General features: G+C 41.2%; 2 protein-coding genes across 6 annotated transcripts in view; one reads left to right on the forward strand and one right to left on the reverse strand.

Annotated features, from left to right (window-relative positions):
* The window catches only part of c2cd4a (C2 calcium dependent domain containing 4A), a 1,743-nt gene extending 829 nt beyond the window's left edge, over window positions 1-914 (reverse strand). Inside the window, exons 1-2 of the mRNA XM_033635706.2 lie at window positions 763-914; window positions 1-636 (exon numbers count right to left, since the gene is read on the reverse strand). The exon at window positions 1-636 is cut by the window's left edge and continues 829 nt beyond it. Of these exons, the coding sequence (XP_033491597.1) occupies window positions 1-630 (630 nt within the window). The 5' untranslated portion in view covers window positions 631-636; window positions 763-914. The remainder of the gene's footprint in view (window positions 637-762) is intronic.
* A 4,289-nt stretch (window positions 915-5,203) lies between these two features.
* On the forward strand, window positions 5,204-118,321 carry tln2b (talin 2b). Of its 5 annotated transcripts, none has more exons than XM_033634259.2 (57): window positions 5,204-5,341; window positions 52,930-53,103; window positions 53,191-53,288; window positions 53,482-53,611; window positions 54,283-54,438; window positions 54,933-55,075; window positions 64,439-64,566; window positions 64,877-64,940; window positions 65,154-65,258; window positions 68,231-68,386; window positions 69,004-69,105; window positions 69,860-69,936; window positions 72,106-72,289; window positions 72,786-72,899; window positions 73,317-73,425; window positions 74,058-74,266; window positions 74,498-74,596; window positions 76,565-76,732; window positions 77,049-77,343; window positions 79,402-79,568; window positions 80,352-80,480; window positions 81,696-81,809; window positions 81,978-82,091; window positions 82,217-82,351; window positions 82,569-82,697; window positions 82,837-82,939; window positions 84,514-84,722; window positions 85,151-85,270; window positions 85,451-85,648; window positions 86,161-86,300; window positions 86,845-86,938; window positions 87,403-87,492; window positions 87,610-87,732; window positions 89,306-89,449; window positions 89,685-89,870; window positions 89,997-90,137; window positions 90,855-91,036; window positions 93,419-93,551; window positions 93,665-93,766; window positions 93,891-94,061; window positions 96,205-96,351; window positions 98,218-98,319; window positions 98,466-98,585; window positions 99,272-99,418; window positions 100,498-100,664; window positions 101,006-101,189; window positions 101,607-101,732; window positions 104,380-104,496; window positions 105,010-105,195; window positions 105,676-105,783; window positions 107,629-107,734; window positions 108,971-109,095; window positions 112,921-113,046; window positions 113,147-113,209; window positions 113,297-113,479; window positions 113,564-113,689; window positions 116,060-118,321. In XM_033634259.2, exons 2-57 carry the CDS (start codon window positions 52,968-52,970, stop codon window positions 116,186-116,188), a joined length of 7,659 nt encoding a protein of 2,552 aa, XP_033490150.1. In that variant the 5' UTR covers window positions 5,204-5,341; window positions 52,930-52,967; the 3' UTR covers window positions 116,189-118,321. The 5 variants fall into 5 exon arrangements, with proteins under 5 accessions (XP_033490150.1, XP_078024463.1, XP_033490152.1 ...); XM_078168337.1 differs by having other exon boundaries at window positions 112,924-113,046; XM_033634261.2 differs by having other exon boundaries at window positions 89,685-89,846.
* Window positions 118,322-121,896: the final 3,575 nt, after the last annotated feature.

A 121,896-nucleotide genomic window follows, 5' to 3' on the forward strand; every position in this document is an offset into this window, starting at 1 on the left:
CAGGGTGTTAAGGCTGAATGAGGAAGGAGAGGAGGAGGGCGAGGTGGAGGGGGAGACTTTGGAGCACATGCTGGATCGACTCCTGGGCAGCAGCAGGGGAGAGGAGCCAGGATCAGAGTGGAAGAGAGACTCCTTCCTCCTGGTGTGGGGGCTTTCCAGTAAGGTGCAAAAGCCATAGCAGGTCTGAGCTTTAGCCATGTGTGGAAGTGACAAGGCAGCCTGGCTCTGGGGATCGGCATTGGTGGTCTCCTCGTCACTGCAGCCGTCATAGGGACTCTCATCCACGCTCTCCACCTGGATAATGTGCGAGTTGATGGGCTCATAACGTGTCACTTCTATTTCAGGCCTCTCGCAGGGAGACACCTTGATAACGCGAGCAGCTCGGCTGTGCTCTGTGTTTTTCATCTCCTGCAGGGATGGGATTGTAGGGGGGATGCAGAACTCTGGGATGTTGTCAGGCGTGATGACATTAGGACACAGGGAAATCCTTTTGGGTTTGAAGCCTTTTTCTCCAAACATGATGTCACCAATTTTAAAGCTGAGTTCTGCTGATGGGACAGGCAGGTTAGATCTCTCCACTGACACACGGATCTTCTCCACCACCCACATGGGTCCTCTGGTAGAAATCATGAAATTCTGAAATCAAAAAGATATGCTTGTAAGTTGCCGCACTGTGTTTTGAAATCCACACACAAGAAAGTGTATAAAAGGAGAATGTGTTGTAATATCTAAAATCTAAACTTTGCAAGGAGGTTTTCTTACCTTGTATTCTGAAGATAGGGATAATCCACAAGTTTATCCTGAACGGGATGGATAGATCCAGCTCAAAGTTCAAGCTGCTGTAAGAAATGTCCAAAGCTCTCTTGACAGCAGATGAAGGTTGTCTCTTGTCAGGACCAGCACATCTGTGGCTGTTTGAGAGACAAAGACAGTTTAAATGAAGCAGGAAACCAGTGAATGTAACACACGCCCCCTGTGCTGCTCGAACAGGATCCTCCCTCTCTCCTTGGTCACTGGTTCCCATGGAAATATCCAAACCACAACAGAGCTCAATGCCCCTGTATTAACTGTTGTACTGTGTTAGCGAGATAAGCTCACTACTTCGAGAGTGGAAAACAGTTTTTAAGCAAATGTTAGGCCTTTCATTCACGTGTTTGTTTTCCATTTATTTAAATTAGATGGTGTGTATGACCTTGTTCTGTGAACATAAACAAGGTGATCTGATAAGATAGTAATTCTAAACAAGTTTAGAACATCAAGTGCCATTACCTTTTTAGAGGCAGACGTTCAAGGGATAAAGCTAGCCTAGCTTTACTATGTGTAGGAGAGCTCCTGTTAGAAAATAGGAACTTCAGTTGTATGAAAAAAAATATGCACTTAATGTTTTTTTGATTGAACTTAGCATTGTAAGTAAGAGAACTATTCCTGGAAAAGTAAACTGGCTTCCTAAAAAAGAGGTTAATTCAACAAGATGCTGAGTTGAGCCAATTTTAAAGTTCATGTTTGTACAACTCAAGATATCAGTACAACTTTGTTGGTTTTACCAGTTATTCAGTGTTGTCTCAACAAGGATTTAGATTCATTCAACTTGAAATGTCTTTCTAGTATTATTAAAAAACTTGTTGATTAAACTTAAAGTATTACTGTAAATTCATGGGGCTAATTTGCCAGCGTTATCTTTGTGATACCAACTTTTTATTTTGAGTCTAAGGAACTCAGATATATGTACAAACAATAGAAGTTTCTTTGCTTGCCAATCTCAACAATTTCAGGCAGCAAGGTTACAGATTATTTAAAGATGGACCAGCTTGTTCTTTTTTTACGGTGTACAGGTCAATCAGGCCTCTGCTGAAAGTGTACTAAGGTCAGGGTTCAAGTTATGTGGGAGCCAATGGGATCCGACCACCTATGAACGCAGTAAAATAATACATGTATAGGGGGCACTAATACATTATCAACAAACATTATTTTAATCACAAATCATTCGGGCTGCAATGGTTTGCATATTTGTACTGACCTGTCACTGTACAGGAGTCACAGTCAGGTACATGCAGTTGCACACAGAACACATGGTATGTAGACTGATGCATGTAATTTATACATTCATATATGTTTATATTTTTATTTTTTATTTAACACACAAAAAATATAGGCTACAAAACAAGTCAAGATAAATATTAAAAAATATATTAAATGATACAATTTAGCATCAATGGTGGAAATGATGTTACAACACAATCAAATACAAGAAGGAACAATAGAGGAACCATTATACTGAAAATCAAGAGAGCAAAAAGATTTTTTAATGAAAAGGCAACCAAAAGGCAAACATAAAGGAGAAACAAATCAGATAAACAAATGAGGAGCACAAAAGAGCAAGATAAGAGACTATTGAATTTTATCGGCTATATTATAGTGTGTTGAAGTTGGCTGGTTGGCAAAGTTTTATATGAACACAGTAAGAGAGGTAGTGCATCTCTTCCAGTTACAGGTAGGCTAGCTGTGAATGTGATATTTGAACAAAGTAAATAAAAGATTAACAGTATCTCAAATGTTTGCATCCAGGTTGCGCATGAAATTAACTATATCATTGTAAGTAAATGATGGTAGGCTACAGTATATTGTCCATTTTTAGTGACAAGCAGTTGTGAATGTCAGACCAAAACAAATTAGCATATAAATTATCAATGGTTTAATCTTCCGAGGAGCAAAAGGTGCAAGGATCTACTTTAAATTTAAACATTTTTCATGATGAAAATCACCAACAGTGTAAATTTTAGTTCTTGGTTTAAAAACCATACTAACCATTCTGTTATTGCGTTTTTAATCTATCAAGTTAACATCACCTCCTTTTAGAGCAGGCGGGCAAAGTGCAATCAAAGAAAACTGCATCTTGCTTTATATCATATGAAGTCTTTGATGCACATGATGTGCCCTGACAGTTAGTTCACCTTTTTATAAAGACCCTCACAAAACTCAGATGAGTACAGGAGCCCTGACTGAAGTCCTTGTAGTATTGAAATAAATGTGGCATGTGCTATTGATTTAACTGTCTGTTAGTTTATTATATATTTGCTCATTCCACTTCATTGATGTTACATCATTCTCATTTTTAAAAGAAATAATAAGAGTCTGGACACATTTTTATTGCTTCAACACTTTCTCACTTGGAAAATTTTAGATAGAAATTGCATCATTACATATAACTGCCCCTGTCGTTCAGCCTGATATATTTGGTTCTTAGACTTGGAATTTAAAGTGACATCTTGCGGAGGTGAATAATGAATGTCATATTTATATAGGATATATACATGTATATAGTGTATACTCATCCATCAACGAACCATTCACCGTTCCAGAAGAACTGCAGTGTTGGTTGGGCAGATCATAATGTCTCTTTATCAGAGATGTGGCTGCTGAAAAGTCAACATCCGTGTTAAAGAGGACAATGAGAGCATTGATTTATATCCAGTCACACTGAACATTGATCCTTAGGTCTTCATTGAAACACTTCAATGTAAGTGCTACCCTCTTGTGGTGGCTCAAGAAGCAGCTTTATTAAGACTGATCACCAAAATGCAGGACAAAAAGCTGTGTTTGTGTAGGGTCTTCACTGGAACAGGTGTAACTTGACATTTAGTGTATATCAACTAAAAAATAAAAACAAAAACTTAACGTAAACAGTGCAGCTGAACAAGTCAAACTTGTGTCTGTTCTGCTTCTTTTTTGTCCGTTTACACTAAGATGCAAATGCACAAGAAGAGTTCCTTCACTTTTGTCCCTTGGCTTTCCATCGTTCTCTGTTGAAAAGTGTTGAGGGACAGTGGAGTGATCCTGTCAAAAAGCTCCACTCTGTCCTGGCCAAGGTTCAAGTGGGGTAACTTAGTTACCATGTGTTACTGGGCACCAAAGAAGAGAGTGATGTCAGTGCTAACACCTATACCTGGAAAGTGTCCTAAATGAGGGAACTTCTCAGAAATGTTTTTCCAAAATGTCCAAACCACACCAGGAATTCAAGCGAATCACTCAAACATCTTGTACCTCTCAAACCAAGTGTGAGGGTAGAATGAAATTGCAGTCAGTTATAAAGATGCTAAAAACAATTAGCTGTATTTGTATGGAATTTTATGTAATCTAAAGGTGATCATAACATATAACAAACACATGCACGGACATACATGCCTGCTGTGGGTGTGTGTGTGAGCATGTTTGTGCACAATAGCTGCAAGCATCAACATCATGAATGCAGTTTTACTTTAATTTAATACAGCATGCATACTAATTGGCAGGAGGAAAAGGTTTAAAGGTCAAAGTTCATGTTGTGTGGCTGCCATCAACAATAGATCGTAGGAAGCAGCTCAGCATTTTCTGATAATCAGAAGCAAACACAATATCCATGCAGGCCAGAGAGACAGATGACCAACCCCAAAATCATAATGTAGATTGACTTCTTCTCCTAATGTCTGAGCTCATCTTTGCACGGATGCTTGAGTGTCTCCATCAGGGGGCAGTGTATGCTCAGGTTAAAAAACAAGAGTACACCCACTGAGATAATAAACCGAGAGGGAGATGTTAGTCTGACTGATAGCCTGCATTAAATACTCTGTAATTATCACAAAGATCCGCAAAACTGTAAATCCAACCAAAATGACCTCATAAAATACTGAATTAGAGCGCATTGGTTATGAATTCATAACTCACCCTGCAGAAAACCTCCAACAAAACCCTCTCTCTTAACAATCTGAACAGGTTACATGCTCTTTTCTGCCATTCCTTTGACATGTTATTTTTTTATTTGCCAGGTACAGGCCAGGTGATGTTTTAGCAGCACTGTGCACTGTCCTACACTGATGTCTGCTGACACGCATTCAGCAGGTGTACTTCACTGCACAAATTCAAAGCATTTTCAAAATAAGAGGGAACTCATTCAAATCTTCGGTGCGTTGATCTGTAATCATGCACACACTGCATGCCTATCAGGTCTATTTTATCTCGCAGGATTGCTCATGCATATCAATCAGCCCACTCCTGAGCCTTTAAAACCCTATCCTGATCTGGCAACGTTTATGATTATCACAAACCGTGGGTGACTGTGACGCCGCTTCCTTTTCTTTTTTTTTTCGGCGCATAGATATGCGCTCGTTTTTCTTTTTTTTCCCATCTCTCTCTCCACTGTACGATAAACGAGGAGGGGCTTGATGCCGTGGAGGAGGCAGGCAGGCAGGCAGGCAGGCTGAGCTGACCCGCTTGCGGTGTGTGTGTGTGTTGCGTGTGTGCGTGTGTGTGTCGCCTAGCCTACATCCAAGCCAGGTCGCATGCATTAACGAGTGACAGACATCAGGTAGGATTTCGCCTTTTTATTTCTTTACATTTGGTGCTTTTTTCAAACCCTGGCGCTGTTGTTGAAGGTGCTGTTCCTCCCAATCGGGCTCACTACAGGGGAGGCGGACCGCTCGATGTTGGCTCAGCAGAAGCGCTGAAAACATTTCATATTAACAGCCTGCAGACGACCTTTTCACATGATCGGTGTGATGTGCTCCGCTTCAGCGTCTCCTTGCTCTTCTTTGGATCTAACACCAGTCGATCTGCTTCATCTGGTGCCTTATTATAAGCCTGTCAAATCTGTTTCTCCGCCTAACGTGTGACTGACTGCTTTTGACATTGACAGATAAGAGGTAATATATTTCATTGACCTACTTGTTTGGCGTTTGTTGCTGCATGTTTAATGTGTAGGCTCGTTGAATTTGGTGCTTAGAAGTGGGCTAAATTGGCAACTAATGCTGCCCATCGCTCCAGCATCCTCGCTGCTCTGCAAAGAAATGTGCTGTACAGTAACTTGGACTTGACCTGAATGTTATCTGGATGGGCTCAACATCAAAGCTGTGTGAGGCTGTAGTGCGCATGCAGGGATGTAACCACTGATGATTTACAGTGGGCTGACAGAAATGTGGGCAGAATAGGCTGGGGACTCTATAATGGTCAGTTTGGTCAAGTTTGTTAAGACTGCCAAAGCTTGCCAGCCCACTAATCCTTTGCTCCTGTGATAAAATTCTGCTATTTCATGGATCCCTGTTGGAAAATTCCTTATTGTGTCCTGACACCTGCCTGCTCGCAGAGGTTGGGAGTGCATGCTCACATGGATATACCCTCTCCTCCAAGACACCAGCAGGGAGGATGTGCATCCTCAGATTGAAGGACATGACTCCTTAGGCCGCCCTGCTGCCTCGTACAGATGTGTATGTGCTGCACTTGTGTGGAGATATTTTATGAGCTGTGACGTGATTGTTTCACACAGGTACAAGGCATTAAATGTTACTCCAACACTGATTGTGTGAAGGAGCCACACAGCACACCCCCCTATATAGTATCTTTCCATGGTTGGTTTTACATGCAGTACATTAGTTTGTGGAACAAGTATATGAGTGTTGGGTTGACTCCCTATGCCAAACCACATTAGCTACACGTCAGCCGCTTTCGACATTTACTGAAGAGGCTTTTGGCTGCTGTGACCAACTGTTTGCAAAGAAATTCACCCCACCCTTCTACAGTATAGAGCAGCTGAGCATTTTCCACAGCATGAGAGGCATCTTGGATTGTTAAGGGTCAATTCAAGGATACTCATGCCGTGAGGGGGATTTCAAACTGATATTGAAGAGTGACATCTTTTGCTTTGAGTGATGTAACGAGAAGAGTCAAGCTATATCAGCATGATGGAGACAGCTGTGATTCTGGATGGCTTTATACAGTAAGGCACCACTGAGGGTGCTGGAGGAGGAGCCGTACTAAAAAATGTGCTCCCTGGTGGTACTGTAAGGCACAAGTTTGTGTAGGGTAAAAGCATTCACCTACCACAGAGTAGGGCAGGGGGACACACCTTGGTTACCCCAGGGGCCTCTTTGGTAAACGACAAAAGATCAGGGGCCGATTAATAAACAAACATTAACAATATTTATCAGTATATATAATAAATGAATTGCCTGTTTTCAGCCTTTCAGCATTTGCTGTCCTCATTCATGTTCACCTAAAGGCAAAGCCATGTACAGGTCAGGTGTATGCAGGGGTGTTTCTAGGATTTGAGGACATTCGAGGCTTAGCCCAGACTGCTGTCAGACACTCTGGCTCCTTATTTACATTCAAATTACAACTTATTTTCGTTGTGAACTTGAAAATAGTTGGCCGGCCACCTGGCACCCCATTGAGGGCCACATTTGGCCCACGGGCAGCAAACTGAGTATCATTTCTGTAGGGATGCTTTATGGGCTCCCCCAGTAGCGTCACCAGTGTTAGTGTGTTGCTTCATGAATTTATATAATTTCACACACAATCTTTCTGTGTGTTAAGTATCAATGAAATGCTTGACACGCTCTGCAACGTGTAGAGTGCATATGGTGTCTCAGAACCAAATAGGCTGGATGTTGACAGGTGATGATGTAAGGCATCGCTAATACTGGCTTGGTGCTGAAGATATAGAGGCTTCAGTGAATAGCTTTGCTTCAATAGAGCAATGAAATGTGTCTGTTATCAAAAATATTGACAATTAATCTTAATGCTAACGTGTTCTGGTTTATGTCTGCAGCACCTTATCAATGATAAAGATGACAACATTCACATTTTGGTGATTTTTTGTGACATTTTATTTTTATCTGTAATGTAAGTTAACCTATTTTTAAATCAGGTCATAGGGTCACATGTGCATTCCTGATGGTGTCTGGAAAACTATTTGTTGACCTGTAGATTGGCAGAATGTGTCAATAGAGAATAATCTCCAGATTACATAGTGCTGGAATGGCTTTATGGGTCGTAAATACCTTCCTTTATAATGGAATTGAGCCGGATTGTCTATAGGATTAATGTATTTATGTTTAGACTAGCCATAACAGATTTGCTTGTTGTGTGTGCATATATGTGTTTGTTTTTGTGTCTGTGGATGCACATAGTGTTTGCAGCAGTGAGAACAAATAACCATTCAGATGTCTCATTTTGTGGAGATACTGAAGCTATGTAAATCTCAGCGGTGGTACACTGCACCTGTTGGTTCACAATATGAGCCCCTTGCTTGCCCATGTTTAATACAGAAGCGGAGACCTTCACAATCTGAGCATCTACAATGAGTACTGCACACTTTTTCCCACCACACAGCACACAGATATAATTAGATCACAGCACCACCGATGTCACAAGCTCACATGCAGCATGCATCTGCCAGCGGCTACTGATAAAAGCTTGCTGTTCCATCAAACAAAACACTAGATACTACTCACAAGACCCAAAGGTTATAAAATCAATGTTTGGAAGCCTGTGCCAAGAGAAAATCAGAAAAGTTTTTAGCTTGAAACGAAAAAGTAGCACAAACTCGTAGATAACGTCAACATTCTACATTTCCTCCTGCCTAAGCTTTTGAAATATAGATACGGCAATTTCGCTTTGCAGTGGTAATTAAAACCAAGCACTATTTAAACGGTGCCTTTTTCCCACTCATTGCCAGCTATTGAAGAGGCCATTACCACAGTGATTCCGTATTATGGGAAGCTATTAAGGGTATCTCTGCTACAACAACTTTAGTTCACTCTTTCAACTCTGCGCCTAATTTACTGGGAATCACAAGTCCCAGACATGGTCTTTAAATGCACCGCGTGCTCTCATGAAGAGCTTTTAGACAGTTTTCTTCCAAATTGTGCAACCCGGGGAGAAACACGCAATCCTTAAACTGTTCCATAAATAACTAAAACAAGGTCATGCATTCCCAAGTAAGTATTTTGATCCACAACGTGTTGAGAACAAGCAATTGTTAAAGACAAAGCCTCAACTGTATTTCCATGCTGTTCATTAGAAAGTGATTTTCCTCTCAGCTGTTGCAGTTGCTCCGTCATCAGGAATACATTCCTGGTCGGAATTCCCCAGGAAATGTTCAGCTGGGGGGGTGGGAAGTTTTGAGAGTCATCGGAGAGTGTGATTGTTGAACCATATTTAATGCATGAGAGTGTGGGAGGTGGAAACTAAAACACACCCCATGCTGTCACTGTGACCCAGCCTTTGTGTTTCGTGTTTACCGGTGAAATAGATCTCTCCTATGTATTTTCTCACCGCTGTCTCTCTGTGATCTTAGCCTCTTTAGGGCCTGGCTCTCCTCCAGATCTGTTTCTATAGAACAAGAGGTAGATGTATAAGCTGGCTGCCATTCTCTTTTCTTTACTAAGACATCAATCTGATTTCATAATTTCCTGTATTTTTCCTCCAACAGATGACTGTGGCAGGCAGTCAATATGTGGGAGCTATAATGCAGATGGGCCATTTTTTCATCAGCAAACACTTGACCACATTCCCAATGTGCTTTCAGATTTGAAGTTAGGTTGATCTCATATTAGATTAAAGTGGCTTCATGCTCGATTAATAATTGTCGGCCATTACATAAATGTCCATCAGTATTAGTGCTTCAGCAGGTCACCCAATTGTTGATCCTGTAATGTGAAGCAGTTTGATATGCTAGTTTTATTGTACTGTTTTAATTCACCCCTCCAAGAATCACCACCTTAACGTGGCGGAGATGTCTGGAAGTCCCTTTTATGCCTCCGCGATAGCTGTGGCTGGAGGCATTATGTTTTCAAGTTGTTCGTCCATCCATCCCATTCATGTGAATGTGATAAATCAAAAGGGAATTTCTTCATATTTGGCACAAACATCCGCTTGGACTCAATGTTGAACTGATTAAATTTGGTGGTCAAAGGTCAAGGTCACTGAAATTGGCATCCATGTCATTCTAGTGAATGTAATGTCAAGAAGGCCTTGAGGGACTATCTTTATATTTGGCACAAATATCCACTTGAATTCAACATTAAACTGATCAAACTTGGGTGGTCACAGGTTCAGGTCACTATGACCTCATCTGTCTCATTCTCATGAACGTGATATCTCAAGAACGCCTTGAGTGAATTTCTTAAATTTGGCACAAACACCCACTTGGACTCAATGTTGAACTGATTAGACTTTGTTGGTTAAGGGTCAAGGTCACTGTGACTTGGCAGCCATACCATTGTAGTGAATGTAATGCCAAGAGGGCCTTGAGAGAATTTTTTCAAATTTGGCACAAACGTCCACTTGGATTCAGTGTTGAACTGATCAGACTTTGGTGGGCAAAGGTCAAGATCACTGTGACCTTGCATCCATGTCATTCTAGTAACTGTAATATCAAGAATGCCTTGAGAGGATTTCTTCAAATTTGGCACAACTGTCTCACTTGGATGAACTGAATAGATTTTGGTGTTCAAAGGTCACTGTGACCTCACAAAACATGTTTTTGGTGATAACTCAAGAATTAATACAATAAAATGATTAAAAAAAACATTACATAATTCCAGCTAATGCCTAATAGAATAAAACAATGAAGTGATGACATTTTATATCCAAAAAGTCAAAGGTCAGCTTCACTGTGACATCATAGCGTTCTGCAAAAACACTTTTCTGGCTGTTATACAACGCCATAACTGAGGAACAGAAGGGGAGACATTTGGCCAGACATTGAATTGGTGACTCTAATCTTGGGTGCCTGTCTTTGAAACTGTGTTGACTGTATAGATCTTCTGCGCTGTCCGGTTTAAGATGTGAGTGAAGCACATTTTAGAATATGTAGCTTCTTTACAGCAAAAATTCATATATGAAGCATTGTCAACTGTAATGGCTATGAGTCTGGACAGACATGGGTGTAAACTGTAACGGCAACTTGACAGGTTTGTGGAGGTGTACAACCGCAAGGCAGTAATTCTATTGTTTCTTGACTGATGGTAAAAAGGAAGAAAACTTTTGATTGTTGTTTCCTCTTTCCATTTTTGATCAGATCAGCTGATCACATGCAGGACATGACATATTTTATTGTTGTTGAGCATAACGTGAAAAACAAAAGCTCACAGAGCTGGCAGTGGTCGCTGATACTGTACTTAGCGAGTATTTACTGTACATGTGGTCTGAACTGATGCGGCTGTGCTAGTGATGCGTAAGCAGACTCAAGAAGTAGGTCAGTAGATGCAGGCATGGTGTGCTTCAGGTCAGAGGCAGTGGCACAGCCGTTGGCACTTCTCATCAGCGGGTTAAATGAGATGCCAGTTTGAAGTAGCAGATGACAGGTCTGACTTCCCAGTCATGCACACAGTACATGGTCCCAAATTGGGTTAGTGGCATAAAAGAAAAGAGGAGGTGTGATCTGAGGGTTCCCTGAGCACCAGCTGTCAGCTTAAGTAAATAGCTGTCTACTTACCTTTGGCTGCCTGGCTCCTTTTTATATATGAATTAGAGTGAATGTAGGTACATTTTTTCGATTGTGGTTAATTTAATTAATATTCTTTTACCTAATCTCTTCTTGTGTGTGTGTGTGTGTGTGTGTGTGTGTGTGTTGTGAGGTTTGGCTATTCTGTTGAATAGTAATTTAGCCCTGAGCGATAAAGGCTTGAGTATTTTTTGCAGAAATTTAAATTGTTTCTTGCTGTGCAAATTGCGTAAATTACTTTATTAGCATTCAGTTGTACTAGAGAATAAGTGTGCAATTAACGCTACTTCATTTTGTTACGTCTCTGTTTTGGTGCTACAGAGAAACACTGTAATGATCAGGAACATGACCCACTCTGCCTGAGGGAAACTGATTACCAGTACTAAAGATCATGTGATACCTGTGCTGGAGATCATGTGATATACAGCCTCCTCTGAAAAGGGGAGAGTGGCTCAGCTAATGCTCTTTTTTCTCATATGTAGGTATTTCTCTTTATGTATTTTGAGTGAATACAATTAAGAATCCATTTTGCTTTGAATTGCATTTGAGTACACAAGGAGCTGATGGACATTATTCTGTTAAAGTCAATAGTTTCCCTTCTGTTCTTACAGTGCAAACTGCTGCTTTCGGGCTTAATGGCCACAGAATCCATAGACCTCAGTTTATCACCTGGTAGTCTTTGTGCTGTTAATGGCTGCTTGTGTCACTTTGTTGTAACGAGCCCAGCTTCTTTTAAATTATTGTAGGCACTAGTGTTCAGAGCATCTAACTGTCTCTTTGTCGAGAAGTGCATTTGAAGGTACGCTCAGAAGAGGATTGAGAACAAAAGCCTTAGTTATGCTTTCCGCACGGATGGTCGCACCGACATGAGCTGACGCGGAATTGTGAGGAGGAAGTGCTTGGATGTTACACACTCCGTGTGTGTTTCTCCTCATGGTCTGGCACATTGATATTCTTTCAAACTATTGGGGGGAAGTGTATCGAAAGCTCACGTCTACAGCATAGTTTGTTTAGAAACTGTCAGACGTGCACAGACAAACAAAAACCCACCACACAGGTACCCGCAAAGGGGCGTGTCCGATGGTTTGACATCACTTTGGCCACGTGGACATTCTATAGACTGCATAGATAGATGTAGACATTGTGACATCTTCCTTTGTTTTGTAGACCCCGGTTTGGTATTTTGGCTGTTGCCATCTTGGATTTTTGGAGACAGAAGTGACTGTGTTTGGATGAGAGGGTGAAGCTGTGGAGGAGGGCAGGGTGCAACTGACTCATAGACTGTAGCAACGCCTCGCAGACAGCCTGTTACTCAAAGTGGCCCTGCCCTTAATTATGCTCAACTTTAAGCCTTTATAAAATCTAAACGGGTGCGTAACATAAAAATTCACCCCCTGTACAGTTGTCATGAAGTGGTACATTTGCTAATGAGACCAAAACCATTTTTTGTACCAGGCTGTAAACATGTTTATTTCTGCTGTAAATTTTGACATTTTGACATGGGTGTTAATGGAGACTGACACGCTTCTGGAGCCAGCCTCAAGTGGCCGTTTGAGGAACTGCAGTTTTTGGCCATTCCATGTTGGCTTCATTGTTCATTGCCGTTTGGGACACGTGCAACAATCATGGATGCATCAAGCATAAATCAAATGTAAGTGTTCTGCCTTCACAGTGTCTTCTGGCTGTATTATGATGCATAATCCAAGAAATGTACTGTAATTACTTCTTCACTGTAAGTGTTGAGAGCTTTTGTATACTATGCTGTTGCTATTTGTACTCTGCTTTTGGAGGTATTTTTTGTGGCCACTATCACATAGAAAGCACATTAGAGGCGCACTCTGAAAGGCTCTGATGGTTTTGTCCCCTTCATCAACATGCTGTGAGTGTTTTCCACTGGCAGGGGGTCTCCCAGGAACGCCACAGGAGCTAGAGGTCAATGACAGTGGGGCAGAGATCCTCGCGATTGAGGCACTTGCCATCGATCTGCATCAATGATACATCACAGCCAAATACAGCTGAGTGGTAGGGGTCCTGCGCCACAGCACAGTTCAGACATTAATCACTTGATGAGACAATGTTTTTTTATTTATTTATTTTTTACACCTGTGCTACAATTTCTTAACTTATTGATAAAAAAATCAAAGAACAGCATTTGAAATAACCCTTGTCTTCAAATTGCCTGTGAGGGGAGATGTCCAGAGGTTGAGAGGCTTGCACAATTTCTGGACTGCCGGAGCAAAGGCTAGCTGCACTGGGACCGAGGCAAGATGGAATAACAGACAGATAAAATAAACAGAATGATATCGCTGTTGAATGGTGCTGTTGATCTTGTTTTAGAGAGAATTGACAAGGCAGTAGCTTCACATCAAGGTTAATTGAGGGCCGTCAGGTCCTTTGTGTGTACAGCAGCTGTCAGGCTGTTTTTGTGACTGCCTTGGGGGAAGGACTTTCCTGTCTGAAGAGCAGCACTGAAATTACTGCTATCCTCTGCTCTGATCCTCTGCAGGCTGTGAGGGTTGCTGACCGAGCTAGAACTCTCTGTCTCTGTCTCTGTCTCTCTCTCTCTCTCTGCTCAGGGCTATGTAGTGTCAGCACCTTGAGTCTCAAAGAACTGTGGACTGCTCTGACACACTCTTGTCGAAATGATTTCACTTTGGCCTGGCGGAAGTGCATTTAGCAGCTGGATGCTGTACTGTATAAGTGATTGTGTTACTTTAGCCTTGTATATTCAGCTCATCAGCAGTGCAGTGACCTTGTGTTAAGGGCAGAGGGACTCTCTGGTTACCCTCGGTGGAAGGCAATATCTAGGATTACATTCATTGCTCTGTTTTTGGAGATAGAATAATAAAGTTGCCCCAGGAGCACTGGCATGATTTGTACTGGTACTCTATTCACCTTTTTTGTTTTTTACAATAACCATTTTGAACTTGGTCCACATTTTGGAAGGGAAAACAACCTGGAAGCGCTAGAGAAAGGTTTAAGCCTCTTGGCAGCTCAAGAAATCTCTAGGTAACAGTAGTCATGGAATTTCTTTGACTAATTGATCAGTTGATTTAACTGAAAAATCAATCACATTGTCTCTCCAGTGTTATCGCCCTTCCACAGATAAATGCAGTCATGCAGATGGATCTCTCAAAATCTGGTGCTTATTGAGAACAAAAGCTTTGTCATTTTTCATTAAAAACTAATGATTTATTGGCTCATTTTGCTTAAAGCTGCATTAAGTATTACTTTTATGTTAATTATGGATTAAATGAATATGTGGATGTGAAAGGGATTGCCAAACCTAAGTGGTTTTTAGCCACAGTAGACACTTGTTTTCAATGATGAAGCTCTAAAAAATCACTGTGCAGTACCCGCCCAGCACCACTTGACAGACATACAGATATTAGGCTAGTTCATTTTTATGCGTTGAATCTACGCTGTAGCTACAGTGTCGATGTACAGCCTATGTCGTAGCATGACTTACACCTCCCCTGACATGTAACTACACAGTGTAGTGCAGTGATGGAGACTACAACAAATGTGATTGGTTTGCTTGGAAGCAGCTGGTCCTTCTTTTCCGTGAACATAGACGTATGTCTGTTTGTGTAATGGCCACACACCAAGTTCTCCAATGTCTTCTCTCCCTTCTGCGATGTAGTAGTGTCAGTTAAAGTAACTGTTGTCGATCGTTTCTTAGCTACAACTGCAACATGATCTGCTCACTTTCAGTCGCCATTGTTTGAAATACATGAAGAAACTCAACACACTGCCAACTTGTGATTTGGCGGTGTAATTGCAGAGCGACACAGACACACTGTTGCACAAGTATAAATGCTCACAACAGCATAGGCAACTTGTTTAGGCTATAGCGTATGCTGTGCGTATACATACAACTATAAATAAGCTTTAAAGCTATAGTGCGTAACTTCTACATGTCAGTAAATGTCCGTTTCACCCAAGCCACTACTAGAGGAGATGACACAATGCTGATTAAGCCGATCGGCTCCTCTAACATCTCGCGGTATTTTTCAATATATATCATTTTTAGTTTGCGTGTCAACCGGCGACATTCCCGCGCTGGCACACAGGAAATGCTTCCTCACAACAAGAAGGGAGGGGGAGGAAGAGCGGAGAGTGTCACAGCAAGAGGTAGAGTGCAGGTAGAAAGAAGAAAGCAACATGGTGGAGAAGCGGCCGAGACACGGTTCAGAAGTGGATCCTACCACAAAGAAAAAGCCTGGACGTTTGGCTGAAGGTCTATTAGCAAAAAAGGAAAGTGACTGACGGAGAAGGCAAACAAGGATTTGTATTGGCGTCGCTTTTCCTCAGTGGAGAGCCCTGAAGGAAGAAATTGGGCTGTGGGCAGACACGGATGTTGCCTTGCTGCTGTTGGATAAGTAAGTGACTTGGTTTATAATTATATTATGAGTAGTTACTCTGTGTACACGGTGTGTAGTGAGTGTTACTCTGTGTACACGGTGTGTGGCGACTGGCGAGTGTTACTCTGTGTACACGGTGTGTGGCGAGTGTTACTCTGTGTACATGGAAGTGCCGCCGGCTTATTAGTTGTAATAACGCATTATCCGCTGGGAGGCGACAGAAGTTACGCACTATAGCATTAAGCGACTAACTGGTGAACACAGCAGAGCATTAAGCTACTAGAGAGCCACATTTATTCTGTGACTTAACTTGCATACGTAATATCATGTTAAGAAACTTAATGCTGACTTTTGGGTTCACACACGACACAAACAGCAGTCTCCTGGGTCAGAGTCCTGTGGTTGTTTGACTCATCCGTCCACCCCGACCTCCTCCCAATGTGGACTTAGTGGCTCTTTATGCTATGTCATCTGACTTCCTTTTTTGGTAACGTCATAATTGCTAAGGGCACTAGAGGTTGCGGCCTAACAGTAAGCATAAAATTGGTTTGTAATAAGCTGCTATTGTTCACATATACCATATATAGGAGCTGGTGGAGACCAAAACATGGCTTAAAGACAAAAAGATGAGCACATACACAAGTTGGCCAGAAACAAATAAAATATTCATGTTAATGCAACTGTGTCTCCTACAGTATATATAAAAAGTCCATAGTTTGCTACAACATGCATGTTAGCCTGAACAACTTTATAAGGTGAATACATGTCAGTGTGGTGTTTACATTTCGTTCCACTGACCTCCAAAAGAAATTTAGTTCCGCCTTTAAAAGAGTGTCGAAATTTAAATCACAAAAAATATCTTGGACAGCCAAGATAGTCAGGAGGTCAGGTCAGGTAATTTTACTGGTTCTTTGGTCAGAATTTTTTGATATAAACTGTTTACATAAGAGGAACTTTGGCGTCTTTTGAAAAGTCAAAACAGAGGTTTTACAGAAAAACTTTTGTACTTCTTCAGGTAAGGCATCAAAAAATCATTTTGGTATCTGTGCGAAACTCTGAGTTGCCATCAGCACTAGAAAATAAAGTCAAACAGCACTCAGCCCTTGAAACCAATTACTTGACTATTTGAGGCTGCAGCTCTACGAAGATGCAGCATGAAGCACTGGGAATACTTGAAATAAGACAAATATTTCTGCAAGGCTTCCATAGTGAGCTGTTGCTCACAAGTACAGTGTCTAATATCTGTTAATTTAATAACAAATCTGCCCTTATAAATGTGTTGACTCAGCCTCAGTTGTTACGCAGATCCTCTGGTTCAAGTGCGACACAAATTCTAAATAGTCGCAGTGGGAATAAGGTCACCTGGCCTCACAAAATCATTAGCAAAGGAGGACATTTTAATTCAAGACAGACGCTAATTATACGAAATCCTGATGTTTCATGCTGTAACCTTGTTTGTTGGTACACTGCTGTTCTTAGAGCTGAACGAGAGCTGAATATAAATGTTGACTTTCCGGAGAACATGCATTGTCTGGCAAATCAGAACCGATGAGCTGACTTGAGTTTGTGTTCAATTTCCTGTAACTGTGTCAGCAGCTACTGAAGTGAGGGAGATATCAGCATCCTCCCTAAAGCAGATTCTAATATAATCCCCCATCTCTCAGTATGTTCTCTTTAACCTATCATTATATCCATACATCTTTGCCTGTTAGTGATAATGCACGACATCTAATGCTGGGGTTGTTTGTCCGGAACGCCTCCTGGATGTTGTGTTATTTTTTTACTCTAAAAAGAAATCAGTGTATTATTTGCAGGAGGCAGAAATAAGGAGAAGGTAGCATCCATTCATTTCCTCTAAGTATAACGTAGGAGTCATCACATCATGTGAGCTCTACTGGGGAGGAAAGAAAGAGACTGCGGGCTGTAGGAGCTGATGGCACAGTCAACAATAATAGCATGTGTACATTACCTTATTTGATTGTTTCCCTTCCATTATGCTCTCTAATTTCTTCCCTGTGGCTATCCTGTTGTGACACTGGTTCAACCTGCTCATGAACATGTGCAGTGCGGTAAAACAGTTATTCAGCAGAATAATCATGTTATTTATAGAAGCATTGTTAAATTTAATCCTCAGCTCTGAATTATGTTGTCAAAGTCAGTGAGCCATCAAAGCATGCGGTCATTGTTCCAGCGATGCCCTCCCTGCCTATTCAATACAGCGCAACATGAATGGACAGTGTTTTATGTAAGATGAGACATCTTGAAAATGGCCTAAATAGGGCAACCATTATACGCCTGCTCTATGCATGTGCTTGCATGTTTTCACAGACAGCTTCCCCAGCACTCAAGCTGTAAGAATTGCTCCTTTTAATTATGAGGAAGCATTAATATCTGGACTGCTAATAACTGTATGCAGTATTAATTGGATAAAACAGAGGCCACTTGGACAGTAGTGGCTTTGTAGCTTTGATTTCAAACCCTTTTTAATGTGCTTTGCTGTATCGGACAGACTGCTCTGTAGCGAAAAGGCAGCCCTGTGTGCTGCCAATATAGCTGATGTTAAACCTTTAAGGAATATTCTGTTCTCAGTGGAAAAGGGATATTTTATGCACATTAAAGGTTAACCATGAAATTTAGACTTCTTTAAGTGCAAGTTAAATTTGGCACCAAGTATAATGTGAGTATCTTAAGGCACCTTTGACCGTTTTCTTGAGGGAAGGAGTTGAACATTTTCGGTTTTGACTGCAGCGGCTGAAGTGCTGCTGGCACCTCGGTAGATTTTTTTTTACCATCCCCACGAAATACTGAAGTATTTGTCATATTTCTGTCAAAGCAGTTGGCATAATTGAAGAGGATGCTGTTGATTTGGATTACCAGGGACACTGTGCAGTCACACACTACCTAATTCCATGGCATTTGAGGATGACTTGCAGGCCTAGCACACATGGATCAGAGCATTTTATCTCTCCTTCTGTCATACGCACAAACACGCAGTGCACATGCAAACTCTCCTTCCATCTTCTGTTCATTCTGTGAATGCAATATGAGGAATATATTAGAACATGACAAGTGTTTCACAAGAAAAGCTGTAACACTCTTCAGCTAAGACTTACATGTTTTCTGGCCCTACATACCAAGACTGTATGTAAAGATGGGCAACATGTCTCCACTGCATCCCACTGTCCAAATATTTTGCCAAAATATCAGCTGCTATCTTTCACTGGTGATGCCATTTGGAGCTAGAGTCCATGCAGTATTGACCTCTGTGTTATCTAGTTCTTTCCCATACACCTGTTGAACCAATCACAAGCAGCGCCATTAATCATAAGCACACCGATTGGCACACACAGCTGTCTATCATGACATCACGCTCCCTTTTTTTACTTGACCTAACCTGACCTACACCTATCAGAAAAATAAGCACTTGAACACACAGTGTATAAGAACAACCTAAAATGACAGAAACCTTCTTTGGGTAAAATTAATTTGACGTGTCCCTTGACCTTTTAGTTCGGCCATGTCCCATCCGCCAACATGAAAGAGGCGGGGTTTATGACCTCTACTGCAGCCAGCCACCAGGGGGCAATTGAAATGTTTTGGCTTCACTTAAGGGTAGCTGTCATACTGTCCATCTTTATTATACGTAACTGAAACCGTCACTGAATTTGAATGATGTAGTTTCTCGCCTTTATCATTACTAGAAGGCTCTTGTGCAATAAGCAGTATTCATTTTCATCAAGAGAACATCAAAACATTTTCTCTTGATGGATGTGAACAAAATGCCGGGCGTGCTTACAGTGTGTTGTTCCAAATATTTCTAAAAGAATATGTAATGCAAAAAGCATTCAGTAATACATGGCACAGACTGAGAAGTGCATTTTTAAGATCTAATATTAGAAAAGTGTCAAAGTTGCAGACATGCATCTTTTCTTCGCCCAAATGAAGATGCTGTGTATAAGTTTAAAATGATCTGGTGTTAATTTCTTGTCACCATTACCATCTGTTCAGTCCACTATATGGCAGCTGTTTGCTTCTCTCTCTGTCGAGTCTTCAGTTTCCTCAGACAGGAGATTGATGGACCTGCAGCCAAAAGAGGGTAGCTGGCCACCCGCAGTGGACACGCTACCCCTGCAAGGCTATACCCACGAGATGACACTCTCTCGCTCCAGTCTGGCTGGAATGGAGTCATATAACACAGCCAGGTGTGTGTGCCAGCCTGGAGTCAAAGGTCAGTCTGGTACTAATGATCACGGCTTGGGATCCTCTCTTTTAGAACAGTATGAAGTGGCTGCCGTGCACTTCGGTGCCTCTGGTAATTCTTAATTTCCTCTGATTTGTTTCTGCTGTGTCTCATTCATTATCCATGCTTTCTGCCCTTTTCATAATCCAAAATCAAATGTAGTGCTGCCACATGTGGGATTATTGATGCTGTTATTTAATGACTGTCAGGATCTTTGGCATTTATTTGTGATTTACAGTCTACGTGAAGAGCTCATACTGGGAAACATGCACTATATTTACAGTTTGATTTGATTTCTCTGTGCCTGGGAAAAAGGCTGTCGTAAATTACAGGAATCTCATGGAGTGAGGCACTGTGAAGCTTTATAAATTCCCCACTGGGAGGTGGGACAAAGAAACAGCAGAGGAGGCTGTGCTCTGAAAGGGCGATCTGTATGCAACTTCAGTGGGAGACAGCATCCTCGACACATGGCACAAGCTCTGAGGCATAGCTTAGAATGTGGCTGGCTTCTCATGTAAGGCGGCTCACTCTGCACTGTTAGCTTCAGCCTGCAAGCCCTCGTTCAGCCATTCATTGTGTAGATAAGGATTGCTCAGGGTATTTTAGGAGGAACTGCTTGGTTTTGCTAGTGCTGAGATTCCTAGGTTTATTTATTCCCAGCAGTCTCTTAGTGAGTGAGACTATCTTTAATTCAAACCAACAGCACTAATGATGTGCTGCCAATATCTTCTGTGCATGCACCAGGCCTGCACATCCTGGATGTCTCAATGAGATGGATCTGTCTGCCTCCCTTTGGTGCAGAACTGTGGGACTAATTGAATTACACATCCCCCTCCTTAGCTTCCCAGTCCCATGGGAGTGCACAACTAATCATTCGGAATCTCTGTTTTTCAGAAATGGGGAAGGGTGAGTATCAATGGCTGTCCTATGAGCAGCCAACTGTGTCACCACTGTCGTACTTTTCCACAACATCCGTAGCTACCGTAGGACTAGATGTCGTCACTCCAGAAAGTTCCACACCTTCTGACCTCTAAGGGCCGGAGTCCCGCCACAGCTGGTGCCCAGATGTACCCTATAAAGTTGCATTGGTTTCTAATGAAAGAAGAGTTCAATTTCATTTAGGAGCCTGGCTGATGACTTTTCAACAATATGTACCAATATTTATACATTTGATGAAGTTTAACAATATACGTGACCTTACTTGAATCATGTACTAGACTTGATTATATTCATGCAGTTTGGTAAAAAAAAAATGTGTGGATCAAACGGCAGCCTCCAGGGCTGAAAATGAAAGCTAACGCAAAAGTGCCAAAAGTTGTAGTTCCTTAAATGGCCTCTTGAGGCAGAGTCCAGAAGCGAGTCAATCCCCATAGGCCCCCATATTAAAATGCCCAACTTTGCAGCAGAAGTAAACATGTTTACAGTCTGGTACTAAAAAAGTCTTTATAGCTAATTTTTACATTCATGACAACTGAATGCGGGAGGGATATTTTTATATAACTCACCTGTTAACAATTTATGAAGACTTAAATTTACGCATATGAAAGGGCGGGGCGATTTTGAAATTCAGGGCCAATACAGATGCCACTGTTTAAAATAACTATTTGGCTGATAGCTGATAAAGATACCAATATTTTGAAGCTGTTTGTTTTGTTTTTGTTGTTATTTATTCCCCCTATTGTGCCAGGGAAATAAAGAAATCTACACTATTAAAAAATGGAAAAATGAAGAAATAAAAAATGTTTTTTTAAGTAATTAAGCCCGTCATTATACTACCTTTAAATTAGCACAAATTCAGTCATACGAATGCATGAAAACTTTTAATATGACCTTTCACATGTCTTTAAATGTTGTAAAAAAAAATAGACAACAAGGTAAATATCGGCTGATGCTGATGTTTAGCTGATATATTGGTGTATCCTTAATCAGCAGTAATGGCAAAACAACACCCAGGTGGGCGCACTAATTATATCCCCTTTGCCTGTGATGCAGTAGCAGGCTGCCAGATTATTCCGTCTGCCTCAAGCCAATCAGAAATCAGACATTGTTTAAGATTGAGTCAGCAACGAGATTGAGAGGAAGACTGAATAAATACGAGAATAAAAAAGAAGTTGAAACTTCCCCATGCTGCTTTCCACGGTTTACTAACCTGTTTCCCGGTGTCCGGCCCATCTGGGATGTTAAACATGACACATCAGGGGAAAAAAAACAACACAGAAAGGCATACTTGACACTCTACGGGCAATGGTGGAAAAAGGGAGTATGAGTTAGAATAACACTTCACTCCTCCACAGCGCCACCCTTTCATCCAAATATGGTCACTTCTAACTCCAAAAAAACAACTTGGCAAACTCAGATTTCCACAAACCAATGGGTGACATCCCTGTGGCTACGTCCATCATTTTATACAGTCTGTTGTTTGGATTATGTCTTTTGGGTGAGTCTGTATATATTTGATTTTACATTTTGAGGATATTATGCCATGCTAAATACTATAACTGAAATATTGTTGGTGAGTAATCAGGATAATGGGCATTTCCCTGTCTAATGGTGTGAAGTAGAGGTGTGCACTAAAGCCCATCATTGTAAAATGTCAAACTGTCAGAAGTCCTAAGCTCACAGCTTAACAGTGTGACGAAGGATGTTAGAAGATTAACATTGAACCCAATGAAACCCAGTTTACTTTACTGTGCTGGCTGATGTAAAGCATTGAAACCAACATCCATGGTGCAATTTATAGCTGGTATTACCAAACAGATGTTTTGTGTGTAGAGAGGAAAAATGAAACATACTGGGGAAATTAAAGCTCTAATTATAATAGATTTTTGTGTCATCACTGGAGGTCATACTTTACCTGCCTTTTCTGTTTACAGTAAATTGATTTTCTAATTGCTTCACTTTTAGTCATGATATTCAGGTAATGAAAATCAGTCGTAAGCTTAGAAAATGGGACGTTAATAGTGTTTCATACAACAGGATCTGGATCTAAATGCTAAAGTGCAGCTGCAGGGAAGGCATGCTATACATTTTTCTTTGCACTCTGTCAAACATTGGTGAAACTGTGGTGAAACACAGGACATCGGGTATCTCTATCATCTGCTATTATGAGTCCCTGCGTCTGTCTGTGGCGCTTTCGTTGTCACCCTTTCATAAATCAGATTTACTGTTACATCTGTAGTGCCCATGCTAATGAAGTAACACCCAGTGCAGAGACGCAGCATTGATTTCATTTCCTGCCTCTCTGGCTGCTCCCTGGGTAGCTAGATGGAGATTACATGGCGATGTCATATAAAAGGAGAGATTAAAGAATCTGTATCCAACTGGAGTGTCACAGCTGTGTGCTCAGCCTCACAATTAGATGCAGAACTTTAAGAGAGAGCAGCAGAGATGGCGCTCAGTCACTACCATGGGCTTCCTCTCTTTTCCTACAGATCTTTGGAGCGTAACTTTTTGTCTTGTTAACCCGGGCTGGATGTGGAGGTTGGCAGGTTCTTTTCTCTCCCCACACATCTCTGCCAATGAATCGGATGATGCTACTCCCTGTCAGAGATCTGCGGAGAGGCAACAATGAAATGGATGGCTTGTCCAGTTATTATAGAGCAGAGGAGGGCACAATTCATTGCCTGCCTGCATGCTTGCCTGCCTTCATGCCCATGTGCTCACCCTGTGCCTGCAGTCTAGCTGCCTGTCTTTCCTATTAGAGTGACAAAACAAGACTAGACAGAATGCTAATGAATGATTTGTGCCTTTTATCCTAAACTTAACTGTTTCAAAAACATTTTCTCTGGTAGTTGCCTATCTATAGGGTGAAAATATCTTCATAGCTACTGCACTGTATACCTTTCTTCGGGTGCATTATTACCAGGTGTGTAACGATACATTGATCAGGATCTATACATCAGTTTAATGATCAACAATCTAATACCATCAATGCAAAGTGAAAACATTATGGCATATTGTCATCTTTAACATACGCCATTTGTTAAAAATCCCACGCCTGTGTCACCATTTTTATCTTAGCACTCCTCCTTCCTAAACATCCAAACAGTGCTAGCCACGTAGCACCAGGCAGATAATATAAGGCAGGCAAGAAAAAGACAGTGATGATATTTACTGCTATTGTGTCATATCCATCGCAGGCCCCTGAACTGAATCAAATTAAAAATGGTTTTGTGGCTGACTGTGTAATATCAGCAAATATTGTACTGTTGTCCAGACAATCGATAAAATATGGAATCATGATGAAAACTGAATTATAAACTGCAGTTTTCCATATTACATCAGTGCTGAAACAGTTTTCCAATTTTTTTAACGACAGCAACTTAATCGTACAATTTTGATAATTGATTATTTAGTTATTTAAGTAATTTGAAGGGAAAAAAGGCAAATATTATCTGGTTCCAACTTCCCAAATGTGAGAATTCACTGCTTTTCTGTTTTGTTTTGTTTTGTTTTTTGTTTTTTGTTTTTTTGTTTTTAATATATGTTTATTTAATTTTCAAGATAAAACATGAACATATATGACAGAACAAACAAACATACATTTGGCTCACACACATAAAGATTCAAATTTCAAATTTATACAGGCGAGAGATTCGGGAGTCACATCCCACATAAAGAAAACAAACAAATAAGTAAACAAATAATATATATGTATATACATATATACACGTGCACATACACTCACACACACACAAAGTAAAACAAATTGAGGGCACACTGCCATGCATGATACATCCACATGATTGGAGAGAGGTGCACAGAAATAAAAGCCCATCAACGGCAAGGTGTCATTTATGAAGCAGAGCGTTCGGGGCTATGATACAAACCCTCTTGCGAGAATCGTGGAAATATTCAAACCAATATATGACAGGAAGGGTTCCCATGTTTTACGAAAAACATCATCTTTGCTGTGTAGTTTACATCAGATAGTCCAATGCAACATATTCTGCTTTTATCTGTTTTATAATTTACAGACGTTTTGATTTTGGACTGTTAGTTGGACAGAAGAAGCATATTTAAGACATTACTTTGGAATTTGGGAAATTGTGAGAGTTGTTGGAATTTTTTCACTTTCTTTTCCTGAAATTTCATTGATAAAACGGTTAATTGATTACTTGATTAATCAATAAGTAGTCCACACAATTATCGTTCCTTAAAAAATCATTGGTTGCTATGGATGTCACAATTCTTTAAATCCATGATCCAATTAGACTTTGAATTTTAAGGTCATGAATCGATTCATTTTTTGATTTAAACTATTTTTGGCATTGAAACCTGTGTAGACTATCGAGATCTGCCATATTTGCAGTGTCGCCTGAGTATGGTACCTGTGTGTAGTGTAGCTTGCACACTGTAGTTGTTCTGTCAACCAAAACCCTGGAAAGGCAAAATGTAGCCAAACTGCTGGCGGTGGGTGGGAGTGCAGATACTCTGAGAATTGCAGATCCTGCTTTTATATTTCGATCGATATTTGATTTTAAATCGATATCATGACACCCCTATCAATGGTTGTAGCCCTCTAACAATCACACAGTAAATTTGTGGTAAAAGTCACTGCTTTATCTCAATATCCATTATCTCTGGTATTCTAAGACGCCTCATGCAGGCGATAGTATAGTACATTGTATCAATGCAACACTGTTCACATGAAATACTGACGCGTGCATCTCACAAATATGCGTGATCTGTTTTGTGGCTTTATCAGTTGAAACAGCTTCTTTACTTTGCATTTCCCCCTCAAGGTAATATAATGTTGAAGTTTTGAGGACCAAATGCCCTGGATATGATTTTTGACGCACATAATTTGAAACGCCTCTGCGGTACACTGCAGGCAGGACATCTGAAGTATCAACACCACAGTTCTGACTCATTCATCCAATCAGGTTTGGAGCAGATGCACTAAAATGCCTTCAGTGTATTTCTGTGTTAGGCCACTGAGGACAATTGGGGCATTTGAAAACTCTGCACTCCCGTGCCTCTAACACATCACGTTGGAAGTGCTTTAAGGTTTTTTTGTGAGAGAATCCATTATTTCTGTCTTGAACTCGTGTGCTGCTCAGTTTGGGAACTGTGCTGTGTTTACTCGTGTACTTTCAACCTTTAGCCCACTAAACTGATTTAGACATGTGTTTACTTTTAAAATGAGTCCACCTCCTGATTTACTATACAACCGAAATCTCCTCATGATATCCACCAAGGCTGTCGCTACTTCAAAGAAACAAGTTCGACTGAATGAAAACTGACACATAATTTGTTCAGATTAATTTGAGTAGCCTATAAACCTAAACCACTCTGTAGAACTGATCCATTCCTCCACCGTGCCTTACTTGGGTTACAAACTAACAGCTGACTGCTCAGATTTGTCTTAATGTTACTGTAAGGCAATTGCAATTTGCAAAGTCAGATAACAGCCTTACTGTTATTGTGATTTACAGTGGTGGAGGATCCAAAATGCTTACTTCTCATTTGGCCCGTCTGACACTTCATGCTAATGCCCTCCATTTTGTGTCAGTGAGGAGAACAGCAATAGCCTAATTTACTGCATGCAATAGATCCAAGTGACAGTCTACTTTATGAACTTCTCCCAGCTGAAATACAAGCAATGGCCTGTTGCATTCATGAATTCTCATTTCGGACCGATCATTACAGATTAAATATTTAATTCTGCCCCGTGTTCCAATTTCAGAAAGAAGATTGTCAGCCCTATTGTGTGACTGTTCCTCTTTTGTTCCTGCCTCTCCTTAGCACATTTTCTGTCGTTCAGTGAACATAGAAGTTTGTAAAAAAAAAAACAAAAAAAAACAATATCTTGGACAAAGGAGCCAATTAAATCCATGCAGGAGTCTAGTTCAGGCTAGAACTATTAATTGCTACCTTTATTGATCCCCAAGGGGCAAAAACTTACATGAAATGATAGATGATGCCCAGATGTTCTTCAGGATAGATCAAGAGACAGGCAGTTGTTGGGCTTTTTAATGAGGACATTAACTGATATGAGGATAACAGCCTGTATTGGAGAAGCGGATGTTCAGCTCAACACTGTCCTGGGTATGTAGAATTTTCTTTAAAGTTGTGTTTGATGTCCTAACTCTTTGTTTTCACCTGATGTAGTCTTGACTTGAAATTCAAGCTCACACACTCTCTCTGTGGCACGATGATTGCCACTCTCTGATTTATGCTATCACTACATTCCCCAATTAGGGATAAATTGCTAAAAGCTGTCAATGAAAATATCATTTATTCCTAATAGGCAGTTGATGTAGGTGTTGTGATTAGTGTGGATAATGAAATGTTATTATAGTTACTCAAAAAGCAGAAATAATAAGAATTCAAGTTATTGGCTGGCTGAGTGCCCTCACTTAACTAATTAGAAGTCTGTGTCAGCATTAATGAGTTGTGTGCTATGGTGGCAGAATTCACTGAGGCAATTAGTGAATCTCAGAAAGCACGGCACTCCACGGCAAATTGCTGAGCTACACAGTTGCTGGGTCACTCATAACTGACAGCAATCAGCAATACGCTGCCCCGGGAGTGACCTCAGACGTACAGAGTGTGACAATCAACCCCATGGAAATGTTAAATTTACCATCATGCTGATGTTGTCATGCTGTATGAAATGATATTATGAAGTGTAAAAGTCTGTTTTGCTGCGCGCATGGTGGGAAAATCTGTTAAGCTGAGTGAGCAATTAACTTGCCATAGCCAGAAATCAGGAGCAGATGATGAGAGCGCGCTTATGAAAGGGAGTTTTGTAGTTGTCTACATCAAAGTCACATCCAGTCATCTGAAGTATTTGAATAAGCTGTTCAAAACATACTGTACAACTACAAAGGTTAATATCTGAGACAGATGTTTTCTGTGAAGCAATATTAAGGAAAATAAATATAAAATATGTAAGTACGGCCATGCCAGCGGCTCTGTGAGGCTTTGCCTAGACACAGTGAAGCTTTGAGCTAAACGCTAATGTCAACATGTTAACATGCTCACAGTTACAAGGCTCACATGCTGAATTTTAGCAGGTATAATGTTTACCATGGTCACTGTCTTTGGGTGCGTTCCGAATCGCATACTTTTCATTTTTACTTTTAGTGTGTGCTGCATCTGCCCTTAAAAAGTATGTACTGTTACATGCAGTATGCACGCAATTGGGACATACTACTTTCTCATAACATTACACCCTGAACTTTGACCCTCTTGCTTTTATATCCATTACCTTGGAGATAAAACGAACACCACTCACCATATTTTTCGGAGACGGAGATCAACCCAGAGAGCTCTGCTGTTGTTACTTTGCAATTCATGTAGCTTAATCTAAAAGTTATAACTACACAGATTGTAGATTCTAACATATTATATTTGTGACAGTGAAATTAAACTGTAATTTTTATAGTTATGTCCTTTTGTTTGTTATATTTATGATTATTTTGTTTACTTAATCAATATTCCTATAATTGTTTGCGGCTCAGTCCATGTGATGTATCGTCCTCTATGCAGGGGATTGTGGGTCAAAATAGCCAGAAAAGCATGCTGGCTTGCACACTGCAAAATTGGACCAGATGTAGTAGAACATCCTGGTATTTTTGACATACTATGTATTGGAACAAACTAAATCTTCTTCTGGCATACTATATAGTATGGTAGTATGGGTAATGGAACACACAGTTAGTGTTTGCATGCTAACATTTGCTTATTTGTCCTGAACACAAAGTAAAGCTGAGGCTGATGGGAATGCAATTAGTTATACATGTATGTGGCATTTATGTGTAATGAGAACCTGATAGACCGTTGGAGGTGGGGGCCCTGTTCATTCCTATGAAAGCTGCTTATGACACATGAAGCCAAAAAAGTTTGACAAAGTTTGGTATAAAATTACCTGGAGCATTATTGGGCCCATGCTGTTTTCCATTTACCCCAGATGTGGGAGGTCAGAGCTGGGAATGATGGCTCACCCAAGATGACTGCATTCCAGCACAAGAAGTCAGAAAACCAAGATGTTAGCAATACCAGTCATAGCCAGGTTAGATATTGTCAGCAATACCAGTTGAAAAAATTGCATTATGTTGTATTTTGTGCATACAAATATCATAGCAGCATGTCCACAGATAGAAGTTGGACAGTACGCTTATTTGGGGTACAACTGTGCTATTAAAACAGTATATTACTGCAGCTTTCACTACTGGTGATGCATGAGGCAGCACACTTCTGGTTTAAGCCTCTGCTAACTTGAATGAGGACAAAATTATTTAATCATGCTCAGGAAAATGTATCCACTGATTACAGATCTTTCTCTCTGCACGTCTTTAAGAAAAAGCCTTTTTGGGCCCAATGTCATCATGTGACAGACCTGGAAGTTGTAATTCCACAGTTTGGCCACCATGTCAAATCGGCTTCAAAGCCTGGTGCTGTTCCTGGGGGCTTGGTATTTGGTCATGAACCAAACTGTTTGACACACATTAAAATTTTTACCCCATGATGGCACTAGATGAAAAGTCAGTGGATCATTAAAGTAATTAGGATACATCATCAGGGGACCATGAATGTGTGTACAAAGTTTCATTATCCATCCAGTAGTTGTTGGGATATTTCAGTCTGGACCAAAGTGGTGGACCAACCGACCTACAATGCTGTGTCCCCAGGGTCATGCTGCCAGCATGTCTAAAAATAGACTAGAATATATTCTTTCACAGTACACCCTCTGTATTGTAAATGTCATCCATCAAATGCTATAACACAGTATTTTCTTTGTATACTGTGTTTTCTCTGTAGCATATACAGACCCCGACATTCACATTGGTTCAAAATTGGTTGTTAGACAAAAGTGACTGTCTCTCCTACAGTTTGCCTCCTTTGTCTGAATAGCATTAGTCAGAGAAAGCTAACTGACGCACACAGAGCAACACCAAGTAATTTTGCAAAGCTACAGTGTCTTACAAATGAGCCTGTATTCCCGCGGACAGGATATGATAAAGGAAACTGAGATTTGCATGACAATTGTGGCAGGTGGATGTGTTATTTTGTGCTATTACAGTAAGATTTATTGTCAACAGGGAGGATTGTGACTCGTCGTGTTCATTATAGATGCAAGTTTGATAATTAAGGCAACACTGAGGTAAAAGTGGATATTGTGATGCAAAGTGTAATGTGACTGCAAGTAATGGTGCTTTGTTACCTTCTGTGGTCGAGATCTCAGAGGTAAAATGTCTTTTTCTGCAAACATCACTGCTTTGTGGAGTCGGCAATGTGCATCAGGGATCCTTTTCATTCCCTCAGGATATGAGTCCTTTACCGATCACTAAGTGGACTTCAGGTAAATCAACACAGAGAAAAGCTTTCTTTTTTTCTTTTTAATGGGCTTGAGTTTCATTAACCTCGAGATGCAATGCCACATGCTGGCTCCGGGCTCAATTTTGTGTTACAGCATGAGGCACACAAACCTTAAATGGATAGTGTTTTTGTGCCACTCTGGGAAATTCAGTTCCTCTTTTTGGAGGATGAAGGAGAATAAACCCACAACTTTGTGAGGTAGCGAGTGGTATGATTCAAGTGACGCAGAGTACCCAGACACTGATGAGAGATTTGTAGATTTTTTTTTCGAAATGGGAGTCAGTCAGTAAGAAATTCTCTTTTTGCTTGTTAGCATCAATCAAACCTCATCTTCCTCTGACAGCCCCTTCAGGAAGTACCATGTGTATCTTTATATAGCCCATATCAGGGCTGTCTGAATTGTCACAGTTGCATGTATTTTTAATCAGCATAGTGTAAGCCACAGAAGTTTTATTTTCTTCAAGGACAGGATAATCTCACTGTATCTGTCAGTCTGAGAACTGTTCTTACCTTCACCTCGTCCTTCACCGAATGCTCTGTCTTTGACAGGCTAACAGACTTAATTACACTGGGATTGTAGGGAGGAAAATAACTGCCCCTGTCAAGTATATTTTGGTCACTAAACCATTTAAATGCCTTGCCCAGGTTTCCAGAGGGTTGTCGATGCTGTTTATTTGTCGACCTTTTAAACAAATGTACTTACTAAGAATGTAAGTAAAATGTGAGTAAGAGTATTATGAAAGTTATGCATAAATACAGTGATTGTAAAGGACGTCCCACACTGCTGTTTAAATATGACCTCACCTTGCAAAATTGTTTTGCACAGTAACACTCTGAAAATGACTAGCAGTGCCTCAAGCCTGCACTTTTCTTCCTTTTTTGTTATGGTATGTTGACGGGCTTTGCTGAAGCATTGCAATTAAATATGTACACTTTTAATTCAAGTTTCTGGGAATGACAGCATGATGATTAAATTGGCTACAGGCCCCTTGTACATTAATTATACAAATTCAATAATAAACATAAAATCTGAAGCAATTTAGCCTTTAGAAATCAACAACTATTAAAACAACATGTAAATTCTAATTTTAGAGCAAAAAATACATTTGAGTTTCAGTTATTTTCCAGCAAACTCATGAACAAGCTGATTGTCCACTTGCATTGCTGAGTTGTCTAAACTTTGTGTACTTTGCCAAATTGCACACTATAGTTTCTTTAAAGCTGTACACATTGTAAATTCTTTTTTTCTCCTTGTTAACATCACCATATGGTGTTTTTCAGATGTTACAAGTTATATAAGCACCATGATGGCTAAACATTTTCGCTTTGACGCTGAAGTGTACCAACAAAAAACATGGATTCTGACTTCCAGGGTTTAATTTGCCTCAAACCTAAGGAACCAATCTCGTCATCTTGTGGGTGGAGCTTTCCATATCATTAGCATTGGCGAAATGAGGGATTTCAGAGGAGAAACCAGGTGCAGCTTTATATATATTTTGCAAGCTTAGTTACAGATTCCCTTCAATTTGTCAGAGCTGTCAGGAGCTAGGTTTGTCCAACATTCGTAACACATTATTAGCTGTTTGATAATCGAGTCAAGCCAAAGGCTAAAATTATTTGTTACTTTTAATAAGCAGAGGTTTGTGTGTTTGATGAGTTGATTGAGAGCAGGTATGCTCGAGCTGCAGGTGGGCAGCTTAGGGGCGGGAACAATTTGCATATTCATTGTATTATATTCATTTGAATACATACAAACTGAGATAAAGGTGCAGAGTTGCATTTAAGGCCTAAAGGGACTTTTTTCATTGACTCCAAAATATAAAACTTTGTTGAACTTTAAAGCTGTTGTGTGAACCCTGATAAACTGGCTATTATGACGTGGTAGGCCTGCAACTAGAGAGAATCTGGTCATTAATGGGTAATGTAATGGCTAACAACTGAATACAAACACTGGTGTTTAGTCAACATACACAACTGTGAATACACTATGATGAGACTATTCATCTTAATTTAGAGCTGCACCTGGCAGAAGGAGACGGATATATTACAACAACAGCTTCACACATGGTGTCTGGCAGTGTTACATCCATGTCACTCCAGCAAACATGCACCTTTGTGATACTCGTGACTAGCAACATCTGCAACAGCCCAGCAGGATGATCATGGATGTTTAGGAAATATCAAACTTTTGCATCCCCAGGCACTTGTTTAAGATCATATTGTTATGTGGACAGTGATGTACGAGTCCCATCCATGTGGAAGTACTAGATGCACAGGCCTTTTTTTCTCCTAACAACATGAGGATTTAGGTGTGTCTTCGTGTCTTTGTTGTTGGTTTGTCAGATTGCTTTAAATGCCAACCATCTATTCATAGACCGATGGACAGCAATTGACTCAGATCCAATAATATATCCTTAACATTTATCAGCATGCAGACAGAGATTCAGAATCTGTTTATCATAGTGCTCAAGGTGGACACACCTTGATTTAAGCATTTCTTACCTGTTTGCAGGAGGCACAGCGAGAACTGAATTGGCAGCTGGGTGTGTAGTACTTAAATCAAGGTCTGAGGGTTGAAAGTATTTACTCCAATTGAAGTGATAAGTAACTGGACTTCTTTATGCATAAACTTCATCTGTAATTTTTCTTTTTTTTTTAAGCTGGCATCATTTCGTTGGCATTTGGACAACTTTTTTCTGCACTGCCTTTTAAACCTACTTCACCTTTGACCAATTGCAATTTCCTGTTCTCATCCATTACCCTAACGATTTCCTTGGTCAATGAGCCATCTAGCTATGCAGAGTTTGAATCTGATGATGCGCTGCGCCTTCAGCAGTCAGCGAGAGTGCACAGAGTGAGTGAGTGCAGTGTGTTTGTCTGCATCCACATAAGATGTTGTGCATCCAACAGTCTCTAAGCTCATTACAGTAATCAGGTTAAAGAGAGGGGAACTGGGGAGTGCTTGGCCTGCGGCGTGTTTCCTCTGGACTTCCCCAGCGAGACGGAGAACCTCTCACATAGGCTCCGGCTGAGCTACTGGGACCCGGCCCTGCAGACGCCTGCTCCTAATGATCGGCTCCCGCTGCTTCTGTTTGTATGAAACCCACACTGGAGTATTCAACTGCACCCATGCTGTCATAATGACCAGCTTGTGATTGTAAAGCCCTTTTGATATACAGCGATTCTTTTCTGAGTATCTGATCCATTTATTGTGGTTCACACTAACACATTTAGCAAATTGCAAATCCTGCTTTTCTGCAATTTGCTTTGTTTTTGCACAGATGAAGCATAAACGACAAAGCACTGATGAGAAACAGATGAAACTTTCCTTTAGTTTATCTTCATGAAACTGCAGAAACAGCACAGTGAAACTTAAAATAGTGACTGTATTTACAAATGTAGCATGGCTGTGTATGGGAGAGGACTCTGTTCACTTTAGTTTCTTTTGGTTTTGTAGCTTGTATTTTGCTGAGTCACAAAAGCTATGATTCAGCAGTAATAATAGTGTCGTGCTTGCACAATGCCCCTCCAGTTGGTGCCTTGTTTTTATTTTGTTTTTTCAGTTGTGGAATATCTACTGAAATCCTTGAAAACCTACAGCTGAGTCTTTTTATCTGGCCTCGTGAGAAACTATTGAGCAAGTTAAGCAAGAGCGATTGAGACACACTCCGGCTGATCTGCAGCAGTGACAGCTTGTCTCTGTAAACACTGAGTGTGTGTGTGTCGCCATTGAAGAAACTTTAGTGACCATCTTAAGAACCACTAATGAGAGTCAGAGCCGTTTTATCATTCTCTGGTTTCTTTTGCAAACTGCACTGCGTAGAGAAGGCCCTATTTTTTTTTTTTTTTTCTCTTTTTGGAGCTGACAGAAGCCACCTGACCTGGGAATTGCCCCAAAAGTGGGGTTGCCATGGTAACCAGCAGATGTGGAGCATGAAATAGTGAGCCTGTGAGTCCTTAACAAAGCATGGCAGCATCCTTTACATGCTCCACTCTGTATCATGTGGCTCCTCTATCTCAGTATGGGTCCAGTTGCAAGATGTGTCCAGAGGTGGATCGCTGTGTTTCCCTTCCTTCCCCCCAGCTCTGAGCCAGAAGCATGCACGAAAAGAATTTAAAGTAGTCAGCGTGGTTCTCGTCAGTTTGACCCTGTTGCACAATATGCGAAGGATATCCATGCTGAGTGTGGGTGGGTGGTGGTTAGTTGACCAGATGTTTATGAGGCGGATTTAAGCCAGAGATGTTTGTCTCTAGTAATCAGGAACACATTGGGCGTAGTTTAGGGGTGGAAAGACATGGGGCTTTTGTGTCCCTGTTGTGACAGTTAGTTTATCTCACTTGGTGGTCTGGTGTCATAAGGTTCACATGTTCTTGTCAGATCTTTTTTCACGAATGCACATGCTCTGGTTCACAGTTGTATTTTGGACTCACTAATGCACACGATCTGTTTAGCAAATGCACACACTCTGGTTCTCAAATATAATGTTTATGCAAACTTGTAATATAAATTCGAAAATGCACACGATTTGTTTCGCAAATGCACACGCTCTGGTTCACAAATATAATTTTTATGCAAATTTGTAATATAAATTCGGAAATGCACATGCTCTGCTTCACAAATATTATTTTGAGGCACACTTGGAATATAAATTCACAGATCATGCGAATCGCTGAATGTGTATTTACAAACTGCTTCTCATTTGTGAACCTCTCTACATTTGTGAGAGAAATCTGTGTGGTGAATTTTGAGACTCCCCTGACGTTGCATAAGCGTTCTGCTTAGCCAAGTAACATGTTTGAATGAACATAAACTGTGAATACACCCTATGTAAGGAGCCATACGATTGGCTGAAAGCTAACACACCTGATTAACTGATGAATCTGTCAATCAGAATCATAAATTTGATTGACAGATTTATCAGCCAATGGTGACGTTCGTTGACCTGCGACATCAGGGGAGTCTCAAAATTCACCACACAGATTTCTCTCACAAATGTAGAGAGGTTCTCAAATGAGAAGCAGTTTGTAAATGCACATTCAGCGATTCACATGATCTGTGAATTTATATTACTATATATATATTATTATTATATTAGTGTGCCTCAAAATAATATTTGTGAAGCAGAGTGTGTGCATTTCCAAATTTATATTGCAAGTTTGCATGAAATTTTTTATTAGTGAACCAGAGCGTGTGCATTTGCAAAACAGATCGTGTGCATTAGTGAGTCCGAAATACAACTGTGAACCAGAGCATGTGCATTTGTGAAAAACCCTGCATGAGTTCATTCATTATGAGACTGATCTGACCCCATAATTATGCTTTAAATTAAGTAAATATTCATGCTATGTTTCTCTCAGCGTCTTTTGGAGAATGCAAAAATAGGGTGGTCTAAATGTAAGCTTCTATGCAAAAACCATGCTTCTTTGTGTGTGTGTGTGTGTGTGTGGGGGGGGGGGCAGTTGTTATGCTATGACAAGCAATCATGCATCACCATCTGATATAATCATTAATATATGTAGTCATAGTCATAAATGAACTTGCTAATAATTGCAAATTGCTATTATTACTATTACTAGCGGTTGTAGTACCATGGTGCAGTGCTATTCTGCATGCGGTTTGACAGGGTGGTGTTGTACTGGAGCACAAGCCTTTGCCTGACTGCTGTGGGTGGGTGATATAAATGTCAAACACTGGACCATCTCCATTTTATTACTTTCAAATGTATTAAAAGTGGGAAACTAGAATGTAACATGAACGATATACAGGCTATGTCACTGTCAACTGTTTTGAGTTTTTGTGAAGTATTAGTATGTCATAAAAAAAGTTCAGAAAAAGGTCATTGTATAATATGTCATAAAAAGAGTCATAAAATTTCATAATAATGTCCTTAAAAAAAGTCAGTGTGAGCACTTTGCCTAGTATGAAGCTTTGTTTTAGTTCATGCAGGACATGGAAGTCATACGCCCTAGCTGGATCATTGCTTCTAATCAGTCACACACCAATCACAGCCCATTCTCACAACATGGCGATCCATTTAAATATGGCTTCCTACTCATTGATACCTGCCACACACTGCTGCCACTGCTGCTGGCAAAGCTTTACCTCCACCACCCTAACCTCCACCTTCCTAATCCAGAGTCCTAACATGGCTTGAAGGTTAAAAGGGTATTTAATGTCTTGCTTTGGGTGCACTCTTGAACACCTTTGGGGGGGGAGGGGGGGGGGGGGGTTACAGCATTGCACTCCCTGTGTTGACTTAACATGCTGCTTGTCTGCAGGGAGCATCTTAAGAGTGGAGCCATCAGTGCCAAGTGTAACTGTGATTCTATTTGTTGCAATAAATGGTTAAGTCTATGATAAGAGTGTTCCTGAACTTCCCTCAATCATATTCTCACTCCCAAAAATGGCATTCAAACTTTGAAGACTACTAATCAAAGTGTTTTGTTTAAAAATGCTTTAAAATGGAATTCCCCACAGATCCCCCTCAAGGGTTTGGTGGCAGAAGATGTACATCAAAAATGGTCCCCCTGATATTAGATTGGTGATTACAGCGCTGCAGTCAAGTCCTTGCCATTACAGCTATCTTTTTAAAATCATTTTAAAAGCCTGAAACTTGTTATTTTCTCAAACATATATTCCTTTAGAAATCGGTAAGCACAAATGTGAAATACATTTATTTTCTATATCATCTCCCCTTGGGGGATTTTTGCAGTACCAGAACAAAATATCTTGTTAAAACATACATATGTCTTTGAAACAGTCTCGGGAGAAAAAAGAAGACTCCCAATTTGTCGGCTGTCCTCCTGTGCACAGCCTCCGCTTGAAGAACTTTCTGAAGTGTACAGTATTTGTCTGAGGCAAAGTTGTTGTATACGCCTTCTCCAGCCAATTTAAACATTTGACTCTCCAGTGCTTTTAGTCCTCGCTGAGAGAAAAACAAAGCCGCACAATGATACAGCGCATGGAATGTACTCCCAAGTTAACTGAATAATGGGGTTTTTTTCATTTGCTTTGGCCTCACATAGTTTGCTCTCAACTTTTATTGTTCGCTCTAGATGTTGACCAATCATTCATCATTTTGAGAGGGAACACACTCTAGAAAGCTGTTTGCTTAATTGCGTGGAGGGAAAGAGGCTCTTGCTTAAGTGCTTTCTCTGTACATTCTGTGTCTGCTTGTCTTTGTACACGTACGTCTTCTTCACTACACTGTGGGGATCAATGTGCCGGTAGACAATATCACAGACAGTTTCACATTCTCACAGTGCAGCTCTCCACACAAAATGTTACATTATATTTCTCCGCAGAACCTTCAACAAAGCGGTTACACTGAAGTGACACTTTCACATTAAGGTATTTTCATTTTTCAGACACGCTCTATCAAAGCGAATCAAAGTCAACTCCCTCAATCTCAGCCTTTTTTTTTTTTTTTTATGAACATTTCCATGTACTTATGACAGGATAGCTGAGAGGCCTTCTGGATGAAACTGGGACTCTGTAGTCATGCACACAGATAAAGCAGTCTTTAACATTGTCAGAGCTCCCTCTTTGACCTTGTCTGCTTGACATTTAAAATCTGACATTAGCTGGGATCCTGAAATCACTGCAGAGTGCACCCTACATCCACATGACCCTGGAAGAAGTTGCAGTGGTGGACCCGAGGGCAGAGTGGATGTGGCTGCTGCTGCTGTCCGGCCTTATATGTCCAGGAAAAGGTGGGCACAGCAGCAGCCATGGCAACTGTGGGCAGAGTTGCTGATCTGGAAACAATGGGCCAACAACATAGCCTCTCCCTGAACCTCGTCTCATGCAGCAACATGGTTTCACTCACCATCAACAGTGGATTTTATTGTTGCAGAGACCACTTTGATGCGGTTACACATTACCATGTTGGTAAGTGTTGCCTTTTCTAATGCTCTACTAAGCTTATCAAGATAAAACAAGACACTGTGTGGGAGAAAGTAATAGAAACTGCACTTTACAATTAAACTGATATGTCTGCTTATGGCGTTCTTAGCTAAATGTTTGGTTTTGCTTAAAGAGCCAGAACAGTGAATCTCCGCCTCTGTGTGTCAGGTTTCCTCCTTGCCAGAGGATATAAAATGCTGATAGAGTCCCTCTGTGTATCACACTTTGGAGAGGAGCCAGTGTATGTTCCGTTCCACTGCTCTTGATACTGTAATCAGCATGCAAGTGGTAGTAGGCAGTCGGCTAACTGAAGTATGAGAGAGAGAGAGAGAGAGAGAGAGAGAGAGAGAGAGAGAGAGGCTCAGTGTTGGGGAGGCAGTGCAGACCGGAGATTGGAGTTGCCTGATTTACAGGACATGACACTTGAGGCAGAATGTACTGATCGTGGGAGTCAGAGGTGTGTTGTCTAATGCTCCTGCTGACAGCCCACTGCAGGATGATCCATTTGGGATATTTAAGTCAATGAAGCCTGTTTTGGTTTGCGTATGCGCGTGCTGTTGTACACGCAAACTCCCACGTTCCTTTCACCTTCTACCTATTGTACTGTGTTTACTTGTGCTACAATCCCAGGCATTTACTCCCACATGATTTGTTCATAGGAGATTGTGTTCATTTTTCACGATTCATCAGACTCTTGTTCTATAAGAAAGAAATGTGTGGCAGACAGCTCTCGCAAACTGCATCGGTTTGATTGTGTTGCATGGTGCAGGGAGACAGATTGACATTGAGATACTGCGAGCGGGGTTGGCATCTTAACTGTGACCTTTTGTAATTGTGATGCAATGATTTCATGAGCCTTCTCTGCGTCTGCCTTGTACTTACATATTTTCGAACTAATTACTGTCACATCTGCGCAGTCTTTTCTTGATGCTCCTTAATCTCACTGTGCCTGTCTGTCTACATTTGATATAATGGCATTTCAGTTATGTCATACTGTATTTCTGGCAGAGAGTCCTCCTATCATGTTGTGTAGTGTAGTCGAGAGGAGAAACAGAAGCCTTATTACTGTTAGTCTCCCTGTTTGTTAGCGTGACATGGCTGAAAGAATCTATAGGCTGACACTCCCTTTGATCTGGTTTGTTTTAGCACTCTACTGAAACGTCTTCTGTTTTGTAACTGTATAATGGAAATTTCTGCTTCTAGAAAGTTACATTATACAAGACACTTTTAGGGTATTGCCTAGGGTACTGCCTTGTTCTGGGCAGGTGTGAACACACCAATCTCACCCAATACAGCCGGACTGAGACCTTGTTGAAGAGCTGGTATTGATCCAGTTAGAAACACACTCTAGTACACTTCGGTATGTTTCATTAGTCGTGAGAACATGATGTGACCTCGATCTGATCCTACTGGAGGAAGCATTGCATCTTTTTTGGATTTAACTACTTCCTGTAGCCGGCTGCACTGTGCATGTGTGTGTGTTTTGGCTACTAAAGAGCCTACGCTTGCCCTCTCTATTCACATCAGTGCTCAAAAGGTATAGACTGTGTTGAAGAGCACTGGCATACCTGATGGATCTTTTGAAACATTCTGATGAGCATGTCAAAGTACTGTAATGCACACCTTTGACTACTCCATTGCATCAACAGTGCCTAAAGTCGTAAATGCAAAAGATTAAGAATACACCGATTTTGAAATTCTGGGATACTAATAGAGATGATTCACATTACAATATGATACCAAATGTTTTATTTTGTTTATTTTGTTTTTGTTATTTATTTTTCCATTTTGTGCCAGGGAAACAAAGAAATCTACACAATGTAAAATGACTGAACTGTTTCAGTTCATTACCTTTTAATGAACACAAATTCAATCACACAAATTTATGAAATGTTTCACATGAAATACATCCTTTTTTTAATGTAACTCAGTGCAACCTCTATGAGCTGTTAGTTGCGGCCACTGGCTGCTAACAGCTAACATTAACTAGCTCTAATTTTAACACGGATTTGTTGTTCACGATGTAGCATTACATAGGCTGCATTCTCCTTTTGTCTTGGGACAACAGGATGCCGGTTTCTACTATCCATCTCGTCACAGAACAGCGACATCACTTAGACCATTTTCCAAACAGTCTATATATTCTTCTTGTACCTGCTCATTAATTTAAGTTTGAGGCCATTGGTCTTAAGCCCTGCTTTTTAGCCAGGGCAAACTTGATATGACACAACACAAAAACATCGGCCAGTGCAGTCAGTGAATGTCATCTTACTTGCTGATAACTAATAAATCAATGCTTCTATTCTAAACGATGAAATAAACGTCGACCAGAGCCAGTGTTGGGCTCATTGCTTAAAAAATGCAATTAATTTCTCATTCTCTTTTCAAAAGTAATATTATTACTTTACTTATTACTCGCTGCCAACAATTAATTGTAACACAACTTGTTATATTACTTTTCAGTTACACCCCACAAAAGTAGCTAAGGCTAGATAACTTGCAGGGAATTTTTCATCTGGGGTCGTCTGTTGCCTGTAACCGGTACTTTCCCAAGGATCTGTCTGAAAAATGTATAGTCAGTCGTGGACAAAGGCAACATTTCATCCACCACATATCCAGCCACAAGCGTCTTGTCACGTGTAGCCTGCAGCTGTCCACGAATAAAATCTAGTTTTGATTGTGTAGCCCTTGCTGGGCTACAGCCAACGTCCATGGCTGCAGAGGGCTCACCTTTGGTGGGGTGTACAGTATTTACACAGGCTTCACATTGTTGTGTCGACTTAGTAGGTGTTTTAGAAGGTGTGAGGTTGTGTATTCCGCAGTGGAAAGAGTCTCAGTACCACTGCCTGCATACAATTTACTTTTGACAATTATGTTCTTGTAAACTCTCCTTCTGACAAAATCAAAGTAATAGGAATATTTTCAGCTGCTGAATATAAAAGTTTCCATCTTCCAAGCTAGCTTGCTGCTTGCTGACGTGCACGATGATGACGGAAATAAATTCGGGGGATGTGATTGATTGGTCAAAGGTGACAAAAGTGAGGTTGGGACAAGGTATTTGTTTTGGTAGGTAATTATTACTTAAACCTTACCAGTAATTAGCTACACAATTTGTCACTGGGGAAAGTAATATTTTTACCATACTAGTGACATGGTAACACTGGGCTATATGATACTGCCCACCACTTACCAGGTCCAAGATCAACCCATGCAGTGGCACGTTAATCTATTTGTGCAACAGAATGGAAGTCTGCTCTTCCTAAACTCTTTTTTACTTCCAAGAGTTTTCTGGCATGGGAATTATGACCAATGGGAGAGCAGTTTCCCTGTGCATCACAGATTTTGGTCCGCTCATAAATACTGTCCTGTGACCACAAACCAAACTGGAGGTAATATGCAACATTGTAACAAATTGGTCCATGATTCAGACAAAGCAAACCAACTGTAACTGTGAAAATGACCTTAGTGTATTAACTCTGTTTCTTTTTATTCAGTGTGCATCCACAATTTTCCTACAAGCAGTGTTTGATTTACTACAGCAACAAATTTCACAACCACTGCCTTCAGTGCACATTCTGCGAGCAAAGGAAAGGGTCAAAATCGCCCTTGAGAGGGTAGTATTTTTTCTGTGATCACCTCATCTCTCACGTATTAGAAACAGAAAATTGGATCAAGGTCCATGAAAATGTAGTGATGCTGAATTAGAATGAGTCATTCAAATATTATACAATTCAGAAACATTCTCCACAGCTGCTTAATAGTAACAGAGGATTTTGTGGTTGATGTATCACTGATAAAATACTGATTATTCATGGAGTGTTTGGAAATGTGAAAGTATGAAGAAGAGGCAGAGTGGAGGGTTAATCTGTGAAAAAAAACACGAGCCATAGAAATGTAAATGTGGTCATCAAAATAGTGTCATCACCTCGGTAAATACCGAGAACATGCAGTCACCACACTTCATCATATCTCCTCCTGTGATTGATGTGATCCAGGCGTATGCATAAAGGAGCTGATTACACCTCACTGATTGCGCACAGGTTGCTGCTCAGATGACAGACAAATGTGTGCTTCCAGGTTGGTTTGTCGCTTGACAAAAACAAACACCTCTATAGGTTCAAAATGCATCTGAGCAGAGGAAGGGAAGGCTGAATAAATCATGTCCACTGTGCCGGAGTGCCAAAACACTCAATCACCTCAGGGTTTCCTATGAAGAATGGTTGAAATGAAGCTGTCCTTTGGTTTGACAAAGAAGTCGTGAACGACAACCCATTTTGCCTGCTGACGTTCCCATGCCCGTACTCAAAATTCTAGACCCTGAAACATCAGTTATTGGTGCACTTACCCATAATGTTCAGATGCACTGCATGCAGCTAATGCCGCAAGTTTATGCTTTACAGTTGGCTTGAGAACTGACAGTAGTGTTTGTGTGAGCAACAACTCAAAATGCAAATTTGTGTTGGTTGAGCTGAAGAACATGTACATGTAGTGACATGAATAGTAATACCAAGTTGGCTGTTTTTTGGCTACTGTTTTTAGTTCAGGTTTATGTTACAGTGTGAGTGTTCATACACTTCATTTGACAAAGGTGAAGTTGCCTTTTTTGCCTTTTATACTGGGCTTGTTATTTGTGTAAATGTGTGATATATTATAGGTTATGTCTGTTGCATTTTTGCATGTGTCAAATTGCAATCTGGGTGCAACTGTGGGGAATAAATGCTTTCCTCCTCGAACATACTGTAGTATGTTGAGATCAAAGCAGCCGTATGGTATGCAGTGAACAGTGCATAATATGAAAACCTGTGTGGATTGAGTAGTTAAAGCCACTTGACAAGCACCTGTTCGGTATTTTAGTCTCAGAGTAGTCATAAATACAGCACATTCACACACTTTCTGTGGTGTTTGATAAATATGTAGAAATTCACACTGAAATAAAATTATCTTATAGTGGGTTTAATTTGTTTGATCCACATTTATTCATAGAGAAGTACACTGACTGAGTACTCAATGAGAGTATCTGATTTTTCTTTTTAAGATATCACTTTTTAACTAATATTTTGTATAATAAATAAGGATAAACCTTTATTTTTTAGCAAGCTCCTCTTGAGACTCAAATTATTTTTCAGGACCAAAACACCACACTGTTTCCTTCAAACATATTTCCCATTTCATGTCATTACATCATTTTGTCTGGCACAGTTATCTGTCAAAAAACAGATGTAGGCTAGTGGACCAGAGGCCGCATAATGTAAATGCTCTAAAAGAGATTTATGGTTCAAAATGTGGTTGATAATGATAATGAAATCATCGTGGGCTGAGCCCTTTGTTGTTTGCGGGCTGATCTGCAACCATCAGTGTATGTAATGTAAGAAATATGTTGGGGCAACATCTGTGTGAGCCACCAGTAACCACTCCCACTGAGTGACTGACTCAGACGCCAGGTCAACCCCCCGCAATCAGTGGGGCCGACTGAGTGGATGAACTGACTGGCTGAAATACTAGTGCATTGGTTGACTGAGTGCAGCTGCTGGGTGGAACTCTCCTCCTCGAGTAGCTGTTTCTGTCTCCATCTATTAGGGAGCTCGTTCCTCACATCTCTAAATGAGGGATGGTGCATGCTGAATGACTCTGTGTATTGTAGGACTTAGTGAGACCGCTTGGCAATCTAAACCAATAGTATCTCAGCGGTAATGTAACTGAGCAAAGGGCATTCGATGCCCATTCTTGTAATTACTCAATTTACTGAAGGATTTGCCATCTAATCTTCAAGAATTACAATGTAAGGATTAATAGAATTTCTTCTAATCTGCAGCCATATAGGTGCAGGTATTAGTCATTGTCTTTAACTTTATTAGAAATAAACTGTTACATTTATTGCACTGCTTCTGTACTGGATGGGTTTGAAATGGTGCTGCTGAAGGACGCTCTACTTCGCTGGATATTTTTAGTGTAAGAGGAGCTGCTCTCTCCCTCCCTCCCCGCGACAAGGGCAAGATTCATAATTTCTGTCAGCATCCATACCCTCAAATTGCATTACAGCAGTGTGTGTCGCCCAGGAACAAAGCCTGCAGTCCAAAGACTGGGTCACAGCAGCAAGGTTCATTTTTAAATGTACTTGGAGAAATAAGTCCCTGTAACTGAGTGGCTCTGAATTTAGAGTGTAGGTTTTTTTTTTTTTATCTTGCTTGAATAACGTTCCTTTAAGTGAAATTATACCATGCAAGTCACTTATAATATGACAGCTTGTTCATAGTCATCCTGGTGAACTTTAAATAGCAAGGGTTAGCTCTGCTTCATAATGCTGCCCAGCGATCGCAGTGTTCTGCTGGAACAATGATTAATTAATTTATGAAACGTATGGAGGAAGTGATAAGGGTGAAGGCGAAAGCCTCTGACTTATTAATTATTTGAATTGCATTCAGGTAGACTCCAGATTCAGTGGGTGTTCTTTGCAAAGAAATGAGCACAAGGACATCCTGATAAAGAAAAGAATACTGTCTCTGCAAGGCATAAGAAAGTAGACATTTGGAAATGTAACAGAGGGGTTAATTTTATACTGACTGTGTGAAAAGAAGATGTGATATTAAGCAGTGCTATAATCATAAGCGGGGAGGGCAGATTTTCAGAGTGGGGCGGGCTTACGCTTCATTTCCACTTACATATGTGTACAGAGACAAGTCAACTGGAAGTCTATTCATTCCTATGGGAATCTCTGTGATATCCAATGTGCCTGCGAAACTCCTCCCTATGTATGTTACAAAAAAAAAACTTTTGTAGTGGATTTAGAGACCAAAGCTTATCTAACAGGCTGCTAACCAGTTAACAGGCTATTTCCTTCAATTCAGTTGCATGTGTTGATTGTCAAGTGAGTTTGTATCATTAAAACGAACTTGTTTATCTCATTATAACAAATTTTGAGTATGAGTAATGTTACTGTGCTAAAATATGGTTATACATCATATACAGTCAGATTGTCATATCAGTTGTATTTTAATGCTACGTAGATGGCAGGCCAACATCTCCATGCAATATTGGTCCTGTTTTTGTCCCGGGAATGTTCCAAGCTCATATTCCAAACTACTGGGTGGCAAAAAATGGACAAAAGCCTCTCCCCCGTGGCTACAGGTAGCTTCTATCAGGTTTCTATCCATCTGTAAAGAAATGCACTTCCTTGCGTTGGACACAAGGGGCATCATCCGTATATTTACAGATCTACAGACACCAGTCATATGCATATGTGGAAATGAAGCGTTAGGGGACACATTCCCCTCAATATTTAGATCATGTTACATTTACACCTTAAATTGATGAAGGAAAGTAGGGATGCACCAACTGATCGATTGGTGCCAGTTTTCAGCTCTATCGTCCTGTCCTGACCCGTTACCTGATGGTCCACATTGGAAACAGCAGTGCAGATATTGACTGACTATTTTTTGCGCCTCTGCAACCTCGTCTAGTTAGCTTTTTCACAAAGTGGGTTCCATTTAATAGACTTGGTAGTTTATTCTGTGGAAGCAAAACGATTTAACACAAGGGACTGAAAGGAAAATAAAATGGTAACACTACTTGGGCTGAAGGGAGCTGTCAGTCAAGTGTGAACTCGGGAATGGTTTGAGCAGCCAATGGGCTGTTTTTAGTTTAGTTATGAACATTTATTTTCACTCAGATTTTTGTGGATGCTTAATGAGGCATCTTTGATATTATTTATCTCTTTTTACTATTTCAAGTCAAGTTTCCAGTGGCCTTAAAAAAGGTTCCAAATATGTATGTGTATGCTGTCAATTGTAGCCCATAGAAGGGGAGAAATTCAGAATCAGCCGAGATTGGTATTGGCAGGTCAGATTCCTAAAAACTGGACATCTGAATTGACCAACAAAATAACAATTGGTGAATCTCTACAGAAAAGGCAACATTGATGCAGAAAAATTCCCCAGAATGCAATGAATTTCTGGGGTGAGGACCCCAACGCCCCGCATGTGTCTCCCCACAGTGTTGAAACAAAACTTTGGCTGTAATAACTGTATTTTTACACCCTCCACACCTTGTAAAAAACAAACCTGCTCCATCCATCATTCTTTTGGCAGCTTACGAATACTTTTTGCATCGGTGTAACATAATCATATTCTCCTCATGTTATTAATGTGGTGAAGGCAAGCTGACAGAATGATGTCTCTGTGGCCCCATGTTGCTACTTAGATTACAGCCCTGGGCTATTAAATAGATGTATAATAATTTGCTATATGTTTGCTGTAAATCAAGTACGCCTCACACTCATCATAAAGGTGTATTTATGGTGATTGATTAATGTCTACCTTTTGTGTACTGTTAGGGCTCTGATTCACCAAATTTAAATTAGGATGTGCTTAAAATGATCGCTGGGCAGCCATTAAATCTAGAAACAGCTTTTACATCTGGTGGAAATAACACACCTGACCTTGACACATCTCCCCGCTGTGGCGTTAATAAAAAATGTGGTTCCTGGGTTGCAGGAATATTGGATTTGAATACACAGTTGATCAAAACAACAAGCCTTGTTTGCTGTTATGTGACCCGCCATTGTCTGTGTTCCAGGAAGACGTAATGGTCTCTAGAGACATACTGTGGTCCTGCAGGAAACTGACCTTGCTTTCAATCAGGCAGGGATAAAAGGCTGATGTAGTGCTCAGGGGGGTCGGCACATAAAGGGGAGAGAAAAGGAGGTGTGTAGTGGATCAGTTTAGCCAATTCGCATTTTCTCAACACGCGCATGCTTTAATCCTGCTGTTCTCAACAGTCCAAGAACTGCTGAGGTCAGAGTTACTCTCAGCCCTCCATTCAATGCCATTGACATACTACATGCTTAAATTAAACACCAATAATAGTCCACCAGGCTGGAGTTGTAGTAAGTGGCAATTCAGTGTATCTGTGAGGTTCGTTAAGGCACCACAGTATTTTCCCGCTGCTTTTCTGGCTATTTCATTTGAGCTTTGGGGTTATTTTCAATTGCGTCACAGCTTGCTAAAATCTAATTTTCATCCCTTACAATAACTGTGCTTGCTTTAGAGCCGCCATACCAGTCCACCTTTTACCCCAGAGTGGCTGTTTGTGTAAGTAAGACACGAGATGTTTGCATCTGCATCTCTGTTTCTGTGTCGACTCCCAAACGCTGCTGAAGCAGAAAGTGTGTACAAAGCGTTGTTTACCAGGGAATCATTACTGCTCCTCCCGTGATCTCAGTTTAATGGGCTGACCTTGAAAATCCAGTCGCAGCGTGGGGGGATGGTTTAGATTTCTTGCTTTAAGATTAAGGAATTATATGCGTTTTGAATTTGTTATTTTCCGTTCTAATTTAACTCAACTTGCTTTTTTAATGATGTTTTGCTTCTAAGTGTTCTACAGGTCATTCCTAATGTAATTAATGAGCAATTTCCTCAGAGCACAATGTCAAGTGTTTGCACTGTGGATCATCAGTTTTTTTTTTTGTTTGTTTAGAGAACGTATCTTATATTTCACGAAATACAAAGCATGAATTAATTAAAACAACTGACAACTTGTGAATTTCAGTGGACAGTCTTGCACAGTGTGAGTAAAATGTGCAGTGCAGTATTTGCTATATGATTTTTATGCCTCCACAACAGCAATGGCTGTGGCTGGAGGAAATATGTTTTTGGGTTGTCCACCCATACGTACATACGTCGAACGCGATATCTCAAGAACATCTTGAGGGAATTTCTTTAAATTTGTTACAAACATCCACTCTGACTCAGCTGTGAAGTGATCAGATTTTGGTAGTCAAATGTCAAGGTCACTGTGACCAAGCGTCTGGCTCATTGTCATGAATGCGAGATGTCAAGAACGCCTTGGGGCGATTTTCTCACATGGGCAGGTTAGAACTCAACAATTAGAATTTGGTGGTCAAAGGTCACTGTGACCTCACAAAATGTGTTGGACAATAAATTTTTATACACTAATTATGACAAAATCTCACACAAATGTCAAGTCAGATATGAAGAAGTGATGACATTTTATATCCAAAAGCTCGAAAGTTGCCTTCACAGCGACATCACAGTGTTCTGCACAAACACGTTTTCCTTGCCATGATGCAGCACCATCAAGAGCTGCACACATGCTGCATCTTTAACCGCCTGGAAAACGTGAGGTCAGGCACTGGATGCTACTCTTGTGCCTTTTCTGTGCCAGCTTTCAAGAGCGCAGCGGCAGGTTGCGTCTGAGGTTGCTAAGCAACCTTATCAAGCATCGCACCATAGCCTATTTACCTGAAATCCTGAGTGCAGAGCTGATCGTCTTCCAGGCTCTGTTTGTGTGAATGCCTATTGTCCGTGGTACAGATGTAAAGCTCTGGCGGCCTTGCACTAAAATGCTTAACTTCTCCATATTCATCACAGACTGATATTTATAAAAGACAACAAAGATATTTATTTGCTGTGATTGGTTGGTCCTCGTCACATGACATGCGGTGCACGCTGCTGGGTTCCAAAAGTTGAACGCAGCCGTCATGCACTGGAAAAAAGGCGCTTGGGAATGCTCTGGCGTTTGGGTTGCGTGCCACTGGTCTACATTAAAAACAATGACTTCGAGGGCACAAGAAATGTGGCATGTGTACGACCCCTAACTCAGGAACTGGAGGGGGGACATGTGGTTGATGACATTATTCTTGGGCGATCAACTTGAAACTTTGTTGATTGTATAGATTTTCTGTGCTGCTGTGTTGAAGATGTTTGTGAAGAGAGATGTTTTAGAGTATACAGCTTCTTTGAAGCAACATCCATATTTGAAGCATTACTGTCATGGCTCATATGAGTCTGGACAGACATGAATGTAAACTGTAATTTCAACTTGATTGGTTGGTGGAGGCATACAACCATGCAGCAGTAATTCAAGTTGTATTGAACATTTTCAAAGCAGCCGTGAAGAACTTGTATGCTTCACAGTTGGAAATCATGACTGTGGTTCCAAGCATCCCATGCGTATCTCTTTCAGAAGAACAATTGATCCTGGCTTTTGTGGTACTCTGCATGTTGTACATCTTCACGTCGACACGCAGGCATTTACTCTGGTATTGATCAAATAAAAACCACAAAATTGAAGCACCCCTATACAGCATTGTTTGCATGGGTGTCCTTGAAGGAATGTTATTCATTCTCGTCCACACCCTGTTATGCTCTCGAGGGTCAGTCTGCTTCACATTTGTTGTTCTATTAGAAGCATTTGGAAGACTGGTCCCAAACAAACTGCTCAGGCCTGGGCCACGGTTTAAGTTTCCTGTCAGGCAACCTCCTTGGTTGTTGTGCGACAGACTGGTGCAGTGATGGTAGCAGTTGTTTCTTTTGGGCTCTGCGCCGCTGCTGGTATTACAGTCAATCATTAGAGCTGTATCCTCTCCAGATGGCTCCTGCCGTCCCTGGTCTCTATTGAATTGTTCGTGTTTAGACTCCCCAGCAAGCTGCTCTTTGGCCATTTTCATGTCTTAATATCCAGAGTAGTGGGAGCTAATTCAAAGCAGGACTCTTTTCTGATGGACTAGTGACTGTCGTGAAATTACATTTTTAGGTTTACCTGGTGATTTAGAAAGGGTGATAACATAGATAAGATTCAACAGATTGTCTTGTAAGTTAGCTGTGTCTCATAATGCTCCCCTCTCAGATGCGGATCCATTAAAGCAGAGCTAATGAGGAGCTGGCTGCACTGGAGTGTTTGCACAAGGATCGTAGTGAAAAATATGCTCTCACACTAGTGTAAGCTTGGGGATTATCATTATCCTCCTGGGTTTCATCATGTGGTTTCTGCAGTGCTTACTCTCTGAAGTGACTGATGCTACTCACAACAGACACTAAAGTGACTGTTGCTTTAGCAGTAGAGCGACAGTAATCTTTAGCTGTCATCAGAGCTGTTTGGCAGAGATGGACTTGTCTGAAAATGTTGCAAAACTATTTTATTTGCACAGTTTTTATTTTTCTGTGTGTGTGTGTGTGTGTGTGTGTGTGTGTGTGTGTGTGTGTGGGCGTTGTTATCTGCGAGTTTACATTGTGATCGCATATGTGCCCCTGTGGCCTGTCATGTTGTCAGTCTGGGGTCTGAAGCTGCTTGTCTAGAAGAGAGCATGTGTGGAAGAGCTGGATGACAAAAACTCGGTGGGGCTCCTCTGCCAGCCTGTATAGAGGAGAGCTCATGCAGTGCCATTACCCCTTCTTCTTTGTGCTTGTCTTTCCCACTTTGTATGAAGAATAACTCAGGGAGGGAGAGGAGCTATTGGAGAGGAACCCATAGCCACGATAGAGCCACAGTCACAGGTGGGCTCATTCACAACTCCGCCATTATAGAAAATTTACCTCTCAGAGTCTCTCTGCTCCGGCTCAAAAGGGGCCTGTGGATGAGCCGTGAATCCTGAGCACAAAAAAAGTCTTTGTGTGGCTGGGATCTGAATCGTGTCAGTGTGAAGATTTGAACTTTTGCCACAGAGAGAAACACTGAAATTCTTCTAGTGTTAAAAGTAGAATTTTGGAATACAGAAAAACTGAAACTATTAGTTGAATAATTGATCATTTGAGCACTAGAAAAATAACCTCAGCATCTTTGAAGCAAAAGTACCAAAAATCAATTCCTTCCAGTTTCTCAAATGTAAATATTTGTTGGTTTTCATAGTCTTCTATGATATTAAAGGTATACCATGTAGGAATTGTTGTTACTGTTTGTAAACAGTATCGCCAATGAAAGTGAAAGTGAAAGCCAGCCCCAGATATCTCATTAAAGTAATGAACAGGTTAATGCTCCAGTAAGTATAATCCAGTATGTATTACTGGATTATACAGTATGTATTTTACCATGATGAAGACATTTAGTCACCACGCATTGATCATTTCAAATACAAACTGCCATGTAAAATAGAAGGCATTTTAATTTTGCACAAATCCTACAGTGTGCCTTAGATTATTTTATTTATTTATTTATTTTTTTTACATTTATATTTTTGTATTGAGACCATATTCCAACCACACAAAAGGCCCTTCACAAGATGGACTAAGCACAGTACACCTGAAATATGCGAAGAACAGCTGTCATGATCCCCAAAAAAGACCCAACAGCAATTTATCGATATATTATCAAAATCGCAATACGGCCAAGTGCAATATCCAAATTGCAGGAGCTGCAATTTTTTGATGAATGTAAAATGTGTTGTAGCATACCATTATATGTGGTAAGGGGAACATGCTTGTTTGGTACAGACCCAAGCAAAAATCATGTCATCATTTTTAGACTTTGTCACCAAAAATGAAATGCCGAAATTACCATTCCCACTTAAATTGCGACTCATATTGCAATAATTTTCAAAATAATCACGATTTTCATGATTTTGGGATTACTGTTGTAGCGTCTGCACATTGTTTTTTAAGGAAATCCTATACTGTTAATACAGATCTTTTTTTAAATCTTTGTATTTTGGACCATTGGTCAGACAAAACAAGAAATTTCAATATGCCAGCTTAGGCTTTAGGAAATTGTAGTGGGCATTTTTCACTATGTAATGAAGTTTTATGGACCAAACCATTAATTCACTGATCACTTAACACGAAAAATAGTCAACATATTGACTTGAAATGACTATTATTATTGCAGCCTTAGAATATAGTAACCTCTGTTAGGGATGTATAATATGCAAAAAAACAATATTGTGATTATTTTGAGATACTGCACTATGAGTCACAGTTTTAGAGGGAAAGGTGACTTTTGCATTATCTTTTCCCTGAAAACAAATCTAAAAATGATGATTTTGTCATTTTTGCTGGGGTCTGTACCAAACAAGCATTTTCCTGTACGTCTGGAATATGATTTATAGGCTAGGGCATGTCTGTAGCACCACAGTGCTTCATTTATAACAGTATGTTGTGACACATTTTACCTTCATCAAAAAATTGCCACTCCTGTGATGTGGTTATTGCACTTGGCTATATTGCGATTGTGATAATATTTCAATTAATCTAATGTCTTTACTTGGGAACTTGAATCTGTGCTCATATACCCATGATTCTCCAGACAGATGAATGTGTGGCAGACTCATTTTAGTTCACGCAAAAGTAATAACTAGATTTTAAGCCTATGATGTAGTTAAGAATGAGGCAGAGAGCCGTCAGAGTATAGATGACCCTATTTATCATGTTCATCCCTCTCACTGTTGAAGCCAAGGTCAAGGAAGAGGAGAAACGCTCTGCAGTATCAGTCTCTTTCCTTTTTTGCGCATATGAGTCTCAGAATACCTGAACTGATTCACCCTAATTGCAGTATGTGACAAAACACCCACTGATTTGTCTCACAGTGAAATCTGCTTCTGGGGGAAGAGTGTGAGCCAGGAGAAGAACGAATAATGATGCAGCGGCGGAATGTCATTTTCTGTGTTTTGACTCGGCTCCTGTTATTGCTGACGATTAGAGAGATTTGCACTTATTTCCCTTTTTGCTGCTGAAAGGTTATGTCGCTTGCCTTGGTTCAGATAATTCTACACACACAGCAATCAGGCAGAAGCTCCCCATGCACTTAACCCTTTATTATCAGCAGAACAGCAGGGAGGAATGAGGAGCTGCTGAGGCAGGGGTACGGCATAACACACATTCAATTTCACAGGTAAAAATGTCCCAGAGGAGATAATTGTGATGATTTGTTCTGTGCTTTGTGGTGCTGTAGTCTGCATCTGAGACTACACACTTTCGAGCAGGATTGTATTACGAGAGGACATTTTAATAATGACTTGTTGGTACCAGCCGTAACGCAGGTCATCTATTTGGATGATTCGACTTTACACACTCCCACCCTGACATTATGTCTCCACCTCTGTATTTTCCAGGTGTGTAGGTCGGTGAGGCCATTATACTACCTACCAAGATGGTGGCTCTGTCACTAAAGATTTGTGTACGCCAGTGCAACGTGGTGAAGACGATGCAGTTTGAGCCATCCACGCCTGTGTACGACGCCTGCAGGATCATCAGAGAGAGAGTCCCAGAAGCCCAGACAGGACAAGGTTGGTGGATGACTCAGAAAATGTAATTTGCATAATCGAAATCTATAGATTCCACATTCGCACGCTGGGTTTCACTTTGTGTTTCAGCGTCAGATTACGGCCTCTTCCTGTCTGACGATGATCCCAGGAAAGGAATCTGGCTCGAGTCAGGAAGAACCCTGGATTACTACATGCTGCGAAACGGGGTAAGATTAAGTCATGTAGTTTGGGGTGGGGAACTGTCAGTGTCACTTACCGTCTCCCAAAGTGATTTACATTTTCTAGAGGGACCTGAGATATTTATGCTTCCCCTGCTTGTGGGGAGCGACTGCAGTTTACTTTGGAGAACGGATCGGTAGGGTTGTGGATGTCATTGTGCTTCCTCTCCTGTTTTCTCAGGATATTTTGGAGTATAAGAAGAAACAGAGGCCGCAGAAGATCAAAATGCTGGATGGTGCAGTGAAAACCATCATGGTGGACGATTCGAAAACGGTCGGGGAGCTTCTTGTCACCATATGCAGCAGAATAGGTAAGTGATAGTCTGCTGGAGTGCTGCTAACATGAATCTTGTGAAGCCATCGTCCAAGGCTTGAATTATTCATCCTTCTGTTTTATTTTTAGTCCAAGTCTTACTACTTGACTTCATACTGAGTTGCATTATGTTCCTGTATTATTACTTGCTATTGAATTCATATATTAAGCATTTGTTAAGTACTTTGAAGCATTCATGTATGCCGGGTAAAGTCCTAATCACTTTTGTTCAGACCACGATGGGCATGATTTATCAAGCTCAAACCAGCTTGTTAATAATAAATACTGAAGTGTTCTTCCGAAGGCCCAGACCGTGCCATCCTTGCCTGTCACAGAGGTGTTCCCTAAGCTGTATATTTCAATTATAATAGGCTGCCATCAAGCTCAATTGGGTGAGGAGGAGAGGGATGTGTGCCTGGCAGATAGCTTTATTGGAAATGTTTGTTTAGAGTAGGTCTTTCTGCTTGGCTTCTTCTCCTCATCGGCTCCCATTTTAGTTCGCTGGCTCCGTACCAGCTTTCCTTCACTTGTGTTTCAAAGCACAGAGGAAGAGATAAAAAAGAGAGGAGAATTGCAGAAGCACTTCCTCTATCACGGCGCTGGTTATCTTGCTGGGTTTGAAGCATCTCCTCCTCTGAGAATCCCCTGGCTAACTTGCGCCCTTTTCAGGAATCACCAACTATGAGGAGTACTCCCTCATTCAAGAGGTGACGGAGGACAAGAAAGATGAAGGAATGGGGACGCTGAAGAAAGACAGAACGCTGCTGCTCCGAGATGAGAGGAAGATGGAAAAGCTCAAAGCCAAACTCCACACGGATGATGACTGTGAGTGCGAGCTGGCAAAGAGCCTCCAGAAGTGTCGTTGATATCTTGATGGCTTTTACGCCCGTTTCTTATTTTCGCATTAATGAATCTGACTCAACACCATCATGTGGACATGTGCTTTTATCACTCAAGTTTAATTTATTGCATGGACATATCAAAGTTTAATGGAATTACAACTGTTATCTTTTGCCCAGAGGACACCAATTAAATTTTGAAACATGCGAATATATAAATCACCCTCCAACTTTGGCTGAAAACTAGCTTTCGTCTCAGCAGAAAATAATGCAAATGACACTGCTCATGCTCCGTCAAGGTTTCCACTTTCCCCGTGATTAATCTGGTTGATTGTCTGTCTAAGCTGATCTGTCTCACGTTTTCCAACTGCCTGGTTAATTTCACCATCAGTATCCTCCTCTAGTAACATCTTTGTAAAGCAAATGTCTTTTCATTTCAGCGCATGAGTGTGTAACAGAGTGTGTGTATTGATTGGGCAGTGAACTGGCTGGACCACAGCAGGACGTTCAGAGAGCAGGGAGTGGAGGAGAGTGAGACTCTGCTGCTCAGGCGCAAGTTCTTCTATTCGGACCAGAATGTGGACTCGCGGGATCCTGTCCAGCTAAACCTGCTCTATGTTCAGGTAAAACAATTACACACACCTTTCTGCTGGTGTAGCAAAAAAAAAAAACACACACATTTTTTGCTGTTACAGCCCAACCTGGAAAAATGAGGCCAAGGCAAGCTAGCATATGAATTACACTGCAATTGTAGTGTTCAATGTTTCTCAGAGGAGACGAGACAGTGTAATTAGGCTCAATAACTATGTTGTAGTGTGCATCTAACATTTGGCCAGGTCTGGACAGACAGATGTGGGAAGCTCAGATGTGGTCCAGACAGGTTTGACTTGTTTCCTTGCTTCATACTGTGCAGTGGCACAACAGTATAAATCCTTGAAGGCAAAGCTTTAGCTCCAGATGTGCAGCAGAATAAGCTGTAAACACAACATTTGTTGGGTTTCCATCCAAATGTAGTGCAAATTTAAACAAATTTTCACATGCAAATATATGTGCTTTTTTTTATCCACTTCTGTTATGCAAATATCGGAAGTTGGTTCACTGGGATAAGCAGTGGGTGGTGCTTATTCTCCAGTCAGGTGCTGCTGCAGGAGTGAGCATAACAAGGTGATGTAATTAAAAAATGCCAGTCAAACCGCAAACAAAGGAGAATTATGGATGTATAATAATGGAAAGTCACATTGGACAATGGAAATACAGAGTTTTGAACAACTAGCATTACAGCTCTTGGAAGAGTTTTGCTGACAGCCCTGTGCACATACATAAGCATGTGTTATAGGCAACATGATCAAAGTCATACAGAGATGACAAGGAGAGCTTATGCAGCGACGATATGTATGACTCAGTCATCATTTGTTTGCTGAAACTTATATACTATATGCTTATTTGCTTTTAGTACACTGCCTTTTCCATCTTCCCCAAGTGTCAAGTGCCAGCCTTGGCCGTAGGCATTATGTTTTCAGGTTGTCCGTCTGTCTTTCCCATTCTCGTGAACGCAATATCCCAAGAACACCTTGAAGCAATTTCCTTAAATTTGGTACAAATGATCATTGAGTCAAGGATACACTGATTAGATTTTGGTGGTCAAAGGTCAAGGTCACTGTGACCTTGCATCCATCTCATTCAAATGCGTGTGATATCAAGAAGGCCTTGTGAGAATTTCCTCAAATTTGGCACAAACGTCTCCTTGGACTCAAGAGGGAACTGATTCGAACTTGGTGGTCGAAGGTCAAAGGAAAAGATCACTGTGCCCTCACAAATCATGTTTTTTTGCCATAACTCAAGAATTTACACGTTCATTATAAAAAAAAAAAAATCACACATATCCAAAAGGTCAAAGGTCAGTTTCACTTTGACATCATAGAGTTCTGCAAAAACACCTTTTGGGCCATAACTCAGGAACAAAAGGGGAGAAATGTGGTCAGATGCTAAATTGGTGACACTTATGTTGGGTGTACACCTTAAAACTCTTCTGATCCTCTGTGCTGCCGTGTTGAAGATATTTGTGAAGCATCCATGTTTTCAGTCATAGAGGCAAACTGTAATGGCAACTTAACAGGTTTGCAGAGGCATACAACCCCGAGGTGTTAATTGTGGTTGGCAATATTTTCAGATTTTCTAGAATTTTTAGCATTTCTGCTCAGGTTTTTATATATGCATATTGTCATCTTACAGAGTTGATAATATGGGAACAATCTGTGGCTTTGTCACAACAGGCAATCACTAATGCTCATTTAATTAATTGCTTATATAAAAATATTGATTTGTGCAACCATCAGGTCCTCTACGATTCCCACCATCACATTACCTTTATACAACTTTCCACTTAAAGCCCCTGTCCTCTCCATACAAACATGCAGTTATCAGCATCACTGCTGTTTGTGTTACCGATTGTTGGGCTCTGACCTTGAGTTTGCTAGATGTGTCCAACTGGATATCTCAGAGAATGATCGGAGAATGGACACAACTAGATGAGCTTTGCAACCCCAGCCTACCATTCTTTGTGTTATGACAAGCACAGACAGATTCACCTTGAGGCATAATTTTGAGTAGACTGTTCAATGCATGATTAACAATATCTCTTCCACACCTGATTGAATGAATGCACTACTCAGTAGGATGACATTGGTTTTTGCTGCTGATTTTTAACTTAAAAAAACATGGCTACAATTCTGGAAATGTCACTAAACTGTGAAATCTTTGCACTGACAAAATAAGCTATTAGGTTCCTGAATCGTGTTTCATTTTCTCACCCGAAAATATAGTTTTCCTAAGTAGCTTTAAGGTTGGATAACCATCTTAATCCACACTATTTCGCATAAGCTTATTTCAGCTCTTTAACTCACAGTGTTTAGACTGAAATACCCAAACTCTATGTTTTCTAAAGCTCCACCATTCCTTCAAATGGAAATATTCGACATGTCTTGTTCACTTCCCCAAAATTCAGCCTGGCAAATTTGGGCTGAATCCTATTTCTTGTTTTTGCCCATACCCCTCATTTTCTAGTGCCATCTTGCCTCTCGGAACAAAGTTACAAAGAGGTTGTGGTTGAAATCCACCCCTGTAAAATGGGACAACCCTTTCAAGACCCTGATACATTGCTGATGCTGGTGTTGCCGGACATTACAAATATGCTGTCCTCTGCTGTGGACTATAGACATCCTGTTTGCGGTTTTGCGGTCATCAGGTAAAAAAGAACACTGCATTATTACCAGCCAACTTTGGAGTAACCCGTGCTTACCCTGCTAGTCTGCACTGATATTAGAGGGGAGGTTAACAAGTGCAGCGACTTTGCTGCTGGTTACATTTCAGGGACCATTTGACACTCAGCGGGGCTAGGTGGTAGGGGGCAAGGGGTGTATTTGGACTGGGCCTTGAGTCCTTGGAAACATGGGTATCCCCACTGCAACTTCAAAGGCTCTGTGGGTTTCAATATTAACTGACTGCACAGCACAAGTTTGAGTGGGGGTGAGGAGGTTTTATCAATAGGACTGTGGTATGTTCATGAGGTTTAGGAGTTACATTAGTATGTAAACACTTCCTGTTATTTGCAGAATCGTCCAACATGCAGCATATAGCATCTGGTTGGAGAGAGATGTAGTTTGGCTTTGTGGAGTCACGTCTGCATGAGGTGGTGTGCGTTTATTTAACGAGTTTGTTCTCTCTCCATCTCTATCTGTGACTCTGTGTGTGTGTGTTGGTTCTACCAGTTTTGTAAACTGAGGGAGCCATGCTGGCACCAAGGGGTTCCCTGAGGGGGGTCAGCTGAGTCCAGTATCGCACTAGTCAGGGTTTACTCACTGCAGAGTGCACACATCATTGCATGCACATTAACCCCTCTTGGAAGCAGCAGAGAGTACCCAAACACAAACACAAACACACACACACGCATGCAGATGTATCTTGCGAGATGGTGGGAAAGTATTGGAGAGAGTTAGAGCTGGATGCAACATTTTTTATAGAAGAAATATACAAACAAAAAAAACATTTGCTCGCTCTTCCACACAAATTCTCTGCAAAAACAGCACTCACTTAGAGATATATATATATATTCCATGTGTGAAATGTGTATAGCTGTTTGAATATGACTCTTTTCATCTTTCCCATCCCCGCTGCGTTCCTGAATATGTTCATAAAAGGCATCCAGCCACCCACCCTCGCTGCCTGCTCTCCTCCCTCCTATCTGTCTGTTCCTGTTTTTGCCTCTATTTTTCTTACCCTCCGTTTCCTTCCCTTCCAGTTCGCCTGTCTCCACTCCCTCTCCATCTCCTACACATTCTGACATAATCACACACACATCCCCACCCTGTTACCCTGGCACACAGTACAGCACGGTGCATATCATACTCTCCTCTCAACACAGACTCATATTTCCTTTCACAATAACAACCCCGCCCCTTGCCCCCGCCTCCTTTTTGCCTCTCTCTCTCGCACTTCCCCATCCATCTTTCCCTCTCGTTCTGTCTCTGACACACACACACTCGGATTGTCACACAGGCAGATCACAGAGACTCTTTACATGGAAGTGGCTCTAATTTGTCACTGTGTTAAAAAGGCCAAACAGAGCCAGAAGAGGGGATCTTTAGCAGAGTGGAACAAACCCCAGGCTTCTCTTTCACTTCTTGTCTTTTCCTTTTTAAAAAAAAAAGCACAGCTTTTTACTCCCTTCATTTTCCTCTTTTACATCATTCACAATTCCTGTTACTCTAAAAAAAAAAAAAAAACTCAGCAGGATTGAGTAATTGAATTCAGATTGTGCAGATGATGACATTATTGCTGGCATTTCTTTGACGGAGCATCCCTGCGAATCAGCGATGATGTCAAATGTTTATTAATGATTTGGAGCTTCCATGGTTTCAAACCCACCCACACACACTCGCAAACACACACACACACACACACACACACATACACATAATGGAAGCTTTGCCAGTAACAGACTAATCTCCTTTACTACTGGGCCACTCCCTTTCTGTCATGTATTTGTGCTAAGACCAGGATAAACCTCCGCAGCAATAGCATCACCCTGTGTGTCCTGCTCTATTTTGCTTTTACTTTTGCTCCATTTAGTTGCTTCTGAAAGAAGACTATTTGTACCATGAGGCAGCGTAGTCCAGAGCAGGGACAGATGAAGAATTTGTATTCAAAATAATGCGAATCCTGTGTAACCAAGGACCAGCTGTGCTACAGGATGTAACATCATTTCATCTTGTTTTTCCCCATCAAAAGGTCTGTAAGAATCCATGAGAGCATTTTAAGAGCGTATGAGGTATATTTGCTTTATTAGAAAATAAATAACACAGAGAAATAGAAGACTCAAGGGTTGGATTTTAACCAAGGTACAGTTCAGATACATTGCTGTAGCTAGGTGAGCCACCATGACCCCACCAATTCATCTTTTCATTCAGGGATTTGTCTTCACAATATAACCGTGTTGTCTATGTCATGAAGCTGTTGAATATTCCTTTACTCACTGATTTATTGGCAGCCGTCCTGGTCGATCGCTGTGTGCATTTAGTTGCTTTAGTGTATCCCCTATGTCAGCATTTATTTTTAAGGCTGCATTATACTGTGTGCACTCTGCTGGGCCATGGTGGACTGGTTGACCTCAGTGTTGTAGCCTCAGGCTGTATGTGTCACAGCTTCTGATGTCTTGTGCTTCACTTCCACTCATGCAGCGCTATTAAAATGTCCCAGAACCAGCGCCTGTATCACTTGCCATATCCACTCTGAGAAAATTCAAGAGTCTGTCCTTACTGTCTTGTCTGTTGACAATCATGGTAGGAAAATCTGGCCGGTTGTGTGACCGAACAGAAGCATGTACCTGTTAGTTGGCTGCTTATTGATTTGATCCAGCCAATGATTCATTCATTATTAATAGTAAACTTTTACTGTATGTGACAATGCCAGACTAAATAATATAATACATATCAATGTTGTCAAAAGTGCTGATACTTTTTCGATACCACGTATTTAAAATGATACAATCTCCATTAATCATACATTTAATAGTATTTAAAATAATAATGAAGTTATGAAACAATGAAATCTGCAATCAGATTTTCAACTCAAGGCCACACAAATAAAACAACAGGGAAGAATATCAACCATACTCAAACTGTGGCTGTTATGACAGTCTCTCCAGCAGTGAATCCATCACATGATTGGAGGTGTGTGTTCGGTGACTTTTTCTGTACCTACATTGGATGCAGGTTGTAAAATCAAGGATCAAGGATTCTTCATTGTCATTCCAGCGAAATGAACGAAAAAGCGAAAAGAACGAAATGCATAACTCAGGTCTCTATGATTATTAAATAATGAACATTATAATGAAGCACTAAGTCAACAAATAAGTAATTAACTAAATAAATGACTAAAGTGAGGAGTGCAGTCAATAATAAAATCATACTGAAACCAAGAAACATAAAATATATGAAAATAAAAATATAAGAAATAAAAGAAAGAAAAAACATTGGCCCATTTTTTGCCGAGTTATTGAAAGAGATATTGAGCATAACTTTTAAACTAATATCATATCAAAGTTTAAAATTCTGGTATTGTGACAAGCCTAATATATATTTTAAGCAAAGCCATGAGCATATCAACATGCCAACAGTATCCCATTTCTTAACATTATTCTCGTTTTGATCATATGCAGCATGTGATCAGAACATGTGCTCCATGTGTCCTGTTTGCATTAGCTGATTGGCATCAGCTGTTTCACAATGACCGGCTCATTCGCAGCTGTCTGTCATGTGACAAGCAACTTCCAGTCATATTCATGCAGGTGTCCAACACGGTCCTTATAACATGACTCTTAGTTGACACTGCTGATACACTCATACCAACACCATCGTTATCCTAACCTCATCAAGGAGTAGAGAGTTTTCTGCCTACATTTATGTCCTTCACATAAATGGGATATGACAGTAATGTAGAATGTAGACAGAATGATTATTTACCTCTTTGTATACATAATTCTTAACAAATCAGTAGGGTTTAGTATTGTTTAAAAAATTACACTTACTTTAAAGTGATATAGATACCAATATAGTACTTCTTTTGATGCCCATCATGTGAATGGAAACAATAAGTTCTGTAAAATGCCACCAGGTGTGTAGTAGGCTATAGCCATACTTCTAAAGATCAGCACGCTGAAATGCCAGCTCCATTAAACACACCGCTTATCTTCACCACACCACATACTGTATGTGCTGTAGCTGCTGCGGTTGTGGGCCAATCACATGTCACATTAGATTGAAGAGCAGTTGCTGTGATAGGCTACGAGCAAAACCTAACATATAGTCATTTTTTTCTAGATCTGACTACTTAAGGGATTGAATGCTTGTATTGCTTGACTGGAGAGGTTTCTACACTATCTGGCTCTGGATTATTTCGGTCAATACCTAAAGGTATCAAGCACCAATACCAAGTTCTATAGACTAGTATCCAGATTGCTGATCATCTGCATCTCCAACCGTCATTTCCACACTGACTGACGTAGCGATTTAGGATGGACCCACTTTGTTTTCTGGCTTCCTGGCCAGTGTTGCACGCATCATTCTGCTGTGTACTGGCTCCCACATCTTATCGCCAGGATGTGGAGGATGACAGCAACACAGATAAAGTGTATCCTTTGCATTAGCAGTGTTACCTTTTTACTCAATTTTAGGGTGCAAATCAACATATATGTATTTGTTTTACTGGTTAATGGGGACTGGAGTTGAGGACACGTCTGTAAAACCTGGATAAAGTGTCTACATCTAACAGCATACTAGTTACTATCAGTGCTCCAGCTAGCACAACTGAGTTTCTCCAAACCAGGAAAGGTTTGACCTTGTTTCTGCAACCATATTTACATTATGCAAACACATAACCAGGAAACACCAAAAACATGATAATAACCTGCTAATGTGTGGGTAGCACATTGGTATATACAGCAGCTGTGCCATACTCCAGGCCTCTGTGTATCAGTGAGACAGATTGTAAACTTAATTTAAACCCACACTGAGGCTCTTGCAATCTAATTATTTTGTCTAAATAACTCTGCCACATTAACCAATCTGCATCCAAACAGTAGGCCTACTTATGAATGTAAACTGTACTCTAAAATGTGAAAATTTACATCTGGTTCTCCCAGAATCTGACTTCACAATGATACCGTCTAGTGAACAGTGTGTAGCGGAGTGAATGGTATGTGTGAAGGCTAATTTTAGAGTGTCTTCTTGTGTTCAGTAAGAGCTTATGTACTCCACTGTGAATTGCACTGGGGAAAGGACTTGATTGTGAGTGGAGGAGATTGTTGTCCTCATTACAGCAGTAAGCTGCTGCTTAGTTTTTCATTGATGTAATGGGACGTAAGAATAAGTCAAGTCCATGCTGTGTGCTGATATGCTAATGCTAAAAAGCACGGATGGAGCCTTTCTCACTGGCAGTGAGGCCTCTCAGCTTTTGGAGCCATTAATTTTGCAGCAGTGGACTAGAAAGAGGGAGTGAGAGAAGACAGAGAGAAGGAAGGAGAGAGGGATAGGCAGAGCTGACTGCCCCCTGGAGAAAACAGCACACACTGACAACCATTTGAAAGATGTCAACAAAGGCTTCTCCCTTTCCATCTACCTAAATGGTGAGGATAATGTAGACAGCCTGGCTGAAATAGCACTGAAACATAAGTGAGGTCCCGACAGCACCAACCAGCTTCTACTCCTTCTTATTATTATTGTTATTGTTATTATTCCTATTGTTATTTATATTCTAATTCATATTCTTCTTCTTATTATTGTTCATCATCATCATCTTCTTCTTCTCCCTATTCCTATCGCTATTTATATTCTTATTCATATTCTTCTTCTTCCTATTTTTCCTCTTCTTTTTCTTCTTCCTCTTCCTATTCTTCTCCTTCCTTCTGTTCTTCTTCTTATTCCTATTGTTATTCATACACTTTTTCATATTCTTTGTCTTACTCTTCTTTCCATTCTTCTTCTTCTTCTTCCTTCTATTTTTGACTGTTCTTCCTCCTATTTATCCTCTTCTTTTAATTCTTTCTATTCTTCTTCCCATTCTTCTTCTCCTTCCTTCTGCTCTTCTTATTTTTCCTATTCTTATTCATATTCTTCATCTTATTCTTCTTCCCATTCTTCTTCTTCCTCCTCCTATTTCTATTCTTCTTCCTGTTCTTCCTCTTCCTCTTTTTCCTCTTCACTTACTTCTTCTTCTTTCTCTTTCTATTCTCCTTCCTCTTATTCTTTCTTTTTCTTCTTCTTATTCCTATCATCATTTATACTTTTTCATATTCTTCATGTTATTCGTCTTCCCATTCTTCTTCTTCCTCCTAGTTTTCCTCTTACTAGTTTTTCTCTTTCTATTCTTCCTATTCTTATCTTCTTCTCTTCCTCCTTCTATTCTTCTTCTTATTTTCTGGGCCTTCATTTTCTTTTTCTTTTCTTTTTTTTTTTTGTTCATTTAACAAAAAAGACCATCTAGTTGTTGCTTTTCTTTCCAACATATTGAGGGCCATTCTGTAATGCAGATGGGAAATTGTGAAAGACTGATGCATTTCCGTAATGTGTTTTCCTTTTTAATAACACGTAATGGGCTGAGATGACAAATTGTTGGAGCTGTTACATTTGAAAGCCAGCAGAATGGCTCGTATTGTCACAAACAAATCTTATTTGGCTCCCCTGTGTGGATGATGAGCCTCAGCGATGATGTCCCTGCTCTAGAAATACACTTAGTCATTCACTTAGAAGACATCCTCTCTGAGGCCATGGTGCATTCAAAGCATACAATGAAGTGCTCATTATGGAGCTCTGTTGGCTGAAGTTTGGATAATTCTCATGCCTTTGTAGTTCTATCCTTTTCCTGGATGTGTGTTTCTGCCTCTCACTTACTCCCCCCCCCTCCCCTCTTCTCTCTCATCATGTCTCCTTCAGGCTAGGGATGATATATTGAATGGATCCCACCCCGTCTCCTTTGATAAAGCCTGTGAGTTCGCCGGCATCCAGGCTCAGATCCAGTTTGGACCCCACGTGGAGCACAAACACAAGCCCGGATTTCTGGAGTAAGCTGTTTTTATCAAAAAGATGCATTAACACCAACATGCACAATAATTCTGTACAGCATGTTGTACTTTACTGTGTTCATTTCACAGCTGTGCATACACAGTGGTTATCTCCTGCTTTAGCACCGGCCGTTGCTTCAGGGATTTCCTCCAGTGGAAAGCTCAGGGGTGATGTCAGCTGTTACAACTGTTTTCTGATATGTAGGCAGTAGGGCAAGAATGACCTCATACGTAAAGGTATGTTAACAGAAAAGGAAATGCCTGTAGCTCCAAAGAGTAACCATGTAAAAATGCCATTTATCTCCCATAGCCTGAAGGAGTTCCTACCTAAGGAGTACATCAAGCAGAGAGGGTCCGAGAAGAAAATATTCCAAGTATGTACACAGCATCGCTCCAATGTTGCATTTAAAAAGAAAAAAACATGTGTTTCAAACTGTGTGTGGCCCATGGGGATTATAGTCATTTGTTCTCTGTTGAGGCATAAACTGGCAAAATACAAAACACGCAGATCACATATCATAACACATAACATGTGTAATGATCAGTCCGTCAAGGAGGTGGAGATGTAACTGCTGTTGTTTGTCCAGGACCATAAAAACTGTGGAGAGATGACGGAAATTGAGGCAAAAGTCAAGTATGTGAAGCTCGCCAGGTCCCTGCTGACATATGGAGTGTCCTTCTTCCTGGTGAAGGTAAGAGATGAAACCATGCTACTTTACCGCATTTAAAAGGTATGTTCACAAATGGACAAATGGTCCCACAAAGACTATCATCGCTGCCATGAAAGGATAATTACAACTCATCCTCTTGTTGTCATTTCCTTAAGTTTATAGGCGCTTTTCACACTGTGCATTCCCAGAGCGCAGGTAGGCAAAGGCAGCTTGCCAGTTGTTAAAAACACAGACAGTAGAGGGGAAAATTATTTTTACAAAGTCCACAACCTGCTGAAGACAGTAACTGATCTCAGCTGAACCACAGACACGATTTCATCAGGACATTACAATATTTAAGCATGCTAGTGTTACATGCTAACATACTACATGTGTTTTTTAAAACAGCTCCATGATTTTCAAGCTAAGTTAGCACACACAGTCAAGTTTTCATAACAAGTTGCCATTTAGATGTCAGTATAATATCGACTCTCACCGGGAGGCACTTAAACTTACCAGGTGGAGGCAGTAAAGCTGCACCTGCTGAGATAACATACCTCTTACACCCAGCCCTGACACCAACACCAAGTCTCCTGCCAGCCCTCTCAAATGTCGACTGTCACTTTCGGCTCCTTCCACAGTCGTTCAGGCTCACCTCAACAGAACAGCTCCCTTTTTAAGATGTCTTAAGCCTTTCGGGATTGAAAAGACACCTTCCTTATTAAAATGAAGACTGCAGACATTGGTGCTCCCACTGTGAATTTGAAAGGGCGCAATCGCCTCTTCAGATTCCTGTTACTCAGCAAGCAATCCATCATCCAATGGAAAGTCACTTAAACATAAAAAATAATGGATTGGCTTGTTGTTGGAACAATATGAGCCACTACGGTGACTTTTGTAACTTGAATGCGCCATGGTTTAGCTCAAGTAAGTCTCCATTGCATTTGCCTACTTCCGCTCTTGGAACGCACAGCATTAAAAGCCCCTAATGCTTGTAATCTTGAAAGCAGCAGCATCACTAAAACAAAGCCTGATGAGAAGAGAGCCACTTAGCACTTAGATCATCATACAGGTTTTAAATAAACCCAAAAAATCTATTTGGAAGGGAAAACAAAGGGGAATGGTAAAACCAAACCATCCATTAGTTTGCAGACAGACTTCCTGGTTTAGCTTCTACCTATCGTACTCGTGTTAGTTATGTGTAATGAGGGACTGTTTCATATTTCATGGGCACTCACTTTTAATTTTACCTCCAAATAAAGTGGTAGATAAAGGGCTAAACAGTTGCCAGGTTTGCAGATCTCAGCAGTTAACTTACAGTACCTACAGTGCAATATTATCATCACTGATATGACGATATGAAAATAAAACCAAGATTTCCCTTAAGTAATATCTGAGCAGTATCGCGTTAATGAAACATCTGGTTCTAGAAAACAGGCACATGATGCTCCTGTGCTAATGACAGGTAGCTGTGATTAGAGAGCTGCTCTGATATACACTGTGCCGTCACACAGGTATGAAAGCTTGTTGAAAACACCACAGAACCCCATTATCACAACAAATCAGAGGCTCCAGCATGGAAGCTTGTGCATTTGCAGTTCAGCAGCACACTCAGTGCTGTGAAATACTTGTGACAATAGCAATTCTGTTCTGTTCTGGTTTGGCAAACACAAAAGTGGAATGGAAGTGCAGCATGCGAATGGGATGAAGTCGCACCAGCAGGTTTTATAAAAGCTCTCTGACAGCAGCCCATTTGGTTACAAACTTGCAGGGCAGAGGGGGAAAAGAGGAAGAGTGCAGTTGTCTGCCGGGGTCTTAATGGACGATAAATGGAATGTTTGGCCCTGTAGTTAAAGCAAACTGCAGGGGTTCAGATTATCATTGTGCGCGAGTGTGTGTGTGCGTGCGCATCGGCGTGTACGAGCGCCGTCTGCGTTCGATGAGGAGACGTGGTGATGGAGATTTCAAGACTCTGTTAAATAATTCACTCCAGCTGCACTCTGCTCTTGATGCTAGCAGAGGCAAAGCACAGACCTGGCTTTGTTGAAGCACATCTGAGAGTTTATTGTAACCTTCCATTTCTCATCTGTCAGTCTTTAATCACTGCAGGTTGGCAAGTCCTCTGTTGCTGTAAACCTCTCAGACACGAAAATACTGTACATGGGAAGTAAATGAGCCCGTATGTGTGTGTTTGCTGCAGCTATGCATGCAGGTGTGTACAATAAAAAGCCTCCTCATCTGTTCTGTTTTCCCGTACAAGCCGATTTTCCCTGACAAGGTCAAGGTCAAAGCATTTAAAATAATATAATGCCCCAGCTAGCCACTTCAGATTAAAAGATCAGACTTCCTGCTTGAATCTAGCCTTGATAATTATGACGTTCAAGTAAAGTAACCTAAAACAATGGAAGTTTTTAATAAACCTTTGTGCAAAGATATCATGAACAATGGGATAATGTTATCTGTCCTTGTGTTTAAGAGCCCTGAACCTTGGAGCTGCTCCACTTGTTGGCCTTTGTGTGATTCTCAGAGCTCTCAGTGATAAAAAAAAAAGAAAAGAAACAATAGCTGAGAGACATGAAATGTACATATTCTGAACTCCCCCGTCTTTACAAACTGATCATTTTTGTGTCGTCCTCTGCACCCCTGGAGTGAAGCCAAGTGTAGGCTCAGTCTCTGAAGTGAGCCGTAATAGATTTTCAGTGGGCAGAGAGTGGAGGACACCAGAGCTTCTCAGGCAGAGAGCTGGTGGAAGCACCATGCTGCTGTGCTGACAATGACTAAACCCTGTGGAGACCCTGCTCAATAAAGCAGCAGTTAAACAAGGCTGAACTCTGCTGGGTCAGTTCACAGCTGCTGCCCTCCTCCTCCTCCGTTCAGGGCTTTAAGCCACGGACACAGCATGTTTATTACGACAGCACCGGCAGAATGGCATGGCGGTTTTTGCGTTGAATGAATCATTTGTGTAGGTGTTTGGCTCCGACGTAAATGTTGTCTGATGTTTTTCTATCTGACAGGAAAAGATGAAGGGTAAAAATAAGCTGGTCCCACGGCTGCTGGGGATAACCAAAGAGTCAGTGATGCGAGTGGATGAGAAGACGAAGGACGTTGTGCAGGAGTGGCCTCTGACAACAGTCAAGAGATGGGCTGCCTCCCCCAAGAGCTTCACCCTGGTACTCTCTGCATTAAATCCTAAGCATGCCTTACAGAGTCACATGTTATGCACTCCTAATCCTGTGCACATATTCAGTTATTCCGTGAACAGTGATTTACACGGTTCTGCATCACATATTCAGTCTTTTCCCTCAGTTTTCATTTCCCAATACAAACAGCATCCTAAAAATTGTTTGAGACCTCAGACTCCAATATTGAATGTTTTCAGCGTGCTAGCCAGCTTTTTCATCTGAGTTAACAATAGATGCCCGGGGAAGAATGTGCAGAATTTAGATGTATTATTTATCTGAAAGCTTTTTCAATTTTCTTTACCGGCTGTTGGCAACAGTACTGTCTGTTTTCCTCCCGTATTGGAAAGGAGCACTCCATTTAAAGATTAATAGATTATGCAAATTTGAAAAAAATACTCTAAGGTATATTTGCCAACATTGATTTAAACCGAAAATATTCACCCATGCATTTGTGTAGAGTGCTTTGAAGTGAGCAGTTTTGGGACTCTCTACATCTCATTTTTAATCAGCTCTTTGGAGAAATAGAAGCTTATTAGGTGTGGAATGTTTTAGCAATGCCAGATAATGCTGCCCTGAATCTCTGCCGTCTTCAATGCATTACAAAGGATTTTGGGGAGTACCAGGAGAGTTACTACTCCGTCCAGACTACAGAGGGAGAGCAGATTTCCCAACTTATCGCTGGATACATTGACATCATTCTTAAGAAGGCAAGTAATTAAAATATAATTCTAAAAACCTGAATTAAAGGTTCAGGGTATCAGATTTAGGGGGGGGTTATTTGCAGAAATGGAATTTAATATAATTAGTATGTTTTCTTTAGTGTATAATCACCTGAAAATAAGAATAATTTTGTTTTTGTTATCTTAGAAATAGCAACCATTTGTGTTTTCACATTGGCCACCATAGTTAGCAGCTGTTATGAGAACGCTGGAAAACACAGATTTTTTTAATGTGAAACTGCTTTATTCATAGTTATTACTGGTTAAAAATCACCTGATCTATTAGTTTTGGAGAGGAAGAGACTGCTGTGGATAAATGAGCTCCCGGTTAAAACCTCCAGAACATCTGGATCCTAAATTGTCAGAGAGAAAAGGTGAGCACATATTAGCAGGTGCTGGACTAGCAGCCCATCTCTGATGAGCCAAATAGCATCGCAGAAACACTGATTTGTAACGTGAAACTGCTTTCTCTAAGTGTTTTTTACCGGTTTAAACAACTAATCCATTAGTTTTGGATAGTAGGAGACCTCTGCAGATAATTCAGGTCCCTGTAAAAACCTCCTGAGCAGTAAACACTGAATGAAATCTAAATGGGAGAGATTTTAGCTGGTTGCCATCTGCAGTTTTCACCACTAGATGCCACCAAATCCCCCTAAATCTTAGACACTGGACCTTTAATATAGCATACATTTAATCCTCACATTTAGCCTCTGTTGCTCACTGTGATGTTTTCTTTCCACAGAAGCAGAGTAAGGACCGTTTCGGCCTTGAGGGAGATGAGGAATCCACCATGCTGGAGGAATCAGTTTCCCCTAAGAAGTGAGTAGCACTCGTGTTTTATCTACTGCAGAAGAATGTTGACCGCTCTGAATCAGCAAGCACAGTCTAGTAATTCTCCATGAATCTCAACCTCATTACATTTCTGCCAGCCCAGCGTAGTACCCCCAAGAGAGGTAATGTTAGAATTAAACACAAAAACAGCACTTTGAATTTTAAAACAACACTAACACTGCTTTCGATATTCCAGGATACAACAAGCTAAATTGCTTCCTCGTCGGATTTTTTTTTTTGTGCAAACCTAAACACAAAACCTGCCTCAGGGCAAAGACACCAAATTATCATCTTATTTCACGAAAGAAAGCTACATCATTTGGAAGTTGAGATACCACGCAGGGTTAGATATCATCTCATTGGAAGCTGTTTTATTCAGTAATTTTTATCTCCCAGTGGGTCGCCGTCCCTCCTGATTTTCCCCATGTATCTTAGTAACTGATAAAAACGAAGGTAATGCTGATGGACCAGGGCTCTATCACACAGAGCTTGGAAATTTGTTGTCACTGGAAATCCACATGGCTCTTAGTGAAACCACTCTCTGGCAGAATGGGGCATCATATTCCTGCTGCTTATGGGCCAATTGACTCATGTTGTGGTTCTCAGCACAAAAACATAATTGCTGCCTCTCAAAACAAGCCATAATTAACCAATGGAGTCAGGAGCATCTGTTGAGCTGGGCACAAAAACAGACATTTTTTTTTTTCCCCTGTACAATATTTTTTCCTGACAATGCCTGCTCAACGTGGGAACAGTTGTTAGCGTGATAATTGTTTCAATTATAATTTTGTAATTTTCGTCATCTAAATTAGAAACTGTTGCATTTTCATTTGGGCCAATTATCAGAATTTAAAGATACAGTCACAAGTAACACAAAGGAAAATTGTCAACTCTAAAACATCCTAATGAGTCACTTTGCAGTGCTGCTGTATAGACATATACACAATCCAGTATTTCACTTAGTTTGACCTTCCATCCATCCATCCATCCATCCGTGTTCATCCGCTTATCTGGGGCGGGGTCACGAGGGCAGCAGGCCAGGCAAAGCACCCCAGACGTCCCTCTCCCCAGCAACGCTTTGCAGCTCCTACTGGGGGACCCCAAGGCATTTCCAGGCCAGATGAGATATGTAATCCATCCAGCATGTTCTGGGTCTGCCCCAGGGCTTCCTGCCAGTGGGACGTGCCTGAAACACCTCCAGTGGCAGGCACCCATTCTGATCAGATGCCCAAACCACCTCAGCTGACCCCTTTTGACGCAATGGAGCAGCGGCTCCCTCTGCATGTCCAACCTCTTTACTATATCTCTAAGGCTGAGCCCAGCCACCCCACAGTGGAAGTTCATTTCGGCCGCTTTTGTCCGCAATCTTATTCTTTTGGACACTACCCAGGGCTCATGACCATAGGCGAGGGTTGGGATGTAGATGGACCAGAAAATCAAAAGCTTCACCTTCCAGCTTAGCTCCCTCTTCACCACGACGGTCCGACTCAGAGCCCGCATCACTGCTGAAGCTGCACCAAACCACTGTTCCATCTCATGCTATACTCTACCCTCACTCTTGAGCAAGACTGCAAGATACTCAGAACTCCCTCGCTTAAGGCAGTAACTCTACCCCAACCTGGAGGAGGCAATCTACCGGTTTCTGACGGAGAACCATGGCCTCAAATTTGGAGGTGCTGACTCATCCTGACCGCTTCACACTCGGCTGCAAACTGCCCCAGTGCATGCTGGAGGTCATGGTGTGATGAAGCCAACAGAACCACATCATCTTCAAGAGGGATCCCTCCTCAGTTGCTCTTCCTGAGGTTTCTACTGTTTTTTCCCCCCGTTAAAGGGGTTTTTTTGGGGGAGCTTTTCCTTATCCGCTGCGAGGGTCCTAAGGACAGAGGGATGTCGTATACTGTAAAGCCCTGTGAGGCAAATTGTGATTTGTGATAATGGGTTTTATAAATAAAACTGATTGATTGATCGGCAAACCTTGTTGAATATTATCTTTCTACTACACACATGCTCGATTTAGATCCTCAGGTCCTCAGATCTGAATGCATTCTGTGTTTGTATTTTGAATATGTATTCGCAATGAAACAACTTCATGATTAAAATGTGTTCAATTACAAAATTCAGCATGTATTTCCCATCTCTTCTTCTGTTGTATAGGTCCACAATTTTGCAGCAGCAGTTCAATCGGGTGGGTCGCGTGGAGCACGGCTCGGTAGCACTTCCAGGTATAATTCGTTCCGGCTCTATTGGCGGCCCTGACACATTCAATGTGGGTACTATGCCCTCTGCCCAGCAGCAAATCACAACAGGGCAGATGCACAGAGGACACATGCCCCCACTGGTGAGTAAGAGCATTTGCACTTGGAACCAAACACAGTGTCCTGTACAAATGTCGTATTGCCCCTGTGTTATTATATTTCAACATGAAATGGTAGCGTACAACCCCGGGCTGATCTGTGTCATTAAAATACTGTGTGTGGACTAAGGGGGATGAGAAAATGATGTAGCACTGCCACTGTGCTCAGTTCTCTAATTTTGTGTCTAGGTACATCATGTAACATCATGTAAATCTGATCTGCTGCATTTGAAATATTGCTTGTGGTCCGCGCTGTCATCAATGAACCACAATGAACAATATGAAGAGGGCTGTGAGTGAGATGGGGAATGAAAGGTTCCTCATATTCACACTAAAAGCCCATCTGTCTCCTGCGGTTTATAGACACTAGATTGCAAAACTGAGAGCTTCACAGCTTTGCACCCACATATAATACACAGTGTGTATTTAAATTACTTTTGTCATTTGCACATTGTGTGTCTGTGTTGTTTGTTGTTTTCAGAGTCTGGCTCAGCAGGCTCTGATGGGGACCATCAACAGTAGTATGCAGGCTGTGCAGCAGGCTCAGGCTGACCTGGGATATGTAGATAATCTGCCTCCGCTGGGCCATGACTTGGTAAGTCTCCTTCCCAATTACTCCACAGCGTTGAGAAATATTTTAGAATAGATGCAGCATGGATAGATACGCTACTCCCCCGCACCCCATCAGTTACAGCAACTCCTTGAGCTCCACTTCTGTAACACTCATGAATGTGTGCTTTCTGATATTGCAGCCTCTGGTTTTGCAAAGCAAAGACAGATTAGATAGAATTAAGCATTCCCGTCACATCAAAGTCCGTCATATTTCTCAAATATAATTAGGATACAGAACTGCCTGTAAATAGTGAGGCTGTATTTAATGCATGAGTGTTTCCAAAGCCGTAGGTGTTGTACAGCCCTAGTCCTTTAATCCTGCACGAGAAAGTTTATACGAGCTGAAAATCACCCACTGTGATGAAAGCCAATAGCTCTCCTTTTCCTCCTCCACCGAAAGGCATCCAGGGTTTGGGTTCAGAACAAAGTGGATGAATCCAAACATGAAATCCACTCTCAGGTTGATGCCATCACCGCTGGAACAGCATCTGTGGTCAATCTCACTGCAGGTGAGTGCCCGGGAGAATACTAAACAGCTTTGGTATTCATCTATTTCTACACCAGAATGCTGGTTCGTGAAGCTTGAGTTGGACAGTATTGTGAAAATATTGTTTATCCGTACATGATTGTAACCCCAAGGTGTGAATCGATAAAAAAAATGTTTTCCAAGTCGGTGTTAAGCACTCGCTGATGATGATCTCTTAAACAAAAGTGCATTTCCAATTCTTTCCCTGATAGATGTTTCTACTGATAAATAAATCTTGAACTTGTTGTCCTACAGCTCAACTTACTGGCTCTCTCTGCTCCCCTCGTTGCTTGGCACCACGCCAGTCAAGTTCCTGCCAGCCTTTTGTAGGGTTTTAATCTTGACTCGCCATCTGTTTGGTTGCACTTACATTCCCTCCAGTAGCTAAGACAAAGTTTTTCTTCTTCACGGCCACTTGCTTCATCAACATGCTCATCTCTGTGGAACCATCTCAAATAGGCTCTAATTATGACACTGACACTGATGTGTGTGTTACAGCATATGACACGCAAGCTGCCCTGTGGATTAGCTGAATCAATGTGGCAGCAGCACAACAAATTAAGATGCACAGGCAGAGGCGTAGTTTTTTTAACGATGGCGATCCTTCTCTCACAGGTGAGCCCACGGACACTGACTACACAGCAGTGGGCTGCGCCATCACCACCATCTCCTCCAACCTCACGGAAATGTCCAAGGGTGTCAAGCTGCTTGCAGCATTAATGGACGATGAGGTGGGCAGCGGACACAAGCTCATGGGCGCTGCCAGGATGCTGGCAGGAGCTGTGTCAGATCTGCTCAGATCTGTTGAGCCCGCAGCCGCTGAGGTGAGACGCCCACTGATTATTGTACTGACTTGGACCTCATCCACCTCTGTAATCCCGGTAGCCACAAAGCCGCATACGGTGTTGAACTGCATGTTTTGATTTTTATCAATGTCCCAGAGAAGATGAAGGTATTCTGGGATGATTTTTGATCCAGAAGTCTGTTTTAGATCAGGCCTGTGTGAGAACAGGCCAGGCCAGAGTAATGATTGTGGTGATGTCATCCTCGCACAGCCCAGACAGACGGTGCTGACTGCGGCAGGAAGCATCGGACAGGCCAGCGGGGACCTGCTCCGTCACATGGGGGAGGGCGAGACCGATGAGAAGTTCCAGGTTGGACGCCACCCACTCACTGTTCCTATGACACTGCCGGCCAAACAGGAAGACACACACATACTCTCAGGCCCCATTTAAAAATGTCAATACACACTCAAGTAATCACCTCATGCGTTATATTTAGACTGTTATTTTATGTGTATTTTATTTTTAAGTGTCAAAAGGAGAGCTTATAGTAGTAAAACAACATTACAATGTCTCAGACAGCAGTTAACGCAAGGTTATCCCTAGCCTTCACTAGCTTCCTCATTTATGCTTTTACACTGAAATTCATTTACCTGCCATACACACACATCCTTTCATCCCTAGATGCCTTTTAATGGCTTGATAACACTCTCTTTAGTGATAATCCATGGAGAAAAGGGCTTATCCGGTATACTATCTGACTTCTTGGTCTCATGGACTTTGAGCCAATACTGCTTCTACATGAGGATTAATGCAGTTTGTGATCAATTGTTTTACCATGTAACAGATATAATTTATCATTCACCTCCTAAAATTCATAAACACTACCTGCCTCCTGCCAAAAGCAATACTTGACCTCCCAAATGACCATTTGAAAATCACTTAATCACTTGAATTCGTGGAAAAAAATTGCCTCCAGTGAACAAAGAATCAAAAAACTGAGAAAATTCTTTCCAACTTGAAGTTATAAGCGACCACTTTTATATCAAAACATTAATTTAAGATCTCTTATACAACTAATGCAGTATAATCCAAGTTTCTGTTATCCAGTCATATGCTCAGTACTTACTAGTAGCTATTTTTTTTAGATTAAGAGGGGGAAATTATAATTTAAGAAGATTGTTTATGTTTGAAACATGTAATGTAAAGTGAGAACCAATGTAAAATACAGTTTCAGTTTTGGGAGTCTTCAGAGTCTGTCAGAGCTTTAAAATGCAAATTGATTATGGATTATAATGTAAAATGGTTAAAATTTAAAATAATTGAGGATTATATGTTAGATTATAAAGTATATATATTTCCTTTCTTTGGTACAGTTGATATTCTGGGTTATCCTTTGGTTAATATAGAATAGGCGAAAATAAGCCTGGGGCTTCAGCCTAATCCTTTTTCGGTTACCGACTGTGAGAAAATTTGTGAGAAATGATCTTTCTTTTTCAGATGTATGTAACCGAAATAAAAAATTATTCATTCATTCATTCACACTTCCCAAACAGACAGCCCGTCCAGACAGGGAACTGAACAGAAAGTGAAACCTTATCTATACTCTCTTCAAAGCCAGACTCCATTCAAGAAAAGAGTATTTTTACCTCATTAAATACGGGAGCTGCTGGTCTTCCACTGCCTCGATTAGTGAGTTTGTTTGTGTTGTTGTGTGACGATTGTGTTGTAAAGGGTAAGTTCAGATTTACCAAAGTCACACAATAACACAAACAAACTACCAATCAAGTCAGTGGTAGACCAGCAGCTCCTGTGTCCAGTGAGGTAAAATTACTGTTTTTGTCAATGGAGTCTGGCTTAGAAGAGAGCATACATAAGTTTTAATTTAGTTCAGTTCCCTGTCGTAAAAGGTTATTTGGGAAGTACTGAGCGTATGACTGGATAAATCAGACTTGGATTACGCTGCATGAGTTGTGTGAGAGTTTGTAAATAGATGATTTGTTGCTGTTGTTAAATGCTGGCCCCTTTTACTACAGCTCATGGAGAATTTTCTCCATTTTTGGATTCTTCACTCTCCTCGGAGGCATTAGAGAAAACAGTATTTTCTTAACAAAATCAAAGTAACACGGGGTGAGTAATTGATAAACAAGTAGTATTTCTTTAAGTTAATTGTACTGTTGTACTGTACACTGATGTTTTTCTTTGTGCTATAGACGTCCAGTGTTCACGCTATATCAACTGCACAAATTGAGTTAAAAACATTTACTCTCCTGATCCTTTCAGTCACATGTGCGCAGCTGTGCTGTGTTTCACTGAAGGACATTGATTAATATGTTGCAGGACACCCTGATGAATCTGGCCAAAGCAGTGGCCAATGCAGCTGCTATGTTAGTCCTGAAGGCCAAGAACGTGGCCCAGGTGGCCGAGGACACCATATTGCAGAACCGGGTGATCGCAGCTGCAACTCAGTGTGCCCTGTCCACCTCGCAGCTGGTCGCCTGCACCAAGGTACTGATCTAGAACTTGTTCATCTCAGTAGCCAAGTAGGTAAAGGATATACCACCAAGCAGGTTATCATTCAAGCAGAATGAATGACACTGACCACTGGCTTTGGTACATTTTAATAGGGAAATGAAAAGAAATTAGTGTTTATTTTATCAGAAACAAATGAAAAACAATTTCATGTTTATTTTAAAGGCCTTAATTCTTGTACCTAGTTAGATGAAACAATTATTACTGTAGATAAATTCTGTTTAATATCATAATAGTCTCCTCAGCTCTTGTAATTCGTATGAGCTTCTGCTAACGACTGTGTGTGGTGCAGGTGGTGAGCCCGACCATCAGCTCCCCAGTGTGTCAGGAGCAGCTTGTCGAGGCCGGGAAGCTGGTAGACCGCTCTGTGGAAACCTGTGTCAAGGCTTGCCGCTCGGCCAGTGACGACGGCGAGCTGCTGAAGCAAGTCGGGGCAGCAGCCGGTGTGGTGAGCCAGGCCCTCAGCGACCTGCTGCAGCATGTGCGCCATTACGCCAGCTGCGGAGAGCCCATTGGACGTTACGACCAGGCTACGGACACAATCATGAACGTGACAGAGAATATTTTTACCTCCATGGGAGATGCTGGTGAGTATAAAAAAATAACTCACTAGAGAACATTGTCCGGTAGAGCTGTTTAGTGTCTCTGAACAGTAAAAAATCAGGTGATCTTTAATCACAACCTGCTTTCACTTGACTTGTTCTCATGTGTTTTGGCTGCATAAGAGGGCTGTAAGATATTGTCCATATCTGTGTCCATGTTAAGTGCTCTAAAAAACCCTGTCGAAACATTGTCAAAGCTCGGGGTATTTGTTATGGTTCAAGCCATAAGGCCGAAAAATTTCAAAACCCAGCCAATTCTCAAGGGGTTGTAGGAAACATGTCATCCAAAACCACTACAGTGCTCTCAATCTGGTCTCAATCAGCATCAGGGAAGCTTTGAAACTTAAAAGGAAACACATGACCAGGGTGATTTTGGAAGGACAAACTTTTTACCTTCTATAAATCAACAAGTAAAAAAAAAAATTAGGAAATCTATAGCAATAGATCAGCGTTCAGTGATCAGAGTTCACTCTACAGATAGTGTATTGGTTGATTCCCAAGGCCACTGGATGTAGGTTGTAAAGCACCTAGATGTCTTGTCTTTCACAGACTTCTCTGGGTGAGTTATTTCAAGCTGGAGGTGGGTGTTTGGGAAACACAGCTTTTTATAGCAGGTGTGTGGGGAGATGTTACATATATTCCAAAGACTTTGATTTGTGTGAGAGAGGATGACTCACTGGAAACCTTCAGCTATAAAAGTTCATGAAGGTGAAAACAAATTTGTGACTAAGCAACACCAGGACCAATACAGACATTTCTTAGTGACACATAAGGGTTGGCTGATATGATGATGTACATTTACCATCAAAGGTCAGACATTTGGTTATGCTGTTCCTACTGAAATAACTATCATTTTAGTATCTTTGGTTGTATTATTCCATTGTGAGGAATGTTGCAAATCAGAGAACATGGCTGCTTTAACTCAGTATTGGATGGACCGAAGCTTTGCATTAATTAGATAAGGTATCGTTGCTTTGTTTAGGTATTTAAAGGGATGGTTTGGATCATTTGAAGTAAGGTTGTATGAGGTACTTATCAGTAGTCAGTGCAATATACAATAGATATCAGTCAGGACACCCCCAGTTTGGAGAAGCAGGCAGGAGTACCGAGACAGAAGCGAAGAAACTATGCTCTCATCAAAGCCACCAGACTCCATTGAGAAAAACAGTCATTTTAGCTTGCTTAAATTGGCAGCTGCTGGTCAGCCACCGCCTCCGTCAGTTTTTGACTTTGTGTTATTGTGAGAGTTTGGTGAATACAAACTAAACCTTATAAATGACAAAGTCACATAATAAGACAAACAAACTAACTGATCGAGGCAGCAGCAGACCAGCAGCTCCTGTGTTTGGCTATGTTAAATTACTGTTTTTCTCAATGGAGTCTGGCTTTGAAAAAAGCGACATAATTGCCTCAGTTCCCCGTCGAAAAGGGCTGTTTGCAGCAAGGTAAAGCAGAGAATATATTCTGAATATAGTACAAACTTAAACTGTTATAGAGTTTTTTTAGATGGGACTTTCTTAAGTGTCTAAAAAGATGTTTTGCTACTGACCCTGTCCACAGCAGTACAGCTCCAACCTGGGGGCATGCTCACTAATACTACTGTGGGTAATAAACTATGGATATGTACCTGATACAACCACTTCTAAAGATCTGAACTATCCCTTTAAGTCACTAGCGTAGCCAAAAATAGATATTTCCATTGGTTATTTTATCTCTACTGTACAGTCTCTCATCTCAGTATCCAGACAATACTATTGCTAAATGGATGATGACAACTCTGAAACCTAACTGTCAACTTACAGATAGCTCTGGCTGTTGAAATGGATACAAATGTACAGCGATCTGCACAACAAACAGACAGTCCTCATTGGAAAACAAAAACAAATGTAAATGGACAGAGTTGCCAAATCAGCTTTGCAGCGCCAACTGAATTTCAGTTGTAATATGGCCTTGTCTTTGTGCTGCCATCCTAGTTGATAATCTTGATGTTTGTGTGGGGCATCTGCCTCTGTGTACTTACTTCCTGTCTGTATGTGCAAACAGGTGAGATGGTGCGTCAGGCCAGGGTGTTAGCCCAGGCCACCTCTGACTTAGTCAATGCCATGAGATCTGATGCAGAGGCTGAAGTTGACGTCGACAACTCCAAGAAACTGCTGGCTGCAGCCAAACTCCTGGCTGATGCCACAGCTCGGATGGTGGAGGCTGCTAAGGTAAGAGCGTAACAGGTGTTCTCTCTGAATGCTGTGCAATTAATATGATTGAATATTTGCTTAAATGCCTAACTAGTAATGCAATTTACTTAAATAACCTCAATTTAACAACCTAATCTAACTGCTTTCTTTCATTATTACCTTTCGGTTTTTTGTAGTTTAATTAGTACTTACTTCCAAATTAATAAAAAGGACACATTTCTAATTAGTTTGATCCCATTACAAGCAATCAGTTTGATCCACATCTGTTGATATTGTGCGTTTTATTCAATTTTTTTTCTATCAGCACTGCTATGATGTTCCTGCACGTGTAATGACATACTGAATGCATGCAAAGATGAACTGAACTGAATTGCTTTCATTTGGTAGAATACACATTTTGGCATTACTGTATGCACTAGCTACCATCATCATTTCACATCTGAAATAAAAGGGTGCAGCATCAGTGGCTCTTAATAAGCCCCTGGCACCGTCGAGCAGGATACAATCAGTGTGAAATACCCAGGCAAGTGAGACGCTGCCTATGGCACATTAGATGTTTTTGATCTGTGACACATTAATCACCACATCACTGCCATTATCAAAGAGGAAGTGGGAATCTGGCACCGACGGTTTCCTTGGAAACTGCCAGATCGCAGACAGAACTAAAGGCCTATTTGCATCTATTGCAGAATGTGTGTAGCCGGAGTTGTTAAACTTTCATTACAGCCGTCTGATAGCTATTGTTATGTACTGTATGTACGTGTCATGATAATGTGTGTCCCTGTGTTCATGTGCTCTCAGGGGGCGGCTGCCTACCCGGAGAACGAGGACCAGCAGCAGAGGCTCAGAGAGGCAGCTGAGGGGCTGCGTGTAGCCACTAATGCTGCTGCTCAGAATGCAATAAAGAAAAAACTGGTCAACAGGCTGGAGGTGAGTCACTGGAGCCAGCATACTCTCATCTATGTGTTGTTTGACCTTGATCAAAACACAGCTCTCCCCCTTGTTTCTCATACTGGCAAAGATATCACGTAGATATCTCTTTCCCACATTTTGCCTTCCCTTTGGTATAAACATTGAAATAAATGGAGAGTTTAGACATTAGGCTAAGGAAACATATGCCAGAATAATGAAATGCCTCAGCAGTCATTTGTACAAATATGGCCCATTTAGTATATTTGTCTGTTTTATTTCTCTTTTCCCGTAGCAGTGAGCTATAAATCCCATTAGTGCTGTGAATGAGCTATCTGAGTGTAAAGATCTGTGTTTAGCCCTTGGTATCAGTTTGCCCCTAATGACTAGCCCCTCTCAGCTCCAAAGCGCCCAATGTTCAATTTTCTAGGCACATAAAGTATGCATTACCCAGGGCTGGGATCAGCCTGCTATCAGACATATATCTCAGTCCGCCTCCTTCCATCAGATGGTCACAGTAATGGCGCAAACGGTCGCCTCCATCAAGGAAATGTGTGAGCCACTGAAGACCAAAGTGTCATGAATCTGCAAGTGTGCAATGTAACAATTATCACAGTCACCCCTTAAGACCTCATTAATCTTACCTGGTATCTCCTCACACACTGTCATTCAGCTGCCATGCAGATGTGCACATGCTTTTATTTAGATGTAAATAGGAATAAAGTATTGAGAGCACATTACACCGTATGTAGAAAATGCTACTCCTACCTATCATGTCAGTTCAACATGCAGTCCTGTCTTCCTGTCTTTTTCCCCTCAGTATAATGATATCATATATTCTGGCTCTGTTTTATCATCCTCCTCGTCTGCTCACCCACTCAACAAGGAATGTCTTCTCCCTCTGTTTTCAATCTTGTCATTACTTCAAAGCTAGTCTTGTGTCTATGAATTAATGTGAGCTAAGCAGTCTGTTTCCACTGCCTTATTTTCTGAAACATAGCAAAGGGAAAGCAATGCCAATCACACCCTGTGAAATATAGATTGAGCACCACACTTCGAGTCATTTCCCTCTTCTTACAAAATGCTTGGTTTGTGGCCCCTCTTAGTTTGATTAGAACAACTCTGTCTGAGTACAGAACATGACAGCGTAATACTGCACAGAGAGATTGTTCCTCTCAGCCAGGCGCCACTCTCTTACTTTAGCCTAAATGATTTCCATTTGTATCTCCTGAACAGATAGCTGCTAAGCAGGCAGCGGCGGCTGCTACTCAGACCATCGCAGCTGCCCAAAATGCTGCTGCTTCTAACAAAAATACAGTGTCACATCAACAGCTAGTGCACAGCTGCAAGGTATGATCGTATTCTCTTTTTACTGATGTGTTAAAAAAATATGTCAAATAATGAGCTGAAAAAACTTGCCATGAAAATGTACGATTTGGAAGCCTTGGCAGCACTTTTCTATTTCAAACATGATGATGTGGATATGAAGCATAGATTATTGTTGTGTTTTTATTGCAGGCAGTAGCAGATAGCATTCCCCAGTTAGTGCAGGGGATGAGGAGCAGCCAGGCCCAGCCCGAGGAGCTAGGTGCTCAGCTTGCCCTCATCATGGCCAGCCAGAGCTTCTTACAGGTCAGCCCTTTCACCACGACACAGTCCACAACAATAAAACTCTCTGTCATCACTTACACAGTCAAAAACTGCTCATCAAGTGCTTATGAATTTGTTGTTGTTGTTTTTCTGTCACCATCACTCAGCCGGGGAGTAAAATGGTGACGTCTGCAAAGTCAGCCGTTCCAACAGTGGCTGACCAGGCTGCTGCTATGCAACTTGGCCAGTGTGCCAAAAACTTGGCCACCTGCCTGGCCGAGCTCAGGACGGCCACCCAGAAGGTATCCATACTTAACACTGTTAGAGATAGCAGGAATCATCTCACTGATGCAGGAAATTTGTTGCTATCTCTTGTTTGTTGTGAGGCTTAGGTAAGCCCAGCACTTTGATCTCATTTAGAGATACCGAGCACAGCATATAGGCTGGCATCCTGTCTGTGCTGCATAATGCACGGGGTTCATCATGTGAGAAATATTTATGCTTATGTGTCACTTAAAGGCCCATGAAGCCTGCGGTCCTCTGGAGATCGATTCAGCTCTCAAAACTGTACAGACGCTCAAGAGTGAGCTGCAGGATGCAAAGATGTCTGTCATTGACGGCCAACTCAAACCTCTTCCTGGGGAAACGGTCAGTACACAGCAACATCTGCTGTACAGTTCAGCTGAAATATTATACTGTAGTTATCCAACTGTAGACATACTAGCATGATGAGGAGATCACGACTATGAATCACATGGTTTATTTGTGTGTTCTGTTTCTCGCACAGCTGGAGAAGTGTGCTCAGGATTTAGGAAGTACGTCTAAGGCTGTGGGCTCCTCCATGGCCCAGTTGCTGACATGTGCCGCACAGGGAAATGAACATTATACAGGTAAAGGAAGTGCATTACACAAAGAGAGTAGGTCATAGAATCATAAAGCTACAGCTGGCTACTAAAAAAATACCTTTGTGTTATGTTTGCTTAAACTGTCACTATATTCTGAAATAAAAACATGAGACAGATAGCCTGTGGAAAAAATACTGTCCCTCCTCCCCTCCTGCCGCCTCTAATGGCATTAGCTAGACTCACACACGCACACCGCACACCGACAACAACCAATCAGAACTGTGGAGTCTCTAACACAGCTGTCACACATGTTAATCACTGTTCGTGTGTGGTCAAACTGCCAAACTAGGCAGCGTTTATTAAATATGAAACAAGATTCTGTCACTGCATTGCCTATTTCTCCCCTAAAATGTTTCCAGAAACATATTTTAGTGTAGCTGTGAAATGAGAAGGCTGGAGCAACTTTCTCAGTTAACAGCTGAACAGTACACCAAAATATGTTTCAGAAAACATTTAAGGACAGAAATGTGCAATCGATAACAGAATCTTAATATTTGATCAGTGCTGCCTAGCGTAGTTCACAAGCCACAATTGACATGATTGACAGCGTTAGAGACTCCTCTGCTCTGATTGGTTATTTTTGCTCACGTGTAAATAGGCATTAAGTTAAATAATTTTACTTGTGTCTACAGCAGTTACGTTGCCAGAGTGGTTATATTTAATAAATATATGTGCATTGCAGACTGTAATTTTGAGTGAAAAAAGTTGTTTCTTCGAACTGTGCCAAGTGGGAGTGTGAAGAAAAAGCAGGCAGAGGAAATCATGACTCCTTTATTTATGCTATCACTATTGCCTTAAACTGAACCCTTTGTATCCAACGTGGCTTGGCTGTTCCACCGCCGATTGCGGCCCAATCGAGGATCTCAGGGGAGGAGAGATGAAGACAGATAGAGAAAAGCATTTCTAACAATGACTGCTCCCAGGCAGCACTTCATGCTGTGGCCCACGGTGCTGCTCGCTACTCATTAATCTTATTTTCTCTAGATTTAACATTCCATCAGCAAATGGCTTCACTTGGCTGGTTAATGCAATTTGATGCAATTTGCTGCTTTTCTTCTCGGCTCTGTGTATAATAAGTTAAGGGCACCTCCCGTGTGGAGCCATATTTATTATATTAACTCATTTATTTAAACAATGAGGGCATTTCAGTATCACAGTTTGTTCTCAGTGTGGTACGGCTAGCCCCTGCCTGCTGATTTGCACAATGCAATTACAATTATAGTAATGACATGAAATACACATACCTCTGAGTTTGTATCGCTTAAGCAGGACTGCTGCAAAGTAAAACTAATTAGATTGAAATTAATGTTTAGTAAAATGTCACTTCTAATTTCTACAGAGACACAGTTACTTACTCTCACAACATAACAATGTTCAACAAGGGGAAAGTGAACATCATATTTCTTCTGTACAATATTACATCCATAGTTACGACAGTAGAAAGGCTGTGTTTTCACTTGTTCTGATATTATTTGGTTTGCCTTATGGTATTCTCTCCGTCTTTTGTCTATGATCAAAATGATTCATTGTGATTTCAACATGTGGTTGGTTGTTCCCAGGTGTGGCTGCCAGAGAAACGGCCCAGGCTCTAAGGACATTGGCTCAAGCAGCCAGAGGTGTAGCAGCCAGCACCAAGGAGCCTCAGGCGGCAGCTGCGATGTTGGACTCTGCCCAGTGTGTCATGGAGGGCTCGGCCATGCTGATCCACGAAGCCCATCAGGCCCTGGTTCATCCAGGAGATGCTGAGAGTCAGCAGAGACTGGCACAGGTAGCATAGCTCCCAGTAATATATAACTCAGCAGCAGTAATATTCATGCAGCAATCACATTGTTCCTCTCAGGCCCCTCTCTCTCTCCTCTACTGATTTGTGAACATTTCTTCTTTCCATAACAATCATCCCCTCTAAGCGTTGCTATTTTCTCTCTGCTCTGTCTCTCGCCTGGTATTCCTCTCTCAGGAGTGCCAGAGTAAAACTGCTCATTCTCCTGCAGCCCTTCAGGGGATAAACATATTGTTTGGCATATATCTGTGACAGCAGCATAAATTAGTGACACGGATTACTGTGCACCGCTGTGAGCCCAGTTTGCATTTGAGATGTTTTCCCCTCATAGCTTTGCTCTGGGACTTTGTATTGTGCAGCACATTGTTAGAATGACTAATGGCAGTCCATTGACGGAGCGTTGTGCTGTGTTTCAGGTGGCCAAAGCAGTGTCGCACTCTCTGAATAATTGTGTGAATTGCCTGCCAGGCCAGAAGGATGTAGACATGGCTCTTAGGAGCATCGGAGAGGCCAGCAAGAAGCTGCTGGTGGACATCGTGAGTCCCATCTTGACTTGTGGATTTCTTAGTGCATTTGTAGTTACACAAAAACATCTGTACCGAACACACACATTACAATACCACCCCACAACTGAGCAGGATATTTCCATTTGACTTGATTTTTGATAGTCTGTGTATTACAGTGTGCCCTAATTGGTGTGTGTCTCATCTTTGAAGCTCCCTCCCTGCAGTAAGACATTCCAGGAGGCCCAGAGTGATCTGAACCACACAGCAGCTGAACTCAACCACTCTGCAGGCGAGGTCGTCCACTCCTCTCGTGGAACGAGCAGCCAGCTGGCTGCGGCCTCAGGAAAGTTCAGCCAAGACTTTGATGAGTTCCTGGATGCTGGCATTGAGATGGCAGGACACACCCAAGTAGGTTTCATGATCAGTCAACCCCCTCCACACTCCATTAAAACAGTTCAGTGGTCATCCACTTCAGCCAGTATTTTACACATGGAGAGCAGAATTCAAACCTTTCATGGAAAAAAGTCAACGTCTTAAAGCCGAGTGGCCGAGCTCATATTTTTGTGTCACTTATTACCTAAGCTATTTAAGTCATTTGTTAATTAGACCTTTTCATCTAATTCATTTAGGCATATGATTGTCCCCAAGAGCACTAACACAGTCAGATGTAATGAGATCTTGTGATGTTCTTGTTCTGGTTATTTTGCTCATTAATTTGGAAAGATCGTCTGGGATTGGAGTTGATGTAGCATGACACTCGAGCTTTAATCAGGCTCAAAGCGGCCTGCCGAGTGAGGGGAGAGGATATAGGTGGTAGATACATTTTTTGCAATACTTTATCCCTTGACAGCTGTTCCAGATACAGTAAATACTCGAACCTAAAAAATCACCTGTATTTTTCCTTTTCCTTCCTCTTGCAGAGCCAGGAGGACCAGATCCAAGTCATTGGTAATCTGAAGAACATCTCAATGGCGTCCAGTAAGCTGCTGCTGGCTGCCAAGTCTCTGTCTGTGGATCCAGGTGCAGCCAATGCTAAGAATCTCCTAGCTGTGGCAGCAAGGTGCGATAAGATGCAGATAGCACCTGATATGTGTCAGATGTTCTCTTTATTTGTTTCTAATGAATATCATACACTATTTGCTGGTGAACTGAACCATTTTGTCCCAAGTATGAATCCTGCTCCATGTTTGAGCAGGAAGGAAATTGTGATTTTAAACGTAAATGTCACAAAACGTCTTCCTGCTGCATCCACATGCCATTCCCAAGCTGTGCCTGTTCAGCATTGCTAGAGGGAGTACGTAGTGAGGAGCCAACAGCTGGTCCCGCAGGGCTTTGGGCCTGACTGACTTCTCTCTGTCTAATTAGGAAGATGGAAGCCTTGGCTCGGGCCTGTCTGTGCTCAGCAAGGCTGAACACAAACTCAAGACAATCTCTGCACTCCTGTGCGGCGTGTTAGCCCATCGCAGTGAGTGGCCAGCGGTGCCACGCTTGAGTAGGGGAGCTAAAAGCATGTGTGAGTGAGTGTGAGTGAAGCCAGGCTGAGCATGCATGCGGAGGACACATGTGAGAGCTAAAAAGCCTGTGTGGCTGCCTGTGTGTTTCAGGGCAGTGACAGAGAGTATTAACCAGCTGATCACGATCTGTACCCAGCAAGCAGCGGGACAAAAGGAGTGTGACAACGCCTTGAGGGAGTTGGAGGTAGCCGTCCTCACATACACTGTACCACACGCAGACTGTCCTTCTCAGGCCTGTTTTCTGTTGCGTCTACATGCCTGTGTGTTTTGCATCAGTGATTACATTTTTTTCACCCCTTTCCTTCCATCTATTTTGCATCTGATTACTCCCATAGAGCCATTCATCGTAGACGGACATCCTGAACTACAATAAGTGCATTAGTGACACTAGTTGAACCAGAGCATTTTTGCATACTGAAGCCTACATTCACTTAAACTCAAGTAACTGAAAACGACAATAAGGCTGTGCATTTTAAAAGCGTGATTATCATTATTTATCAAGGCAGTTTATTCTAATCAGCTTGATTTACATTTATAGTGTTTCCTTTCTCTAAATTAAGTGGCTGATAAAAGTGTGAAATCACAGCAGGAATATTCAGCGGTGTGTCCATTGTAGTTTAAGTTCTAATCATCTCTGTCTATGTACAGGCTGTCAGGGGCCTCCTAGATAATCCCAACGAGCCTGTCAACGAACTCTCCTATTTCGACTGCATCGAGAGCGTCATGGAGAATTCAAAGGTACAAGCTATCAAAATAACTGTGTGAACTATATGCTTTAACTGTCAGAAACATTTTACGTAGTAGGCAGCTGAGGATCTAATTTGTACACGTTCCCTCCGTTTCCATATGCCTCAGGTCCTCGGAGAGTCAATGGCAGGCATATCACAGCACTGTAAGACAGGTGATGTGGTGGCCTTCGGGGAGAGCGTGGGTGTAGCGTCCAAAGCTCTGTGTGGGCTGACGGAGGCTGCAGGACAGGTGAGATCACAGCATGGTACTAACTACTCAGTCTGAGCTACCATGCTTCTACTTTCATCTGAGCTTTCTGCTCTTCTGCACTCTTTTTTGCTTACCCTATTTTTCAAAGACCCCCTCAAAAGAAAAGCAAGATTTTAATCTTGTTAAACTGTCCATATGGTGTTTTTACATGCTGTAAAATAAATCCTGAGTGTAATATGCTAGGGCAGTCTAAGATTCAAATCATCAGTTGGAGATCCTCAGTCATTTTGTAAATATTGCCAAAAACAAGATATCAAAATGGTTGATGAACTCTGACCTTTTGATTGACACCTCACTTGAGCCAATAGGAGCTTCCATGTCCTCTCTACAGCCTATATCAGCCAATGAGAGCATGTGTTGAAAGGAAGGGCCATTCTTTCTTGTCAGTCTAAAGAGCCAGCCAATTGCAAGGTGTTGGTATGATGGCTGACAGGTCTTGTAGCCAATGAAACCTCTGACTGGAGCTTTTTAAGTCGTTACAGTCAACATAGGCCATTTTAAATGTACATAACTAACACACACAAATACAAATGGCTTCTCTGTTGTCTTAAGCAAGGGAATCCAGTATTACTTATCAATTAAGGTTTTCTTTAAGTTTTAACATATACAGTAAGCTCCTAAATAGACATTTTGGTCTTTGCTGATTTGCTTTTAAAGTCATAATCACACATTCAGTACAGTGTTTCGGTCTCTTTTTTTGAAAGGCGCCAGAACAAAGCCTTAGAAAAATATGTGTAAAATGTTTATTTGCTGTGATATTGTTTTCCAGCTATTAAGTAGCTCCTAGTTATAGCCATCTGCAGCATCTTTTTTCAAGAAAATATCCAGACGGAGATTAAAAAAAAAATCTATTTCCATGTGTTCAAACTTCTTTTACTCAATGACAGACACACTTAGGGTGATTTTTGAAAAAAAAAAAAAAGTGTTACTGTTCAAAAGACAGTGCATGTTCATGTGTTGAAAATGGAAAAACAACAGCTTTCAATTTACTTTGCTTATGTCTTTGATGGGCGTTTCAGATGATTTTACAGGAATGTTAAGAGGATTTTAATCATGTTACATTTTAATTAGGCAAAAATTTGTTTTACATGATACATAGAGCCCTCTAACCAATACATGCAAAGCAATTCAAACATCTTGACAAGGTGGAATCCAGTCTTAAACGGTAATTAAACATGAGCAGGACAATTGGTCACGATAGTGAGTCCGGATTCATTGGAGGTTTTACAGACTCTCACCCCTAAAGCTGTAAAATAACATCCTCACCTCGAAGAAACATTCAGTTGCCTTGTCTGGAAAAGGGCACCCTCTGACAGATCTTTTGTTCCCTCTGCAGAAAGCTCCCCAGTTATGCACAGTGTATACAATATGAATCAATGTATGTATCTATTCATGTATTCATGTACTTATGTGTTTATGTCAGAGATTGCAGGCTGCACATGGGGGGGTTTAGCTTGTCTGTGACAACAGGTGGCATCATAGAGGACAGAGAGAACCTGTCTGGTGGCACACTGATACATCTATATAACTCTGTTTGTTTTCTGCCCTGTAGGCCTCTTATCTTGTAGGTGTGTCTGATCCCAATAGTCAGTCAGGCCACGAGGGGCTGGTGGATCCCATCCAGTTTGCAAGGGCCCATCAGGCTATACAGATGGCTTGTCAGAACTTAGTGGACCCAGCCAGTAGTCCCTCACAGGTAAGAAGGTCCATATGGGTCTTGAAATCATTACAGGACCATTCCCTGACAAATGTGGACTACACTTGGGATAGTAGTGTATATAGATCTCTGGTGACTGTGATTAAATGGCTCATTAGGTTTGAAAACCTTAAAATCGACCTGAATGTCGTAAATAATTTACTCTGCACACACCTCAGCGCCTAATTTCATACACCTCTGCTTCCTGTTTGTTGGTGTTTTCTTTCTTTGTCAGGTCTTGTCTGCAGCAACGATTGTAGCCAAGCACACCTCAGCTCTTTGTAACGCCTGCCGCCTGGCTTCTTCTAAAACCTCCAACCCGGTGGCTCGGAGACAGTTTGTCCAGTCAGCCAAAGAGGTGGCCAACACCACAGCCAACCTTGTCAAAACCATCAAGGTCAACTCCCCAACTGATCAAAACGTTGAGTGTAAATTTGGTACAGAATTCTTTCGTCCTGTGAGAAGCTGTGAATGTGTGTATCATTCAGACGCTTACAAAAATATGACCCAACTGGACAAATATTCATATGGTGCTGTCTTGTTTCAGGCCTTAGATGGGGATTTTTCAGAAGAGAACAGAAACAGATGCCGCGTTGCTACGACCCCACTCCTTGAGGCTGTAGAAAACCTGTCAACCTTTGCCAGCAACCCTGAGTTTGCAAGCATCCCAGCGCAGATCAGCAATGAGGTATTTATCCATTGTGATGCTTGTTTGCAATGCCCTGTTTAAAGTTCTCTTTCATTTTTTCCCACAGTCCCACAGCTGAATTAAAATGAATGGCAATCTTTCATCAGGTCCTCTGTTCTCAAAAACATCCAATTAGTCATTTTTTCGCCATCATCCTACAGAGGATCTTGAAGATACTCTTCTGAAATATTTCATGAATATGTTTGTGACTTCTGCACTCAATCCCTTTGAAACAGGCACTTTTATATGAGCCAACACAGAAAGGTTTGTCCAGCGAACATGGGGGGAATTGGATTGAGGTCCAATTTCCCCTTTTCTTTTAATGTCAAGAAAAGACTCGAGGAGAAAGATGGATTTTTATTTTTCAATCTGAGCCGAACAGTTCTCGCACAGTCCTCTAAAAGCTTTATGGCTGTAATCTGTTGGAGGGCAGTGTTTAACGGCACTCTTTCTCAGCACAGCTGCTCTAATCTTCAGCTTGTTAATCTAATTGTCGAGGGAGGCTTTGGCTCGGATCATAAAGACTGAAGGTGTTTCTTCCTGCATCTGTGTAAAGCTGCCTTTCTAATCTCATCCCTCCCTTTGATTGCACCTTTGATCTCTCCAAGGTAGTCAAGGAATATTAACAACTCTGTCATACCAATGTGGCTAGCTTCTTGCTGTTGAGCTGTTACCTGAGCTGCTGTTTCACCTGCGCTAATCTTTCCATTTCCACAGGGCTCAGCGGCCCAGGAGCCCATCGTGCGTTCAGCACGCTCCATGCTCGATAGCTCCACTTACCTTTTAGAAACAGCCCGCTCGCTGGTCCTCAACCCCAAAGATCCTCCCACCTGGTCCATACTGGCCGGCCACTCCAGAACAGTCTCTGACTCCATCAAGAGTCTCATCACCTCCATCAGGTTGGTATTAATCCCACCTACTGCCACATATGTCTCTGCAGGATTATCCTGAATCAAAGTTTCTAATGGTTTTACTCGCAGTAGGAGGAAAAAAATTGTATCTGAAGCCAGAGGGCTTACTCTGTGATATGTGTTGAGCTAAACAATAAATTGCCACATTAGTTTATATCTGCTGAGATTCCCACTGCCTTGTAATAGATTAATGAACAGTATGGAGCAGTGGTGAGATGAGGAGCCACAGTGGATCTGCAACACATTTTTTTCAGAGGTAGTGCCCCGCCCACTTCTGTCTTCATCATCATCCTCATGCATACACTCTTCTCACAGCAGTTAAGGTCCAAAATAGACTGGCTGACAGTTTACTTTTAAAGGAATAAAATATGTTTTAATACAAATCTGATCTATCTATATACTAAATATGATGCTAAAGCTAGCAGCAGATTAGCTTGGCATAGCATAGAGTGCTCCAGGGTTGATGTTTTTCTGTATTTAGCCTCATCCTGGTTCCTTTGTTAAGAAGCCAATGGGATTTTTCCATTGGATTTTGGATTATTGCAGAAAACAAACCCAGTGGCAAACAAAAGTTTATGATACACATTTTGTTCAGCAAGAAAATCCTCACAAATGAACACCACTCTTATGATTTTTTTAAGTGTAAATGCAATTGCCAGAAGTAAAAAGCTAACTTTAGGTTATAAACTAACTGTACCATGGTTGCATGACTTAACATCGCCACCACATTGAGACTGTAAAGCCGTGTTTGGCATGATGATGTTCCGTAGTCTCATTTAGCCACTTGTTAGCAACTGTCTTTTCAAGACGCATAAAAGCCTCAAAATTTAGGAGTGGGGTATTTACAGGCGTATTTGATGTCATAGAACAAAACGTGAAAGTCTCTTAAGCTTGTTTTAAACACAGACCTTATTTCAGGCATCTAAATTAAAACCTATTGACTTCTAGACGAGGGAATCAGTAGTGCTAAAATGCTATTTCATTTCCAGGGTTTACGACTCATTCCTGGAGACTAGAGTGTCTGCTGGTTGCCTAGCAATCCCATCATGATGATGACAATACTCCTGACCAAGATCAAGCAGAACCAGTGTAATCAATGATGTGTTATTAACGGAGGGGTTTGGACAATACATGAGGGAAGTAAAGAGTAGTGATAAAATAGTGGATCGCATTGATGACCTGTGAGCTTTTGTTCTATATTACAGATATTTGTTTTTATCCAAAATACAAACATACCAACTATTAATGTGACCAATTTTTTTCCCAATTTCTCACTTGACTTCTTGAGTTGCATTCTCCATCTTCTTTTTCCAGTCCGTAGAATATGACACACCCACTGATGTTGTCACGGTTTGCACTTTGGTTAAAAAAACTGAACCAGTTTATTTTTTGGGCTAAACACAATGAACAGTTCAAAATTAGGTGCAGAAACTGGAACGGAACTGGTTCCATGTTGGTGGAAAAGGTGTATGAGAGCTTTAGAGGTGCTGGAAGGTGGATGTTTTTTTAGAAAAATTATTTTTTTGCTTTTCCATCTCAGAAAACACATACATACTGTAGATGAGGAAAAAGACAGAAAAATTGCTGTTTCATAAAACCTATTAATTTTTGTGACTCAGTCAGTGATTCTTTTATCTTGTCGTTCACATGTGAGCATCATCATCGTTCACTTCTTCTATTTCTGTCAACGTTTCTCCTCTTGAGCTCTTAGTCTGTGAATAAACTGTTCCATATCGTAAATGTCATTCACAATTTTCAGCCATTCCGCTTGTGTTAGCAGTTCTGCCTTGGACCATCTCTTCGTAATGACCCTTTTACAAGCTGCTAACAAGATTTTCAGTTGTGTCTCAACACAGTATCTCCTGTCATATTACCAGAGTACGGTACTATACATGACTTGATAATAACCGTGTGAACACGGTTTTCTTAAAACTGTACAAAAATACATGAGACGACGAGTCTACGTTTATTGTCCCGCATTTTCTCCCACATGGATGTGCTAAGTATCTTTTCTTACAGTGTTCTCTCCAAGTATGTGAGGATGTTATAGACTGTTGTATTCTCTGGATTTGTTTTTTATCTTTGGACAGAGCCAGGCTAGCTTTCCACCTGACTTTATGCAAAGCTAAGCTAATCAGCTGCTGGCTGTAGCTTCATATTTAGCATACAGATATGACAGTATTTTCTTATCTAGCTCTTGTTAGTTAAGAGGAAAAGAAGTATTTCTGAAAATGTCACACTATCCCTTTCATTTATATGAGAGTTTTGTAATATTTTGTATTATTTCTGCTGTTGAATGTATTTTATATTTATTGCACACTAATGTACAACTGTTTTTATGTATGTGTTTCTCCACATTTCTGATGATAGGGACAAGGCACCAGGACAGAGGGAGTGTGATTACTCCATTGATAACATCAATAAGTGTATCCGGGACATTGAGCAAGCTTCCCTAGCTGCAGTTGGGCAGACCTTGCCCTGCAGAGATGATATCTCTATGGAAGTGAGTTCAAGTACCCCATCAGCTCTATCTTGTCCGAGAGAAAGAACTTAATGAGATCTGCAGTCTTTCTGTTGTGACTTATACCGTAATTCTCTGCCGTCGTAACTCACCAGGCGCTCCAGGAGCAGCTGACATCGTCTGTGCAGGAGATTGGGCATCTGATTGATCCCGTCTCCACAGCGGCCCGAGGCGAAGCTGCCCAACTAGGACACAAGGTGCTGGTCCGACTATATATCCCTTCATCCCCTCTGGATTTGGGAAGCAAAACCCCATTCTGTCTGTTTTCTATCTTGTGATCCAATCCTTCCTCAGACAGCTGTCTTACACTTCCTCTCCCAGGTGACCCAGCTGGCAAGTTACTTCGATCCACTTGTTGTGGCATCAGTGGGCCTCGCATCTAAGCTGCATGACCACCAGCAGCAGATGACCATCCTAGACCAGACCAAGACCCTGTCTGAGTCCGCCCTGCAGATGCTCTATGCTGCCAAGGAAGGCGGGGGAAACCCAAAGGTACTTAGCAGTTCATGTAGTAACAGTGTGTTTAGCCTACTATGACCATTGTTTAAAGGATGACCTGATTTTACGCTGAATTTCAGTAGGTCAAAACAGTGATGGAGGAATGTTTTTTCCAGGGTAGATTTTTTTAGGAGGATCATTTAGAGCATCCTTCTGCCTCAGTTTCTGTAATTCTCTATTTTATGTCCTTCTTTCAGCTTGAAGTCTTTTGCTCATATCAAACTCATACAAAACAAATAAGCAAAAGTTCCAGGTTTTCTGTTTCTCTACTAGTGTAAGAGTTTAAGAATTGATTTAAAGATCCAAGTAATCATTTTTAAAACTTCTAATCCCATTCTCAGGTGATTCTGCTGTTTCTCAAACTCAGCTACCAAAAACAGAGCCACAAAATAATAACAGTACCTTCTTGAGAAATTTCTATAAAATGGTCTTCCCCTGTCTTCATTCTGACATATAAGTATCACTGCTGTAGAGCAGTGAACAAGGCTTAAGCCCTGATGATACAGAACACGTTTTAGCAGCTGGAGGCGCCTTTTTATAATTGTTTTTAATGAGACTGAAGCTTTTTGCTTGTGGTTTTTGTGCTGCAACGTGCCTTGCATTTTTGCACTCTAGGCACCTAGAGTTTTTTGCCGGAGCGCTCTGAACTCCATGAGTTGAAAAACCTTCTTCTCAGAGCGGGAAAACGTCATCTCTCATGTCATCTCTTTTTTCGCCGTCTTTTTTTCACATTATCCTGGCCATCTGTGGTGGTCATGACAACAAGTTTACAGTTCGTAAACAACGGAGGAGACACTAGTGGTTGCGGTTGCTGGATACCCAGAGCTATACGGCCCAACGATAGACAGCAGGTTGTCAAACTGCCTCAGAGTCATCCTAAAATATGCCTGGAAGCTACCATCATGAAGGCGAAGCTCCTGGACCAACTGGTGGTTCTCCCCATGATCCACCCTCTTTTTTACGGACTCGTGTACCCACACAGATCTCCGTTTCCCTGTGCCCAACCAATTATTTACTGACAGCCTCTCACCCTCAACCAGAGCTGCAGCAAGTACCTTCTGCCTGAACAGTTTTAGTAACTAGATAATAATTACTTGGGGAAAAAACGGTAGTTTGATTACACAGGAAGTTTAGTGAAAGGACATGATAGGGTGGTTGCCTGGCAACAATCAAAAGGCACAGGTTTTTTGGGGGTTTTTTTTACGAGTGGCATTCAATTAAAATAAAGGCAGCGCGGTGCGCCTCACGTTGTCCAACCTGCAAAACACTTTATGTGTGATCGTTGCCTTAGACATGATTTGTTTTTTCCCACATTCCTGACATTTCTCCGAGGTATACCGTATATGATGACATTTAAAAATATAATATAAAAGCTGAGCTGCTGGTAATAGAATTCATTGTGGCATGCATTTGTTTAATATGCAAATTGCCTACTCAAACAATCCTTGGTGGGTTTAAATACTTAGCGCCCATAGAATAATGAATAGATAGGAAATAAGCGCCCTTCTCCCATAGATTCTTACTGGAGGATCCGGTGACACAAGTTGCCGTGGCAGATAGTACCTCTTTAGTCACAGCTCACTGAAGGCAAACACTGCAAACATTTTTTCCATGTTGGCTGTTGACCTTTATTATTTGGACTAAACCCCAAAATCCTCCAACCCAGGGACAGAGGCATTCCTTTTTTTTTCTTTTAGTCCTGCAACGTTATCTCCACCACTCAAGTCCTACATCCTTTTGAGCTCAGCTGCCTGGCAGAGACTGACCTCTGGTGGTTTGAGTCATGCACTACAATACATCATCTCAATACAGCATCTCTGTATCAGTTTATAACAAAAGAAGAGAAGAGCAGTAGAGTGTTAAAAAAAAAAACATACCTTCTGGAAATCTAAATACCTCCATACTGCCCAAGCCTGATGTGAACTTTGTTAAATGTTAAACTTGGAATTTTCAGTTTATTAATTATAGGTCCTGACAGCAGCAAGAATCCAGCCTGGTGAAGTGTCCTCTAGTGAGACACTGCGTACTACTTCCCAGCTGTAGGGACACTCTGGAGCTGTTGTCAAGCTGATAAATTTCCTTCTGGCTAGACCGAGACAGTTTCACAGAAGCGTTAATCAGCTGAATATGTCCCCAGGCGTCCCACACCCACGATGCCATCTCTGAAGCAGCCCAGCTGATGAAGGAGGCCGTGGACGACATCATGGTGACTTTGAATGAGGCGGCCAGTGAAGGAGGCATGGTCGGGGGCATGGTGGAGTCCATCGCTGAGTCCATGGGCAGGGTGAGTAAGGGCGTGTTTGTGTGTGTTTTGATAAAGCACACATGCACTCTCATGAGACATCTGCTCAGGTGGTTTTAAATGGATTTCAGGTTGACACTTATTCCCTATCTTATTTGTCTGAAGGCAAAGTGAGCTTTCCCTGTAAGGGTAATGCCATGGCGAGTGTGCCGAGAGTATGTCCTTGTCAGTGACTCTCATTAGTCCAGTAGATGACAAGTTTTGAATCCACAGCTCACTGGTGATGTTAGCTGTCACTCATCCTGCTGGGGGACATGTCACTCTGTTGACAGCACGGCTAATAATTGACGATGATCTGCTCACACTCAGACATATTGGCTCAGACCTTACCCTTCATTTTTATTTTTCTACCTTGTGTTTTTTAAATTTATTTCACCCTCAGCTTAAACACAGAAGAGCGACCATCGTTTAAAAACCATTAGCATATATAAGGTGGAACCATTTTACAAGAATGCATACATTAAAAAGGTTTATATGTTCTCACTAATGGCTTTTTAATTGTTAAGAAATTATGTATCAATTAGCATTAGAAGAACTTGGATTGCCAAATGGTGTGCATCCAGCATTGGCATTGCCAGTGTAGCTCGACTTATCTTTGTAGCAGCCTCTTAAATTAATCACCCAAGTTTGCACTATCCTTTATAAAAATGTTCCTTCTTGATGAAGGCTACATTGCATTAAGGCCAGTTTAATAATGACTTATTAACATTTGCAGCTGCAGAACATTGCTTTTAAAAACTGGATAACTATAATGTATTAATCATATAAATAGGATGAATAGAAAGGACACTTAAGTGTTTGTCATGGTCATGTGACTAGTACAAATGAAAATGGTCATTGCTGTTAGTTGTTATGGTGACAACACCCTTTGGTGGGGCCATGAAGTGTGTCACACTCACTAGTTTGAGAACGCCGTTTTGGCCTATTCTCACACTTAATTTCCGTACTAAACAGAAACATGTATCGTACACCAATCCAAGTTTGTGTTGGGACCAAGATATTTTAGTTTAAAAAATATATATATAATGTCAGTGCTCTCTAGTCTGGTGCACAAAATGTATACTGGAAACACTGTCTATAAACGTATCTTGAGTGTTTCTGTACTGCAATGACTTAGCAGCCAACACTCACAACTGACAGATAGCCTTACGATAGCTAATATTGGACCATAAATTGTCCTGACAGATTTAATGTTCGGGCTTTAGTTTGGTCTTAAGCTGTCTTCCAAAAAAATTAGAGGGACCAAATTGTCCATGGGAGGGCTCTGTTAGTCATAGCTGCATGAAAAAAACAGGCCAGCTGCACTGGCGGGTGATCAACTGAGGTAATCCTTCCCTACGTGGTGTGCTGACAACCTGGCAAAAATCTTCATGTAGAATTTAGGTGAATCTGTTGGTAGAAATGTAGCATCTTGAATACTTAGAATTATATTTTAATTAGTGTATAACCATCTGAAAATAAGAATTGCAGTTTTTTTTAGCTTCTAATTAGCCCTTCATATCTACATAGGGAGCAGGTCTTCTTCCACAGGGCCTGCCATGTTGCACCACCATGTTTTTACAATGGCCCAAAATGGATGAATCAAACACTGACTCTATAGAGAGGCTTTCACATTTTTATGTTGCCTGAAGGTTCACTGTAGGTAGGGGTGTAGGGAGGGGTGTTCAGTTGGTTACAATCTGCAAACTCACTAGATGCCACTAAATCCTGCACACTGGTCCTTTAATACTAATCTATCAAGCATTCATAATTTAATACAGAATGCAGAGAGTTTAACAAAGTATTAGACCAGATGATGTAAAAACTATGCAAGCCTTAAAATAGATACTCAAGTGCTGATCTTCACAGCTGGATGAAGGAACGCCTCCTGAACCCGAGGGCTCCTTTGTGGACTACCAGACCACCATGGTGAAGTTCTCCAAAGCCATCGCCATCACTGCGCAGGAGATGGTGAGTGCACTAATGTATTAGGATATTCATGCCTGCCTCTGTGTGTTTTCCATTACATTTCCAATCCACAATGACAATATTTGTCAGCAGGGCTGGAGAGACATTAATCTGCCTCTGCTGATGATGAATGTTCTCTCTGTCGCCAGATGACTAAGTCAGTAACCTGTCCTGAAGAGCTCGGCGGCCTTGCCTCTCAGGTGACAGTGGACTACGCACAGCTAGCACACCAAGGACGCCTTGCTGCAGCCACTGCAGAACCAGAGGAGGTGAGAAGCCGTGCTTTCTATCCTATGGAGTACACGGGGACAATTACACACTCTTATGAAAGATTCAAAACATCAAATGGTATATCTCTTTGCAATTGCGCCTCTGAAACGTCAGATTGAAATAGCAGCTTAGGTCTGCATTTTACACCAAAAATGCTCTCGGATGTATCCACTCACACACTGATCAGAGCAGATGTTTGCTGTTCTTTGAAATGACGCCCCTTCCTCAAGGCTGCTCCCGACTGTGTGAGATCAAACAGAAATATACCCCTCCAGCATCCATCGCTCTCAGCACCCACATAGTCTTTTCTTTAAGCTTTTTTTCTGTGTAGTCCAGAGGACAGCAGTGTGTGGAAACATTGCACTAATAAGCACACAGCTCTTATCAATATCTTGTATATAACAGGCTGCTAGAAACCCTGCTGGTTACCATAGCGACATTGTGCCTCTACGAGCCTAAAAGCCTATAGTGATGCTCATAATGAAGTACCACCCACCCATGAATCTCAGTCTGTAAATTAAAGGTGTAGTGCCAGCATTCCATCTCTGAGGGTGCTTGAAATCATTTTTCATCCACCCGCTGGAGAAGAGGCATGCCAGTTTAGGGCATGATTGTAATTGTGCAGAACAGTGACACAAATGAGAAGATGGAGCCAGTGTTAGTCGATGCCTGGTTATGCTTTCAGGTCGGTTTCCAGATAAAGACACGGGTGCAAGAGCTGGGCCACGGCTGTATCTACATGGTCCAGAAGGCTGGAGCCCTGCAGCTCAGCCCCACTGACAGCTTCTCGAAAAGGGAGCTCATCGAGTGTGCCCGCGCAGTCACAGAGAAGGTAAGCTCTATGTGGACAGAAACTGGTATCTTTAAATCTTGAGGGAGGAAGGTTTTTTTTATATACATATAAACATCTTGACTTTTTAAGGGAAGTCTATTTTTGCTGTCATAATTTGTCATCTCTGCTGTTAGAAGTTTGGAAGCAGCATCAACTCAGCATTAGCATTTTTATTGAAATATATTTCATGCATCTCTCAGTAAAGTTGCTGTGTATATACCAATTTAAATAAAGTGATGGAATATGTAAGTGTGAGCATCGGCAAGATTTAAGTTGAATAAATTTGGGTGTGAATAATTGATTATTATACTGTAGCTGACAGGTATGCTTTGTATTTTAATTAAGGTTTAGCCTTGGTGTTAAACCACTATAGAACAGAGTCAGAAGACTAAAGGGTTAATGTTTATTTTAGGTGGTAATAAGTGGTGCTTAACCGTATCATTGTACCAGTCATGCAGGTCATGAGAGCATGCTCTCCTGATCACCCTCACACTGTGCAGGTAATGATAATACTAATGTCTCCCTGCTGCGACCCCAGCAGCAGCTAGCCATGCTGCTCACACATTTGAATTTCTCCCCACCACTCCGAGGCTATGATTTGATTCAGGGCTCATACCGAACTTGAATAATTTGTGGTCTCAGGTTTGCTGATATGTGAAGCCTGTGCCTCGTTGAAATGTACCTCTCAGGGCTTTCCATTTGTTTAGGAGGGATGGGCAGACAGCAGTCTACGGAGGGAGATGTGTGATTTGCAGAGTCAGGTTCATTGGCTTAATGTGATTGTGCAGCAGACTCTTGATTTGATGCATGTTTAACCCTGCTCTCCTTTCTTACTCCCAGCGTCCTTTTTTTAATTGAGCTCGTCCCAATCATTCACTCTAAACACTTGCAACCTCACTCACCTGATTTATAAAGGCTCCGCCAACATCCTACAAAGAGGCAAAGCTGCTGGTTAATCATTAAAAATGTGCGATGCATACAGAAACAAGGGTTATTTTTAGCTGTTTTTTAACACCTCTGAAAACAGCATGTTTGAAGGACCTCTCTGCATATCTAATACCATGCTCCACATGTTCCAGGTGTCCTTGGTACTGTCAGCACTGCAGGCGGGGAACAAAGGCACCCAGGCCTGTATCACAGCAGCCAGCGCTGTTTCTGGCATCATCGCTGACCTGGACACCACCATCATGTTCGCCTCAGCTGGAACACTGAACCCCGAGAATGAGGAGTCTTTTGCCGACCACAGGTGCAGTGACCTTGACCATTTCATGATGTTAAATAAAAGCCTCTTTTCAGCAAAAAAGAAAACAAATGTTACCCGTTTTCATCAGCACAAGGTTAATATAACTTTTTAGGTTTTTACATTGCAACATAGAGCTCCCTTTTCCTTTGATGACTCACTCAGGAGAGATGCAGATTTGCCAATAAAGCCCAATATTCAGATGCATTTCACATAATGAATGTAAATTGAAATTTGTTCTTACCAAACACACATTCTGCTACAAAGAGCAACAGCTTCCTTTCATATTGCTGGTACTTGAGTGTGACTGTGGAGCAGATTGTGACACAATGTGTCCCATCCCTCAGGGAGAGCATCTTGAAGACAGCCAAGACGCTGGTGGAGGATACCAAGCTGCTGGTTGCTGGAGCTGCATCCAGCCAGGAGAAACTGGCCCAGGCTGCCCAGTCCTCAGCCAAGACCATCACCCAGCTCACTGAGGTGGTCAAACTGGGAGCCACCAGCATGGGCTCTGACGACCCCGAGACACAGGTGATGAAATTTACACTAAAGAACGTCTAATATAACCACAGATGTTAGATGTGTGTAGTTACAGTTGTATGCCGCTCAGTTATTGCCTTTTAATTCAGCCGCACAGAGCCTCAACCATCTATTATAACCCATTACGATTGTACTACTCTGTAATATTATTCATCTTCTATGAATGTCTTCTATCATTCTGTAAACCCAGCATTAGATTATCTCTGTAATTTCAGTTTCATCTGATATATATCGTGCCTCCCCTTCCTTCTGTGTGCATGACTCTATCTCTGCCCTTCACTAAGTCTGAAGTATCATGACTAGGTGGGAGTGATAAGGGCTGCAGTGTTAAATCCTCTCCCCAGGGTGCTGCTGATAAACCTATACTGTGACCATTGTGCCGTATTGATTCCAGCTTTATCTCCTCAGGTGGTTCTGATAAACGCGGTACGGGATGTGGCCAAGGCTCTGGCTGAACTCATCAGTGCCACCAAATGTGCCGCCGGCAAGCCAGCTGACGACCCATCTATGTATCAGCTGAAGAGCGCCGCCAAGGTAAATAAATTCACTGCTTTAATATTCACCTGTCATATCTGGTTTGGCTGTGTATTGATTTCAACAATGCAAGTCTTCAATTTATTACTCAGTTTATGCCTCCTCAATGAGAAGATACAGTCATGTAGATATGTATTCTGTAAATGCTCTCTTTGTATTACTGTTACGCTCAGTTTGACGTATCTGGTAGCACGAAGTAAAGCTTTTTCAAAAGAATGATGACAGTCCTTATCAGGGTTTGCAAGGTATTTGCTTTTTCTGTCATATCTGTACGTGGGACGAGACCCATCACTAAGATGTATATTGTGTGTCTGCATTTGTGTGTGCAAGAGAGAGGGCTGGTACGCTTCACTGAGAGCTATCTGTAACCGTGGGACTCCTCCTTTGTGACTTTTGAGACTGTAGTGATTTTTGAATCAGCTTCATTGTCATGACCTAATCTAAGTGAAGCTTCAAATAAAGCTCAGCCTAATCTAAGAACCCATCGGCTATCTGTCTTACGACAATAGGACTCTGAGGCAACAGCCAATATTTCGAGAGAGCCAGTGTAGCTATTTTTTAAAAAAGCTAACATAACGCTAAATTGTCATCAGACAAGTGGGTTCTGAGACTGCATTTTGGCCAATGTGTTCTCACCTCTTTGCTCTTCACATGGACTGGTTCCTTGCTAGTTAAACCTGAAAACTAATCAGAGCACAAACAGACACCAGAACACTTTCAATTAATTAATTCAATAAAAAGTATTTCCAGCAAAAATGTCAAACATTTGCTGGTTCCAGCTTCTGCAATGTGAGAATTTGCTGCTTTTCTTTGTCATTTATGCTACTAAATGAAAAGTCTTTAGGTTTTGGACTGTTGGTTGGACAAAAGAAACAACTGGAAGATGTCACTTTGGGTTCTGTGATAAATCTGATATATTTTTTTACATTTTTAATCAATTTTTCCTGAAAATAATTGGCAGTTTGTTTTTTTAAATATTATTTTTATTGATGATAATGTATTTCAACATGAACGTACAAACCCCAACAAAAATCCCTACCCAAAACCCAACCAAAACAAACACACACACGAAAGAGGGATTTTGACACCTAAATTCAACATAGCCAAGAGTTAATTACACAAAAGCACATAGCAATACATATCATCCATGTATGATCACCAGACACAGCCCATCACGGACAAGAGTACGCAGGAACAAGAAAACCATAAAGGATAAAGGGAAAACATCCAGTTAATATGTATGTCCAGGTGTATGCCTCATCCAGATGAGTCCAGATATTGCAAAAGAGGACCCCAAGATTCTTCTCATATTCACATTTTGGATGATTAAATTGCATTTTTCCCATTTGAAAACCGAAACAAGTTCACACAGCCAGCTAATTGGCAGGTTAGTTCATCATGAGAAGACTAGTTAGTCGCAGCCCTACTTCCAATACCAAAGTCTTGTCCCATTGCCCACAGACTCTGCATACATATGCAGATACTTTGTTTTCAGAGATTAAGCTCAGTCTGACATCTCTTTGTCAGGTCAAGTCTGTTTTATTTACATATCAAAAACATGAATTTGTCTCAGAGTGCTTTACAATATGTACAAAACACTTTATATTATTAGACCACACATAAACAACTTTAAGGGTGAAACAAATGGGCAAAACCTCCAAAAAGCAACACATGAGGAATTCCTCTTCAAGAACATACAGACTTGCAGTAGGTGCTGTATGTACAGAGTAGACAGAAATAGTAGTCACAGAATTATGATATAGAGTGTAGCAAGTTTTAAAAGTTTCAGGCAAAATGCATGATTAGGTTTTTTTTCTGAAGACTGGATCAGAGAAAAAATGTTTAGTAACTTCCTGTGCCGACAAGGTCTGGGAGAATCTGCACTATACACATAAGAAGACTTGCAATTTTACGTTTGATGGTTATGACCACTTTCACACCTGCCAACTGCTGCAGAGTAAAAACTAAGGATCAGATCTTTGGCATCTAAGCTTGGTGCAGCTGCGGTCACTTTAACAGAGACACAGAGATCAAAGAATTTAATCAGTGACAGTCTCAAATATCTCTGAACCAAAGGTTTGCAAGTCTTCTGCAAACTTCCTCATTTATTTATTGTTCTCACAACTGTCATCCCAAGCACAGCGTGTAACTCTAACTGTTTCATAGAGTTTCTTATGTTTTCTCATCTAAATGGAATTAGGGCCACCCATGGACCTGGTTATGTTGACAGATTGTTTCTGTTCCTCTAACATATGGTGACCTCCGAGTGGGACCCACTCCATCGCCTGGCGATCATGTTGCTCGAATTCCTAACCTAATAATGTAAACTCTTCTGACAGAACAGAATGTGTCACCATGAATAAAACTTGAATTGTTTTTTTAAGTGTCAGTGAATTAACTGTATTACAAGTAGTAAATCATCCTGTTGTAATGTGAAATACATCCCTCGGTTTTTCTCTTCCTTCCGCAGCTGATGTCTTTCATTTTCATTAGCAGAGCACCTACAACACATAACCATTCTTCACTGTAATGGACTCAGTGAAGGAGGAGGCAGAAATAATTTTGTAATGTTTTGCAGCTGAGGGGAAAGAGCTCCACCTCCTGGTTTGACTGTGAGCCTCATCATTTGCCTCTTTTTCTTTGACAGGTCATGGTGACCAACGTGACGTCTCTACTAAAAACAGTGAAGGCAGTGGAGGATGAAGCGACTCGCGGGACGAGGGCACTGGAGGCCACTATTGAGTGCATCAAGCAGGAGCTGACAGTAAGAACGCCTCACAGGAACAAGAACCTCTTCTTTATGGTCTTTTGAGAGTCAACTGATGAGACACAGCCTCTCTGCAAAGCTGGCCCAAAGAGGGTCAGGGATATCTATGTCTATTATACTGAACATAACAGGGGAGCTTTTTGTTCTTTTTCCTTTATTATCTGTCCAGCTCCTTTCCTCCTCCTTCGCTCTCAGCCCCTGCAGGTTTCTCACAGCTCTTATCAGGGTCCGGGTAGCAGGCAGAATGAGAAAGGAAGAAGATTTCGGAAGCTTGTTTTTTGTAATTTACTGCTAATCCTTATCAGAGGACCCCAGCCTGAGAGAAGGCTTTACCAAGAGCTCCAGCCAAATTCAACACAGTCTACCTAACTCCTAATTATTCAGCTTCCCATATCAAGACGACCTGTCCGCCTCAGTTGTTTACGTGTGCGCTTCCTTATTTCTTCTCTGAGAATGTGCCCATATCTGAGTCCCTGTCATGCCTATATCCAACCACCTGTGTCTTGTCAGGTGTTCCAGTCCAAGGACGTCCCAGACAAGTCCACCACACCCGAGGAGTTCATCCGCATGACAAAGGGCATCACCATAGCAACAGCTAAGGCAGTGGCTTCAGGCAACTCTGCTCAGCAGGAGGACGTGATCGCCACTGCCAACCTGAGCCGCAAAGCCATCTCTGATATGCTGACTACCTGCAAGGTGCTAATCCACACTGCCCTACCAGAACAGGCCTCACACAGACATCACCGGGCTGCCAGGGAACATGTGAGCCCAGCCTGCTGAGAGCAGATAGGACGTTAGAGTCTAGTCTACTTTATGGCTGCTCCCGCTGGTAGTGACTCAGTCTCTTTTCAAAGTCGTGCAGCGGAGCATCAGTCAGGATGTCCTTTAGTGACTGTAGAGCACTTACAAGACAAAAACAGATGGAATACAGGATGATTGTAGGCTGTGCTTTTGGAAATTACAAATTAGTAAAGAATCAGTTCATATTAGATTTGTGATTTGGCACTGGATAATGTGCATATCCACACATGAAACTCCATCAAGAGTATTCGAGAGCTCACGTAGCACCTTCTCACTTCTATACCGGACCTGTGTTAAATCTTAACATTCCAGTGGGAGCAATGTTTGTGTGCTGTTTTAAATTCACAATACCACATTGTTTTCTAACATCTCCAGCAAGCAGCTTGCCACCCAGAAGTGAGCGAGGAATTGAGGATGAAGGCCCTGCAGTATGGCTCTGAGTGCACTGCCGGATACATCAACCTTCTGGAGCAAGTCCTGCAGGTTAGATTGAGACACAGTTACATGTTTCATAAATAAAGGATGGGAGTGTGTAGCAACAGTGTGGAAGAGTGAATCCTCATATTTACTATTGCCAAGTGAGATTTTCTGGGTCTTATCTGCAGGATTTAATCCTTTGATGCTTGAAAAAACCTCCCCGGCTTCCTCACAGTGTGTTTACCGTAGCATTACCTGAACTAAAAGAATACGGCTGGTGATATTCTAATGTTTGTCTTATTGCCAGCAAATCCCACAAAAATACCAGAACCAACAATAAATTGATTCTAGAGACAAATATAATCTGTGTAGCCAAAGACTGATGTAGCTTTTTCTTCTTTGCCACATACCTCTACTGTTGTCCAGGAACTATTAAAAACACATAAAAGTTTTACACTATTACACTGGGTGACTTATTATGGAGAACACGAACACTGTTGTTTCCTCTGGATTTATCTCACATATTGTGCACAGTCCTGGTGCTGTAAATACTTAAAACAGTCCCAAACAAATACACTATTTACACCTGTTTGAGTAACGTGGGGCGGCTGTGGCTCAGAGATAGAGCCACTACCAATCAGAAGATCGGTGGTTCAACCCCTGGCTCCTTGAGTCAGCATGTCAAAGTATCCTTGGGCAAGATACTGAACCCAAAATTTCTCCCAATGGATACTCATCTGTGTGTTAGAGTGTGTGAATGATTACTGAGTAGTAAGTGGCACCTTGTGTGGATAGAGCAGGTCGTCCAACAATCGGAAGGTCGTTGGTTCATTCCCCGGCTCCTCCAGTCAACATGTTGAAGTATCCTTTGGCAAGATACTGAACCCCGAATTGCTCCCAATGACTGTTCACTGGCGTGTCATGCATGAATGGTTACTGAGTAGGAAGTGGCACCCTGTATGGTAGCCTCGGCCACCAGTGTGCGACTGTGTGAATGTGACTCAGTAGTGTGTAAAGGGCTTTGAGTGGTCGGAGGACTAGAAAGGCAGTTCATTTAGCCTTTACCATCGACTAAAAACTACACTGCCTCACTGTGTTAGGAAATTACTCAGCCTTTTTAAGAACTAAGCAATATATTGGTGGTCTGTTTTAAAAGATTCATTTCTTTGAAGAAACAAATAAGTTTGGGGTTGAGTGCCAGTTGTCAGTAAGAAAACTAAAGAATAATGGCAGACTTCAGGAATGATCACCAGCTATCACCAATGAATGACAAAACTGTTACTTGAAATGTGCTTTATGCCCACAATCTACCTATCAGTCTGTAACCACATTCATCTAAGAATTTAATATATAATATTTTTTTTTATCTTACACCACAGCGTCCCCCTGCAGAAGATCTGATTTAATTTCTCAGCACCTTGTTGCATAAATCTGCATATTAACAATCAGCAAAACTTATTTTCATTAAATTCAGTAGTTCCTAATAACACTCCCCATGCATTGTGTTAAGACAAGTGTGTTGCCATGTAACAGTTGCTAATTGATGTTTTAAGTATCTTAATGAATTATCTCACTTCCATAATTAGTTACTGTAGGAATACATCATGTTGGTTCTGGCAGGACATTAGCCACTAAAAGTACCTTGTGCTATAATTTGTGGTCTGGTATAAAGAGTGTGCTGTCACTGCATCGCCAAGTCAGTTATTAACGGTGCCAAGTTATTTTTTATCTGAACTGTCAGAAATTCACAGAACAGATATAAATGCTTTTTTGTCAGCAATCAGTATCAGCCATGTGGATGTTAGAATAGAGTATTCTTTGCATTCTCATTCATCTTTTGCATCATATTTCCTTGTGCCTCTTTGTTCATGTGTGTGTGTGTTCGTATCTATTGGGTTCTTGTATTCTCAGGTGCTGCACAAACCGATGCCCGAGCAGAAGCAGCAGCTGGCCGCACACTCGAAGCATGTGGCAGCTTGTGTGACGGAGCTCGTCCAGACAGCTGAGGCCATGAAAGGTGAGGCCACACACACACACTGTCACACACTCTTACACAAGGCACACAAACAAAAGTTACGCTTGACAACCTTTAGTTACCGGTGACCCCGTTCTGACTGATGTCAGGATTATATGGACCATTTAACACACATGAAAGTTGTGTATATTCAGTATTCCAAGACTTTATGGTACCCTATAAAGCAGTATAATATTATTTTATTAGGAGGCATGCATTGTGCAGAAGCTTGTGCGCTGTCCAAAAATTGTTGGCAGCAGATTTAGGTTTTAAAATGACTGTGAGACATTAAAGCCGCTGCAGTGTAAAACTGGGTGCAGAACACAGTTGGTTTGAAGCAAGAGGATTTTCACTAGGAGCCAACTCAGTTTGATAAAATGTAAAAAAAAAAAAAAAAATTATATATATATATCACAACAGGATTGTGGAGATGTTAGAGATTAGTCAAAGGAGTCCTAATCCTCTTGTGTATGAATGATATTACAGTTTTATTGAGTCAAGCCACCAAACCTGTCTGCGTCCATAATAAAGAAAGGTCATGAAAATCACTTTGGAATATTGAAATTGCAGCCACAGCGTGATTGCCGTGCAAATTGTTCCAAATTGCACCAAATGAAGCTCTGTAGGATGGTTATGACACAGAGTGTTTCCTATAGAAGCTACACTGCTGCATCTGACAGGAGTAATAGATTGTGTTTGGATGAGAATTAGATTTCAGCGTATAGCCCAAGACCCAGCGGGGCTATCCACTTCACCTCTCTAATGTCCCATGTGCTCTCTCCCTCTCCCCCCTCTCTTCCCTTGCTGCCTCAGATGGAGGTAAGTGGGATATGCTGTGTTTTTTTTTCTTCCAGATCACCTTTCATAGAGTCAGAAGGCTTGGGGGGTGGGGGCGCAGAACAGATTTCCCCAGAGCTCAACGTAATCTATGAAAACATCATTCCATCTGCTTTACCAAGCTGTTCCCAAACAGCTCCGTTTTATGGGCACTTAAAAACCTATAAAAAGACAATGATCCATCAAATGTGCATTTCTTCCAACTTTTGGTTTATCTTATTTAACTTTGAGGCGTTACTGTGATACTGTGAGTGTACAGATGTCATGAGTTTTGATGCCTGGATTGTGTAAATGCTATTAAGAAAGTGTCATTTTGACCTCTTGTTACATAAAATGTTTCCACTGACTGCACTGGTGTTTATGTTGTGATAACCAGCGTCTGGATGTGTCGATCCCTTTCAGGAACAGAGTGCGTGGACCCCGAGGACCCCACTGTCATCGCTGAGACCGAGCTCCTCGGAGCAGCAGCGTCCATTGAAGCTGCAGCCAAGAAACTAGAGCAGCTGAAACCCAGAGCCAAGCCCAAGGTATAAGTGCCCCTCTCAACCCTTTCCACCCACGCAACCCCACGCACAGCTTTTTGCCATTAATCAGCAGGGAGACGAAGTGGCCCGGAGGTAGGAAAAGGTGACTTTGAAGTGGAGTCATCTTTTTCGGTGACTGAGCTGCTATCTCGATGTCATTAAAGGAGAGAAAGATGTTTCTTCCTTACACACGCAGTGTTGACTCACACCGCCGGTCCAGTGAGCTAACATATGATGCTCGGAAAACTTTCTTCAAAGGCACTTTTGGACATTATTTTGAGTTGTGTTGCTAGGAGACGCAATTACACTGCTGGGTCCTCAAGCTTATGTTGGAATGAGTTCAAATGTGTGATGAACTGTTGTGACCCTTTCTGAAAGAGAGGGCCTCTGTCTTATTGAACTTATTTCCTTTGTTTTATTGCAGTGTTCCTCATTTCTAAACTAAACTGAGGGAGGCTTTTTCAGCTTGTTATTCACCTCCCCACCACGCTGCGGTGTTGCCTAGACAACTTTATGACATAATGCTTAAAGAAAACAGGCAAAAGATGGGAGATGGGAGATGGTAGCGAGTGTGCTTTTGGAAAGTGAAATGATGTTTATGCTGTTCTGTATGCAACACAGGGTCGTGTTTGTGGTGTGCTGCTGCATGATTGTGTTGTCTGTCTCTGGAGACTGGATAGTTGGATCCTAGTGCTCTTCCTTCTGTGCCTGTAGTGCTTTCCCCCTTTTCTATACCTCTTCCTGTACACACAGTGACTGTCGGTTCACCCCTCTGCCTGTATAATACAAATTAAAGCATATTTGGGTTACCCCATTTTTATTAAAGCCCATATAATGCTCTGTCTCATACTATAATTCCACAGCTACAGACTGCATTTATGAGGACCTTTGTGTTCATGAAAGGGGATTAGTGAAAGGCTTTACCTCTTTTTAGATGTCAGTGTCTCCCTCTAGTGATGTAATAGGAAACAGGGTTTTACCAAAAAACCACCCAAATTGAGAATTTCCGTATGTTATTTCCATGGCCTAGAAAAGTTCGATCAATATTTGTGAACATGAGCTACTCTCACTCAAAGCCAGAAACCATAGAAGTAAGTCCTAAGCATGTGATGCCATCATGTATTAAGTGTGGAGCTGTTCCATAGACAGTGAACTGGAGACTGATTTTGTGGACTCACAGGAAGTCTGTTTTCTTTTTTATACCCAAATTAGCTTTATTCTATTGTAGTGTTCTCAGTTCTGAAACAGAAAATGTTCCCATATACTTAGAACACACCCCTGGCTGCTCACAGTGTCATCTATAACATCTTTCTGAATTCATTGTCTGTGCAGCAGCTCCAGACTTTATACCCTGTGACATCACCAATTTGATAATTTTGGACTGTATTAACTTTAAAAAAATGCCATAGGCCACCTTTCAAGGGGGGATACCAATGAATTCTACTACATTTATTACATTATATTAATGAAATGAGAGTATGACGGACATTGAGCTGTTTGCTGTGGTCATTTAAATAGTACAAAAGAAAATGGCGATTGTTGTGACGACACATATCAGTAGGACCAGAAGTTTGTCACACTCACTAGTTTGAGACCTCTATTTTTACACCTGTTTTTCTTACCAAAGAGAAAATACAACCGTACACCAATCCCAGGGTGTCTACAGGTCCTTAAAAAGTCTTAAAATGTCTTAAATTGTGTTTTCTTAACAAAAGGCCTTAAAAAGTCTTAAATTGTCTTAAATTCAGATTTAATGCGTTTTAAATTTTTTCGGTCACATTACCGCGAAAATTTCTCCAGCCTGACAGACCCAGTGACTGTTTACAATCATTGGACAGACCTAAGCATTGCAGTAATAAAAGGCATTTATGACAGCAATGAGATTTTGTTTTCTTTTTACATTAAACACATTCAACTTAAACTCACCCGATGTTTGCAGTTTTTCCTTACTGTTCCTTTTGAAGTGACACCTGGAAACACATGTATATGTCCATGCAGGTTTGGTCTTAAATTCCATTAGGTGGTATCAAAAAGATCTTAAAAAGTCTTAAAATTCTGGCACTACTTTGAAAAAAACCTAATAAAGATATTGTGCAAAAAAAAAAGTCTTAAAATTAACTTGCTTATATCTGTGGACACTCTGAATCCAAGTTTCTCTCTGTCACTGAAATAAGACTAACATTAGCCTAGTTGCCTTGTTAACTCATCGTAAAACCCACTTCATTCAAACTCGACAGAAACAAAATATAACTCATCATACCTGTCCTAGCTATTCTTGTTGGTCATCTAGTTAGTTAGTCCACTGTTCCTGCAGCCACCAGTTCTGGTTTGGCTGAAATAAACCCTTTATTTGTCGAGTTAGATGTGAAGACATGCTGACCTGCTGTTTATACCTGCAGTCTCTGCATGTCAGCTGTCCACTGAGCAGCAGCTTTCACTCATTCTTCAGAGGCAGCCTCAGTAACATGTTTTAAAATGAAGTTTATATAGAAAGTAGTCCACTACAACGGCTACAATGGCCACTGCTCTGACCACCCTGCCTGATAAGAGTGGGAATGTCCTTTCTACTCTCATTCTATTTCTATTATTTTTACTCATGACCATGCCTTACTGTCACTGATATTCAGAAACTAGCTCAAATATTTGTCCTTCTTTGATCTGTGTTCATATTCCCTGTACACATGATTATTCAGTGATTATTTTCACAAGTATCGCAGTCAACAAAATAGTCTGAAACCATCTCAGAGCATCATGGATGATTTTTTGAAATTGTGATCATGTTTTTTTTTTCCTCGAGACAGAGCCAACAAAACACCAAACACTGAATGATTAGTAGAGGCACTAAGCCACTCTTAAGTCTGTAACAGAGCCCATCACATTATGAAACAGGTGTTATTTGTCTGAAACAGTTTGGATTCTCCTTCCTCCTCCTCCTCCTTCCTCCCTCTCCTCTCTGCTCCTTCGTCCCTCCCACCCTATAAGTACGGAGTGCTCCTCTGCTCCCAGCATGTCTCCTTGCCCTGCCTCCCTCCTCCCTCCCTCCCTCCCTCTCTGAGCCGTTGTAGACCTGGAAGCCTTCTCTGCAGGGCTCTGTCTGATATGTTTGATATATTAGGTTGTTATTCAGTCCAACTATATATCAAACATATTCCTACAGTGTCCCGCCCTGTCTCCAGCCACGTGTGCCTTATGTGTTTATGGAGGTCTGTGGTCAATCACACGCTGTTGACTGCAGAGATTTGTTAACTGTCCCTGAACTGATGCACTGTGATCTTCATCATGTCGTTCAGGAAATGAGACATAATGTTCGATTGGGCTTTTGGTGGAAAATAAAGTTGAATATTATAGATTGTGCTCAAGGCAGTAGCTACCACTGAGGACACTGAGGTCGTACACTCAGTATTTTGTAAGTTTTAAGAAGCTGGAGGGGGTTACATACTACAATAAAAACTAACACTTGGTGGATATTTTATAGGCTACTTTTTATATTCTCTGTATACAAATTCTAATGCTTTTAGGACTATTAAAAAATAATGAATAAATGATTCAATGTTTCCACAACAGAAGTTTATTCCTGGCAGTGTAGAAAAGGCTTTTGGTCCAGCATATTGGGAAGTAGAATTTACAGAGAATACAGTCGAACAGTTAATGACCTGTTTTTAATACTCTGCATATGGTAATAGTATTTAATCTTTTTATTTTTGCCATCATGACTCATGATCTTTTTAATTATAAAACCCTAGTTACGGCCTCAATTGACCTGCTGACACAAAGATAGTTATCTTTTTAGTCTTGTCAGTCTAAATGAATATGTGGTTTTACTTTCAGCAGGCAGATGAGACGTTGGATTTTGAGGAGCAGATCTTAGAGGCAGCAAAGTCCATTGCTGCAGCCACCAGCGCTCTTGTTAAATCTGCATCAGCAGCTCAGAGAGAGCTGGTGGCACAGGGCAAGGTCAGTCAATACACCAACTCACACTCTCAGAAAGATTCTTTTCTATTTAAGTAAAGCATCATATAAACTAAGGTTTTTTTTAATGCACTGTCAACCTCAGGTGGGAGCCAACCTAGCAAATGCAGTGGATGACGGCCAGTGGTCACAGGGTCTCATATCAGCTGTAAGTTGCCTTAAACACATTAACAAATCACTGTATAATTATTTAAATGATACATAAGATCATGTGTGAATTTGTTGCTTGCTGTAGGCACGTATGGTAGCAGCAGCCACCAGTAGCCTGTGTGAGGCAGCTAACGCCTCAGTGCAGGGTCACGCAAGCGAGGAGAAGCTCATCTCTTCAGCCAAACAAGTTGCGGCCTCCACAGCTCAGCTGCTGGTGGCCTGCAAGGTGAAGGCTGACCAGGATTCTGAAGCCATGAGGAGGCTGCAGGTAACACAGACACACAGTTTTAATTTATCCACAGAAAGAGTGTGCACACGGATTGCATGCATGCTAACTTTCACTTGTTTGAAGGCTGCCGGCAACGCAGTGAAGCGAGCTTCAGACAACCTGGTGAGGGCAGCTCAGAAAGCAGCATTTGACAAGACAGAAGATGACAGCGTGGTGGTGAAGACCAAATTCGTCGGAGGCATAGCTCAGGTGAGATAAAAATCCTGAAAAAATACCTGCAACAGAAATCATTCCTATTGTGTGGTTTGCCCTTTTCACTGCGTGTTTGCACCTCTCGCTGATGTGCCAAAATGCCACAGTCATTTTTCTGAAATCATGATGTGCTGCTGTGGATAAACAGCCCATCAGCTTCATTTCAAAGCTGTTTACCAGGTTTACCAGACACCCACGGCTGCAAAACATCACATTTCTTCAAGACTTGAGATCTGGCTTTCTTTTCATCTCTGCAAAAATAATTGAAAGTAATTGAAGAGTGTGTGTCTCTTTTTCAAAACTCCAGGGTGCCACAGGAAGCTTTACTTTTCATCTTGACTGATTGAGTTGCTGTTGCAGTCAACGGTGCACCCCAGCTGGGCATCACTGAGGCTCACTGTCTCATTAATGTCTTATCATTGTTGCACCGAGGGGCGCTCTGGATGTTTAAACCTGATTGATGGACCACTAGTGATTGACAGCTAATATAACAATATCGGACATGCGGCCCAAAAGTTGTCACAAAATTATCTTTTCATGCCATAATGTTTAAACGCCTCTTTCTACATGCATCACAACTAATCTTCTCTACTTATGTAGATGTAAAGACATTTTTAAGAAGTTTGGTTTAAAAAATATGTTCAGACCAAATTGGCCTATCATTGTTTAATGTTTTAAGTAATACTTTTTTAATAGTACAATGCTATTTTAATGATAAATAAGAAATAAATAAAATGCAGTGTTTATAATAAAATGACAAGATAAATGACAGCTATGAGTATGGCAAAAGCCACAATCCATTTATAAAAGATGGAAATTGAGTTTAGCTTCACCTATCACATCTGCACCACGCAACCAGCAAAAACTACGGGTTAATCAACCAACCGAACCTGACCCGAACCGCAGTCTGCCAGCTTTATGCATTATAGTAGCACAATTGTCAGGACTGAGTACTGAGACAAGGGCAGAGACACAGACTGAGCGCCATGGCGGGTGTGTTTGTGTGTGAGGGAGAGGGAGGGAGTGACAGAGAGAGGGACAGAGAAGGTGAAAGGTGGATTATTGCATGCAATGTTTTGTAGGTTCTGTTCCCCTGTCGGGAGTTATTTTCCCAGTATTCACAGGCTCATTATGCATTATCCCTTACATAACCTGTGATTCATTCATTCATTTTCCCTAACCACTTATCCTGTTAGGGGTCACGGGGGGCTGGAGCCTATCCCAGCTGACATTTGGCGAGAGGTGGGGTACACCCTGGACAGGTTGCCTGACTACAGACAGACAACCATTCACACTCACATTCACACTTTCCGACAATTTAGAGTCACCAATTGACCTGCATGTCTTTGTGTTGTGGGAGAAGGCCGGAGTACCCAGAGAAAACCCACACTTACATGGGGAGAACATGCAAACTCCACACAGAGGTACGCCCCCAACCTGGGTTTCAAACCCCTGGGTAACCTGTGATATTTCCCAGTAATCTTACCTGAATCTGCCGTGTGTGCTTTGGGTCAAGGTGATATTAAGATGACAGATGGATATATGAAGTAGCCGTGGGTCAAACATACATATTTGGGGTTGGTCATTCATAACAAAATTTTTCCCCTTTCTATTGTTTTTGGGGCTACCTCAGGATAAGAAGGAAAAAAATGCTATCAACTGTAAGTTGCCTTTGACACGTTCACAATTTACTGTATAAACTTTTTTTTTAATGTTACCTGAGATTCAAGATTCAAAAACCTCTATTGTCCCTAAGGGGCAATTTGCGTTGCAGACAATAGTCCAACACAAATACAACATACACTCCACAGCACAAGATCCATATATCCTACACTGACACTGTAATTCATGTAATTCAATAAGACACAATGACATGACATTAAGAGCTATAATTTCTTTAAAAAACCAGTTGCAGATGGAAAAATGGTCTATCTGTTTCTATTAGTGCTACCTTTGGGGAAACTAAACCTCTTCCTGATGGAAACATCTGGAACTCAACATATAAGGGATGTTAAGGGTCTGAAACAACATATAACTGAATAACATGTAAGATATATAAGAAGACAAAAAATGCCAGTTACCATAAATACTTGAGATAATGTTTTCCTGCATTCATTAACATTCTGCTGGCCGATGGGGATGCTTTGGCGGGCCGTATGCAGCCCAGAGGCCGCCAGTTGACGATCGCTGCCATAAGCCGTACTTTGTCACGAAAAGATCTTTTATTTTTCTCCAATGTGTTGTGCTTAGGCTGTACAGTGAGCTGAATACTGTGCAGGTTTTCCATATCAAGCTATCCACAGGAATGGGATTATGATGAGCAAGTGCAAGGCACATTTTCCTGTCAGCTGTTCCCGTTCTCCTCAGATCATCGCGGCTCAGGAGGAGATGCTGAGGAAGGAGCGAGAGTTGGAGGAAGCCCGGAAGAAGCTGGCTCAGATCCGACAGCAGCAGTACAAGTTCCTGCCCAGCGAGCTGAGGGAGGATGAGGGCTGATTGGCAGGCGGGACGTGCGTACCGCGCCGATGACACCCTCTCATCACGGGGAAGAGATGTTGCCGATGTACGATTGGCTGCTTTGCTCTCATATAACCGAGGAATATACAGCACTTGAAACAGGCCTGTTTTTGGTGAGAAAAACAAGTGCCTGTGCTCCGTAGTGTATTTGTGTGCGTGTATGTATGTGTGTGTGACGTGCGTATGTATTTGTCAGTGAACAGCATTGACATTCAGAGCTCGATATGGAGGCGGTTGTTACAGTGTAAGCAAGTCGAGACAGTATGATAAAGTTGTATGATAAACGTATCATTGCTTTGTGAGTGTTACTGCATCATGAGCATTACCGACTGTTACAATCACGAAGATGTTACGAATGCAGAAATTCTCTATAATCACTGAATGTTCTATTATTGTTGAAGGTTTAGAGCAAATAGAAATGAGCTGATGATAAATCTGCAACTGGCAGAGCAAACCTAAGGGTCCATAGCTTGTATTCTAAATGTAAAAACCTCAAGGGGTTGATAAAAAGGCAGGAGGAGGAGGATGCCTCATTTCACCACTGGCTTGCATGCACCATAATGTCTATACATATCAATGAAGCTACTAACCAATAGAGTAGTTTAGCGTGGAAAGGCACTTGTATGTTACTAATAAAAATGTGAATTTGGGGTTCGCTGTTAAACGAGCAAACCTTTAGAAATCAAGGATTCTGATTCAACTATGTTGTCCAGCTTGACGCCAAACAGCGAGAGGTTTTGATTGAGTAAATAGCAAAATTTAAAAACAAAACACCACTAGCCACTGCTAGCTATACAGATATTTATTCTTGGCATATTTTTCCTTAAGAGCAGGCTGGTGTTATTCAAAGAATCTGGACTATATGTGACCAAATATGTCATGCTGCTTGATACATCATGTCACTTCTTGTTCTTCCCTCACGTACACAGAGCTGTGTAAGGAATATATGTTTACATTACGTGTCATGTTTGTTCTCTCATGTCTTCATGTTTTGATTCCTCTCCCATTAACACTGGCCAGATTTTGTTCGGGTACCCACTGTACTGTACACACACACACACATATACAGAGATAGTTATTCTCCACCAGTCACTGCCCTGTCATGGTAAAGGCATTTCCACTTTCGGCTGACTGTCTATAGCAATACATTACACTGAATATCCTAGCGAGATAATAATGAGAGTCTGCGCTGTTATTGGTTGTAAGATTGGTTATGTGCAATGATATTTGGCTTTGGGCTCTTGAATGAAACGAGCATACGTTATGCACTGAAGTTGCTCATAAATACGCACTGAAGACGGCAATTTAAAGCTTCCATTATATTAAATGTAGGACGTTCTCCTTACAAACTAGAAGGAAATAGCTTCAAGCTCTGATTGAGGAAACTAATTCTTTTTTTTCCTTTAGTATATTAATGTATAATATATTGGGAATTTTAAGCAGTTCATCTCGTCAGTCTGTCCATGCCAGTGTCTGGACTGCATTGTGTACTAGTGCCTTACTTGAGTCTGCCCTGCAAGCAGCTGAAGATCAGGCTGAGTGGGAGCCTGAGCCTTGTCCTCTCTGGATCCGAACATTATGCCAGTCTAATCCCCAACGGGGTCTTAATAAACTGTCACCAAGTCCTTTGCCATACAATACAATGCCTTGGCTGGTGGCCTCTTTGCCTACAATATTAAAAATGCTGATATAAAAGGGCATCTGTGGATACCTTAGGATTTAGAGACCATGTTGGAAGACTAACACTAGACTGCATTCCATGAGCATGTGGCAATTTGTGTTTTGAAGTCGAGAAATTTGTTGAAATCATTATGCCAGGTCCCTCTTAAATGTTGGACTTAATAACTTCCTTGTTTCATTGTCTAACCACTATTAAAAAAAATGAATATGTTTTTATCAGTAAATGTAAGAATTACCCTGAAATATATTGTCTAACTGATTTGTCCGAGTATTAACGGAAATAGAAAAAGTTACTAGCTCTGTTATGAATAGGTGTTGTGCTTTCTTTAACAGACTGCATTAGTTTTATGATTTGATGCTGTATGTATAATATTTATCTGGTCACAAAAGTATTTTTTGTATTCACCAAAAATAAAGAGTTTCAAACAACCAGTACAGTTAAGGTTATTTTGTTCCTCTGTCCATATTGATGAATGTCGTTGACAAAAGATAACAATAACACACCACGTCACAAAGCTCAAATCATCTTAAGCTTGTTTCCTGAACATGACAATGAGTTCACTGTACTCCAGCTGCCTCCACATTCACCAGATCTCAACCCAACAGAGCATGAATGGGATGTGCTGGAACGGGAGATTCGTATCATGAATGTGCAGCTGCCAAAACTGCAGCAACTGTGTGATGCTATCATGTCAATATGTGCCAAAATTCCAGCACCTTGTTGAATCTATGCCACGAAGAATTAAGGCAGTTCTGAAGGCAACCTGTACCAACCTGGTTCTGGAAAGGTGTACCTAATAAAGTGGCCAGTGAGCGTATGTGGCAACTGGACACAAAACACACTAAAATGAAATAATACTAAAACACGGTGATGAAATAATATTTTCTTACAGTACTTAAGTATTTTTGGGTGTTGGGAGTGTTTTTATATTTCTGTCTACTTTCAGTCTTTACTTAAACAGATTTCCCCTCATCTTCATTATTTAAAACAAACTAGGGAAAGAACAGGAAGAAAGGGGGGAGGGAGGAAGAGATGGACGAATGAAAGAATCCTTTAAGTTGTGAAAAAGACCTTGTTTTTCTTCAAGCATAATGTAGGCTTGGTTTTTATGATGGTGTACATGTTACAAACAAACAACAAACAACATAATTCTCAAAAATTCGACAGCTTTATTTACTTGTACATTTACTTTCAGTACTTGAGTACACTTAATGTCATGAAATTACTTCCGATACTGAACACCTGGGACTGGTTGCACAAAACACCTTACGTTTCCTCATTAAGTATGACACTTGAGGCTTAATTTCCTAACTGAGGGACTTACACAGTTGCACAGAATCCCTTAAATCCATAGTCAAGGAAAAACATTAACTCATTTCCTGTGTTGATTTTACAGCAGTAAAAGATTCCATGGAGATTGTTTGCTTGGACTCATGGTTGTGATGCCTGTTTTAATTTTACAAAGTTGGCTTATAGTTATATTTAAAAGATATATATTATATGTAGTGAATAAATGGCGGCAGAAGAAAAGCAGCCAAGAGAACCATATTGGTCAGAGGAGGAAAAGATTATACTTCTGGAGGGAATACAATCATAGAACGCACAAACTACAAAGTAAACATGATACCCAAATAACAGAAAACCATAGTAGGAAGAAATTACAAAATTAATTCAGTCCAATCTAAAGTGTGAAATCAAAGGCGTATTCATCGGGTTCTCCTGGTCGCAGAACACTCTTCTCAGGATGTGTTAATTTTTTTCATTTATCACCATAAACTTGGTTATGTTGTAGTTAAGATAGAGTCAGGGGTATCTTAAGTTTCTTTGGTTGCTAAGGTCTTCTGTGCAACAGTGTAGAGATTCCTTAAGTATAAGACCAAGACAAGGAGAAAACTATAAATACTTCCGTGAACATTTGTAGGAAACCTTAACAAGACTTAACAGTGTTTTGTGTAACTGATTTTATTCTGAAGAAACCTTAACAAGGACTTTAAGGGAAATCTCAATGTTTTTTGTGCAAGCAGCCTCAGATACTTTAAGACTTTTACTCAAGTAATATTCATCCCATTCAATGTTTTATTTTTTTATTATTATTTTATTATTATTATTAGTGTTCCATAATAAGTTTACATTTCAAAAATTCAAGAAACAGTAACTGTAAACAGAATCATAACAAGACACACATATGTATATACACCACTTCCTGAAATTTATTTATGAGTTTATATAATATCTCACACCCCATCCATCCCTAACCTGAAGGAAACAGACACATTTTTGAACCTCTAAAATAACTGTACATATGTTTATAAAACATGGCAATCATTATTTCTTTACTTTTTTCATGTCACTTCACACACATACACAAGCATACACACAGACACAGCCATGTACAGACAAATTATTCCGATTCTACACGAGGAGAAAAAGAAAACACTGGTAAGTCATTTTGATCAATGTTCAAACAAAAATTTTAATTTGACTTCTCAGTTTAAATGTAATCCTCTCCATTGTGACAAGAGATGTCTGATAGGAAAAAGGTCATTCTGCATTCTTTCCAGCAGATGTCAGTGTTATCCTTCATAGCTCAGTCAGAGGGGTCAGTGGATGTTTGGAGAAATATGTTCTACTGGAAGGATTAGCAAAGTTAGCCAGACCAAATATGGACATAGTGGATGTGCTTTTTTTCCTCCTGGTTCACAGACCAGACCTTGAAGTATGTAGAGATTCCCATTTAGATGTTTTGGTCAAGAATGGGAGTTCACATTCATTCTGCCGTCTGGGTTACACAGTTAAAGCCTTAGCAGAGCTGTTTAGAAGTAGCCTCATGTTGATGTTTTGTTGGTCTGCTACTGCTGATAACTCACACTTTATCGTTTTTCCCTTAGATGATACAAATCTTATTTCACCCTGAAACTGATCCTCTCTGTGCCGCCAGCATGAGAGGGCAGAGTGTGTAAAGGATGGTTAGAGGTGGCCAGCACAATACGCCGAGTCCTCGTAATGAACACCATATTTGGTTGTTTGAGTGTTTTGGTCTCATGCAAGGCCAGGCCACACAGTTGAGGGGAAACTGAAGCCATGTGTTTAACTGGGAGTGCCCATACTACTGTACTCACCCTCTCGCTTCCTTCAGTCTGAAGGAGGATATTTGTCTGGTTAACTTTGGCTTTTGTGCAATGCTATCAAAACCTCAGTAGATGAATGATGTAAAGCAGAGATGTGGGCGGGTTGACTTTGTCCTGGTATTGTTCTGAACTTCATGATTTCAGACTTATTAGTAGACCACTTTTTTATAGCTATGATCAAGTTTCCACAAAGGTCCTGCATTTATAGCCTTTTTTCTTCAAACTTTCTGTTTGGCAGGAGAAGCACCATGGTCAGCATCGTGGTTGACATGAAAAATAAGATATATTTTAGGTGCAGGGTTTCTCATGCACTCAACCACCCTCTCTGTTCACTTCAACCTATCTTTGTTTTTCTATTGGTTGGCATTAACTAGACTTTCTATCATGTCTTTTCTTCTGCTGGGTCTTCTCATGTGTCTATTTTGTGCCTCCTTGTCTCATCTCTCTTCGGCCCCATGACACAGGATTCACTCTCAGCTGGCATCTTAAGAAATGCCTCATTTCTTAAAATGCACCTCAAGGACAGCAGAGCAAGGAGGCACACATGTATCCCTTCGGCACCCGTGGCGTATAAAAGAGGCGTGACACACAGCTGGAATACACAAACTATGGCAGCTGTGCCACACGTCATATTTAATTGACGTCACTTTGAAATGACAGCTCCAAAGCGCAGATGTCTTATTTTGTTAAACGCTTGTTGCCTTGACTCCTCTCTCCTTGTGTCTCCTCGGCATGCATCTCAGGTGGGAGGGACTGAGACACAAGAAGAGGAGGCGAGGAAATGAGAATGTACAAACTTAGCAATGAGAAAAGGGGACTCCAGAAGCACCTTGTTGTCTGATCCCATGTGTCATTAACCTCTTTAACGCCACAGACTT

Source organism: Epinephelus lanceolatus, chromosome 5, assembly GCF_041903045.1.
Source record: "Epinephelus lanceolatus isolate andai-2023 chromosome 5, ASM4190304v1, whole genome shotgun sequence".
Lineage (NCBI taxonomy): Eukaryota > Metazoa > Chordata > Actinopteri > Perciformes > Serranidae > Epinephelus > Epinephelus lanceolatus.

Excerpts from the sequence above, each read along its gene's own strand:
- tln2b (XM_033634259.2), top strand. The coding sequence starts at position 52,968 with ATGGTGGCTCTGTCACTAAAGATTTGTGTACGCCAGTGCAACGTGGTG. Across the intron at positions 65,259-68,230 it reads TGTCCTTCTTCCTGGTGAAG|GAAAAGATGAAGGGTAAAAA; the intron begins GTAAGAGATGAA and ends TCTATCTGACAG. Across the intron at positions 85,649-86,160 it reads AGATGGCAGGACACACCCAA|AGCCAGGAGGACCAGATCCA; the intron begins GTAGGTTTCATG and ends TTCCTCTTGCAG.